Source organism: Ambystoma mexicanum, chromosome 12 (genome assembly GCF_040938575.1).
Source record: "Ambystoma mexicanum isolate Mex_15411 chromosome 12, UKY_AmexF1_1, whole genome shotgun sequence".
Taxonomy (NCBI): Eukaryota; Metazoa; Chordata; class Amphibia; order Caudata; family Ambystomatidae; genus Ambystoma; species Ambystoma mexicanum.
The window spans coordinates 47,330,101-47,469,389 of record NC_090936.1 but is presented as its reverse complement, the minus strand read 5'-3'; the positions used below and the strand labels follow the sequence as shown (position 1 = coordinate 47,469,389).

Genomic DNA, 139,289 nt, shown 5'->3' with positions numbered 1-139,289 from the left:
TAATAAATGAACTGGTAGAGTTATAAAAATTATCAATTTCTTTCAAACAGCTCACACAAACTATAATTTGATGCAGAGTGAGAAAACACCAACCATATTAACCTCACGTCAGGGGCAGAAGAAAATCACACAAATATTATGTGTCTGACATGCTGGTGGGGGGCTCCAAAATGGCAGCCACAGGTCCACATCCCATGATGTGACAAGGTTTCGCAGTTACCAATTGAAGCCAATTGCAAAGAGATATGCTTTAAGTTTCAAGAATCTCTATATAGAAATAATAACAAATTTGGGGTATTTTAGGATTTTTGGAAATAACAGGTCAATCAAAAGGTGCCCCCATGCCCAAAATCTGTCATTTCAAAGCTTTTTAAAATAGCTTCAAAACTTTGCTAACACAATTTTGAAAATGTGTATGGTTCTTGCCCTTTTTTATCTAAATTTGTATCTCACAGTTAACTTCAGCATTCCATCCAGATCTCACCCAGACCCCAACAAGTGGCCATGCAGGTGGCATCTCATAGTCTACCCCCTTCAGGATCTCATTTAACCAACTAGATGATCGATGATCCTCCTGCCTGGCCCTTAACGCCCTCCATCCTCGAGGGCACCCATGCCTGTATGTACCCCAGTTGCTCCTGATTTATGCATCTGTTGTTGTATTTATACTATTCCTCTATCACTTTAACATCAATGTACTTATATTGCTTGCCATTATTTTTTGTGTGTCCTGATTGCATTTAGCCATGTTTGAAATGTAGATCCTATTGCTCCACACAGATCGTTTTCTGCAACACAAGTTCACTAAGATCTGATGTTCAATTCATGTAACAACAATGATGCTATGGCTTATCATCTGATTCCCATAGAACACATGACATGAAGGCATGTCATTTTTTAACCTGGTACCTGACCAACTGTCCCCCCACCACCCCCCACCCATAGGTTCGGCCATATATTGTCCACTTATGGCTCCTATCGTCATCCGTGGGCCTCTAAATTTTTAGTGCCCCCTTGACCAGCCTTAGTTCGCTGCCCAGCCGGGCTTTAACTCACTTCGTCGCCCATTCTCCTTGTGGACACGGTGTCCTTATGTGCCCCACTAGGCCATATGGTCCGGCAGGGTTGACCTCCTGCCCACCCAGTTCGGCTCCCTCAAACTGCATTCACGGCCTCGGGGAGCCATCTCGGCAGAGAGCCACTACTCTCCCGAGCATGCGCAATTACGTCGCGAGACATTTCTTCGAACGCTTTCTCCCCGCACATGCGCATTAGAACTCTTGGACAACACTGCATATATACAGCTCGGTCATACAGAGCCAGCACAGGTGCCATTTCCAGACGCCGTTCCTGTTCCGGTTTGCCTCGACTCTTGCAGGTATGCCTGATCTGACCTTTGAATGCCGTTTGGCACCCGCTCCCCTACTTCTACTTGACTATGCTTATGCTGGGTGTTATTATCCTCACCCACGTAACTCCTATTTTTTCCGCTCCCTTTTCCTGTGTTCCTCCCCCTCCCCTTCTTTATCCAGGGTGAACCAGACGAAAATATCTATGAGCCATCCACTTCAGATGATCCAACCTTAGACTACTGAAGCTCCAGCTTAGATTATTGTGGCTCCAGCTCCACCCCGGACTCACATCCCCGATCACCACCAGGTACTACCAATACTCTCACCATGGGTATTGCTGTGGCATCTTTTACTTTTTACCCCTTTGACCCTAGTACTCTCCCCTCTTTCTATGCACCCTAGGTTCGCCATCTGAAGTATTAAAACGGACCTGGCACTGATCAACAGGGGACCCTTGGATTATTCCCACGGGTCGTCCTCCCATTTGCAGGACGCCCCTACAACCAGTGTCCATACGGGCGTTTTCTGTGCCCCACTATGAAACCTCTTGTGTTCACCTGCTCCCAGTCGAAGCACGACTAGTGGTGAGTGGAGCTTGTCTCCGGAACCTTCTAGGACTTGTTTTTTCGTGTATTATATACACCTTGTCAAACCCACCCCAGCACATCGCTGCTGTTTTAACACTTTTCCTCTATTACTTCTTGTTTTTCTAAAACACAGAGTTTCCTGACTTCTTTGGCCCCAGAAGAAGGCTTCCATCCAGTTCTGCCGAAACGTCGACAGCACATAGACCGATAATCATCAGGGGTTATATTTAGTGCTGTACTGAGACTCCTAACATTCTATTTAGACGTAGACCGTATATGAGGTCAGACTTCAGCCGGGCATTAGAAACCTACTATCAACGTCTCCTCCATTTACATTCCTTTTCCTGTGTTTTCTATACCCAATCACATGGGATATATATATATATATTTTACAAGCAAAATCCATTGTTAAAATGTGCATATGGATGTTTAACAACGTATGTCATCTGTAAAAATGTTACACTGAATTGCCAATAGAACTATTTGTTTGTTTATTACAATGGTTACCTCGCACTGTTATGTATGTATCAAAACTTAAAATACCTTACAAAAAAAGAAAAAGCATCAGCTAAAACTAATAAATGCTGACATTTTCTTTCTAATTCGAGATATGTGTTTTTCAGTAGCAAACATGTGTTCTCTTCAAATCATGGTTGCCCCAATCACATGGGCACCCATAAGGGTTTAAAAACCAGTGTGCACTTGATGTATCGTGCACACCCTTTTCTGACTCATAGAGGGTAGTACAAACCCCCTTGTTATGGTGGAACTCTGTAGGACAGGCCACATTCCCTGCTTTTCTTCCCCTCCGGCCAACGCATTCACCTTGCACACAGTCCACTCTGGCCTTTATCGCTTCTGACAGCTGGCTTGGCAATCCCTGGTTTATCAGTCTGTGGTCTGACGGTTTATGATAACACCTAAAAGAAAGTCAAGCCTCCATATGCAAGGTTATGCCAGAGCACAACTCAAGCCTGTCATGCAACCACTTACTGATGAATCAGTACTGTTTATAGTGATATTACCGAATTACATTATGTCGAAAGTCATAATGTCGAAAAAAAAAAGTAAAAAATAAAAAATTTGAATGTCTTTTTTTGTTTCTTTTTTTGTTCGAAATGGGGGGGTTCCCCCTAACACCCCTTTTTTCTAATTTTTGTTTTGTTTTACCCCTTTTTTTTAGTTGCAGAACCCAAAAAACATAAATAAAAAAATAGAACATTCTAAAAAAAAATCCTTCTTTTTTTTCTCCACATTATGACTTTCGACATAATGTTTCCGACTTTTTCACTGCACACGAATCAGTACTCCTTTAATATTTTAGAAACTGTTGGCACAGGTTATACGCTCACACGCAGGAGTATGTTGCACTAGTCCATTTCATTATCAGCAATGGGCTTTCATTGTTCATAGACATGTCACATATTTAGTGAATACAATTTGGATTCTGCTAATACACCCTCTGATTTAACACTGCCTAGTATACAATTCCACCCACAACTCTGGGAAAGAAACAGGTCCTATTTGGTGTGTTAAAACTCTATTTTATTTAAATGAAGACTCTAAATCAAAAGGAGGTCCCAAAACTTTATGTAGGGGAAATCACCACAATGCCATACAAACAATGGCAGCTTGTCTACAAAAAATAACAAGTTTACCTGCGTATACAAATCTCACAAAAACATAAAACGCACGCAATCATTCAAAATCAAATATACCTATGTAGCTTTTTCTAAGAAAAGATATGCATTTCAATTTAAAATTGCTGCATGTCGGCCAGGATAAATTAAATACTCTTGTAAGTAAACCAAGTAACTTTGAACTCACTTTACTTTGGTTGCATGACAAAGTTGTTAAAACATTTTGTTTTCTCCAATATCAATGACAAGTATTGGTATCAGAGAAAGATTTCAGAAATATCAACTTCAATATAGATTACACTTAGTATGTATTCCCCCACTGGTATTGTATACCCCTGTATATGTGTGGTGCTGTTGGCTTCTAGTGCATGTAACTTCACTGGATTAGTGGGTTTCATTAAGAATCTATAGGCTTCGGTTGAAAGAAACTGTGCTTTCATTTCGGAGCACAGCGAATATTGGTTAATTTACACAACATAGGCATAAAGAATGAGGATTTTCTAAAAGAATAATAAGTACCCCCCCCACTTCAGTTTGCAGATTGTGTTTATCTAATGTAGAGCCCTCCCATTTCTTTGCAATGTCATTAGCAAGGTTTGAATATTCATTTTAAAATTGGCATGTATTTCTGGGGAATGGAAGTGACTCAGCTAAGCTCGTTTTCACCACAATAGAATTAGGGGTGGGTGAAATGGCTCAAATTAGTTCTGCGGGAAAATTTGCAGATTCCAAATAAAATTCACCTGATCTGTTAATTTCACTTGCACAACAGAATTGACTGTCGGTGGCCTTTTCCTGTCTAAAAATTAGTTTTTCAAAGACCAAAACACAAAAAAACTACATTGCAGGAAAAAATGAAATTTAAAAGGGACAACACATCTGAAATTAGTTTTTCTCCGAATTTTAGTTTTTTGTGTTTTGGCCACACAAAAAATAAAATTTCAAAGAAAAACGAAATTTTCGCAAAACAAAAAATAACACCAAAAGTTGTTGCAGAAAAGGGAGGAAACTACCAAGCCGCCAGAACTTCGTTTTTGGCGAATTTTGCCAGTTCTGTGTCACTGGAGGTCTTTTTGCCCTCCCCTAATTAGAAGCGTGTGCATTTCGAACAAATACGTCACTTTTGGATGGCTATGGTTTTCACAGATTATTAAGTTATCCACTGGGCCTCATTACGAGTTTGGAGGCAGCCATGCTCGGGTCCGGTACAGGGTTCCTTGAATTAGGAATTACCGGGCCATTCCAACCTTGGAGGACCCGTTAGTTCCTCATTCAAAAAACCGTCCCCATTCCCATTTGAGCCCTCATAGGGCTCAATGGGAATGGGGAGGGAGCTAATAACGGGCCCATTATTAACGGGCCCGTTATTAGCTCCCTGGTCCCCTTGCGGGACCCGCAAAGGATGTTTGGTCTGACCAGACGTCCAGAGCAGGTCCCGCGAGGGAACCTCGTAATAGGTCGGAATGAGTTTACCGGCACATTACCGGATGCCGTTAAACCCATTCAGCCCACCTCGTACCTTGTAATGAGGCCCAATGTCAGGCTATGGAGTGCTGCGCACTGGTTCATAGCTTCAGTCTCTAATTACAGCTGTGAAAATACAAGGTTGACTCGGCTATGGTTACAAGGCATTACCCACTCTGCACAGAGAAGCTATGAATTACTAGTTTAAATCTGTTATCACTAGGCTTTAAATTAGTTTTGATAGAAAACAAGGTATAATATGAATTAAAATTGCTACAATATTTTGTTTGAAATCATTTATTATAGCTGATAGACACTGCTATGTGTAGAAACACTATTTCAAATCAGTATGCTTTTGACTTCCCTACCAGTAGTCACCATCCTAACACTGGGATTACATATGAAGGATTCTTGAAGACATATATCTAATTGCATTGGGGCTTTGATGCTCACTTTGATACTCACTTTTGGATTTGTCTTTTAAGGTGCAGCACGATCATGGACCCTCACTGCTCTCAGGGAATTCTCCTTAATCAGCTAGGCCTATTGGTCTGTGCTTCCTTTTTATGGAATCTAGTCTATTTTAGGGAAAATCCTGCATCAGGTTTCTCTAGGACAAGGCCCATGGAGAGTCCTAAATCCTCTCGATGTATTGTCCCACTGCAGGACTCCTCCAATTTGAAAGGATTCCTCGCCTATAGGTCTTCAGTGCCCCAGAGCTCTCCCTCTACTTCCTGCAGATTTCTAGTTATATAGGTTCTACATTTTCACACAGTTTGCATACTGCATCACAATTTCCAATATGTTTACTCTTCTCATTGATTTTCTTAACATGTTAACACTCCCAGAGAATACACCTCTAAATTTGATAGATCCAAATTATTCTAAAACTTGTGACAAAGATGGTCCTGGATGATTCCGACCCAAAGTCATATTTTCTCCCATAAGTCCTGAAAGGATTTTTTGCCATTAATGACATGTGAATTTTTATACTCCAACGATCCTGTCGGATTCAGGGATATGCACAATAAACTTGTGAGATAAGATTTGACAAAGTTATTAAATTATATGGTTTTATCAATATTGGGTCAATATTCAAATGTTGTGTTCAGTCCTATCTCGTGGGACAGACTCGTGAGTTCAGAACATTATCCCTTTGATGTTCTTTGTCGGATTGTTGCAGAGTTGCATTCACAATGGCTCTCTGCATGTAAAATGTAATCTGAAATGGCCAAGTTTAATTCCTGTTGAACTTTGCACATGGAGCCCTCATTTAAGCACGATGAATCTTATGAATATCTGACATGGCCCATTTGTGAAGACTCCTATTAGCTCAGCACAGATAGTCATAAGGCCAGGTTAATACCAAAGGTTGACATCTAAGTGGATTCAAGTCATTTTTATCCTTTGTTTGGTAAATGCTGGCCTTTCACTTCATGGCCATTTGGAATCATAAACTAAGATGTACACTAGAAGGAGACTGTGGATTGAATACTGTTGGAATGCATTTCAATGTTTTTCTAAGGTATTTTTGCGTATGATTAATAGATGTGTATGTGTTTAACTCGTTAAATTACAGGCTTTGATCTGCCAGGTAGCACACCTCATGACCTTTTGTGACTCTCCAGTTTTTTTTATACAGTGCAATGTAATTTGAGATTAAGGTATCTTTCAGTAGATTCACTGAAAACCAAACAGGAACAGGTTTAGACAAAGCCAAATTTGGGACTATGCTATTTGTAATGGAGCTTAACCAACAATATGTGTACGATTTTAAAATCTAGAATAGAACCATTTGGTGGTATGTTTAAGGTGCACAATCAATTTCACAAATGCATCACAATAATTCTATAATGTCACACTTTTAAATAAATAAGATGCATGGCAAATAAAATTAAAGGTGGATTTCTTTTACGCTTGCATGTTTTTAAAATAGACATTTCAATGGTACATGCTAGATTATCCTTATGTACTTTGGCGGCCTTTCATACACAATATGTAGAAACTGACGCCAGTTCTCATTGGGTTTTTCCTCACATTTTACCATGCGCAAATTCGATATAATGGGCCTCATTACACGGACGGCGGTAAGGGTTAACGGTCACCGTTAATGGCAACGGTGACCGTTAACCCTTACCGCCGTACTACGAGGTCCCTTTGCGGGTTGGAGGAATTAACGCCTGCTTCTTGCAGGCATTAAGAACCAACCCGCTAAGGGACCTCGGAGCTAATTACGGCACCGCAAAATTGCGGTGCCGTAATTAGCGCCTTCCCCATTCCCATAGAGCCCTATGGGGCAGGAATGGGAATGGGGAAGGGCAATGGCGGAAGGGGGATTTACCGCCCCTCCAACCTTGGAATGGGGCGGTAAATCCCCTTTCCGCCAAGGCGGTGCCGGTAATTTACCGGCATGGTCCAGGGTGCTAATAGCACCCTGGATTACCGCCTTCCGTGTAATGAGGCCCAAATGTCTTTGATAGACAACTCCATGCAAATGGCATGGATTCCACAAGACTGTTCTATTACATAATGAAAAGACGTTATATATTTCACAGACCCGACAATTCTCAATGTAGTTGAAGAAAAACACATGGCATGTGAATACAGCAAGGAACTATTCTCAGCACATCTTACTCTGATTCTTTCAGTCTCTAGTTTCATTATTGTTCCCCTATAGACCCTACAAGCATAGAAACAATCACACTGCACATGGCTATGTTCAATCCCCTCTTTTTGCTGTACAAATCTTTCATGTTTGTTTCACTCAGCTCCCCCTTCATCCTCCCTCTCCTTTGCACTTTCCCACTCCTAAACTGATCATGTCTGTATACATGTGGTGGGGGTAGAATGCCACACTTTCCAAAGAAAGATCGGCACTATTAATTCACTGCGGTGGTAACTGGTGCAGAGTTGGCACAGTATAAAAAACTGTTAGCATAACACAACACAAAGTGCCACACATAATCTATCAACTTATCAACTTGACATCTACACAACACATCCACATCTGTAGCCATCCTTAAGAGCCCATTCTATACCCATCTAAATATTAATGCTATAGGGGTTGCCATTTCCCCTGTTGCTTTAGTCAGACAGAGGCAGCAAAGGTCTAGATCCTGGCCTTGTACAGCTTTACCAACATACAATTTATCGCCAGCACTGCAACAACTAGTCACTGGGGGCACACGCACATGTACTGTATGTTTAATGTCTCCCACTTTTTGGCTATGTTGGGTTACAACTCAGTCTGCGGCTCAGAGGGATTCATTCTCCTGCTCTCCCAGGATCTAATTTTCACTTGCATGGCTGGATGCCAAGCCTTGGATATTACTATAAGAAGTGAGATGAGATCATTATGAGTTTGGTGTTAGTGGTCAATAACAGGCAGCAATGCCACTATTACTTTTTTACGGGTCTGCCTAATTAATGGGTTTTAGAAACCATAGCAGGGAAAACCATTTGCATGTGCATGGTTGTATAACCTCAGAAAATGGTGTTAATGTGATGGTAGTATCACCATTGGCTGCAATATAGCAATTCCCTGATGGAGTCCAATGGGATTTTGGAATGGGGAATAACGGTAATCCCATAATTAGACATAGACGCTACTTTTACCACCAGACAGTAAATCCACTTGGTGGTGTCACACTTGGACATGCCGATACTGCAGAGGAACGATGTGTGCTTGCACCAACCACCTCAGCTTTCAAATACTCCCCTAGAAGAGAACAGAGTGTGTTAGAAGAATAAGCAGGCCAGGCCAGGAGAGGGTGTCCTCATAGGGCACAGAGGCAAAAAATACCAGGGCAGCAGAAATGCAGTTGAACAGAGGTGGGGCTGGGGAGAGACAAGAAACAATCACCACCCAGGTGCACAGACCCATCGAAGAACCTCTGTACACATCAAGCTGGACAGCCCAACAAGTAAGAAAAAGCATAAAATGTATACTGGGGTTTGCAGGCAGGAACTGACATTGGGCGAGATGACCCTGGCTTCTGAAGGCTGCAGCAGATATGTGTCACAGAGACAAAGCAGGAGTAGGCAGAATCACTGGAGTCCTGACAGGCTGATGAAATACCAATGGCAAATGAGGTTCCAAGGAGAAGGGGGTGTGGCTTAGTCTTCTTGATGATATCTGGGTTTGTGCCAAGAAAGTTAGGGTTAACCCTTGCTTTACATCTAGAGAGCACTAAGAACTGTGGAGCCAGTCACCTGGGAGAAGACCTGTGCGGTTTCCCGACAGGAAGTATTAGCACTACAAACTCTGCCGGACTCATAAGGCTGAGATGGAGCTATCACAGGCTGAGATGGAGCTATCGCAGGCTGAGACGGAGATATCGCAGGCTGAGATGGAGCTATCACAGGCTGAGATAGAGCTATCGCAGGCTGAGATGGAGCTATCGCAGGCTGAGATGGAGCTATCGCAGGCTGAGATGGAGCTATCGCAGGCTGAGACGGAGCTATCGCAGGCTGAGACGGAGATATCACAGTCTGAGATGAAGCTATCGCAGGCTGAGATGGAGCTATCACAGGCTGAGATAGAGCTATCGCAGGCTGAGATGGAGCTATCGCAGGCTGAGATGGAGCTATCGCAGGCTGAGATGAAGCTATCGCAGGCTGAGATGGAGCTATCACAGGCTGAGATAGAGCTATCGCAGGCTGAGATGGGGCTATCGCAGGCTGAGATCGAGCTATCGCAGACTGAGATAGAGCTATCACAGGCTGAGATAGAGTTGTCGCAGGCTGAGATAGAGCTATCGCAGGCTGAGATAGAGCTATCACACTTGCCCACATCACAGGCTATTGTGGCTGCCTTGGTTGGCTATGTGGTTGTGGGGCAGTATGTATAATTCATCCTTCCCGCTCTATGTGATTTAGGGGAAAGTTTGGGCTTCGCCCACTTACCACACTTTCCTATCTCTCCATCTGTGTCTGTCTGTACTGTTGCAGGAAGGCTCCTAACATGCAATAGTTCACTTTCCTAGCTGGCTGTTTAACCCAAGATAATGTTTGGGACAGAATGCTTTAATGGCCACCCACCCCCCTTTGCTTTCGGGAATCCTTACCTTGTATTGTATTTACAATAAGCTTGTAGGGAAGCCTGATTGATGTCGCCCCAATACCTGGCTGTTATGCCACAGGTCGGATTTTAGGCTGGGCTTCATATGTAAATTGCCCAGTTAGGTGCCTTACTCTGGATGGGGTACAAGTATATATTACTGTATTTTTAATGACCCCTTCTCTTATATAGCAAGGGTTTGATTTTAGGCTGGGTTTGTAAGTTTCATTCCTTGCTCCCCTCTCCTTGGCTGTCATGCTGCAGTTTGGATTTTAGGCGTCCGTGCATACTGTGCTCCCCTGGCTGGCTGCAGTGCCTGGTCAGGACGTGGCTGCTGCTGGGATGGGAATCCTTGTGCCCAAGAGGGGAGTCACTCTCATTGAGGTCCCACTTGTCTATATCTCCCACATCAGAGGCTAACCAGACCCAAAGCATTGCAGTCTGTGGTGATGCGCCTCGGAGCCCGCAGGGGGTGATGGGTGCACCTGTGGTCGGGGGCCCTGAGAGCCGAGGCAGCGGGCCGGCCCCTTCTTGCTCGGCTGTCAAAGGCGCCGAGCGTGAATGAACGCGAGCCGCTGTTCGGAGACGCGGCGCATCACCGCTGCACTCACCTGTTAGGATACCCGATCCCGAAGGGGGGGGACGAAGGCGCAGGCACTCCATGGCGGCAGGGGGGCGACCCGCCCTTCAGCATGGCGTGCCCCGCGGCGGCCCCAGAGCAGGTCGCGGCTGGAAGGCGCCCAGAGCCCGCCTATATCCGACACAATCACGATCACGTGATCGCCTCAAACGTTCCCCAGGACTCCGGAAGCAAGGATTGGATCACGCTGGCACGGCAGCCTTTAAGGGAGGCGGGACAATACCTCAGCGGCTAATGGGATATATCTCCAGAAAACCAGAAGACAAGAAACCGGGAGGCGAGGAAAAACATCCGTTGGCAGCACCAGGATATAACCAGCCGCAATGCTACGAGTGCAACGAATGGGGCCATATAGCCAGGTTCTGCCCCAGAAGGAGACCAGCCGAACCGATGGACATATCGGATACCTGAGCCCTGGGTCGGAGGAGAGCATCCCGGGTCCCTATGTGGTAGACATTAGGGTGGATGGCAGACCATCGCGCGCTCTACTCGACAGCGGCAGCCGGCAGACCGCCATATCACCAACCGTGAGTAACACTCCCTACTTATCTAATATAACAGTACCTATTAGATGTATCCATGGGGACGTAAAGTGTCATCCAATGAAGAATGTGGTGGTAGAACTAAACGACACAACCACTCCCTTGAGGGCTGCCGTCCTACTTCCGTGTCTGCCTGCCCTGGTAGTGATAGGGACCGACCTGCCTGGATTTGAACAGGCCTTGAATGCCCTGGAGGAAAAGAAGAAGATTCCGCACGGTTCCGACGCCCCAGCGTCAGACTCTGCTTCCCTGGCCCCCCTGGCAGGACGGAAAAGACGAACCTGGATGGAATGATATCAGGCTAGTTACATGACCAGACCCATCGACTGGAGTTTGGAGGAGAATGAAGACACCATTAGGGGGGAGACCCTAACTGACCCGGCTCTATGGGTAGCACGAGAAAGGGCAACACAAGAAGGGGAACCGGATCTAAATAGGGGACCAGGGTTCCTACTACGCCGGGGTCTGCTATATCGAAGATATAAGGGCGAGGATGAGGTCGCTAAGGAGCAATTGGTGCTACCAAAGAAACATTGTGCCATAGTTGTACAACTGGCTCACAACCATCCCTGTGGCGGCCATATGGCTTCCCTCAAGACCCAGCAAAACCTATTGAAGCGGTTTTATTGGCCGGGCATTTATGGGGAAGTGGCGCAGTTCTGTAAAAATTGCCCTACATGCCAATTGACCAGCGGTGTCCTACCAGCAAAGGCGCCTCTCATAGCGGTTCCCTTCCAGAGGATCGGCATGGATATCGTCGGTCCTTTGGAACCTGCTAGCAGGGGGTATAGATATCTGCTAGTGATCGTCGACTATGCCACCCGATACCCAGAAGTGTTTCCCCTAAAGGGGACATCCGCCAGGATTCTGTGTGATCAGCTTATCCCATTTTTTGCACGAGTGGGGTTGCCTTCGGAAATAATCACAGACCAGGGTACGAATTTCATGTCCGTCCTCCTACAGCAAGTATATCAGCGACTCCAGATCAAACAGATGAGAACCTCAGTATACCATGCCCAGACAGATGGACTGGTTGAACGGTATAACCAGACCATCAAGAAAATGCTGAAAAGGGTGACAGGGCCGGACGCAAAGAATTGGGATTGGGTGTTGCCTCTGGTGTTTATGGTATTAAGGGACACACCCCAATCTTCCACTGGTTTCTCCCCCTTCGAACTTCTATTTGGAAGACAACCCAGGACGATATTGGATCTGGTTAAGGAAGAATGGGAAGCCAGCGAGGAGGTGTCTCTTACTAAATACACTGAGGAGCTAAAAAACCATCTGACGGCTCTGCATACCTTGGCCGAAGCCAACCTCAGCCAGGCTCAAACGACCCAAGAGAAGAACTATAATAAGGGGAGCCGAATGAGGACCTTCAAACCTGGAGACCAAGTACTGGTACTCCTACCTACCTCTGCGAACAAGTTATTGGCCAGATGGAGAGGGCCGTACAAAATCACGGACATACTCAGCCCAGTGACTTATCGGGTGCATCAACCTGACAGGACCACAACCGACAAGGTATATCACATCAACCTTCTGAAGGAGTGGAATGATCCACGTCTGGGTGCATTGGCAGAACCCGAGGAACCAGAATCAGAGGAAACCGTGAACACCGTTCCTGATACCCTCGAAGCCATCAATTGGGGCGAAGTCCTTTCCCCGAACATGAAATCAGACGTCGTGGACAAGTTATCTCCCTATGCCGATGCCTTTTCTACGTTACCCGGTCGGACCAGTGTATTGGAACACGGAATCAACACAAACCATAAGGCTTAGGCCATATCGAATCCCCAAAGCTAAGCGAAGAGTTATCAGTTCGGAAGTAGACGAAATGCTACGGATGGATATCATTGACCCATCCAACAGCGTATGGTCATCCCCCATAGTGTTGGTTACCAAGCCGGACGGGTCCGTCCGCTTCTGTATGGACTACAGACAACTAAACACGATTTCTCAATATGAAGCGTATCCTATGCCGCGGATGGACGAGCTCTTGGAAGGCTTCGGAGTGGCCCTCTTTCTAAGCACCTTAGATTTAACCAAGGGATATTGGCAGATCCCCTTGCGTTCCCAGGACAAGGAGAAAACTGCCTTTTCCACACCAAGGGGTCTCTATCAATACAAGGTTCTGCCCTTTGGACTACACGGCGCCCCCGCCACGTTCCAAAGGTTAATGGATATCATTTTACGACCACATGACGGATATGCGGCTGCTTATCTGGATGACATTGTGGTGTAAAGCAAGTCCTGGGAAGCCCATCTGATTCATCTGGAACTGGTGGTGGCCGATCTGCATAAGGCAGGTTTGCATATAAATCCCAAAAAGAGAATGATCGGAACCCATGAAACCAAATACCTGGGACACATAGTGGGTGGGGGTGTCCTGAAACCGCAACTATCCAAGACTCAGGATATACACGATATCCCAACTCCCACCAACAGGAAGCAGATCCGAGCGTTCTTGGGGCTCGTTGGGTATTACAGGAGATTCATACCTGACTTCTCCTCGGTGGCCGCCCCCTTGACCGATGCTTTGAGGCTCAAAGGTGTTCCAAACCTAACCAACAACAAGAGTGTCCTGAACGCCATAGAACTCCTGAAACATAGGATTTCATCGAATCCTATTCTTTGTTCCCCAGACTTTCAAAAACATTTCTATCTACAAACAGACGCCTCGAACCAGGGTTTGGGGGCTGTACTCTCGCAAGACCGGGGGGGTGAACTGCGTCCTGTATGCTTTATCAGCCGGAAGCTACTGCCTCATGAGGCTGCCTATTCCACCATAGAGAATGAATGTATGGCCATCCGATGGGCCATCAACTCCCTCAGATACTACCTGTTGGGTCGCCGGTTCACCTTGTACACGGACCACGCTCCCTTGCAATGGCTTGCGCGACATAAGGACACCAACCAGAGAGTGCTCCGCTGGTTCCTCTCCCTCCAGCCTTTTGAATTCCTCACGTTACACAAACCGGCCAGGTTTCAGCTGGTGGCTGACTACCTGTCTAGTTGTGCTTCCCGGCCCGAACGGCCTGGGACTGGGGTGGGGATGTGTGGGGATGCGCCTCGGAGCCCGCAGGGGGTGATGGGTGCACCTGTGGTCGGGGGCCCTGAGAGCCAAGGCAACGGGCCAGCCCCTTCTTGCTCGGCTGTCAAAGGCACAGAGCGTGAAGGAACGCGAGCCGCCGTTCGGAGACGCAGCGTTTCACCGCTGCACTCACCTGTTAGGACACCCGATCCCAAAGGGGGGGGACGAAGGCGCAGGCACTCCATGGAGGCGGGGGTTCGACCAGCCCTTCAGCATGGCGTGCCCCGCGGCAGCCCCGGAGCCGGTTGCAGCTGGAAGGCGCCCAGAGCCCGCCCATATCCGACACAATCACGATCACGTGATCGCCTCAAACGTTCCCCAGGACTCCGGAAGCAAGGATTGGATCATGCTGGCATGCCAGCCTTTAAGGGAGGCGGGACAATACCTCAGCGGCCAATGGGATATAAGCCAGACAGGGCTGATGGCGATTGGTGGGGGCTTGAAACTAAGGAAGCCTATAAAAGTGCGCCAAAAGAAACTGACGGGAGTCTCTCTTTTTACAGGAAAGAGAAGAGGACGAGGAACGAAGACCAAAGTGGTGGGCCTATCCGGACACCACGAGATAGGACAAGGTTGGGGACTGCCTCAATCTACTCTGAAAGGGCCAAACACTGGTGAAGGAAACCAGAGGACTATTTTCTTTGTTTATGCTAAGGACCCTTTCCCCATTAGAATAAATATTGTTTCAGCATCCGCTTGTCTCGTGGAGTCTCATTATCACACAGTCTATCATATATTGGGGTTTTCTTTATGAATAACATACTTGAAAGTCTCCCTGCAAAATCCAGAGAAAGCACATTGGCCCAGGAACCAGGCACTTCCCATATGCACCCATCATCACCAAAGGTTTCACCTCCGCCTCTCCCTCTATGGACCCCTGACCCACCTTTTTCTTGCAGAATCACTGGAAGTAGGGCCAACAAAAGTGGCTATACAAGAACACTTAAACTACTTTCAGCTTGTTATGATATGATATGATAGGTTATTTATAACACGCTAAGTACCCCAGAGGTTTCTAAGTGCAGAACTGGGGATCAAACCTGTATTGCTCCGTGTCGTCTTGCTTCCAAGGCGAGCACGTTGCCCCTGAGCTATCCTCCCGAGACTGTTGGGCTGTCCATCTGATTTTCTCTGCCTCTCTCTGGCTGACATGTTGCGGGTCAGATTTTTGGCTGCAGTGGATATTTCACTACCCCCGCTGCATATCTCACCCCCTTTTTGGCTGCCTTGGTTGTCTATCTGGTTGTGGGGCGGCATGTATTCCTTTACGCTCTGAGTGATTTAGGTGAAAATGTAGGCTTCAGCCACCTAACACACCCCCCTATCTCTGCGTCTGTGTCTACTTGTCCTGTTGCTGGAAAGATATGGGACAGATCAGGAAAATGTGTCCCTTCTTCCTGGAGGGGGGGTGGCACTACCTTTGAGGCTAGGGAGGTTAGCCCGCTAAGGAAGACCCTCCGTAGGGGTTTGGGAAAGCGGGAGCTCACTTGGATTGACAGCCCTCTAGGGGATAAGGACTCCCCTTTTTATAAGGAACTCACTATGAAAGGTACATTCTCTGCATATATAAGAATAGAAAGGACTGATCAGTCAGTATTCAAAACATACGAACATTGCACCCATCTCCTTTGCTGAAGGTAATGCTGGAATCACGTCGAACTCAGCAGCTGATGGATGTTAACACAGCACCTTTAAATATGGCAGCCAGAATAAAGAGAAAAGGAAACGGGAATGGAGAGAGAGAAATCCTACTCACAGGCCGGCCTCTGACATGAGAACATCTTGGAGGGGTGGAGTTGCGCTACAATGCAGAGCCAGCGGTAGCGCCGAGGAATGAGAGAGAGAAGGAAATGTGCCGCAAGGCCAGCCCTGAGAAGGACAAGATTGCTGAGACGGAGTAGGAGATGGAGGAAAAACTGTTGCACCTGGTGGCGTGACTATGCTGCAGTCGTGGTGGGCCTGGGGCCTGCGTACAGATGCTGAGCCAAGGGTAGAAGAGTGGAAGAATGTTGAAACTGCCATGAAGGGCAGAAACAGCAAAGCAAGATGAAGAACGGGACGAACGGTCAGGTCCCTGGTAAGATACCACCCTGCTGGAGCACATCCGAGAATATAAAGGTAGCAGGGTTGCGAACTGAACAAGACAAGAGGAGAGAATTAAGAGCAAGGGGAGTGATAACACACATGGGTCAGTCTGACCAACAGAGAGAGAAGGACAAGGAGAGTTACGCGAGACCCAGAAACCTGAGTGTTGGACATGGCCAGAAGCCCAAGATAGAATCACTAAAGTTAAGCCAACCAGAAGACAAAGAGGTCCAATGAGACGTAGCGGGATAGGTAACACTGTGTATTATAGGAAAAGAAGGGAACCCGGAGGGTTCAATCAGTCTAACCAAGACAGAAAAGTCATGGAAGCAAAGTGACGAAGGCCGTGTAAAAAGTCTAAGGGGATCATCCCTCCCCTTAAAGGATTTCAGATATTTAACTATTATAAAGACGTACAACTGTTCCTATGATATGATAGGTTATTTATAACACGCTTAATACCCAGAGGTTTCTAAGCTTGGACCCGGGGATCGAACCTGTGCTGCTCCGTGTCGCCTTGCTTCCAAGACGAGCACTTAAGAGCATGAAGAGAGGCCTGAGAACTGTAATTCCATGAACTATCCAGAACATATACTTTGGATGGATCCAAATACCATTTGTCCGGAAGAAGCATGGGCTGACGGCTACGCTTCTGGCTGATTTGTATGTTGTTCTTTTTCTAAAGTTGTCGGGCCAGATAGTGGATAGGTTTTGACTGAGGACTAGATTGGTGGTTTTGACGGAAGACGAGCAACATTAGTTTTACTTTATAGGCACAGAAATGTCCTCTTAGTAATAGGGACAGTCAGGAATGATCCCCCTTTTAGTTAAATAAACAGCCTTGAACCATGTCCTCGAGTCTGTCTCCTCCTTCTAGTCCGCCACAGATCCTAGCATGTCATAGTTCACTTTTCTGGCTGGCTGTACCCAACGTTATGTTTGGGTCCGAATGTTTTATTACCCCCGCCACCCCCACTTTCGGGAATCTTTACCTTGTGTTCTATTTACAATAAGCTTCTAGGGAAGCGTGATTGATGTCGCCCCACTACCTGGCTGTTATTTCACAGGTCAGATTTTAGGCTCGGCTTCATATGTAAATTCCCCTGTTAAGGTGGCTTGCTCTGGATGGGGTGCAAGTATATGGAACTGTATGTTTAATGACCCCCTTCTCTTAAATTGCAAGGGGTAGATTTTAGGCTGGGCATAGCAAGTGTCATTCCTGCCTCCCTCTCTCCGGCTGTCATGCCGCAGCTCAGGTTTAGGCTGTGTGCATATTTCACTCCCCTGCCTGGACACCTTGCCCTGGGATGGATAAAGTCTAAAGTGTTGTGTGTTTAATGTCTCCCTCTCTCTGGCTCTCTAGCATTACATTTCAAGCTGGGGAATGGATAACAAGTTTAATTCCTGCCTCCCTCTCCCTGGCTGTCAAGCTGCAGTTCGGGTTTTAGGCTGCGTGCATATTTCACTCCCCTGCCTGCCTGGCTGGCTGGCTGGCTGCCGGGCCCGTCCAGGGCGTGGCAGCTGCTGGGACGGGCCAGGACGCTCCCGCTCACTGAGCTGGTGGAGCTCCCGGGCTCGCAGACTGGAGAGGGAGCCGGGGGCGGTGTGAACGCCTGAGCACCGAGCGGAGGAGGAGCGCCTGGCACACTCACACACACACGGTGTGGAGCACGGCGGAGGCACGTCCTCCCCCCAGCGCGCTCAGACATGGGGCTGGAGAAGGAGAAGTCCGACGCCCGCATCTTCATGGACGAGGACGAGTTCAACCGATCGGCGGCCCCCATGCTGTCCGCCCGAGAGAAGGGCGAGGAGTCCGCGGACCGGGACCCCCAGGGGCTCAACTCGCATCTGCAGGTGAGCTGATGGCGGGGATTGGGGGAGGCAGGTAACGTGGGGGCTATGGATGACCTCGGCAAGGTGAGGAGGTGCAAAGGGGGGGGGAATGCAACGCAGGGAAAGTGGAGAGAGGGGCAACAACGCAGACGTGTGAAAGTTGAGGTACAGGGAAAGTGGGCGAAGGTAACGTAGGCAGAAAGGGGAAAAGAAAGATTGGAGAAGGGTAGTTTACAGCAGAAGAAGGGCTACACATTGAAGGAACGGTGCGTAAAGGAACATGACAACAGCAGACGGACGGGGGATAGAATATTTGGAAAGCGTGGGGGGACATATGAGGACTGGAGGGGAAGGCGGTGTGCTTCCCAACTAGTTGCTCAGCAGGTGAGGATGACGCTGGAGAAGTGTGGGCACGTTTTTGGGATACAAACAATGCCAGCTCCAGTTGGGAGATGGTAGTCCATTCCGTTTTAAAATGTTGCATTCCGGGTTGTGTAATCTTCCCTATTAACCCCCAGACTACAGCTCCCAGAATGCAAAGTTAAGATCAATGCTGGAGTGGTATCTCCCAACTGGAATAGGCCAGGTTGGCATGTATTGGGTTAGAGGGAGAAAGAAGACCAATCGAAAAATCAGGTGGGAGTGTCAGTCGTATTTGAAGATAAGTGGGAGGGGGTGGTCAAAGAGTTCCTATGGCTAGTGACTGGCAACACACCTGGGTATGAATTCTGGTATGAACCCATTTGCCAGCTCTTTTCAAAGTTCTTAGTCTGTAATACCTAAGGATAGGCTTGCTGGGCCAGGTGAGTGTGGCCCAGCCCAGCAAAGCTATCTGCCGGTCCTCCCCCACCTCTGCCCACGGCAATATGCCATATGCCTACACTACCTGGCACTTTCATGACACTACCCCTTTTTCCTGTTTTCTGCATACTACAGCGGCCCACATTACACAGCTTTGAACTGCTTGGCATCTCCAATGACTCATGTCTCACTCACCAGTGGCCTTTTCTGTGCCTACATCCAATAATGGGTTTCAGGATATGTCACTCGCCATTGGTCGCCTTCTGTGGTTAAATCCTAGATTGGCTATGAGGATGTGTCACTCAGCATTGGCCTTCTTCTGAGGTTAAATCCTAGACTGGCTTTGTAGATGTCACGCAGCACTGGAATTCTTCTGTAGTTAAATCCTAGATTGGCTATGAGGATGTGTCACTCAGCATTGGCCTTGTTCTATGACTTAAATCCTACATTGGCTTTGAGGCTGTCACTCGGCATTGACAACCTTCTGATGTTCAGTCCTATGGCTATGAGGATGTCACTCCGCCTTGGCATTCTTCTGAGGTTACTTCCTACATTGTCTTTGAGGGTGTCTCTTTTCATTTGTTATCTTCTATGGTGAAATTGTAGATTGCCTTTGAGGATGTGCCATTCGTCATCAGTGCTCTTCTGTGGTGAAATCCTAGATTGGCTATGAGGATGTGTCACTCAGCATTGGCCTTGTTCTATGGTTTAAATCCTACATTGGCTTCGAGGATGTCACTCAGCATTGACAACCTTCTGATGTTTAGTCCTCTGGCTATGAGGGTGTGTCACTCAGCATTGGCTTTGTTCAATGGCTTAAATCCTACATTGGCTTTGAGGTTGTGTCACTCAGCTTTGGCCCTCTTCAGAGGTACTGGAATTGTTCTTAAGTTAGATCCTGGATTGGTTTTGAGGATGTCACTCTGCCTTGGCATTCTTCTAAGGTTACATCCTACATTGCTTTTGAGGATGTCACTTATCATTGGTTAACTTCTACGGTGAATTTGTAGATGGCCTTTGAGGATGTGCCATTCTCCATTGGTGCTCTTCTGTGGTAAAATACTAGATTGGCTATGAGGATGTGTCACTCAGCATTGGCTTTGTTCTATGGCTTAAATCCTACATTGGCTTTGAGGTTGTCACTCGGCATTGACAACCTTCTGATGTTTAGTCCTATGGCTATGAGGATGTGTCACTCAGTATTGCCCTTTTTCTGTGGGTTAAATCCTACATTGGCTTTGAGGTTGTGTCACTCAGCGTTGACCCTCTTCAGAGGTACTGGAATTGTTCTTCAGTTAGATCCTAGATTGGTTTCGAGGTCGTCACTTACCATTGGTTATCTTCTATGGTGAAATTGTAGATGGCTTTTGAGGATATGCCATTCGTCATTGGTGCTCTTCTGTGGTTAAATCCTAGATTGGTCTCAGGAAGTGTTACTTGACATTGCAATTCTCCTGTTATTAAATCCTAGATTGGCTTTGAGGATGTGATCGGTGAGCCCTCCACCACGCACAGCTTTGATAAGGTGTGGATCTGCAGCCATGCGCTCTTCGAGGTCAGCAAGTACCTGATCTACAAGCTACTGACCCTACTCCTGGCCATCCCGCTCGCTTTCCTGGCAGGCCTCGTCTTTGCAGTGCTCAGCTGTCTGCACATCTGGTGAGTATATGCACTTTGAATCCGGTACCCACGAGTGCGGATGCACCACATCCCACTTGTATCTATGATACCAATTGTTATCGGTACCACCAGGACGCTAGCTTCAAATATTGTCTAGGCTCACCCCTCTACCTTGTTATGACTGGGACTCCACAACAGCATATAGATAGGCCCCTACAACAATGAGAGCTGTCACATAGCTCCAGGCATAAGCTCTTGCATCTGGCATGGGGCTCCACAACAGCATATAGGCCCTACAACACTGAGTGGTGTCAGGATAAGCTCTTGCATCTGACATGGGGCAGGGCTGCACTCCACAAGTTCGATTCCTGGAATGGCTGCATAAATCTATCTGAGAACAATAAAATGAGTACCAAAAAATTGGATGATGTCAGCTAATAATAGAGTACTTAGAAGTGGGTGTAATAAAGCATTGAGCTCCATTTAAAAACGTGGTATTAATATTTAGCCTTTCCCAATTGTTGAATTGCACCTCTTAAATCACTTAAACCCAGCCCTCCTGGATAAGAAGCAGGGTAGAGCTAGTACAGTGAAAGAAAGGGTAAAGCTGGAGACTGAAGTAGGTCTGCGGTGCTAAGAATAGTCTGGTGAATGACTACAGAAACTTGGTGTATTATTGTGACATATTTTATTGGGTTTGTGTTCCGCAGACATGGGCCATTTCATAGTTAAATGCACATGGGCAGAGTCAGCACATGGAGATAGTCGCCAGATTCCTGTTCTGTAAACCTTTGCACATGGACACAGGTGCCAGATTTATGTTCTGTAAACATCTGCACATTGCGCATTGACAGTCACCAGACCCCTGTTCTGTAAACATCTGCACATTGTGCATGGACACAGTTCCCAGATCCCTGTTCTGTAAACATCTGCACTTCGCAAACGGACAGAGTCGCCAGATCCCTATTCTGTAAACATCTGCACATTGCGCATGGACACAGTTACAGTATCCCTGTTCTGTAAACATCTGCACATTGTGCATGGACACAGTTCCCAGATCCCTGTTCTGTAAACATCTGCACTTCGCAAACGGACAGAGTCGCCAGATCCCTATTCTGTAAACATCTGCACATTGCGCATGGACACAGTTGCAGTATCCCTGTTCTGTATACATATGCACATTGTGCATGGATACAGTTGCTAGATTCCTGTTCTGTGAACATTTGCACATTGCACATGGACAGAGTCACGAGATCCCTGTTCTGTAAACATCTACACATTCTTGCCTGAAATGTGGATGACATACATTGTGGGGAAGCCAGATGCTGAGCTGCAACGACTAAGCGCAAGTCTATTGACATTGCTACAGAGAGCCTGAGAGTGGAGCATACTAGTGTTAATATGGAATAGTGGCCTGGGTACAGGGTTTAGTTCCACAGTGAGGTATTGCCCATACTCTACATGCACCTCAATTTAATCACCACTGGACACTGGGATCCGGGGTGCACTGCCCTACAGAGATCTCTGGCGGTTTCCTGGTGAGCCTCTGCACCATGGGCCTGTTTTGGATGGGTACCCTAGTTTAATACACCTCTTAACCTCTCTCACATGCACCCACGCTCCTCATGCCACAAATCCCTCTGAACTGCAGAATTTGTTATAAAGCTTCCACTATGTTATTTCTCACTTTTAACAAATGTTACATGTCAGTTTATGTTTAACTACCTTTTAATCCATACATGGGGGCAATTGTGCTTCAAAACTCACTATTTGGACCCATTTGTTTTCCAACATTGCCTGGTGTAATATGGGGCTACCATGATCAATATTTCCAAGGCCACTTTTGGTTCTCATTCCACCCCAGATTGGGCTGTATATTGGCTTTGCAGTCGTCCAGTGTGAACTTGCTAGAATTATTCTCGGGGTCGCTGAGCGGCAGCTCTGTAAAGTTGCATTTACACAACAAAGTCCATCCACTGGGATGGAATTTGCAGGAGTGTGGTGTGTGAGAACGGCGGAGGCGAAATTATAATGATGTGTTATTTATATAGCGCCTTAATCCAAAGCACTTTACAGAGCACATATTTGCATACAATATCACCCAACCAAAATTGGTACTCCTTTATCGGCCTCGGAAGGATGAAAGGCTGAGTTGGCCTTGCCGGGATTCAAACCTGCGACCTACAGATCGCCCTCAGATCGCAGCAGCGAGCGCTCAACCCGCTGAGCTATAGTCCTCCATATTTCCAGAACACACGTGGCTCTTAAAATAAAGTGAACCAGCCAAGCTTTCACCATTCAATTCGTGAAGCGATTGTCGAGTCCTATTTTTCTTTGCATTCTGGGACATATAGTCCTGTATTTGCCATTATAAATTCAGTACTGCGAGTCCCAGAATGCAAAGGGGGAAAAAAAGGACAGGAGCAGCATCTCCCAAATGGAATGGGCACTTCTGTATGGGTCTGCGTTCTGTCTTCACATCAGCCATTCAAGTGTCAGTCCTACAGGGATATCACAATAGGCCCATGGGAATTGACAGGGGCGTCATGTTGTTACTGCCTTGTCTGCTACTCTCTTGTTCCCCGGGCCTTTGATGGTAAGAATCCAAGTGTGATATATTTTTTTACAGGCCCCTTCGCTCCATGAACAGACCCATTGATCATCGGTTCAGGGATTGCCACTCTGACGAACCAACCTTTGGCTTGTGCTGAAGTTCTGGAAAACCTACAGGAGCAACTGGTCCTCTTCTGGCCAGTATCCTTTAGGGGGGGCCAGCTTTTGAATTTCCTTGGGGGGGGGGGGCTGTCAGTGGCCAGATTGTAGGGTAGTTGCATTGTAAATATAGGGACAGTTGGCTGAGATTGCTTTTCCAGGGGGATGCCCGGGCCCCAGAGCACCCGCGTGCTCGTCGCCCTGATGCTGCTGGAAGTTTCTGTTCTCTTCCTTGCAAAAGTATAGATGATTCTGGAAGTGCCTGGCCTTATCCCCACGAAGCCTAATTTTTGAAGGATCCACATTTACCAAGTACTAAGAGGCCATCCCCAGTGGAATACACTGCATGGTGCAACAACTATTATGCACTCGGATAGTCCCTCCACCAAAAACACATTCAGAAGAAAAACCATGAAGCCTTACTCCATCACTAGGTTGTTGGATAGCAGGAGATAGCTGAAGGCCACAGGGGTGGGTGAGGTAACCTGGAAGAGGGTCACAATCTAAGAGGTGCCACAGAGACGTTCTGGGGTAGTTTAGCCAGACAGTATATGTCTAATACTCACAACCAGCAACATATCTAAGTGAGGCTCAGGTTCTGGTGGGTAGAGTAAACCTTTGATCTCGCTGGGTTTGATAAATGATGCTTCTTTGAGCCAGGCAATAGCAGCAACTGCTAATGTATGGGGTATTCTAGGGAGTTGCTATGTACTGAACATTTCCTAGTTCTTGTTATCATTGTTGGAATCTTGTATGAATAATAGAGAATTGGGCCCATTTAATCATTTTTATCTTGCAAATGGCCAGCCACAATCTATACCTTTGGTATGATACATAGGCAACAAGAAGACTCGCCCACACATATAATTCCGGCATTTATCTCAAGGAATCCCAGATTGTTCAACCATCCATGCTATTTTGGAGAGGGTATGTTCTTCGCTGGGTACATTGATAGTCTAAATGACACAGAACAAACCCAATAAAAAAACGACTTTGTGCCAGGAAGACCAGAAAATGCACGGGGTGAGGGGTGTTTTGACAGCATGATCTGGATCAGTACATGGAATCTTGTCATAACCGCATCCGCATTCACCTGGAAAAGGTTGCAGTAAAATTAAAAAATATCTTCAGACAGTTACTGCTTCCATACCCCATTTGCTACCATTAAAGAGTAATATTTAGAATATTAAGAATTTCAATGCAGCAGCCGACTTTGGGGATCCACATTGTTCTGCTGGCACCTATGTTAACCCCCCCCCCTCCCCACCGAGCACTGAATGAAATGTTGGTGTTTTCATCCAGCTGGACCCTTGTCATCATCTGCAGTGCACTGAAACGTGCCCCACTGCACTGTGGGCAGCTCTCACGATAGACATAGAAAAATGACTACTTGTTACTCACCACACCGAAATGGTCGAAGATGCAGAGATAATGACCCTGGAGATGTTGGTGGTATAAGATTCCGAATTCAGCCTTCCATCCCAGCTCCCCTGAGTACTATACTCCGGCTTCCTCAAAGAGGGGCTCTTTTCCACAATGTACCTCTCTGCTGTTTCAGTCAGAACAGACAGAGGTGTCAATTGAGTAAAAGAGCGGGGGGGACACACACCGCCAATACCAATGCTGCAAAAGAATACCAAGATATTAGACAGTGTTGACTTATACAAGTGAGTAGAACAGTTGAAATACTTGGACAACTACCTAGATAGATATTGGAGTGGAGTGGAGTTTCCCCAGGTTGATCTACAAAGAATGACACAAATGAGTGGAATTGAACTAAATCAGTATCGGTTCCCACTGTAGCTATAGAATTGATAAACAACTGACCTGAGTAAAGATAAATGGAGTAAGAGGAGTCCAGTGTACTGAAGACAATGACAGGAGAAAATAACAAACAGGGAAGTTAGTATAGGTAAGTAACCCCGAACGGCACGAGGGACGCACTAGTGCCGGGTTGGTGCAGTTCAGGAGGGCGTTCATATGCACTTAAGAGCAATCTCACAGAAAAGTCACTCAATGTCCCAGAATCCAACAGACAATAGGTATGTACCTGAGTACACGAGTATAGTTGAATAGCTGTTGAGATGATCCGGATAGTAGACAGCAAAATTGAAGTGCAGAGCGGCAACCAGGAAAGAACCGCAAGACACAGAAGAGAGGCGTATCCAATAGCGTTCCGAGTCCAATAACCAAACGAGCACGACAGGAATGAAGGAGGAGACGAGGCAGTCCAAAATTCAGGCAAAGGGTCAAAACCAGGAGTTCAGATAAGGAATTGTGTAGGAAGACACGAAGAGGAAACGGACGAAACCGCGAGTAGCTGGTAACGCTAATTAGCAGCAATGAGCCCCTTGGAAAGATGGTGGTTTTATAGTCGTAAGAGGGGTGTGGCTTGGCTTGTTGTATGTCTTCCACGTACAAGACGTGTCATGTGACCTGGAATGCGTCGACGTTTGTACAGACGCCATGGTAGCTTGTACCTGGACCATAGAGGAGCCTGTAAAGAAGTTGTATTCGGCAAGGATGCCAGCGGGGAAGTCTGAAGTGTAACACTACTCCCTCATAGTCAAGCATTAGGCCTTGTGCTTGACACGGTTGATATCCTTTTTTTTTTTTCTCTATGTTTAGAAAACGGATCGCTCTGGCAAGAAATATTTTTTTTCTGCATCCTTCATGCTTCCAGCCTATGCTAAACGTAGTAAAGTGTTATATTTGTAGTACTCAGGCATCTGCAGGTAATTTAACTGCTCACGCTAGATGGATGGGGTCAAAGAAGGGAATGCATGCCTTGTTGCTGCAATAATCCTTCTCAGTTCCCAAATTCCACTACAAGTTTGTGTTTGGTTTTGAGAGCCCCCAACACACTTAAAGGCATAGTCTAGTAAAAATGTTTATTTCAAAAATAGATAGCCCACATTAAAAAAAAAATACTAGCATCCTCCGTTTTAAAACTTCCTATGTAAAATTTTGAGATATTTAAGCTCAAAAGCAAGCACAAGGGCGCCGCCATTTTGTGAAATGGAGGCCCTCCTGTGCTGGCTTTTGCGGCACTAATGAAGGAAAAGCCAGCCAGCTGTAGTAAATAAAGTCTACCGCTGGGTGGCTTTCCCTTCATTAGTGCCGGGACTCGGAGGACGCGGACCGGAGACCAGAGCAGGAAAGCTGCAGCTGAATCTCGGTAAGTGCTATTTATTTATTTTTACAAAAAATAAGCACTAGCTGCGTTTTTTTTTCTAAGTTTTCCGGGCTGGAGGAGCCCGGAAAACTTAGAAATAAAACTGCAGCTTTAAAAACGTTGTATTTGTTTGCGGTCGCTTTTGAAGCGACCGCAAACATAAATACAACGTTATTGTGTTGGAAAACACTGCGGTTTTAAAACCGCAGCGTTTTCCAACACAACCGTGTTGTGTCTGCCTGAATCTGCTTTACCATTTGGGGCTCTCGGGCTCCCCACGGGGAGCCTGAGAGCCCCAAATGGAAAAGAAGATTCAGGCAGACAACGTAGCATTTCCCATTTGGGGCTCTCGGGCTCCCCACGGGGAGCCCGAGAGCCCCAAATGGGAAATCAGCTGCAGGTAGAAACACTACGCGGCATGTAAACACAACCGCGTGTGTTTCTGCCTGCTGTGGCTTTCACTTTGGGTCTCCGGTGCTCCGCACCGGAGACCCAAAGTGATAGCCACAGCAGGCAGAAACACACGCGGTTGTGTTGGAAAATGCTGCGGTTTTTCTTTCCAAGTTTCTCAGGCTCCTCCGAGCCGGAGGAGCCTGAGAAACTTGGAACGAAAAACCGCAGCGTTTTCCAACACAATAACGTTGTATTTATGTTTGCGGTCGCTTCAAAAGCGACCGCAAACATAAATACGTTTTTAAAGCTGCGGTTTTATTTCTAAGTTTTCCGGGCTCCTCCAGCCCGGAAAACTTAGAAAAAAAAACGCAGCTAGTGCTTATTTTTTGTAAAAAAAATAAATAGCACTTACCGAGATACAGCTGCAGCTTTCCTGCTCTGGTCTCCGGTCCGTGTCCTCCGAGTCCCGGCACTAATGAAGGGAAAGCCACCCAGCGGTAGACTTTGTTTACTACAGCTGGCTGGATTTTCCTTCATTAGTGCCGCAAAAGCAAAAGCCAGCACAGGAGGGCCTCCATTTCACAAAATGGCGGCGCCCCTGTGCTTGCTTTTTCGAATTTTGAGCTTGAATAGCTCAAAATTTTACATAGGAAGTTTTAAAACGGAGGATGCTAGTATTTTTTTTTTTAATGTGGCCTATCTATTTTTGAAATAAAAATTTTTACTAGACCATCCCTTTAACAATATTCAAGCGTCAATAAATTCAACTTTATTTCGGTTAATAACCATAAAAGCACAGAACAGTGCAAAAACACTGAATTGCCAAAAATGACAACCTCATTCCCGAACAAATTAAAATGTATATATATTATCATAAAAACAATAAATACATTAAGATAATCGTAAAACATTGGTCCTTTAAAACAACAAAAAATATCTTCACTCAAGTTGCTGAGGGTTTTCTCTCTGCTCTGCCATTGCCATATTCAAGAGTCACTACATTATTAGATGGGCTACCTTGAGATATTTGTAGCAGCCTTTTTTTCTCCAATGGTTTGTGAAGAAATGAGTAATTGTAATGGGTTATTTAAATGATGCTTAATACCCAGAGGTTTCTGAGCGCGGACCCGGGGCTCGAACCTGGGTTGCTCCGTGTCAGCACGTTGTCCCGGAGCTATCCTCCCGAGAGTAGCTAAAGGCGTAAGCTATCCCCATGTCTGGTAGCACTTACTACTGGACATGGTATTTGGAAAGAACAATTCCTGCAGGAGGTGTAACTGGAACGGACTCTTGTAAGAATTTGTATTCAAAAAGACAAGATAACATAAAGGTTAAATTCGCACCCATTCACGCTTTTTTGTGCGGCGACGACAAAGCGTCACCCTGAGTTGCAGAGAAAATAGAATGGGGGTGGTTTAGAGGCACATTATACTGAATATTTAGAAGAGTCAACACATTTGGAATAAAGCAGAGGGAAGGCATCTGTGTTCTACAGTTGAGTTCTTCAACCTTTGGCTTTTCAGACGTTTTGCAATATGCCTCCAAAGACCCCTCAACTTTGACTATGCTGGTTAGAGCTGATGGGAGTTGTAGTCCAAAACATCTGGAGGGCCAAATGTTGCAGACCACTGGTTCTAGAGTAAATACTGCCCGGCTGGATCCGTGCGACGGAGAGGGCGAGAGATGAGCAGAACAGACACATAGGAGGGAGAAGGATTTAACTGGCAAAGGAATGGTATTTTCTGTAAAAAAAAAAAAATTAAATCTCCCTTCGCTTCATTTGTGACTGCCCATAAAGTTATGATTTTGAGAGTGCTCGCCAAATTTTGCGTTGGCCCTCCTTGATATGTGTGTCATGGTAACGGTGTGCCTAGCATACATCTGTTTTACAGGTATAATTTCCTTGTGAATGGCAAATAAGTACCTTCATAAATCGACTGTTTCTAATGCAAACTTAAAAAGTTGTTTTTTTTTCGGGCTGAAGTGTCACTTCGCCTGCCCCTTGGTGCTTTAGAAACGGCACAGCGGTAGAAGTTGCGACAAAGTTAGACTGAGCCCTGAATTATGTTCTACAATAAAGCAACAGTGGAAAATAAAAACCCTGCCATGGAAAATAAGGAAACGTGGATAAAAATGAGATCCTGTGAGAGTCGCGCAGCTTTCCATGGAAACATATCTCTATGGAGAATTTAACACTTGCAAAATTTTGATCAATCAAGTTGAAATCTGTCAAATAATATTAATATGCTTTGGAAATATGCCTAGGGCACCTGCTTCCAAAAAGAGAACATTTTATTTATAGCAAGGACATGTCTTACTTTCTGAAATAAATCTTTGAAATCGTTAGTAAAAAACATATCCACTGAAATTGGATCGCCTGCAAGCCTTTTCGGCTAAGGTGAAAGGTAGAGCCAGGGTTAGAGACTGAGGAAAGGGACAACAGAGGTTTGTCATCGGTAAGAAGTTCTGAGGAGCCCCTCCCTGTGAGGCTAGGGAGTTGAGCCCACTCCGCAATACCCTCCCTTAGGTTAGAGTGGTGTAGCACAACATTTGGGGGCCCCCTGCAAGCCATGCTGAGGGGGCCCCCCCTGCCTTTCAGCTCAGAAAGAAATCACAGGCCACGCCACACTCTTGTCCTGCCTTGATTACCACGTTTGCGCAATACACACAAACGTGCTGCTGCAGTGGTACGCCACCCACTGCACTAGGAGAAAGATATAAATATGTGTTTTTAATGCATTATACAGCACATTTCCAGAGAAAAGTTGGCTAAAATGTCAGAGCGTTATGCAATTGTTTTGTAGGGTAACACCAATCCAAAATCAAATACATGCCAGTCACCAACAGTGCACAGAAACATTAATACTTTAATGTGATGCTTTGCTATTAAGAATGCCATGCCACAATGAAAACATGTCCAACTGGCTGCACAATATAGCCCAGTCTAGACACATAATAACATATTAAAGTAAAGCATGCCAGGCCACATTTAGACATACCTAGACTGGTTGCACCAAAATGTTGGTTGATGCAATCACTTAATGATGTTTTTTTTATCACAGATGCCCAGAAAAATATACCTTTTGCATCTAACCCTCTGTAATAGGCCTGTAGCAGCCTATCGCAGCTCTCCAGTTTTTATTTGGGATGTTGGGGACAATTGCTTGACTGTTTCGGTCTATGGGAGATTTAGAATTTTATTTAGAGTACAAACATTCTTCTAGGCAAAGGATTATTCAAAATCTTGAATATGCAACTGCACAGAAAATCTATAATTTGATCTCCAGATTACCAGTTGATTTAATTCTGTAGATTAATTCTTGTGATGCACTGAATGCCGCTGGTGGGTAGGCTTACTGAACCTTAGGAGATTGGGTTGAGGCGGAGTGAGATGAGGAGGGAGTTTGACTGCTTAGCGATGGGATAAGGGAAGGACCTTGCTGCACTGGTCATAGTCTTCGAATCTGGTTGCGTAGAACTCCAGTATCTGTTGATCGAAGGGTACTGCAATGGGTGGGGGAGTGAGCGTATAAAGAAGGAAGCCTGGGCCTAGTTCATGCGACGGACCATGTGTTACGCAAGTAGCCTTACATCCAGGATATTTCTGCAATGCGTAGCAAATAGAGAGCCAGTAAGGCCCGTGAAATGTGCTACGTACAGTCGAGGTGACAAAGAACAGTATAATGCCATAACTAGCCATTTCAAGAAAAAAAGACAGTAGTATTTTTGTATGTGTCTGCTTCGGAACATAGACTCTGGAACGGCCTTCTGCTAAGGATCAAAAAAACCTCGGAATACCTTAACTTTCATCTTGCCCTCGAAACTAGGATCTTCTAATACAATGGACTGCCCCATCCCATGAGCTCCTTGTTATTCTGGATCCTCCAGTGTTAGGAGTCCACACCGGCGGTGAATGCATAAATCATCCAATTATCGGCAATCCCAAAACGGTTGCCCTTTTAGCCCTAAATGACATTGCTGTGCATAAGATACTGAGTGGGCAATCTCAGTCACTGTTCAGTACCTGCCAGATCTGATCACATAACAGGAATGGACAGTAAATAATCTTTGGTACTGTGATGGATCTGATGATGTTATCACTCCTTTCACAGGCATAGCCTCTCTCCCTGTGGCCAGGGGAAGGAAGAAGCTACCAGAACCTGACCCTGGGGGTGGCTATTTGAGGGAGGACCACATGGAAGGGAGGTGATCTTCAGGGGGTTGGAAAGACATCATCAGAGGAAACATGGTATCCCAGCTTTCCTTTCACTGACGCTCCCTTAATCCCTCATGTCTTTATGACGTATTGTAATAACTTCTTACAATGTTCCACGAAGGGTACTGACAAAACCTTTAAGAATTCACAATTCAATAAAACAGGAAATACTGAGACGAAGAAGAACATTTCCGGAAAGAAAGATGACTCTGATGAACCGAAGTGAGCAGTCTAGTGTTCTGACCAATCTGATTGGTAAAGGGAGTCGTTTGAAACCAATGTGGGAGTTCAAAGACAGTACAGCTGACAGGCAAGGGAGAATTCCACTGGGTAGCTGCTACCAGGCTGTCAGCTGGATAGTCGAGCACAGACGCCAGATGAAAACAAAGAATTCTCCCCAGCACGGGCTGGGAACCTAGAGAGTGGAGAGAAAGGCAAGGCAGCGGCACAGAGGGAAGGGATGGTAGAGGCTGGATGGTAGACACATACATTACTCTCTGCCTCCTTCATGTCTGTCTAGTCTGTGCCTTTTATGTGCACTGTGTAGCCTACGGACAGGTAGCACATTATAAATAAATCCCTGAGGCCACCAGAAACACAGAGTGGGACATGAGGTAGTGGAGAAGCTTTTTACCAGTGAGGGAAGCTGGAGCTTCGGGCAGACACCTTTCTGCCACTAGGCAGAGCCGCCCGCATCACGAAGAAAAGCCGAAAGTGAAGAAGGACCAGAGAAAGGTCAGGGAAGCAAGGAAAGACATCACAACAATGTTGGTCTGAGAACATATTCCCTACCGAAGTGGGAAGCAAAAACCCACAGCTTGAATTCTTCATAGTCCCAGTACTTGAGGAAGTTGGAAGTACAAATACACAAGAGTTAATAACATTGAAAGATTGTAACGCTCACCTTGTTTCCACGGGGACACCTCACGATGAGCCGGGATGCTCTTCGGGACCTCTCACCTTTCCTGGAGTTCGGGCTGTCGAGGATTGGCTCTAGAAGAAAGGAAGTGAAGTTTAACTGCTGTCCCTTCCTTGCGACCCACCTCCCGGGTTCCCCATGCAGTTCCCCAGGGGCCGGCTCTCACCTTGATTTCTATAAGGATGCGCTCTCCGTCCTGCCGCACCGGGCAGGGGCGCGTCGTTAAAGGAACCGTTCCACCGAGTTTCTTCACTGACGAGGGCCGGAGTTCAGACCGGCTGCAACTCCTACTTCTCAGGTAAGTCTTTAAAGGTGAAAGCAATGTCTTTATCAGGGCTTGCACTAAGTAACATTTTCCCTTCTTCTTGCAGATGCTGGAAGCTGCGATGGAAGCCGGGGCCAAGTCCAAGAAGGTAAGATGGCACGCCAAGCGGCACAGAGAGCGTCCTTGCAAATGGTGAACCTGTGCTATTGTTTATCTTGCAGGTCGAGAAGAACTGAAGATGAATGGTTCTCAGGAATCGAAGGGACGAAAGATGCCTTGGAGGTGATGATCTTCCTGACGGACTGGCAAGTAGTTCACAAGATGTTCTGTTATTTTCCTGTTACCTTCTAGTGATGAAACGGGAGAGAGTCGATGAGCGTTGGAGGACTTCTATTGCAGAAGGATGCTGCTGAGCAAGCAAGGATAGCGATGGTTCTAGCCTCTTCTCGCCCCAGAAGGTCAGGATGCAGAGCAAGACCTGGTGAACTTCACGCTGCAAGAGCAGAATAACGCGAAGCGCGTGCCTCTGATCGGGCGTGGTTTAAATAGCCAGGTGATATCCCAGGTGCCTTCGGGGCGGGCCCCGCCCTGGATGCTAGACCGCTGAATGCAGTTCCCCAGTATTCCTCATGGGGGCGGCCATGCTTATCCATTGCCCATTGAAACCCAGTCCCATCATGTGCCTCCGATGCCAACAGCACCAGGACTGGCTCCAAGGAATCCGAGGGGAACCGAATAAGGTCTTTAGGGCCCCGTGAACCCTTTGTGGGGATGAGGTCGTGACAGCACTCCCCCCTAAGATCCCTCTCAAAGTGCCTCTCCGACCTGGTCCTGGTTTGGAGGGAAACGCTGGATGGAAACGCTGGAGTAAGCGCGGGGCATGGATGTGCTCACTGGGTTTCCACGTTCTATCCTGGGGTCCATATTCTTTCCAATCTACTAGGCAATAGTCTAAACCTCAGATATTTAGAGTCCAAAATGTACTTTACCTCGTATTCCGGTTCTCCCTGAATGGTGATCGGCTCAGGTGGGGTAGTTACACGGGTACCCGGCTTGACTGGTTTCAGGAGAGATACATGGAATACTGGGTGTATTCGCATGTGGGCTGGCAGTGTCCGTTTTACAGCTGCTGGGTTAATTATGGTTTCCACTGGATATGGTCCCAAGAACCGTGGGCGAAATGTTCGCATTCCTTTTATTGGTATATGCTTGGAGGCAAGCCACACCATATCTCCCACCTGATATACGGGGGCCTTGGAGCGAAGCTGGTCCGCACATCTTTTCTGGCGTGCCTTAGCTTGTTGCAGGTGTTTTTGAGCTTTTAAGAAGGCCTGAGTGATGGGTGTTTGCAGGTTCTCGACAGCCGGCATTTCCAGGATTGTGGGGATGTCTAATGCGTGGGTGTCTTCCATATACTGTAAAAAATGGCGTTTGTCCCGTACTGCTATGCAGCGAATTATTATAAGCGTACTCAGCGATCCATAAAAGTTCCTTCCAATCTCCTTCACCTTGATGAAGCATGCAGCGCAGGTACTGCTCGAGAGTCTGATTCGTTCTCTCAGTTTGGCCATCGGTCTGAGGGTGGTGACTAGTGGACAGACGGATGTCTATCTGTGCCAATGAGCAGCATTTCTTCCAGAAGGTGGACACAAATTGCGTCCCACGGTCTGATATTAGAACTGAAGGGAATCCATGCAGGCGCACTATGTGTTCCAGGAAGACTTTGGCGAGGCCGGATGCAGTCAGTAGGCCTTTGAATGGTAACAAATTAGCCATCTTAGAAAATAGATCCACGATCACCTGGATGGTATTGTAGCCTTGACATGGAGGAAGATCGGTGATGAAATCTAGTGACTGGGTGTGCCATGGAGCTGGCGGAATGTCCAACGGCTGCAGGAGCCCGGCGGGTCTTTGCTTGACAGATTTATTTTGGGCACAGATACCGCAAGATGACACAAATTCAATTACATCCTTACGCCCAGTTGGCCACCAGTAGTTCCTTTTTATCTTGGCCAAGGTTTTGGCGATTCCTGGATGGCCTTCAATGAGGGAGTCTCATACTACTCGGAGAGCCTGTCCTTGCAATTCCTTCACTGGTACGAATAGCCGGTTTCAGTAATATGGTAGTTGATTCTTGATACAGTAATGCTCCCCTCTGGAGCCCCACTCTTGTAGCTGTTCCTGGGGGAAAACCTGCCGAATTTCATATTGAAGCTCACTTTGGGTCATGGTGGTTGTGATGCCTAGGACTCTATTCTCTGGGATAATGGCCACCGGCTCCGGTGGCATGTGTGCCATTTCGTCTGTGCCCATGTGTGAGAGTGCGTCAGCTTTGCCGTTTTTAACCCCGGGTCTGTATGTAATCACAAAATCATATTCTATGAAGAAAAGGGCACAGCGCAGCTGCCGTGACGATTGAGCCATCGCCCCCTTTAGATGCTGGAGGTTTTTGTGGTCTGTTATCACGGTGATGTGTGCCTGGCCCCCAGCAGGTAGTATCGCCAGGCCTTGAAGGCAGCTTTAATGCCCAATAACTCTTTATCTGTGATGGCGTAATTGAGCTCTGCTGGCGTGAATTTTCGTGACCAAAAGGCCACAAGATGCAGTTGGCCTGTTAGTGGGTCTTTTTGGGACAAAACCACCCCCATTGCCAGACTAGACGCATCAGTTTCCACAATGTAAGGAACGTCTGGACGTGGGTGTCGCAAAATGGGGACAGTGGTGAACCTTGTCTTGAGTTCTTGAAATGCTCTTTCAGCTTCTTCAGTCCAGTTAAACGTCTTGTTGCATTTTCTGAGCAATGAAGTAATCGGGTGTACGATTTGGGAGAATCCAGGGATGAATCGACAGTAGAAATTCGCAAATCCCAACATGCTCTGGACTCCTTTGATTGAAGTGGGGGCTGGCCAATTGAGGACTGCATCCACCTTATGAGTGTCTATTCGTATGTCTTTGGGGGACAGGATAAAGCCCAGGAACTCCACTTCCGTGACATGGAAAAGCACTTTTCCAGCTTGGCGTAAAGATGGTGTTCTCGAAGTTTGGTCAGGACTGCCCGTACGTATCCAATGGGCTCTTGCTCAGATGTTGAATACACCAGGATATCGTCGATGTATACAAGAGCGCAGACGTCGATGAGTTCTCGAAGGACGTCGTTCATAAAATATTGGAACGCAGCGGGGGCGTTGCATAGACCGAATGGCATTACTTGGTACTCGAACAAGCCGTACTTAGTACGGAATGCCGCCTTCCACTCATCGCCTTTTTTGATGCGCACCAGATGATAGACCTCTCTCAGATCCAGTTTGGTATAGATCCGGGCTTCTTTAACCTGGTCCAGTAACTCTGGGACCAAAGGAAATGGGTAGCGATTTTTGATGGTTACTTGGTTTAATGCACGATAGTCAATGCACGTTCTCAAATCGCCTTCTTTTTTGGGTACGAAGAATAACGTCGCTGCAGCCGATGACTTGGACGGGCTGATGAAACCGTTGGCCAGGTACTGCTTCAGGTACTGCTTCAGGTACGTTTTCAGGTGCTGATTTTCGGGCTCAGTGAGTGCGTAAATGTGCCCACATGGAATCTGGGCTCCTGGTAGCAGATTGATTTGGCAGTTGTAGGGTCTGTGGGGGGGCAACGTGTTTGCTTGCTCCTTCTGGAAAACATCTTGGAAATCTTGGTAATGAACCGGCAGGGTCACGACCCCTCCGAGAGCATGGGTCATTCCCTCCCAAACCGGAGCACTTGCGTGTTTCGCTTTTTGCCCATTCAGGGAACAGGTGTGTGTGTGCAGCTATGGGCAAAAACCAATTCGCGAGCTCGCCACTTGATGTGTGGATTATGAGCAACCACAACCATGGCATTCGAAGGATCAGCAGAAATTGGGCGGCTTTGATCAGATCAAAGGCAATGATTTTGCGGTGCCCATCTTCGCACAGGAGGGTGAGTTCAGTGGTGCACTCCGACACAGGGCCCTAGGCAATTTCAGTACCATCCACGGTGGTTACTGTCTCTGCGGTTGGCTTGGGACAAAGGACTAGCCCCATCTTTGCTGCAAGGTCTTGATCGGTGTAATTCCCCACCGCTCCGCTGTCGATGTAGGCTTCCAGTGAATGCATGTCGGACGGCTGTTGATGGGGAATTGGGATCACAGGTAGCGCAAAATGGGAGGTCTGAAACTGGATTTCTTCGCTCGACAATTGGACCCCTACAGTTGCCGGGCTTGGTTGTTTCCCGATTCCTCATTAGGGGTTACTTTATCCGTGGCTCCGACGGTTCTTCTGGGTGGTTTAACTGGGCATTCCCTTAGGAAATTACCCGCTTTTCCACAATACAGGCACAAGTACAACTCCCTTCTTTTATGTCGGTCAGCCTTGGTTAGAGGCGGCCTGACTCCTCCTATCTGCATGGGTTCGCTAGTCCCGTCGGGACACCGCTGCGTTTGATCTTTGGGTCGTAAGAATAAGGGGCACAAATCCGGTTTTCCACGATCGTTCTTCCTATCTTGCAATCGGCGATCCAACTGGACCACCAAACTAATGAACTCGGCACAATCCCGGGGTGGGTCCACCCACTTGGGCCAAAACGTCCTTTAGCTCCCCACGAAGACCCCGGTGAAACAATGTGGTCCGTCTGTCCTCAGGCCAGTCTGCCTCGACCACCAGTCTATTGAAGGTTGCGATGTAGGTCAGCAGATCATGGCTCCCTTGACGAAGGGACAAATGTTTGTTGTCTAGAGCCTGCCCATGGTAGCGTCAGGCGAAGAGTTTCTCCAGCTCCCGCTGAAACCCATCAAAGTCTTGTAACAGAGGGTTGTTTCGGCTAATGAACAGTACTGACCAGTCTGCCGCACTCCCACTAAGGTAAGATAGCACGAACGCCACACGTGATTGGTCCATGGGAAACGCCCCAGGCCTGCACAGAAAGTGGAGGCGACATTGGTTCATGAAGGTAGCGTAACGGCGGGGGTCTCCCGAAAACCATTCTGGAAGAGCCAGAGGCACTGCCCCAGGGAGGTTGATCTGAACTGGATTGCTTGCGGTGGCTGAGGTGGACTGATTGATTCTGGGCAACAGAGCTTTTCCTGCTTGCGACTGGAGGAGTTGCCTCCCGAGTCCATCCGTCCTCTCCTTGGTCACAATTAACTCCCTTCGCAACGCATTAGTTTCCTGCCATGCAGAATGGACCTCTGAGCGCAACTGCCCCAACAGCTGGGCTAACTGATCTGTTTCCGAAGTTTCCATGCTAGGCACCCAGGTGGATAATTAAGTTATGGGCTTTGCGTTCTGTAACACTCACCTTGTTTCCACGGGGACGCCTCACGATGAGCCGGGATGCTCTTCAGGACCTCTCACCTTTCCTGGAGTTTGGGCTGTCGAGGATCGGCTCTAGAAGACAGGAGGTGAAGTTTAACTGCTGTCCCTTCCTTGCAACCCACCTCCTGGGTTCCCCATGCAGTTCCCCAGGGGCCGGCTCTCACCTTGATTTCTATAAGGATGCGCTCTCCGTCCTGCCGCACCGGGCAGGGGCACGTTGTTAAAGGCACCGTTCCGCCGAGTTTCTTCACTGGCGAGGGCCGGAGTTCAGACCGGCTGCAACTCCTACTTCTCAGGTAAGTGTTTAAAGGTGAAAGCAATGTCTTTATCAGGGTTTGCACTAAGTAACCTTTTCCCTTCTTGCAGATGCTGGATGCTGCGATGGAAGCCGGGGCCAGGTTCAAGAAGGTAAGATGGTGCGCCAAGCGGCGCAGAGAGCGTCCTTGCGAATGGCTAACCTGCGCTATTGTTTGTCCTGCAAGTCGAGAAGAACTGAAGATGAATGGTTCTCAGGAATCCAAGGGACGAAAGATGTCTTGGAGGTGATGGTCTTCCTGACGGACTTGTAAGTAGTTCCCAAGATGTTCTGTTATTTTCCCGTTACCTTCTAGTGATGAAACAAGAGAGAGTCGACGAGCGTTGGAGGACTTCGATTGCAGAAGGATGCTGCTGAGCAGGTAAGGATAGCGATGGTTCTAGCCTCTTCTCGCTCCAGAAGGTCAGGATGCAGAGCAAGACCCGGTGAACATCACGCTGCAAGAGCAGAATAACGCGAAGCGCGTGCCTCTGATCGGGCGTGGTTTAAATAACCAGGTGGTATCCCAGGTGCCTTCGGGGCGGGCCCCGCCCTGGATGCTAGACCGCTGAATGCAGTTCCCCAGCATTCCTCATGGGGGCGGCCATGCTTATCCATTGCCCATTGAATCCCCGTCCCAGCGTGTCTCTCCGATGCCAACAGCACCAGGACTGGCTCCAAGGAATCCGAGGGGAACCGAATAAGGTTTTTAAGGACCCGTGAACCCTGGGTGGGGATGAGGTTGTGACAAAGATAAGAGGGAACTTCGGGAAGTACCAAACCCCCTTTCTGTTTTTGGTATTGATGAACATTGTCAGAATTCTGGCAGGAGAGTCTACCAGGCCACTTGCGATTCTGGGACTTGCACCCAAAATACAACTTAATGTAAAGAAAGTAAGTCCTGGCAGGAGAGTATACAGGCACAGTGAATGTTCGGAGGCCCAAGGGAAGATCCATACCCCTTGGAACTGTGTATGTGAAATACCTGGCATGAGAGTATACCAGGTATAGTGTGTGTACCTTCTTGGTCCTTTTGAATACACAATATACCTCAGGGGGTCAGAACAGAGAACCACTCCCTGAGGGTGTGAATTACAAGAATTGAGAAGGTTCAATCGAAGACCCATACCCCTTGCTTGAGGCTGTGAACTTTGATGAAATCATAGGGGAAGGGAGACCCCCTTCCCTTTGTTGAGATTGTGGAACTTTGTTTGATATCTGCAACTTTTTGCTTCAAAGACTGGGGCCAGATCTTTAGGATTTACAAGCCAGTGGCTCCAAGACCGTTTTCCTTTTGTACATTATATTTAGTTCTAGAAAGTGAGGGTCAGGTTAGGGGTTGGACATCGGACAGAGAACTTTTCTTTTTGGAAATCCGGACAAATGACAGATTAATTGGTTAGTTTGGAAGAGTCAGGGAAACCCTTCTTCGTCATGGGGTCAGTGAGGAATTTCCACAACCCTTTTCATTTTAGTAACATTTTTATAACAACCAAAAGGTCAACCTTTGGATCCACCTCTAACTCCTGATTCCACACACTACTTTGCCTGCAATAACAATAAGATCAGGAAAAGGATGATCTGGACTCCTATCATGTGATTTAAGCTTGACCTACCTCCTAGAACCCAGTGATAAAGTGACTGCAACAGGCTTCTCAGTTTTTGGGAGAATCCTGGACCATGTCAAACAAACCGTGCGGCTTGAAAAAAATAGCAGTTCACGATCGGTCACCAGAATCCTGATTAAGGAGAAGATTCTCACTAGCCACCGATGGCTTGCTTATGAACCTATGGGCAATGAATGGATCTGGCAAATGCGCTTCTTGCTGAGACAAGTCGCTGGGTCAAGGGGTGCAATTGAAACTAGGGAAAGAGGGGGTGCAGTAATGGATTGGATCAACCATGGTTGACCAATTTCCAACCTCATACATTATTTGTTCCCCTTCTAGACCCCTCTTATCCCTTCTTTTCTTCCTCCCTTGGCAACTGCTGTCTCCGGATGAGTTCCTTTTCTCTGCGGCGACACCTTTTCCAAGAGTTGTTGCATATTGGAGTCATTATATTGGATAAGAATTGTCCTGGAAAATGCCATGCATGTGATCAGATAAGACTGTCCCTCCTGCCTATGTTTTGCCCCGTCATCCTTCCTTTGTCCTTCTACCTTTGATGGCCACCATCTTTCTCTATGCCTCTTGCACAAATGCATAACTCCCAATGTATCTTCTGCTCCCGGCCCCACCATCCATTCTTACCCTTTTCACAGACAACTATTATTTTATAATTTTTCTTTTAATCCCCTTATTTCCATTTTTTGGCACATGGTCTTCTTATTTTATGCTGGTTTCCATCGCAAAAGGTCACAAAGCATGCGAGGCTGTGAAATATTGCTCAAAGAAACCCTTGCCCCTTCAGCCTAAATCCTTCCTGGTCTACAGCTGAAGGCTGCCACAGTCACCCAGTTATCCTGTTTGCAATTATGATATCATGCTTGAACAGGGGCCAAATGCCCCCTATTTGGGATGCCCATCATTTTGGGACAACTTGAAACTCTGATTTTCTAACCGAAGACAAACATGTAGCATAATGCACTTTCTACAACTTCTAAAGCACCCTGGAGGTACCTGTATGCTTGATAAATCACTGTGACCTCAAATGTAAACATATTGGGGTGGGGGTGAACATTTTGAATGGAAATTGTTTTTTCTCAAATGGTAGGATTGATGTCCATTACATTATAAAGCATTAAATGCACCCAATGAATCGCTTCCCCCATCTAGAATCCTCTCCCTCTCCTCTCCCGCTTGCCAGACCCACCCCACACATTGCTGAAAGCAGCTAACCAGAGGAAAACCCACTGATGTCTTGGAGGGCAATAGGGGGGAGGGCAAGGAGGGGCTCTAAACACAGACTGAGGGCAGAGGTGACCGAGGCATCCCTGGAGGTGGGGGCCGGCCTACTATTTGAATTTGAACATGTGCGTTGTCATCCCTTGTGTCCTTCAGGAATGTTACCATCACACTGGGGGTGCATTGCCTCTTCAGGGGATGGGGGGTAAGCAGATATGCCCTGCAAGGGCTGCTGGGGTTCTGACAGACCTAATGAGGGAGCAGAGTTCCAGGCTGAAGGGGGTACAGCTGCATTTATTTTCTTGTCTTTTTAATTAGTATTTGTGCAGTCAGCAGCCAGCATGCACAATTAAACATTGCCTTGGAGTTCACAGAAGGGAAAAGCCACTGGTTTTAATATGAATGAATCCCTTTCCAAGCAGGAAGGGCATTTTGATAGTCAAGTGTGTGTATTCTCAGGAAAAGAAGCTAATAGACAGGAAATTATGTTACTGTTCTAACATTTTAACCCAGCGCTTTAAAATGATAGTGTTAATTTCTAATGATAACTTCCATTATGTATTGTAGTCATGATTAGCATGTTTCTCTGGTCTTACTGAGTAAAGCTCATTACCTATATACATCATTTTCGGATAGAAGTGTATAATTCCAAGATGGGCGTTCTAGTGACGTTACATTACCCTCTTTTGAAATAGCCCTATGAAGAAGGGGACAAATAGGACCAATGAGGCCCCCAGGCTGATTTGTATGCAACAAACAACGTTTTGAGAACGTAGGAACACCCACATATCTTTATATTTGACAAACGTGGCTACAATAAAAGGCTTAAATCACTAAGTACATAATGAACACTGGGCTTGGTGCTCATTTAGTTTTTCACAACGCTCACCCTATTATTAAAATGTTTGTGACCATGAACCATGTATGCTAATTTAGACAGCCTCAGGATTTGGATGCTAGGATAAAATGGCTGCGACATGTGTTCCTCCAATGTGCCAAGTGTAGCCAGAATTGTAGAAGAGGAGGGGCTGAGAGGTGTGCCGGGACCACGCACCTGCCCCTTTCCCAATGCACAGACATGCATAGAGAAATATATATATATATATATATATATATATATACATACACAGGATGGTTCACTGAACTCCGACCCTGCTTTCCTCCACCTTAATTGAACTTTTGTTTAATTAACTTTATCAAAAGGCGGTAAGCACTCCTGCCCTGTATCCCCTTAACCCCTTGCCCCACCCAGGAAAATGGCAGAACACTTACCTGTTTATTTTTCAATTATTTGTTCTTGTTTTTCTGATTTTTGGAAATTTGAGATTTCTATACTTTATTTTCTTCGTTTGAGCATTTGTTCTCTTTCATAGTCTTTCAGATAGTTACCATGACCCCGTCCTTTTAGCCACTATCGCAATAGCTGCAGTGTTATCCTTTGCCACAATACCCATAATTGTCTCTAGGAAGACTTTTTCCGCTCTTTCTCTCTTAGTCGAGGACTGCCTTTATCTTCAACACTTTGGCGGCGTCTCCTGCTACCGCCAGGCATGTCCCAGGGTTTCCCATCCCTCATATTGAAAATATACATAACCATGTGCTTAAACATAGCGGCCTGGGTTGCTTAGTGATGTGTTCAGAAATATTATTTCCCAAGCGAGCTGCTGTGATTGAGGCTTGCCATCAGAACTCTGTTTAGAAAAGACGACTTCGTGGAGTTGGAGAAGCGTTATTTTGGCTGTGATGGAGACCTTCAGTAGCTGAGAACACCCTCTGGTCCCTGCACAGGGCTTTGTTTGTCAGTGCTACCACAGCTCTTGGCAAGAGTAAAGGACCCTTTTCAAAATTAAGGCTGTGAGCCTCGCCGTGGTACGTTTAGGGATACCCGGGAGTGGTCGAAGTGAAAGGGAGCGGTCGGGAGCGGTGCTCCTCTACTTTTTTAAATGACCTTTTACAGCTCCTATTCTTTTATTTGAAAAAGAAACCGTTTCAGAATGGTTTCGTTTTGAAATAAAAGTGTAGGAAGAAGTAAAAACTTGCCCTTTCAGTGCACTGCACTGAACGTTCCCTTAAACAGCAGGTGCAAGTGTTTGGTGGTGTGTATTGTGTGTGGGAGGGGGCGTGGTGATGGGTTTTGTGGGGAGTGGATGCAGGCTAGCAGGGAACATAGTTCCAATACTTCTTTTTGTACACTTCGACGACTCCCCACTTGATTGCTGATGTACCAGAGAAAGTAAGTGCTTTCTCCCTCTGGTCTTGATCCATACCATGGCAAAGTTTACCCCATGAAGGGAAGACTTGTCGCGTAACGGAGGTCTCTACATCCCTAGTGACCAGCCAGGAAGATAGCTCAGGGGCAACAAGCTCGCCTTGGAAGCAAGACAATGTGGAGCAACACAGGTTTGATCCCTTGGAAATCTCTGGGTATTAAGCGCGTTATAAATAACCAAATATATATACACTCACTCACTCACTCTCTCACTCTGTAACTTTTAGGTTTGCATAAGTTGAATAAGGAGGCACCATTCCCCCTTCCCAAATTCTTCCTTGAAGCCGGCCTCCATGGGCACAAAAGTTTCAATGCTCTGCATCCACTCTTCCAAAGGGCTTTCTATAACCTTGCATTGAGTAGGGAGAATGGATGGCAGCCGGCCACATCGGACCAGTCCCTCAGTATACCTTTTAACATTCCTCCAGGTAAAAAGTGCACCACACATGATTCAAATAACACAGAACACCCGCTTCGGCGTATATATTATACTGAGTTGCACGCTTCGGTGAATCCTGCTCACAGATACGCCTAACAGCCCGTTGGGCATCATTGTGAGGTTGGTCGTCATCTTAGCAGTACTAATACTGCCAAACTCGATTGCCATTACCACAGGTGGTAAATATTACGATTTAGGGTTATTACCCTTTATGACGTCCCATAGGATTTCATTATGTAATTGCGGTATTGCTGCATGCGGTAATTGCTGTCATTTTGAGTGGAAGTAATGCATCCGCGCAAAAGCTGGATTTTTTGACCCATGGGTTGTGAAACCCTTAATTGGGCTGAGGGTTACAGCAGATCGCAATGGTGCCACCGCATGTTTTGGGCACTACCGCCATACTTGTAATGAGCCCCCATGTATTTGCAGGGAGAAGACCTCCTTTGCTCTAATGGAGAAGTCTCTTAAATTGATCACACACGTTGTTCCTGCCCTACGTCCTAGAAATTGCAGCCCTACAACTGTGCCTTTTCTAGAAAAGGGACTAGAACAACTCTCCTAACCGCAAATGCCTTGCAATCCTATGTTCATGGGTTTCTCTGTATGACCACGATACCACACGTGTGGGATCATACAATAATGACAATATTGCGTTTTTATGTAGCGCTTCATGCCGGATTCCTCACACTTCTAAGCACTGTGATAACGGGTCTTCTTGTTGCCCTGTCTAATGTTACTCGGTTTATCAACCTTAGAAAGATGCAGGGATAAGTTGGCACTCCTGGGATTCGAACCTGCATCTTGCAGGATCAACATGGGTGTCTCGGGCGAGCGGATCATTTGCTGAGCTTTCTTGCTCTCAAATGAGGTGGCAAAAAGGCAGGGTGTCTTCCTACCCTGGCCTTGGCCGTACAGCTTGTTTTCCCCTATGCGGGACACATGCAATCCTATTCTTGTGTGGCAAAGGCTGGTTTTCGCTTTTAGGAACTTCTGAATTCTTGATCCTATAGCATCCCCCGTGAGGATGACCCGCTGCAGGTTTACTATTATAAACATGGCAGATAACAGGCTATATGAGCTGTTGATGTCCGCTGGGCAGAGCTTTCTGCAACATCCTTTCCGCTGAAGGCTGTGCACGTGGCCAGCGGTCTATGGTTCATTGGAGACATGTTGCATGGCTGTTGCTGCTGCACCTTTCTTTCTTTTACTTCAACATATGATGCATTGGTGGAGGGGTTATTTTTCAACAATAGCACTCTATCGCAAACCACCAACAGCGCCCACCCACGTGCCTGACCTTTCTGGGCTGCTTAGTCGAGCCTAGCCAGCCACCTAAGTCCTAGACCGGCGAAAATGCACACATGCATCTCCTAATCTAAAAATCTTAGAACCTCCAGCACATTGACTACGGTCTCCAAGGGCGGGCGTTCCAACTAGAAAGCGTATTGAGGTCATACAAATGGGGAAAGAGGGCTATATAAATAACCACATACAATACAAAACAGTACAATGGGAGATTTGACAAAGCATTTGCCTGAGCCAGAGGTAATACATACATAGGAAAAGGGGGCTGGCATGACTCTGTTGGCCACTTTCTCCAATGCTTGATTTTAAAGATCACATTTCAAATCGGCATGTAGTATGCACGGTATATGATATTATAGGTTATTTATAACACACTTAATACCCAGAGGTTTCTAAGCACGGACCTGGGGATCGAACGTTTCGTGCTCCGTGTCGTCTTACTTCCAAGGCGAGCACGCTGCCCCTGAGCTATCCTCCCGCGACACTGAAAATAAACACGATAGGCTCAGTAGCACATATGAAATGTGGAAGCCCTTCACCCCAACGCTGAGCCATGGAATGCCTTCTAACTCCAGCTTATTCGACTGCCAAGGCCCTGTCTAAGGGCGGCAGAGCCGTCTCCCTCCCGTCCGAGTTCTTCAGTGCACTGCTGATAAGTGGTACTTTTTTAAATGTCTCGCTTTGTGCCAGACTTTGTCCATACTTGGTTGGTGTCCCAGGCATCTTGGAGCGCAAGACCGCAGGCTGTTCTGTACAGCATTCAAGGCATGCACTCATCGGGTTGGCCGCAGCCCTCCTCTAGCCCAGTGTGCTTCGTTACACTTTTTGGAGGATTGGTACTGCAGAAGGCAAAACATATGAAAACAGTTCACACCGACCTTCATGACCGAAACTTGAGAAAACAAAGGATTCCCAAGAGATCGGATTGCAGACCTGCCTAAAATGGAGCTGTAAATTTGCTTATATTTATGGATACAAGGGTGGCATTCGAGACGGTTCTATGTGATTTAATTGAGGAGATTTGGTCAAATCCAAATACATTGAATTTTTCTTTTAAGCCATTTCCCCCTCTTGCCCCCCAACTTAATTATTAACCTTGCCCAACGCCTTATATTTGCAGCCAAATTCGGCCGACAAAAATTCTGTGGATTTGACTTCGACCAAATCTCCTGCAATAAAACCTCCCTATCCCTTCTAGACTTATACTTTCCCGTGTTGATGGTCTAGCGATGGACCATCATCTGATGACCACTCCCATTTCGTTTGCGTCCAGGTTTTGATTTGCCCTCGCTTTTATGCAAAAATGTGGCTCAGAGGAAATTATCCACTTTGCAAAGACATGAGGGATATGTTCCTTTTGGGCCTGCAAGTATTTAGCGTGCACACTAAACTAAACATTAGCTCCACACAGACCTTGGATCTCTGCAGCTGCCACTTCCTCAACTATCCGCTGCAGAGATCCCAATTTTCGCCTCTTCTGTTGATTAACAACACTGAAAAAAGACTTCAGTAATGTTAATGGCATTCTGACCCTCAACCATCCACCCAACTTGATTGTGTGAGAATTCATCTTCCTCTTAGATGCTACCATATCTGTAGAAAAAATAGAATACGAAAATACCTAATAAGAAATTAACAATATTTTTCGGTCGAATTTGTTAGGGATTTGTGCACGTTTTTATTAAAAAATACATGTGGGTGGGCTAGGGGTATAAGTTAAGGTAGGGAGAAGAGGGGGACATGCGGCGGGTCTCCGATGAATTGTTAAAAAAGGGGCAAAACCCCCCACCGTAAGATTCGTTTTTCAACCTAAAAAATGTGGTCATTTCTAATTGGGTATTTTTTCCAGTTATTTTATGGACAACCAGATGCTACGACCAAGACCCTGAAGGTATGTCCAATAAATCATCCGGACACTCTAGGACTCACAAGACAGAACCTACCCACATCCAGTGCACAAACGTTCTCAGCCCATCCTATCCTTCACAATGAACCCACAGCAACTCTCAATTGGGCGTACCTCCATTAAATATCCCGCCCGCCCCCAGGTCCACAAAGAATAAAAGCCAGTCAAACAAAGGTCCTGAATGCATAAGAATTGTTCCCGTTCTAATCCTTTCTTTAGAACTATCAATAGGTTAGCAACCACATCCTTGGAGAATGATTCCAGCTACCTTCCTTGATGCCCTCAATCTCACACTGAATATAAACCGTAACAAACATGCCACCGGAAAACCTCTGATCCAAAACAGTAGCACCCTGCTCCTCACAGCAAATGAGACAACCACAGACGAGAACAACTCTGAAGCAAGACACATTCCTCTGTAGACCTCTGGCAACTGAAAAAGCTCCCTATTGTGTGCAGTAAGTGAAACACCATCACAAAAGCCAGCTATTAACAAAACTCATAGATGAGTGAAACAGAAGGAATTCCCCCTGCAAAGCAGTCCACAGAGGCATCAATGCCCCCAGGCTTCCCCATACCCCCACTCCACTTATATACACTAATTCTTTATCATAAAGATCAACAACGTTTTAGAAATCATGGTAGAAATTCACAAACTAGCACACCTTGCAAATGTCCCGGCTCAAAACAACAAAATGGTATGCGTCAGAAGGATGTTTTGAATATCCTTAAAATTCTCCAAGCCTTGACCTGCACCATCAACATGCTACCTTCCTTCATCTAGAAAACCGTGGGCAACGAAGCTCGCTGCCATCTCCTGGCAATTCTCAACATCCCCCCTCTCATGGATCTTGGACGCTCCCATTAGATCGGTGGTTTCACCCAGCGATCCTTCCCTACCACCCTGAAGATGGGGTTAAGCTCTCCCCACTTGTAAAATAAAGCTAGAAGTTATTGTTCATATTAAGGCAAACACTGGTTTTCGTTCTTCCAGACATCACACTTTTCTCACTCATCCATTGCCACCCTAACTTGTTTTCGAGTTTAATTTAATATGTTGTTTATGAATGTATGCATTTACTTTCCAATATGACAGACGTCTTTGCCACAGGCTGCTTCTCTTGCCCTATAACTTCAGAAACAAAGGCACACTCCCACTTGTAGGTCTCCACGAGTACCATCAATCCCTCTTTCAAAGGAGATGGAGCCATTTTAAGATGGAGGTCATGAGACAACCTGCCCTTTGGAAAGCCATACAAGCGTATACGTATATTTAATGATAATCCCTGGTCTGAACAAGCCACAGTGAAATACATAGATAATCGACTTCCTGTTTTGAAATAGGTGTCGATTAATTGAATTTTACCAGTTCAATAATTCAGCAAAAACAAGCCCATGCTTCGGAGATGTGCCAGACACCGGTTCAAATCCCATCTTGGCCGACACAGCCGTTCAGCCTTCTGAGGTCAATATATATCACTGTTATTATGAGCAATAACATCTGTCACTGTAGCGCTTAAACGCAGAAGGGAACCAGTGAGAACTATTCAATAAAAATGTGATTTTGATTTGTTAGGAAATTGAAGGTGTCCAAATATGGCAAGTTCTTTTAATGCGCAGTAGCAATTACAATGACATCCATAAAAGCCGTCATAGTCTGAAGACTTTCAGAATTAAGGTATTTTATCCACAGTGAGTGTGCATGGAAATCCCTTCATACCATCAGAGAAGTGCCAAGTTACACCAGTCTGAAGAGTTGACCTTATGGCTAATTTTGATTATTGGTTGTCACAGCAAGTTCCTATGCGCGGTCCAGAGTGTAAAGGACAGTCTGCATTGGAATTCATTATAATGAGATGCGTGACTTCAGTGGGCGGGTAACATGGATGTTCGGACAAAACCTGACCACATCCTTCTGGATGGGAAGACACGCCTGCCTACGAGCGGCCGCTACAAAATTGCAGGTGCTAGACTAAAAACACATATATGTAAGGCAAAAATAAGGATCTGTGTTCCTTCATCCAATTGAATGATTTTTAATTGTAGCTCCTTATTTTATTTGTTCCAATCTTAACACCGCACCAAAGAATTGCCATGCATTGGTTGTCTACCATTTTGGAATTCAGGACTCTGTGTCTTCCATACAAAACAGAAGACACAATCTGCTGTCGTGTACCGGACTAACTCAATAAACTAGTTCTACTCCTCTAGATGCCTATAGCCACTTTCTCAAAACCGCCTCTCTGGGAAAGGCAAGATGCAAACATGTGGGGGGAAGGAGATCACATACGCATGGCTCAACCCTCTGGAACTCAGTGACTATAGCAAGTGAAAGAAGGGTCCTAAATACTTCCTTTTTCATAAAGCCAGTCAACTAATCTTAATCTAATTTTCTCCTTCGTTTTCTTCCATCCGCACAGGTCTCCTGCTCTTACCCACTCACACGCACAGGGCACCCAGAAAAAGCTAAAAGGCAATGTGAGCGCTATACCGAAAATATAAATTAAAATTACTTGTGTGTTTTTTTTTTTTTTTAATATAATATTATTATAATAATTATAATTGGTTCTAACACGCTTACTATCGAGAGTTTTCTAAGCATGGATCCGGGGATCAAACCTTTTTTGCTCCACGTTGTCTTGCTTCCAAGGCGAGTACGTTGCCCCTAGAATATCGTCCCGAGGATATTCAGTTATTCAGGCCCAGTGCACCATACAAACTACTTTACATATTTTGGGTAATGCAGACCAAGTCAGTTCAGGTTCACTAGTGTCAGTTTGCTGATAAATCGGACAAAGTTATGACTATCGGTTCTCACAGATCTGTTTTTTAGAGGCTCTGATATGTTTAACAGCTTGTATTAAAGGCTATTACTCTAGAACTTTTTAGGCGTTGCGAGGTAATGAGGCCGTGGATAATTACTGCCTTCCTACTCAAGCAGGTGAGATGCCTCCTGCAAGGGAGTGTTCTGCAACGTTGCTTGCTAGTTGCACAATTAGCAACCGTGTTAGAAACAAGGGAACGCACGTGCTCCTGTTCCATTACCGCCAAGTGATTATACAAAATGGCGGCAAATTAAGGACATTTTCTACTGGTTTATTTGCAATGCTTTTTAGTGCTATTACTGAAGCTGTGAACATTGTATACTGTTGTGGCCCACTCCCGGATCACCAGAGCGGGCCACAACAGATGGCGGGGGTCACCCGACATGGACCATGGGGCTGCGTCCACGCAGCATGTACACAGCAGGTACCACCCTGCACGCTCTGGATCACTCGAGAGGCACACCTGGGTTGGGGGCCCCCAGCTCACTGCAGCCCCGGCTCTGAGGGCACCCAGGCCGGGGGTGCACCGATAACCGTGATCACACGGCACAACATGTACAGTGGGATGGTGTTGCCCAGCAGGGGTACCATCCTGATGCCAGGCCACGGGAGGCGGCCATCGGCATACTGCATGGCACCAGCATGATGCCTCCAAACCACGACACAGGAGTCAGCTGTTGTTCGACTGACGAGCCGAAAGCGGCTCATCCTTTTTTATTAGCTTGGTCACATGGTTACCACCATGTGACCATTATACAAATCTTGGGAGCTCCCATGCTCCTAGGAGGGGTGACATGCAACATATATCACCTCGAAGTCCTTTCTTGGTTGTACTGCTTGACTTGGAAAAAAGACAACACCTATTACAAAAGCACTAAGAAGTGGGACCTAAATTCTGGTTTATCACACCACCTTGGATTCCCCCATTAATCCTTGTTACTGCCCCTGCATTTGTTGAATGTGGCCCCTTGATTCCTTTTTAATGCTTTTTTCCTGGAATATGCGTCAACCATTCTGTGTGTGCTTCCTGCATCAACTCCGCATTTACACAGTCTTGGGTATAACGCGCGGTAATCGCAGAATTCCCCATTTCCTCATAGGACAGGGCTGAGCCTTCAAGTAGCTTTGCTCGGCTCCTACACAGGAGCAATGACCCACACATGCATGCCAACCTAGCATAAAAGCGGTGGTAAGGGCAGGGAAGTGCCCTAATCTTCCTACCTCCTACTTACTCTTCGAGACATGCCCCGAAAGGTACTACATAATTCAACAGACGGGTAGACGATGCCCTTCGACCTCTGGGGCTGGATTCTCTTCTTACCGAATAGTGGTGTCCATTTATAAATTGGCACCTCATGCGGCACCCATGTATGGTTGTACAGCTGTGCCTGTAAATCCTAGAACGTTGGGCATGGTCATCGTAGTTGAGTCTGATTGAGGCCCTAGAACACGTTGTATTGTTGCTCGTTTCCCTGCTTTGAGCAGAACTGACCACAGACATCAGTCTCTCTTTCAGCAGGATTTAGGTGCAAGTGATGTACTAGGCATGCACCCTACAGATGTGCTTGGGGTCCCTCAAGGTTTGGCTGCAATGCATATGTTCCATTCCAGTGCTGTATTGGTTGTTTCATCTTGTTTCTGCACCGTTGACATGGTCTACTTCCTTATGCTGCCGCGACCCGTGCAGGCTGCAGTGCTGTCACATCCACATAACAAAGAAACGCATGATTACAGAAACCAGCAACATCATGTGTGCTAATCCAGAATCGGGAAGGATGGTGACTTAAGTCCCTCTGTGAGGTTTTCTTGTCCCCTAAGGTGGAGTCGCCTCCAGGGGGACCTCGGTTCTCCTTTCCCCTAGGGGGTGTTAAGCATAGCAGACTTACCTCCCTAATCCCAAAGGGACCGGCTCCCTCTTGGGGTGAGGTGATGGTCTCCTTGGATTTGTCACACATGCAACGGAACAAATACAAGTCTTTACATTGACTGGTAGAAAGCACAGCACATCTACTGGCTCGGAGCAGTGTTCTACTATTTTAATAGTTTTTTTTCGGTATGAGTATAGTATTAAACACATTCAACACCTCAAAATAGAAACCTCCGAAATCTTGGAGCGGAGGGTCCCAAGAGGGTGTTAATCTGGCACTAGCTGAATGTTCCCGCATCAGGGAAACCCTTCCAATGTCCAGTGTCCACTAGCGCCATTTCCAGTCCATAACGTTCTAACCTAAACAGACATGGTCGCCTTACCAAATATTGTAAAAATTGTCAATATCTTCTTCTTGATGCATTAAATCCAGTCCCTCCACTATCAGTGGTGTTGATCCTCCAAGGATCATGGCTTTGTGACACACAGAAGAAGTCTCCAGATCCTCGGCAGTGCCCCCTTTCGGGTCCTCCTAAAACAGATCATGTCTGTTTCATTCACATCTCACAGGGATCCTCAGCCAAGTCCTCTCCAGATGTTGTGCAATACAACGCCCATGAACCGTTCACCCTTCCCTATGCTGGCCAAGGCTGATGGGAGTTCTGGCCCCAAACATCTGGAGAACCAAAAGGCTGCACACTCTTGACTTATTATAGCCCACATTTGGGAAGAATTGCTGACTGGTTCTCATCCACTTGAGAGACTTGGCACAGTACTCTGGGTCGTTTACATTTGTCACATCTAGCCTTCCATCACCAGACCCCTCCCCCCCTTTGAAAAGGTCCACTTAACACCATTAATTCAAACACCGCCTCACAGTTTCACAGCAATAGATTTTGCAAAATAAAAAAAAAATCCTCTCCTTGTTTGTCCTTAGCACGGGTTTGCAACCTTTGGCTGTCCAGATGTTTTGGACTCTGATTCCTATCAGCCCTATCCAGCTTAGTTAATGAGTAAGAATCATGGGAATTGTAGTCTTCAACATCTGGAGAGCCACATGTTGAAGACCCTTGCTCCACAGCAACACCTGTCAATATTGATTTTTTCTGTCGGGATCGGTGCCACCCAGTCAACCCTACGCGCTCAAAGCCAATTAAAGGATCAGGCAAAATACTGAGGGTTAATTATTTTTTAACACTTGAATTTGATATTATCTGGCCCAATATTAAAACACAAACAACAGAAAAATCTTCCAAAAAAACAAGACATTTTGAACTATAACTCCCATAGGCCCAAACCAGCATTGTCAATCGTGTGAGTCACACCCCGAAACGTCTGAAAACCTGCAGGACGCGGACCCCTTAACTATAGTAAAAAGCAAACATTACCCCAGCCATTTTGAGCTCATTCACTCAGAAGGTGCACTGAATAAAATGGCTCTTATAAATGCAATATTGCAGTAAAAATACCCAGCCCATCCCCAGCTTTTTCACGTTCAGGTCAGCAGAGGTTGTTCTGGCTGGTCCTCCAAACAGTCTAAAACTAACTTTCTAAAGAAAGGGATAGCCTTTTAAGGCCCTGCGTTTTTAGGAAGGCCAGGGCCTCCTCAGCCCACCTGCATACCTCTGAGCCAGATGTAGACCCAGTGTAAACCCAGCTCCCAGGTACAGATGCTCGCAATGCCGCAGATATCATCAGAACGCAATACTGTGTTAAAATATGGACGTACAAATATCCTATAATATCTATAATCCACGGTGTGCCCATCATTCAACTCGAGCATCAGCCTAACATCACCCCCCCATCATTTTTAACTTTACAATTCCCAGGAGACGCTAATGCAGTGCTGGTTTAAACTTTGCATTCTGGAGGTTGAAATCCTGGATTTCCCCCATTCTAAACCCAGGACTACTAGTCCCAGAATGCAAAGTTAAAACCAGGACTGGACTATAGACTCCCGCATGGAATGAACAGTGTTGGCATATGTGCATGAACCCTCCCTGAGTTTACTCAATTGTTGGCATGGAAAATTCAAAGCACAAGCAGAATTTGAGCCGAGATCATCCTCCACTCCCCCCGCCCCCAGACCCTGCCGCCCCAAAAATGTATTGAAAAAGAAAAAAGGGTAAGGGGGTGGAGGAGGTACCAGAGTAACATTAATACGCTGGAATTGCGATTCGTTTTTAAATGGCTGCTCTCTCAATCATAAGAAGCCGGAATATTAACAAAAGTCACATATATGAAACAGTTTTAAATGTGTAATGTGTGGTGAAGGTGTTAACCCTGTGGTCGTTTTCCCCACCACACTTCCTGAGTGCAGACAGTGCTGTAAATGTCTCCTGTCAAGGCACATTCACCGAAAAACATTTCCTTTCGCAAATAGGGTGATTAAAAATAACACATGGTAAAACAAACTTTTCCACAAAGCACATGCTTTACCACTGCTTGGTTTATGGGGCGGTTTTGTGTGCGTGCGCCAACATATTTTAGGGTGCGACTCTGCGCTTGCCATACATACAACAAGCTGTAGGAGTTTACAAGAAATACAACTCCACTAGATTCGTGCCTTTTCTTCTACCCTAATCAAACGTAATTTCCACTCTGTTCATTGTAGGCGTTTCTAACATCTGGCGCAAGTAGTTTGCTATGGGGCCTGTTCCCAAAGGATGAATGAATTAGAATTCTGGTGTTTTTGTATAGCGCTACTCTGCGGAAATCCAGTTTCAGAGCACTTTGAAACTGGTGTTACTTATTATCGTCATTTTACCAACAACAGGGCTGTGCAACCTTCAGCTCTCCAGATATTTTGAACGACAAGGCCCACCAGGCCTATCCAGCATAGTCAAATGTGAGGGATCATGGGAGTTGTAGTCCTAAAAGCTCTGGCCACCCGCAGGTTGGGGTCCCCTGACCTACAATGGTGTACTCAAGTTGAATAAAGGCATGAGTCAGTGCTGGGGGACACTCAAACTTGTGTCCATGCAGCCACTTCTCACCCGAGGGGCATGCATAATTTGTGATGATATCCACTTTTCCGTGGAACAGTGGATTTATGCAAAAAAGTACATGGAAATGGCAACCCTAGAAGATGAAACAAAATGTTGTAGGGGGGGGGGTGTAAAACGCCAGTCCGCAAATTGCAAGGGCCATTGAAATGAAGGCTCAATGCCAGATTAAAAAAAAGACAGACGTGGGATTATGCAGACTGTAGGAAAATCAAAATGGCGGAAATGGAACTCTGAGAAAAGCCTTGGGAGTAGTTATTTAGCCTCAGTACTATTGACTGGTGTCGAAGAACCCCTTAAACTGAATTGCCAATTAAATCATGTGCGTCACTGTTACCCAACTCTATTTCACTCATTTTATTGACCTCCACAGGATGACCAGATGAGTGTGACATATGTTTAGATGCATATCTCTGCAGCAGGTTCCAAACCTACTGAACTGTCCCAGTGTGATGGCTTGAAATTTAGGAGCAGAAGGCGACCTGCGAGTCCATTTGCTGTAGGCTACCAGCCCTGCCCACTGCTATGTTCTTGTAGACGGTTCTTGTGATGTTCTGGAGGAATCCCAATGAAGACCCTGGAAATATCCGTAGAATAAGCTTAGTTTAATGTCCAGTAGATGGAAACCTTACTTCATTTGCACCCTGGCTGGGGGCTCAAGCGAATTCAGAGTGCTTGAAACACAGCCCGGAATTGCTGGCGTAAGACTGCATTCTGAGCGGCCACACAGCTGTGCTGCACCAGTGTCTCCCTACTCAACCCCGTGGCCACCCTCAGAATCGTTGGCACCTGTGAGTATTAGACACGACGGCTAAGGGCTATATGGACATTAAGCTAAAGCTTGATTCTTAAATAAAAAAAGTACATGATGCATTCCTGCTGCACCAATGAAGTCCCTTTTTCTTTGTTTATTATTCCCAATAACCAACATAGAAAACAGACTTCCTTTAAATTGTGTGTCTCTGAAAATTCAGCAGGCAAGTTTCATTAGTTTTAGTTGTTAGTTGGTGCCTAAGCACCACTTATAAACCAGAACTATTGCATTAAAGTACAGCTAGGATGGAGATAACATATGTGAGGAGGGAGACACCACTTGTGGATGTTTGGTCATTTACTCACCATTGATTGGCCATGCTAATCCCTTTGGCTAGTCCCATCCACTATCTGCCCCCTCTCCCAAAACACATAATCCTAGGTTCTTTTTCAGCTAGTCAAGTCAAACTTTGGCCTGTCTGATATTTTTAAGAAGGCAGCTGAGAGTTATCGGCTCAACTGCAGCTGTAAATGAACTTCTGGTATCATACAAATGTCTTTGCCCAGTGTACTTTTAGCCACTTTATTTATATATTTTCCTTGCACTGGAGTCCAATTAAAAACAAGCATTCAAAAAGCCAACCGTTTTAGCTTTTGTATAGGAATTAGACATGCATGTTCCGGGCAGTGCTATCGTACGACCAGTTTCCAGATAATGCCATCACAGCAGCGCCTGGCAAGCGCCTGGCAAATGCCTAGCCCATGCCTACACAAAAGCCAAAACTGTAGCTTTTCCAATGCTTGTGTTTACAAGCACATGTAACTAGTGTTCACAGCTTCTATTGACCATATATCCTGCAACGGCAGGCTGGCTCTGCCGGTCATGGCACTACCACCAGTGGTAAGGGGCCCTGACTTCATTCTGGGCCTTAACTTGCACGGTGGGTCATGATGTGCAGGTTTAGCCTACCTCCACGAGTTATATTGCCTCAGTAGATCATGGACCTCCACGAGTTATATTGCCTCAGTAGATCATGGACCTCCATGAGTTATATTGCCTCAGTAGATCATGGACCTCCACGAATTATATTGCCTCAGTAGATCATGGACCTCCATGAGTTATATTGCCTCAGTAGATCATGGACCTCCACGAGTTATATTGCCTCTGTAGATCATGGACGTCCACGAGTTATATTGCCTCTGTAGATCATGGACCTCCACGAGTTATATTGCCTCAGTAGATCATGGACCTCCACGAGTTATATTGCCTCAGTAGATCATGGACCTCCACGAGTTATATTGCCTCAGTAGATCATGGACTTCCAGGAGTTATATTGCCTCTGTAGATCATGGACCTCCACGAGTTATATTGCCTCAGTAGATCATGGACCTCCACGAGTTATATTGCCTCAGTAGATCATGGACCTCCACGAGTTATATTGCCTCTGTAGATCATGGACCTCCACGAGTTATATTGCCTCTGTAGATCATGGACCTCCACGAGTTATATTGCCTCTGTAGATCATGGACCTCCACGAGTTATATTGCCTCAGTAGATCATGGACCTCCACGAGTTATATTGCCTCAGTAGATCATGGACCTCCACGAGTTATATTGCCTCAGTAGATCATGGACCTCCACGAGTTTTATTGCCTCAGTAGATCATGGACCTCCACGAGTTATATTGCCTCTGTAGATCATGGACCTCCACGAGTTATATTGCCTCTGTAGATCATGGACCTCCACGAGTTATATTGCCTCTGTAGATCATGGACCTCCACGAGTTATATTGCCTCTGTAGATCATGGACCTCCACGAGTTATATTGCCTCAGTAGATCATGGACCTCCACGAGTTATATTGCCTCAGTAGATCCTGGACCTCCACGAGTTATATTGCCTCAGTAGATCATGGACCTCCACGAGTTATATTGCCTCAGTAGATCATGGACCTCCACAAGTTATATTGCCTCAGTAGATCATGGACCTCCACGAGTTATATTGCCTCAGTAGATCATGGACCTCCACGAGTTATATTGCCTCAGTAGATCATGGACCTCGACAAGTTTTCTTACAGCTGAAGCTAGCACCAACTGATGTGACTTGATGGGAAACTTGGCAGGATTGGGCCAGGCTTTTCCTGGTTGTGGGCTGAAGGTTTCTTCTTTTGGAGTACCTTTTGGTAGGCACAGTAATAGAATCTTGGCTCTTGAGCAGTTGATTGATGACTTTTGGGTACTTTGACGTGCTGTCCCTAACTCGGAGTGGTTGGGCTAGTTTCTATCCAATTTTGGCAACTCTTCTTCCCATCGCATGCCACTGCAAGGAATCCTTGAGACTGTTATGGGTATTCTAATGAAAAATGCATTCTAGCAAGATTACTGCAGTGGTTCACGAGAGACAAGTAATAATGGCGGGACTGTATTTACCAATCTAATAGATCCACTTGGAATTCATTTAGTACTTAATTTTCTAATAAATCTGGCCTTAGAAGCCTTTTGTTGAAAGAGCACCATTTTAAATAAAGTGAACAATGAGTAAAGAAGGAAAATAGAACGTTTAGGGCTACAAGCAAGAACAGCGAGGCAACAACGCTTCCTGAATCCAGACGGTAAAGTTTAATCGGGAAGTGATTTAAATCCGTGGAAAAAAACACAGAGGACTGAAGAAACACCTGCTCGTCAGAAACAAGATGCTGTGGCATCTTCTTTAAACGCTATGCACTCTCTCCTCCAGTGCCTTACAACTCAGAGCAAATCTGAGTGAGTGGAGAAGCTGTCACTTTAGACCGCACAAATGCAAACTTCACAGAGGGAGAGACAGACAGACCGAGAGAGGGAGACGCGGATAGTGAGACCTAGAGAAATAGACACCCCACCTACTGAAGCTGCCCTCACTAAGACAGATAGGTCTACGGTTAGGTGTCATTCATGACTTTCCAAAATGTGAGTGTGGAAAGACAGGACTGCAGGCACCGGGAAGGGTGTTGTGGCCAGTTCCACTGGTGCAGACGTGCAGAGTGCAAAGGTGGGCGGGGAGGGACAAAATGGCAATGACACATCAGATGTCTAAAGATATCCTAGGAGGGCATTAACCCATGTTAATGGCCCAGTACTCTGTTTCTAGTGGGGACCCAAGACTCTAGAACCTCAAGATCATGAACGGTATAGTTGACTATGTAGGCAATCACCCCGATGTGCTATAATATTGCGATATGGGGCATGGCTTGCAGCTGCAGTGCAGGGTTGCATCCGTTTTAGAAGAGGGTATACACTCTTCTACTGCACAAGCAAATACAGCCTATATCTATGTAGCTATCGCCAATTATACTAACATTGAAATCTTTTAGAGTAAACCAATGAGTATCTGTTTTAAGTTCATTGGGTTGTTGAACTGGGTTCAACAATCATTGTGTTGTTTTATAATGACTGTTGTGTTTTACTTGGGCGACTATTGGTAAGGAAGCTCTTTCGGGCCCCCAGCATTAACAGCACTGCTGTAGACCGGCTTCAGAGTACACACTGTGTATTGATGAAATCATCAAAGCACACTTTGCCAGCACCTACATTCCAAAAACTGGGATTTGGGGAATTGAGAATACATGAAAAACATTTGCCATGGGGGATGCCAGTAGGGGGGTTGCAAATTGCAATGAAGCGTTGATGTCACCAGGACCCAGCTTTGACATTTTTACAATAGTACACGTTGTGTGGTAGTCCACCCCCTCCGATTCTAAGATTAGAAACCCTATAAATCAACCTGTGGGTTGCGGTTTTAATGCTCCTAGGAGGGTTGTAAAGAAATATCAAGAGTGACATTAATAACTAGGCTGACTCTAATGCAGAAATAAAACTACCCTGAATAGGATTTTTTTAAACTCAATTATAGTGTCAGCACTAGCATAAAAAAGCACACGGGAAATATATATTTTTCAAAAACAATATCCCATATTCCAGTGTGCTTTATATGACTAGCTCCAACTAAATGATCTGTCTACAGCTGATAGCATTATATTTTTTATAATGTCTTCAACAATTATTACATTTTGAAGACGCCAACTCTGTGTTGGTTGGGGGTTTTGACCCACCCGTGCAAAGTCTTAAGTGGGGAAAGGCTATGCTTTCCTGAGCTGTCATGGGAGGGGCCAGTGTGACTAGGCAAGCGGGATAGCTCAGGGGCAACGCACTCGCCTTGGAAACAAGATGACGTGGAGCAACACAGGTTCGATCCCCGGGTCTGCGCTTAGAAACCTCTGGGTATTAGGCACTTTATAAATAACCAATTACAATTACAATAATGCAGACTATGCTTCCTGGACATTCACCGTTTCCGCCACATCATTTGGAACTACATTTGTGTGGCCTGTGGCAGACACGCCATAAAATGATGAGGATATTTGTACTGGGATGGGTGCATCTGAATTTCAAAGCCAAGCTCTTACATGGCCCAAAGTGTGAGGAATGTGTGAGTGTTTTCAAGTAAACAAAGAAAACTCCACACTACCTTACAAACTAAAACCAAGTTCATGAAAGACATTAAGTCAATTTCCATGATGTATGTTTTGGTGGATTGCAAATCCTATTGGCTTTAAGCCTAATGAGAAACCACAACTCTAGGTTATGGAGAGCTGCACTTTAGGGCTCTTTGTCCTGCCCCCTTGTATACGAGCTTGTGAACATCTTCCTGACATCTGTATAGGCAAAAGAAAATGGAACTCGCTTTAGAAGAAACACAAAACCTTGACCCTTCTCAGTTACACCAAGATCAGCAGTGACCCTACAGGCGGCAGTCGGTGCATAATATAGGACACACATTATTAAATGCAAATTTGCCCACTCCAAGGAGGACCCATTCAGGCAACTGCCCAACCCCCTGCAAATCTTCATGTATGCGCCTTGACATGCATTTAATTACTGATTGGCAGTAAGCATGTATCCAGACGGTCTGTCTGTTTCTTAGAGGTAAATTGTCTGTGGAATTGTTCTAATAACATCTTGTTCACATTCGCCTATATCCCTTTTATTGACCATCCTGTTTCAAGTTTTCAATTCCGCAGCTTTAACTAGGGCAACACCATCTATTTACTCATTGTCTACCCAAGGCGTCGTCAAATTGACGGAAACCCTTCTCTGTAGAAACAATTACTGAAACCTTTCTTTTAAAAAGCAAATATTTACAGCAAGAATCGCTCTCCTCCGCCTTCTCGACACCCTCGGCCTCACACAGCACATGAAAGACCCAACACAAGAGAAAGGTAACATCCTCAACCTCATCATCACTGCACAGGCTCCCCTCCACTACAGCTCTCCTCTACCGCTTGACTGGTCTGACCCCCTAGCTGTGCCTTTCAACATCCTGCACACCAGCCCAGTCGAGCACTCAGCACACCAACCTTCAGGTCCTTAAAGAACTTCCCAGTGGAAGCCCTCACAGAAGACCATACCAACCTTCACCTTTCATGGACCAAACACGCCCAACTGACTCTATACTGGAAGAACTCAATGCCACCGTCTCAGCCTGCATCAAACAACACGTGCCTCTGAAGCAATACAACTGCAAACAAGAACAGTCAGCACGCTGGTACACGCAAGAACTCAATCTCAGCAAAAGAGTCATCACAAAATGGCAGAAAACCTGGAGCTGCTCCAGGACAGCATCCGCCCTGGCACTCATCAAGGAACTCTGAGCAACCCGCCGACAACTAATCAACACAGCCAAGGCCGCCTACTATCAGAATACCATAGCAGAAGCTGAAAAAAAAAGCAGAGACTTCTTCAAAGCAGTCAAGCAGTGCATCAACCCGCTACATAACCCTGACCTACCACACTCTATTGAAAAATCCACCACCATCAACACCTTCTTCATCGACAAAATCAGTAAGATTTGCCAGCCGTAGATGCCAGCTCTACATCCACAGACCAACCTCACTACCCTCCTCGCAATATCTCCATACACTCCACATACATTCAAGACACTCTCGACAGAGGTCCTGGTAGAAACCCTGGCTGCCCTCAAAGCCACATTGTATACAGACGACATCTTCCTAGCACCCATCCCCAACACCCTCCCCAAAGAAGCACTCCTTCCTTACCTGGAGAACATAAACAGCTCCCCAAATTAAGGCAGCTTCCCATTGACCCTAAAGACAGGACACATCCTCCCTGTACTAAAGAAACCCACTCTGGATCCCAACAGCCTAGTTAACTATCGCCCTATCACCCATCGTCCCCTCCTAGGAAAGATCATCGAGAAAGCATAGCCACACAACTGCAGCAACACATTGACACCAACAATCGCCTCCAAAACTACCAATCCGTATTCAAACCCAGATGCAGCATCGAAACAGCAACCATACAGGTGGTCAACGCCCTCAACATCCTTAATGCCAGCCATCCTTGATTTCTGGTTCTACTCGACCTCTCGGCCGGTTGTGACACAGTAGACCACCAGGCACTTGCAGACACCCTTACATTGGCACATGTGGATCAGCAACCTTGTGCTGCATTGGTTCAAGTCCTACCTCGCCAACCGCAAGCAGTTTGTGCAGATGGACTGCTCTAGACCACCAATGATACCCATCACCTGTGGAGTTCGCAGAGTTCCATCCTCTCCCCAGTGATCTTCAGTCTATACATGCAGCCGCTGGGAGCCCTCCTAGCCTCACAACATCCACATCCACCAATACGCTGATGAACCACAGCTATACCTGAAGATCGACTTCATCAAGGACATCCCTAGGCTCAAAACCTTCCTCTCGCTGATCCAGTCTCAGATGTCCAGTGCATACTTGAAGCTCAACCCTTCCAAGACCAAATTCCTACTCCTCAATGACAACACCGAACACCCAGACATACAGACCTTGCTATCGAACATGAACCCTGAGGGCTTCAAACCTGCGTTCACCTCCTGCGCCAAGTCCCTCGGGTTCCACATCGACAAACACTGCTCCTTTAAGACACACATAGCTAAGAAAACTCAGACAGCCTGGTATCAGCTCTCCCTCCTGCAAAAAGACAAGCCTTTCCTCCCTCTGGACAGCTACCTCACTGAGAAACTCTGCATCTCCGGCGTGCACAGCACCACCTGCAGACTTGAAATTTGCCTTCTTTGCCTACACCCCAATACTTTGGAACCTCCTCCCCTTTGGCATCAGACTCACCCCCACACTGCTACAATTCAGAAAAGAACTCCAGGCCCACCTCTTCAAGGAGTCTCTCTTCAACTCCTAGGCTATCATGTTGCCCCTCACACCACCTGACTCAATAGACCTCGCCCGCCCCTCTCCACCACCCTGTACAGCTGTACCACTCCTTTGTACCGTACCCCTGCTGTATATCTGTTCTGTTGTTACCACTGAAAAGCGGTCCGTTGTGCATCTGTATTGGTGTATACCTATGTAAAGCGCTCGGTTGCTTCTCAAAGCTACGTTCACGCTCAATAAATAGCATAATAATCATTAATAAAAACATTTTTAAAAATGTTTAACTTGTTAATGAGTTAATATTTATGGTAATACCATTTGTCAATTGAATTAATTTCTGCACTGTCATTCTAGTTTTGATATTGTGTTTAAATATACATGTTGTCAAGGTTTATTGTACGTACTTACTCAATTGATTTTAATGGGGTTTTTATTAAAGACCTGAAACCAAAAAACACAAACCTAACTAAAAACACTATTTGGTATAGTATTCAGTAATCATTTCTAATCAATGATTTAGACCAGGGATAACTTTAAACGAGGAACATGGAAAGCAATTGTTTTGAATGGGAATAATTTTGACAATTAAATTGATAAAAAGGAGAACCAATTGTGTTGTAGGACTGCAGTTAGAAAAGTATAAAAGCAAGACTGAAAATATTACAGCATCACTACATTATGCAAGAACATTTCTTTGTGTTAAATGCAGTAGAACTATTCACATTAATTGAAATTATTCAGGCCAAAAATATTATTTGGAAATAATTACTGGTTGGAATTGTTTAGAGAAAAACTATGATATTCTAGCTCTTACTGCGCTACCACTTTCTTATACTCTACCTCCAGAACACATTATAGAGAAGAGTTTCATACTGTTCTATATGTTAATTCTACTCTATTTCTCTGACGAGAAACCCATGTGTTTGTCAAACAATAAGCTAATTTTCTGATCATTTGCAAATAGTTGTAGGACGAATTCTCCCAATTACACAAAGGCAAAATCTAGCTTGACTGGCATCCAGTGTTAATACGTCCACGTGTTGAATTTATTACCACCAGGGGTAGTTGCATTGCCACCGGCAACCCCCTGAAAGTAAAATGAAGCAGCACTGAAAAAGCCGATCAGCTTTTTAGCGGGTTTAAAGAGGTATTGTACCCAAAAGCGGCAACCTCAACGTGAAACTAGCATTATGGGTTGTGACGTAAATCTCCAGAAATTATGTGGAACCTGCAAAACACAAATCACCCTATCGTTCTGGGGTGGACAAAGCTACCGGAGGCTGGCCTTGCAGTAAAGAAAAGAACGCTCGGCATAGGATCAAAGAGCTCTTTAATGAGAGAGACTATCTTCTAACCAGGCCAAAGGAGGTTTCCAATATCTGCTCTTGATATTACAGTCTGTCACACTCAAATGATATCATTTGAGATGTGACTAAGATTGGCCAATTCTTGGTAGAATTCAGGCTGTCTCAACCAACTCCGTGATCAAGAACGCACCATCATAAGTTTTAACGGGTTGAAAAAATGTAGAACCATGAATGAAACTACTATGGGCAAGTGAAAGGGTACCGATCAGATCAGGTTTGAAGTTTATCATGAACTTTGGGACTCCTTCTTGCCAACCTTGACTCAGCGGTCGATGTTTTTGGAGGGTACATGATTCTCGAATCGAGCATCTTGATTTTTAAAGGCAAAGGCGAATGGCTCTGCTCTTCCTACTGACCAACTACCGTTCTAAATACAGATAATCTGTTTCCAAAAGTTCTGTAGCAGCTGTTTGATTGGGCAGAAGAAGCATGGCTTCATCCCTGTGAGATAAGACACTAGGTTGGTTGGGATGCTAGCGGAGGTGGCCTTGATCCTCGAAGCGTTCAGATGCCACTTCCCACGATGTTTTATACTTTTAATAGCATTGTTAGATATATCTGCAGGATGCATTGCAGGCTTGGAGGGATGTCTGAAATCCACTGTATTTGGAATCATTTGGGGCACGCGTCCAGCCACGCTCCCATTGCTATGCGCTCTTTCCATTGAACACCCAATACAGAACATAACAGAATTCCCTTAAATTCAGCCTTTTAGCCCCAAATTTCCCATCTTAATAAAGGTTGCCACATAGACGATACCCTGGTCTTTGACGTCTACACCTCACATGCTTAGCCACATATTTTCTCATAAACTGCCGAATTTTGAACTGAGAGAGTCAAAAGCTAATACAGAGAAATGTCTTACTAAAACCTGTAGGTTTTGAACAGGTGCCTCACTCTGTCACATACATTAGAGTTAAGATCACGCATGGCTCAAGTAAGCTGGCCAAGATTGACATTAATTAGTTATGATTTGTACTGAAATCTCACTCGGACTACTTTTGGACTTCCGCCACAGGAAACATAAACGTGTTCAAGATGATGGCTTTTTTCCGAATATTGATTTGCTTATAGAGCAATACTGATAAGATTCGCTTGGATTCGGCCCAACAAAATAATCTAAGTTTCAGGTTTTTATGTGATTGGGTGGTCGGGGGTGTGGGAGCTAGGGTGACCCGAGGTATGACGATTCAACATAAAGCTGATGGTTAATTGAACAAACCTGAACTCCAGTGTTATAACTGGGTGATGTGCTACCAAGGTAAAGAGCTTTTGGCAGCAAGAATAGTTGCGTTTAGTAGCAGTAGATTTGATACAGGAGGTGGTTATGATCAAGAGCGACACTCGGTTATGTGATCCAACTTCCTTTTAGAATTCACTTTAAGACCTTGGACCTATTTGGTTGTAATTGGGAGGGAATGGCGAGTTGGTTATATATGTCACAAATCTATTGCTGTACCAAACTGAAAGACAACCCCGCCCTGCTACAGAAATTCTTGGTCTCAACAGGGGTGGTATGGAATTAACAGGGACTTTGGATTGAAGGACAGTATACAAAGGAAAATCGTGATACTCGTCAAGAGTATTGGGGAGCATCACACCGTTCCCAGACATTTTGATATTTAAAGGCCAGCTACTGCCAATCCTTTCTGCTTTTGAGATCACATACTAACACCAGAACTGGACATGCTTATTAACGGGACCGTTTTGGCAGCATGTGTAATAACCAGATATTCTGCATTGTGGAAGCAAATGGGAGATTGGATGACTAAATCTTGAAGTTGGATTTGGGGTTAAGAGTGCAGAAGACTTTGCATACATTTAACCAAAATCCACCAATTTACAGATCACTGCGCCCCTTCAGTAATTCATTCTATCAGATATTTAAACTAACTTCATCCTGAACTAAACCACCCTAAAAACCAAAGGGCTCTCGAGGTTCCTTCTGGAAACATGATGAATTTTGCCAATTACCTTTTGAACTCGACTATCTTTGAATGCGGCTGGATTAACTAGTGTAGCGACAAGGAATGAAGAGACTGACCAAGCGGTGCCAAGGTGATTGCGGTGGACTTCTATTTAAATAAAAACAAGACCTGTCTGGCCTAAATCTCTAAAGGGTTTTCCCTCCCTAAATTAAAGAAATTCTGGTTCTCGTCAGGAAGCCTGTGTGAATCTAAACAACAAGGAACCATCCCGGTCGTCTCCTACTCTATCCCTGTCAATACAACAAAACGCCATAAAGTCTAGCCACTGTACGGAATCCAGGAGAATGACACCTTTCTCCTGGATGTAGAGTGTCCAAACACCTCTGAAGTTATTCCAACCAAAAGTTCTGAGTTCTTCGTGATCCAACAGAAATTGAACAGTCTTATACATTTCTCATGGGGCTTGGAGAATGACTCTCTTCTAGCTGGTTTCCAGTGTCTTGCTTCTCAACAAGATGTTTTAACTGTCTTAGGGAGACTTTGACAACTTCTAGGTTTTGTACAGTTCTGTAACTGCCTACCTGACGCCATGCTGGACTTTCCAGTACCACACTCCAGTGGAAATAGACTGAGAACTGTATCACAAATTGGATTAAGACTTTCTCTCTTTCTTTATATTTTACATTCTCACAGGGTTTTTTCCCCCGAATTGTCTTGGTGAAAATGACAATGTTTAGCTGTTTGTTCTTATCTCTGAGAAAGGCAAGGGTAAGTACATGAACTGAAAAGACTAGGCTTTTAGCAGAATCTGGTGTTCACCAATCAGCAATGATTAACAGTTGTGTTGACAGCAGATGACGGGGGTTTGTCTCAATGGACCCACCCTAGATGATTCTCTCCTTTGGCGACGGTTTTTCCCAGTCCCTCAATGTTAGGATAGAGAAGGGGAGCATACATTATCCCAGGCCTCCAACCCTTTTAGGCCGTTTCTGCTGTACTCTCCAGGATCAATAAGATAACCCCGTTTGATGGCATTTCAGGGAGTTTGGGTCTCTGGTTTACGGACAACATTTTTTCCACTGTGTCTCTTGTTCGGCTTGCCTCTCACCTAACAGCCACCAACTTTCAGTTGTATAACATTTGGCTTTCTGCCTTGTATAACATTTGGCTTTCTGCCTCCATGCGGGACGCCTATTTTCTTTTTTGTTTTTGCTTTCTCGACGGCCAACACCCCATTGGCCTGCAAGATGTCCTGTACACTCCCTTGAATCTCACCCCCCACATCTCTTGTTCGAACTTCTCTGGCCTGCCTTCAGTTTTCTCTTGGCTTTAATCTCTCTCTAATTCTCGTTGCTCCACCTCGACTGTTCTCGTACTTTCCCTGGTATCCTTCCTGATGCCCTTTCAATTTCATTTGTTTCTAATGCTATGATATGGTAGGGTGTACCCTGACGTAACGTCCATTACATTGACTACACCTGCTCTGATGTTTTTCCTGTTCGCTTGTAGCATTCTCTGGAGCTTATTTGTTTCAGTACCTAAACCGTCAGGATAATTCGATGTTTCACAGTAACACATGGTTTTAGACATGAGTTTAGACTCCTAAGTAGTGGTTGAAGTGGGTGGGAGTGGTGCTCCCCTACATTTCTTCAATTAAGCTTTACTGTTGCTATACATTTATTTTAGAGAGAAACCATTCTGGAATGGTTTTGTTTTAAAATAAGTGTAGGATGAAGTTGAAACTTGCACTTTCAGTGCACTGCAATGTACATTCCCTTAAAGAGCAGGTGCATGTGTTTGGGGTTTTGGTATTTTATTGCGCGTGGGAGCGATCGTGGTGATGCGGTTTGTGGGGAGCGAGGGCAGGTCAGTAGGGAATATAGTGCCACTACTTATCTTAGTACAATTCGACCACTGGTCATAAGGTTGAGGTACTATTGTCTGCATACTGGATTGGGGTTTAAAGGGACTGTGCCTCCCAATATCATTCTTATCCCCAGGAGAGATCCTCCTGCATCCGCCCGAGCCCATTTTGCTTGGGATGATAGCTCAGGAACAACATGCTTGCCTTGGAAGCAAGACGACAAGGGGCAACACAGGTTCGATTCCTAGGTCCATGCTTAGAAACCTCTGGGTATTAAGCCGTTCTAAATAACCTATCATATCATATTACCACCCTTAGGTAGACCTTTTGGATAGCGGCCTCCCCTCCCTAGCCTAATGAAGAGGGATTTTTCCCCCGGGGAGATGTGAGGCCATCTGAAGGATCGTCACACTCGCTATCGTAGGAAGTAGAACCAATCTGTTTTTCATATGAATTGAGTTATAAGATAACTGGCATACCTTTCTTTTTTATTTACATATAACACTGCTTCTCTTGTTCTTTGATGTAAAGATGGGGAGCTGTATTTTTCTGCAGTGGCCCTGTTCACAGAAATATACAAATGTTAAGGCTGGTCGTGTTTTAAGATGATGTTTTTGCCACTTTGGTATTAATGGCACTCCAGAACATGCAGTAGAAAAAATGTGCCCTGTGGGTGGGAATTTTAACTCTGGCAGTAATTCGAAACAGCTGTGTACATATCACCAGTGCTAAAACCATACACCTGCTCAAGTGTTAATGACAGTCATTTTCCACGAGCAGTATTTCTTGCAGAATACCAAACTCGTAATGAGGACCTAAGCATGTAGTCACATTGAATCCCTTCCTTCATCTCCCCTTTTATGCATGGAGTGTGCTCATACATCCACGCCCTTACATCCACGCCCTATCTCCATGATGTCCCTGTGCGTTTTTACCCAGAGTTCATTGGTGCACTATTCTCACAATACATTGGGTTTACTTAAGTGAAGTTGGTTAAGCCCTGCACTGACGTCTTTACTAGGGCCGAAATACAGACATATCATGACTACATAAATACAGGTCTAGTCCCCTTTTTCTACATGTCTGTATCCCGGAGACCCGACTCGTTGGACTGTCTTGTATACTGTCTTGGACCAAACCAAAGACTGCTGCCTAATTATTCTATTTGTTTTGGTTCAGGGTGGTGATGCCTTTCATCAAGACCTGCTTAATGGTGTTGCCCTCAGTCAAGACGTTATGGAAGAGCACGACAGACGCTTTCGTTGAACCCTTATTCACGAGCATGGGACGGATCTTCTCTGCGGTCAGTGTGCGCCTGGACCAAGATTAAGCATCGCTGGTACAAAAACATTGATGTGGACTTGGAGACATCCCTCCCTGTGAATGGAAGTGCTACTGTTTATTCTTCAACTGCTATGGGCAGCATTGTTTCATAGGTTGCTTTTTGTATAAGGCTTTTGCTCATTTTTCAGAGAGTCTGTTTTAGGAGCAGAACATTAAGGATGGATGTAATTTTTTTTCCTTACCTCAAGGGTACAAAGAGTTTATGCTACATTTGCGACTTGATCAAGTGACATAATCAATGTTAATCAAATCACAAGGACCAGTGTAATAACACTAAACTTTATGTACTAAGTTGCAAGCGGTAAAAGCATGCTTTCCACCATATTTATGATGATTAATTCCATTGAGTAAATGTTTCTTTGCAAGGCGTTTGAAAAGCTCTTCTAATGCGTAAATATGAGTAAAACTACTAAGTCTCCCACTGTAAACATGCAAGACTCTCTATTACAATACGCTATAAATATATAACGTAATGCAGCGCGATCCATGATCTCGCTTGTATGGGACTGGCCTTCTGTATCACTGCATTAATTTAACTCAGGACATATGCATGCTTTTTCTTTTTATATGCATGGACTCTCACAGCATTCCAGGTGGGCCCTGTGATATTTCACCCCCTTCGGTTACATTCTAAATGCTGAATAAAGGAGGAATGTGTGAGTATAACTGCTATATGCCCGTGGCCATGAATCTGTTGCAACTCTATTGACCCACATGATCGGCTGGTTAATTAGGGTAGGCATTCCCTTGATTGGCTGGTTACTTAGGGTAGGCATTCCCTTGTTCGACTGGTTAATTAGGGTAGGCATTCCCTTGATCGGCTGGTTAATTAGGGTAGACATTCCCATCATCTGCTGGTTAATTAGCGTAGGCATTCCCTTGATCGGCTGGTTAATTAGCGTAGGCATTCCCTTGATCGGCTGGTTAATTGGGGTAGGCATTTTTATAAGAGCATGAGGTGACGTAACCAGGAGCTATGTAGGCTGACTTGATGCATTCTCAATTGCTTATTCTCCCTGTCGCATGAGATGCAAGCCAAAGCCGTCTCCTAGGAGGACCTGGATAGATCTTGAAAAGATCAAGAGGAATCAGTGTATAGTAGAAGTTATTTTGTTTAGATCTGTTTGTTTTTGTTGTTGGAAAACTAATAAAAATTTTTTTTTTTAAATGAATGCCCATAATACCCTCCTTCTCCTTGTCAGCCACCTTCCCCAGTAGTACTCCCTCAATTGCACGCAACCCTTTCTTCATCTCTTCGATGTTATACTCCTCGCTACTCTAGCGCTGCAATAAGTGACCCGGGGAACATAAGCTAGAGGCAGCAGCTTGTTTCCTTCAGCACACACATTGGCTTTGTGTTGTTGCGTAGATCAGGAGTCTGCACCCCGTGGATCTCCAGATGTTGTGGACTATGAAACCCAGCATCCCTCCACATTGACAACATCTGCAGAGCCAAAGGTTGCAGACCCCTGGGGCCGATCGTTTGTATGTACCCCAATCCATTTTTATTATGTACGTCACCCATATAATGTATCGCCATTATCAGTTTACAAATGATGTATAAATGTTTTATCAATAAAGGGAACAACTATCAGAAATCCTTTCAGACCGGGTGGAGCGATGTCAAGCTAGCCCAACAATCACCCAGTGACGACGCGCCTCCTTTAATATTCTTTATATATTATTTAATAAAATGTTATCATAACTATATTTTCCTGTGTATTTTTGTATACGTTCGAGGTTTGTGAAGTGGGATGTGCGTCCGTATGCAAGTGGGCGGGTTCCCTTCTACAGCACTCGCCGTCGGCATTCACCGTGGAGCTGCAGCGGACCAAAGTTTGGTGGTGAAAGGCAGGGGAATAACCAGTGAAAGAAAAGTGTATTTAGATGCAGTCACAAATCAGGGAATTATTTGACTAATCTGTCAACTCAAGAGTAATGGTTTGAGGTACTCCAGAACAAAGCCCCTTTTCTCCTTGGAAGTGTCTAGCATCGCATCACTGGCTAATCCGAAAGTGCTGTGTCATTTGTATAGCATCTATTTGCTTATGTCATGGTCTCAAACCATTTTAGATATCTGGGTGTTCATTAGACTATAGTGTGAATATACATGGTTTGAAAAAATCCTCTGCTTTGTTATTGGACCTTCCAGAGGGGCGACGAAGAACATCCATTGGTCACACTCTTGTAGCCCTCTTCCCATGGCAGGCGACAGTCGCAGGATGAATCTGCATGGAACCCATCCCCAGGAGGAAGACCCTTTATGTCCCATTAGCCTGACCCAAAGTCCATGAGACGGAAATAAAACACACCCATGGATCCTCATCTTCTCCGCACACATGATCACTATAAGCCCACCCTGTTAATGTTGCCGAATATCCTGTGGTAGAGAATAACCTACTTCAAAATCCCAAATATACATGATAACATGCAGCCAGTTTGCAGTTGTGCATCCCTAGCAATCCAAAACCTGCTGCCAGAGTGCTCCTTTGATGGCAGGGGATTTCCCAACATCAGGTTAACAGATTGGGCAAGCAAGTGAACACAATATCATTTGCAAGTAGTGCTTTGCAGTAAGGAGAATTGAAAGTGGATTCCAAGATGACCAGCAGACCATATAATACATAGTAAGCTCTTTGAACCTATGATGGGAAGCCAATGTCTCTATGCACACAGGTGCAAACGCTGTCAGAGAGCCCAGCCCAGGGTGTGCAGGATTCACAGACCTATATGTCAGCGACTCAATGGGTGCGAGTGTTTGGAGAGAGAACATTGGAGATTGGAGTAGGAAGTGTACTTGGAAAGAGGCGTTTGGAAAGTGCACAGGTGTCTGAAGGGAGAGAAGAAATTGGATGAGAGTAGGAGTTTTTGTGAGAGTTCATGTAGGGAAAAAGAGATGGTTGAGATGACTGGTGATAGAGAGGAGAAGGTTGGAGTCACTGAGGAGGAGGCTGGGAAACAGGAGGGGATCGGCAGGGAGAAGTAGCTTGGTTTCAGTAAGGAGGAGGTTGATGACCACCTGGATGAGGCATGTTCAGGGCTTTAGTAGGAGGTTGGTGAGTGTAAGGAGGAGCTTGGAATATTAATGGAGTGAGTTCGGCGAACAAGAGGAGTATGGTGAATGTAACAGAAGTGGCAAGTATAAGGAGTAGGTTGACGACATAAGGAGGAAGTTGGTATGACTAAGGAAAAAACTGGCAACATTAGGGGTTTGGTGAATTTCAGAAAAAGGTGGATAAGTGGAGAATATCAGAAGTTTGTAGAAAGAGAACATAAAAAGATAGTAGGAGGAGAACGTCAAAGTGGTATGAAGAGATCATCAGAAGAAGGTAACATCAGAAAGTAGTGCAATAGCACCCCGAGCATTCCAAGTGCCAAATGGAATGATCAAATAAACGATCTCGGGCCCAAATATCCGTGAAAGACTCAAATAACATGGCAAAATACTTCTTTATTAACATTTCAATAAAATAGGGAAACCTGGCGTACCCCACACACTCTCTGCATTTCAATTACACAAAAGGCTTAAAACTTCGTTGTACGTCAGCCTACATTGCAAACAGTAAAAACCTATTGGGCATATAAGTGTTAGTGTCATAATTGGCTGCTCCTTACCTAGTAGGCACGCGCTGATCAACCTCTAATTACATAAAATACATAAAATAGCATAATAACAGCAGAGGATAGGCTTCTGCAACATCATCACATAGGCCCCCATGATTGGTTGGCACTCTCTTCCAACCTTGCACATCCGGCTTATTAGCAGCACATACGCAACGAAACCCAGATGCAAGGGAACGTCATCAGACAACTGCCTTTCTTCGCTAATTAGCCTACCATCTCCCATCACTTAGGCCCTAAACCAAGGCTTCTTCTTTGTAGTTGACCTTGCGGATGGTTCTCTTCCTCAGGATTTTAAAGGGAGTGAAGGTACATTTCTATATTCGTCTGGAACAAATGAATAGGCCTCGTCTTCTGGTCTTGCACCACGTGTGAAAAGACCAGGATTTTGTCCATTCTTACCTTTTATTTAGTGCTATTTAATTCAATTATCTTGGGTGCTATGACTCCTCTTGGCCTCTGGAGTCTTAATTGTTCCGTTCTGCATGTGCTTTCTGCATCTTTGATTGGTCAATACTTGGCACTCACAATTATTCACTCCTTTACATAGTCTAAGAGAAATAGCTCTTGCGTACATGGCTTATCCTCTTCAACTCCTCTTGTGCCTTACAGTTGCTTCTTGATGCGTCATCCTTGATCCTGAGCCAAGCAAATACCCTTTGTTCTTGTGCAAAGCTGTATTACAGCGCCCGTCATCTCCACAGCAGCATTGGTTTCTCTCCTGGAGATTTCTTGCTTACTATTATACAATGCAGATGTCAATTTTCTCAACATGCCTGCTTTACTTGCGCTATATTTATTACTTTAGCAAGTTTCTACATCGTCTTCTCTACCTTGCGTTTCTGCCTATATACATTATTGCATCTCTTGTTACTAATCTTCTAAGCGTATATGCTTTTCTTTATTATTTGCATACGTTTTTACTTCCTTGCTTCAGTTACATCTTTATTCTCCAGACATCCACGCATCAGGCTTAGTGTGTCCACGTATCTTCTCTTCTTCATGACGTCACTTCGCACCGGTCAGACTTTACTTATAGCTCTTCTATGTTCGGTGGTAACAGCAGACTTCCTTCTACCACGTTAGTTCGTGGGTAGATTCAATACGGTTGCCTGAGTGCATAACCTCTCTCATACCTTCTATGTGGTATTGGGATAGTACAAGGTGTCATGCACAGTGCTTTCTTGCTGTTCTTCTAAGAAGATGGAGGTGAAGGGGCAGGCTCTATAGATGATGTGTACATCCGCCCCTCTATAAAGTGGTAGAAGGAGAGCGTCAATACTGTTTTGGCACAAGGTGGTGAGCTCTGAAGCGGATAGTGAAAGATGTTTGGAGAATAGGTTGGAAAAAAGAAGCTTGGGCTGGTGGAGGGGCCAGGGGCACCAAAAACAAATGGCAGCAACCAGGAAAGGGGCTCGGGTTGCTGATAGAACGCGGGCCGAACACTGTCCTTTCTCGCCTACATTTCCACCCGTCGGATTGGATGAGCCACCTTCCCCGGGTGCAAATATTAATTCTATAACTTCGACAGGCCCCCTTACTTGAAAGCTGATTTTAATGATGTGTCTCCAGCATTGAAGGTCCGTTTGCATTTTAAGTATGGGTTTATACTGTATGAAATCTGCAGGTCTTTGGAACTTGGTAAATGGTGACAAAAAATAACCGCAATAACCCTTATTCGATGCACACGTGTTCAGTTTACAGTAAGCAATGTGGAGAACTGGAAGTAGGACTCGGACCAGAGGAAATGTTGTTAACCTTGTATTTATTTATATAAAAAAACCTCACTCAACCTACTGCTAAAGGGGATTGCCTTCCTAAAAACAAAAAATTAAGGTGCTCATCAGGATATCAAAATACACGAAAATCAGTCCTCGATCCAAACATGGCCAGTTAACTGGCCCTACTACTAGATGAAAAAATGAAAATTAAGCAAAATATTGTTTTACACACTTGGGGCTTTCTGTGCCCCCTGGGCGAACCCCGCTTCCAACTCCTTAACTTAAGACTTTGCTCAAAGGTCATCCTAGATTGCCCCTCTGGGTCTCATGTTCAATGTCTCAACACATTTTTTTTTTTAAAGTTCCAACCTAAAAGTTTATTTCCCTTCTTGGGATTAAACAAAAAGTCACTCCGTGTGCTGCTGCAAGAAAGCACAATCCCTCCTGCAGGTACACTCCAATATTTTAATATGTCAGGAGGAATACGCTCCTTATCTGACTCCACATCTGCCCTAATTTACCCCAAAGTTCATTCATTTTAACCTTTCTCCCTTTCACCTCTCGGAATTGCTCAGTCTTCCTTTGGGACTTTCGTGGGCTCCCTGTCCCCCTCTCTCGTTAGAACTCTTTCAGGCAGGTTGTTGATCTCAACGTTTTTATGGGGTCGCCATACCCCTTTCTCATTCAGCTCACTCCAAGAAGGGTTTCTCCTTTCATCCCACTTTGGATTGTGCTGTCCTCGTTTTTGGACATTCGTGGGCTCTGTCCCCCTTTTTCGTGATGCTTTTTACATGCGGTTTTGCCATCTCAAGTTCTGGCATGTGCGACGAATCTGGAAAATGCATCCCTTATCCCCAGAGGGGAGCCACCCACTTTGAGGCTTGGGAGGTGAGAACCGCTCAGCAAGATCCTCCCTAGGGGTCTGGGCAAGTGGGACCTCGCCGAGAGTGACTCCCCGCTCGGGAACAAGGACTCCCATTCCGATAGGGAACTCCCAGTCCAAAGTACATTATCCGCCAACACGGGAATCGGAAATACTGTCATTAACCCTGATTTGGATTCACCAAATACTGAGATTTCTTCAATCTCTGTGGCTTCAGGTAATGCTTGATATCACCTGAACACCACAGTCCAAGAACGACGACACCCCTCTTTTGTTTGGCATGACGTACATAAAACCACAAGGAACTTTAAATGGGGATGAGAGAATACTGCGCAGAGGCGAGCAGCTGACCGGAAGACAGCCTGTAGGGGCGGAGCCACGGTAGACCACAGAGCTGATGGTGGTGTGGAGAGCAAGCAAATCACTAGACAGACACTGGAAGGTTAGCGTCCTGCCCGACCGGGAAGCCATGGTCGGGAAAGAAAGCAACAGTCTTGCCTGGTGGCCCGACCACACAGAAGCTGTGGTTGGCCTTGGGCCTGTTAACTGGTGCTGAAGCCGGGGTGCAGAAACAAAAAATCCCAGAGCTGCGCACGACAAGGGCTTTAGTTGCCGGGCAGCAGAAGGGAAGTGAATGCTCCCAAAAAGGTAACGCTTTGGAGAGGGTTAAACTATGTGAATCGAGGCGAGGAAAGCCACAAGGGTTATGGGAACTAGATACACTCGAATAGAGACAAAGCAAGCATTTCAGAGAGTCAGATGGCTTTGGGAAACCAAAGGACATTGACACTGAAAGCTGGAGAAGCCGCAAGGGTTACAGACTCTGTACCGAGGGCCTGCCAAAACAAGCCTGATGTATGGCCGAGGACTTTGGGGAGTCCATGAAACAAGAAACCTAGTGAATGGGACAAAGAGAACCTGGAGGGTTTAATTGGAAACAAGATAAGGACACTTTCAAGCATCAAGTGGGAAAGGGTGGAGTTGTGTAAAGCAAACCTTGTCTTAGAGGAAAGATTCTTTTCGGAGAAGAGCTTTAAGTGTTGGTCCAGGCAGAATCCAAACACAAAAGCCATTTCTATGGCCTCTGTCTTTTTGTTAAGTTTTCTTAAGTGGTAGGGCCAGTTAGCTGCATAGGATTTGGACTAAGGACTATTTTATTTTTGGACTTTGGATTTGTTAGGCAGGGAACTTCCCTCATAGTGGTAGGGAAATACTAGCATTTTCTTTTATTTTATTTTATTTTAAATAAACACCCTTGAGCATGTCTGTGGTTGGACTGACTCCTTCTGGTTTGCAACACATGCCACCTCCTCACTAGGCACGCCGGTATAAATTGTTTCACCTTTCGTTCCCCTCTGGATTGCTCTATCATTGATTGGGAAGTTTGTGGGCGCTCTGTGTTTGTGGGCTCTGTTTCCCCCCTTTTTTGGGCTGCCTTTTCCAGGCCGTTTTGCTGTCTCAAAGTCTTTGTGGGACTGGCCTACCTCTTTCTCACTAGGCTTGCTAGTCGGTAGCAACCTCGGGTTTGCACTTCCCACAGAGGTTGTCCGCCCGACTCCCTTCCACCTGGGTAGCCCACGTATCTGTTTTCCTGTGGTACTCATGCCAGGGAGTGTTTGTCGTATGGATGGCAGTGATGGTTGTTCTTGTTGGTTGTTTTCCGGTGTTCAGACAAGGTGGCCTTCTCGCATCCTCTTCAGTAACGTTTATTTCTCCTGTCACGGTGGGTCTCGGAATGAGAGGCGAGGATATTTTCCTCTTGGATTCCTGGACTCTGCAAATGTTGACTGGACCCGGGTCCACCTCATACTACATGTGGCCGCGCCTCCATGTTGTGTTTATTCCACGTGGCAGCCTTCACATGTGCTCTGCGTGTCTCCTCCCCTGCCATTCAGATCTACGTCAGCGAGTTTCCTCCTCCAGCTGAGGTTTGTCTTTTTTGATAGGAGTCTCTATAATGAGAGGTAACCCACTTCTGATTATAAGATGTCGAGTCTGAGGAGGGTTCATCAGTGATGTCAGGAAAACAAAAAGGCCTGATCACATTTACAACTTCTCTGGCCCCCATATAGGCAGAGATTACAGATTTCAGAGGGATCCTAATTACACCCAGGGAGTCCTCGTCCCCTAAGGGGAAGTCACTCTGCTTGCCAAAGCCCTAGTGAGGGTTTTGTGGAGCAGGCTCACCTCCATAGCCTCAGTGGGGGTGGCTCCCACTGGGGGAGAAGGGACACATTCCCTGGATTTGTCACAAGTAAAAGAAATGTGCACATGGAGGATTCTGCAATATTCATGTTAACCCTTAAGGCTGGAAGTGTTTGTTTTAATTTTAGGTGTTTCTGCACTGCCATTTATGTACTTTAACACATCCAGTATAGATAGACAGTGCAGTATATACCATATCTATAGATCAATATTCAATCTATGGAACACATTATGTTTTGAGCATGCAAGGTATTGTTGTATATTCAATATATTTAAGCTTCACATCTCTGCCTTTTGCAAATAAATCAAAAATAAAACATGAAGCCCGTGCAGAGAGGTTTGAACCCAGCTCCCTATGCTGCTAACATTATCAAAGTTGATTGTTCAAAATTCTACAATACCAATGCTCGGATTATAATGGACATGCAAGTATATATTTATTTAAAAACGGAGCACTGTAAACGAGTACGTGGAAGGCACCATCTTGAAAATGTCATGCAGTGCCGGTGCTTCAGGACAGTAGATAAGGTGACATGCTTGGTATAGCTAAACCTCCGCTCGTGCATGTGTGGTTGTCTACTGCTGTACAGTGGAACGTTTTGCAGTTTATTTTCCCTACTATGATACATTTGAAAGAAAACTGAGTAAAACATGTAACGGGAAGGCACTGAGCTACTGGATAACGTATCATAGAAAAGGACCTATTACATATCCCCCACAATTATACATGTCTATGAGAATTACTGTATGTTCCAGTACTGAAGGAATTGCAACAGTAACTTCACTTTACATAGTATCAGTTTTCATCTCTTGGGCAGCCAAAACACTTGAATTTTTTTTTTTTTTAAAAGAGATACAGACCAGCAAAAATTGATTATGGCCCTTCAAATAAAATGGAAAAGTTCACAACTGCTAGAAAGTAATTGCCAACGCAACTGCATAACACGAGGTGAGGGAGTAGAATGTCATATAAGGACTTCAATGTATTTTATTTGTGGCCCCCAGCAAAATGAACATACTTGCACACATACACTTTAGCTGTAGTTCTGAACACCCGTGAGCCTTTTGGAGCTGGAAGCCCTCACTAGAGCATGAGTGGAGCCAGTTGACCCCAATACATGAACCCAAGATACTGATTCACGTGTTGCTCCATGTTTTATGGGGAGCAGTAGAAGCTAACGGGGGCATTTCAGCGAGGGGTGAAGGCTTCTATTGGGTTAATGTAAAGTGATTATTTTATGATAAGACATTTTGGGAATAATGGTAATGGCATCCACGCACCATGTGGGCAACTTTACATTTCGATTCTTGGTGAAACTGGTTACAAGCAGTTCAATTCACTGGTATCAACGTCTCCTCTGGTTTTATCACAGTTCATTAATTTGCTGTTTATTTCTTCTGAATTTTCCCCAAATTGACTTAGGTAAGGGAGTTCACGTAAATACAGCCACTTTCCTTTATCAGCTTGCCATATATGGCGAATTTCCCACTGAAACCTGTGTCGGTACGCCCTGGGATCCTCAGGGCCCCTGGGCAGACTCACCGCTGTTGCTTGGCGTGTCCGAAGTATGGTGTGGGGCAGCAACACTGGTACTGTCTCTGGTAAACATTCCCTGTCCTGCCGGTCCTTCCGCAGCTTCGTGGACAGCTTCTCTCACATCCGCAGGTTTCGCTGATGCACCTCACTTCCTCTGTGACTCAGCCAGCCCCTGCTGCGGTTCGGTTGGCGGTGCTCCTTTTTGGTTCTCACTCGGCCTCTACAGATGCCTCTCTGGTTCAGAGGGAAGCACCAGCTTTCCTCTGGATAGCTTTCTCAAGCTTCCCTGCTTTTCACCTTGCTTCCTGCTGCGCTTGCTATGCATACCTCTTTGGTTTCTCTGGACTTCTCTGTTTTTCGCTTCCACACAGCTGCTCTCTCGTTCCCATCTCTCCTCTACTTCCAGTACTGTATTTCCCAGCAGCTTCATTAGGTACTCGGCAACTAGACTCTGCACTGTTGGTTCTGTAGTCTGTGGCCAGTCTTTGTTGCACCTTCCTCGTCCCAGTACCAAAGTGGTGTTTGTGTTTGTGTGTGTAAGAATCAACAAAGAGAAGATGTCTGGCTCTGGTGTGTCTTTTTCTCATCGCAGTACCTGACTGGTGTCTACTGGGAGATAATCCTTGTAAAAGATAGGAAAGGGACGGGTACTAACCTACAACGTTCTGGGGGATAATAGATTAATTAGAAAAGGTTAATGGGGGATACCGTGTCTCAACCAAGGGGGCCCTCATCCCCACTCCCCAAGTCTTCTCCACCCAAATGATCCTTCCTCGCATATCCACCCCAGGGGTCAGGATCCGATAGCGGCGGCCTTTCCCTGGCCACCTGAGAGGAGGATATATTGGGGAGCGATTTGAGGACGCCCTCTAGTTCCTCACATCCCATCAAGGGACCTTAATTTTATTTAACCAAGAAGTGACTTCATATTCTCCTCTTTGGAATTCAAGTTCAAGGACGTGCTCTCCCTTAGGGAGCATCAAAGAGGGGTCTGGAAAGTCAGGTGGGTGGTGTATGCAAGGGGCGGGGATGTGCAAGAGGGAAGATCACATGACGTCCCGAGTCAGTTACTGGGGGCATAGCAGAAAAATGTATCTTTGCCTATGCGGGTAAAGGTCATTGGAGTGGTACTAGATTTGTTGTTGCTAAATTAATGTCGTGCAGGATTAAGGGAGATCAACAGTAGTATCTCATCGGTTCGCTTACGAGGAACCATTCTGATCAATTGGTACTTTCTCAAGTTTATCTATGGCATAAGAAAGTAATTTCGGGTTAAAAAGAGAGTCGATTGGTTAAAATGTGAGATGCGTAAAAAAGGTATTTAATATTTGAAAATGGGTACATATGAAGTTAAACTTTGCTTTGTAGGGCACTTAGTGGGAAGATACACACGCTTCCCCGGAAGGAAAGGAATACTGTTCAGCCCCGAAGCAGGAACGACAATCTGACAACTCCCTCCTTTGTGCACTTCTGGAAGGAAATTAGGAGCAACCTCTCAAAGAGCATGTTCTGGCAACCCCCTTCGTGCTACTGTACCCGTCCCAATGTATCATGCTCCTTTACTGCCAAGCTAGGTTTACACCATTTTTATTTATTTTAATGTTATTGTTTTTCTATAACACGCCTAATACAGTATGAGCGGATCCGGGCTTCGAACCTCTGTTGCTCTGCGTGGGCTTGCTTCCAAGACCAGCGTGTTCTAAGCATGGATCTGGTATTCCAACCTCTGTTGCTCTGCGTGGGCTTGCTTCCAAGACCAGCGTGTTCTAAGCATGGATCTGGTATTCCAACCTCTGTTGCTGAGTGTTCTTGCTTCCAAGACCAGCACGTTGCCCCTGCGCTATCCTCCGTTCACCACATATATCTGATTGAGAACGCATATGAACCTTGTTCAATTTCCTCGCAAGTTTTAGTGCAAATGTAAACGGGGAGCCATGGAGGGGAGGGAATAGTACTATTCATGATGTCTACCATGAAAGGTCTCTTGCAGACCTTTTGAAGCAGTGCAAGCTTTGGTTTTGCTCTGAAATCCCTTATAATGCCTCGGTTTTGCCAACTTGGTGGCATATTTTCCGCTGCTTATTGCGAATCTGATATAGAATGATCCAGGCACACTACCTTAATTAACCTTGATGCTCCTTTAAAGTGGGCTGAAAACATGTACTTGGATCACATCGACAATGCTGCTGTGTAAATATTCAGCTATCAAAGAAAACACTGCACCCTTTAACCTTGTCATATGCATCGCCAGAAGAATCCCAGGTTCCTGTAAGTTTGTCCAGATTGGCAAATATGGAAACACGCTGCTTTGCTTCTAGAGTATCAGGCAGTGCATTCACGTAAACAGGAGCTGCTTGTCATGTGGAATTTTGCTTTCTGCGGGGAAGGGAGAGGCAGGAACCAGTGCAATACACAGGAAGTGGGCAGACCGTTCAAAGGCATTCCTGATGATGTCACAGGATGTGCAAGAGCTCTTGATTTCTACAACGGCAACTGCACCATTTATTCAATTACCTGATTTCTTCTGGGCCCATCGCACATGATATGATAGGTTATTTATAACGCGCTTAATACCCAGAGGTTTCTAAGCGGGACCCAGGGATCGAACCTGTGTTGCTCTGTGTCGTTTTGCTTCCAAGGAGAGCACATTGCCCCTGAGCTATCCTCCCGAGCCATTTGTTTCACAAGTTATGTTAACTTCATTTATACAGTGCACCGCTGCCATTTTCATGGTCTAATGGTGCTCACGAGGCTCGGTAAAGTGGGTTGGGCTGCTCATCTGTTGACGCGTGCAAAACCAGGAGTAACTGGCATCTGTGCATGCAGGCTTTCTGGGTCGGCTTTGTTTTGTGCACTGTGGCTTCTTGCATCCATAAGGGTGAGTTGTTTGTTGTTGGAGGGTGTTGGGTTTGCATTGGGTTTGTAGATTTGTTTCACTAGCCCTCTGGGCGTGTGCTGCAGGTGAGGTGTGGGGTTGTGGAAGAGCAAAAAGGGGAATTGTTAGTGGGGTTTGTGTGATCTTTGGCTGCTATATAAAGCTTTGGATGTTGTCAGTGATGCTTCATTCTGTATTCATTCTGGGTTTTCTTTGTTCCGGGCTTATACTTTGTAGAAACGGGCAATGTATGAGGTTGAGGTGGGCCGCTCATGTGGGTGGTAGTTGTATAGTTGATCTATGTGTCAAAACCTTCTCTTTTTCTCACCTGTTTTTCCTTGCTAGTGGACTTCTTGGATGCGAGTTCCTTCTTTCTCGCTGTTCGGGACTTGTACAGGGTGGAGCGCGGCTCTTCGGGTTCCAGCCTGGGTGGCCGGCCATCTAAACCGGACTGCGTTCAGCATCCAGGAAGGTAGTCACAGATCCAGGAAGGAGGAGCAAGAGCGACGCTCGTAGAAGTAGGTACACAGCACCGAAGGTAGGGCGGAATTCGGGAAGAGGGAAAATGACTACAGGAACGTAGGAATTTGAAAGAGGGTTCCAGGAAGGAAATAAGATGGGTAGAAAGTGTAGATAACACGGATAGCAGACTCAAGCACACGTCTAGCAACTCCAAGCAGAAGCGTTGAGACGCGCAGAGCCGTTGGGGCGTGCCTGTTTCCTAGAAGGCAGGGTGTTGCTCATCAAGGCTAGAGCGCAGTGTTTCTGGCCTGTTGCCCATCTTGGAGGGAACACTGAGCATACGCCGCGGTGCATCATGGACCACGAAGTCCAAAAAGGTCGAATTCGGTGGTTCATGACACTATGTTCATCCCGGCAAGTTGAATTGTAGTAATTTCCTGAAAGTTAGGTGGTCTTCTGTCGTTCTTATTTCCTTTTGCGATCAAATTCCATAGTTTGGCTATCACATAGAAGAAGGCGGTTCCCCCAAAATTTCTTTTCTCATAGTGCTCTGCTTCTATTTGGAGGTCTAAGGTCTCTTCTCAATTAGTATCGAGTTGTTTTGCATGTAGGAATTTGGTTACTTGTCTATCTAGTAATCTGTGCACTTTAGCCATTTATAGGCCAGGAACTCATTTGTTATAATATTGTGCCTTGTGCCATCATCGCACCAGCTCCATGCAGAAGACCAGTGGCGGAAGGTATGTCATTACATTGGTCCTGATTAAGCTACTATAGTAAAGAGTAAAATAGTGACACATTGGATCTCGGCTCAATATTGTTGGTGCACTACATTTTTGGCAGTAAAACAGTTCCCACCACTTTTTTTGCATTAACAGAATTATGGACAGTTTTACCTCCTCATAAAATTCTGACATTAGGGAGAATTTACAACAGACTTTCCTCCGGAGCTGCCTTGGGGTAAGTCCCTCTGCCCAGGCAGCCCCCTCCGGCTTAGGGCCCCAAGGCAAAGGGCAATTCCTCCAGAAGCAGCACCAGACAATGTCTGCCGGTGTCCTCTGAAGAAAAAGGAAGCAGGCAGCCGTCAACCAGCAGCGACAGACAAAGTAAGTGTGGGGTGGACAGGGGGCACAACAATCACTGCGCCTCACTAAACTGGCCCACCTCTCTCATACCTTATCTTCCCCAACACCCAATAGCTTGTAGCCTGCATGTACCCATTTCTATCTAGCAACTGTTGTCCCATATAGACCCTCTGAGTTGTGAACTGTGTTGCCTATCCATGTCTCACATCTAGGAGAACTGATAGATAGCGATGTCTCACCTGCAGGTAAGTGCACTTGCTAGTCCAGACAGAGTTGTGTATATCAGCCTGCATCCCATCCAGACAGAAATGTGATATTATCTTGCATCACATCTGGACAGAATCGTGAATATTAGTGTGCGTCACATCTAGACAGAATTGCGAATTTTAACATGCGTCACATATAGACAGAATTGCGAATATTAGCTTGCATCACATCTAGGCAGTATTGCGTATATTCGCTTGCGTCGCATCTAGACAGAATTGTGAATATTAGCTTTAGGCTCATCTAGATTAGCCTGCATCACATTTAGACAGAATTGGGTATATTTGCTTGCGTCCCATCTAGACAGAATTGGGTATATTTGCTTGCGTCACATACAGACAGAATCACGAATATTAGCTTGTGTCACATATAGACAGAATTGTGAATATTAGCTTGCGTCATATCTAGAGAGAATTGCGAATATTCGCGTGTCACATCTAGACAGAATTGTGACTATTAGCTTGCAACTCATCTAGATAATACTGTGAAGCTTAGCTTGCGTCACGTCCAGACAGAACTGTGAAGATTAGCCTGTGTCACATCTAGACAGAACTGTGACGATTAGCCTGTGTCAGATCGAGATGGATTTGTGAAAATTAGCTTGCGTCGCATCTAGACAGAAGTGTGAATATCAGCCATCTGCCACATCCAGGTGAATTGTGCAAGTTAGCCATCTGCACATACTTCCCAACACTGCAAAAACAAGGCATAGCACACATAACCTTGCACATCACCACACAACGGCCACCTCAAAATCTCGTACCCAGTCTCAGTGAAAGGTCCATCCAAACTGAAGCTGCCAACAGCCCATCAGAGCTCCCTCGCTTTTTTCCCGCTCCTCCCACTAACCGTACACTCTCAACGCTTTATTTATTTTCTTCACAGAACCGCCAGAGCGCCGAGAGACCACACAAGTGGCACCTGTGCGCAGTATAAAAAAACGTTAACATTTACAGCAGCATTACTACAAACTTAATGAAGGCCATCGTTGTTGAAATGTATTTAAAAAGTGGTGGAGTTGAAAATGTCACTAATGACCAGCAGCTAACATGAGCGGACTTTATCAAAGGCTTTAGTTGGCCCATCTTTTAAACCCCAGCTATAGGGGATCAGGATCCTGCACGCCCAAAAATCTACCTACTTTTCAGTCAACAGCTATTTACTGGTTGCCAGAGTTTGGTTGCGATGCAGCCGTGTTCTAATTGCAGAACCTATTAGGTATTTTAGTAAAAGTATTTCCACCATTCTAATTAGAATGTATCGCAGCTGGGGGGCGGAGGGGAGGGGAATCACATTTAACAAGACCGTTTAGAAGTTCCCTAACAGTTTTATTTCTGATGTGGGTGATTTGAGGAATTTTTGCAAAGTAATATTACCAAAATGTTATTTCGATTGCTCGCCAATTCCCAATTCAATGTTCCCCCCGTCTGCCAATAAGAACACAGCATTTGGATGTTGCAAAATGAGGCCAAGTGACAATGGAGACACGCAGACACGCTTTCACAACTAGACCAAGTGCCAAATGTGGAAAGTGCATGAAGGCTGGCTGGCACGCGCTCATTTGGAGCCGTGTACATATTTCTCAACCTACGTAGACTGCATAAAAAGAAAAAATATGCCGCTGGCTTCCCAAATGAACTTGTTGTGCAACATAAAAATGAACCCAACGTCTACTGTGCAGCAGGTTTTAATGTCCACCTCCTGATTAGTTTACATGATGGTGTAATTATCCTTTATACACTCTGGTGTGCAAGCAGTGCAACAGGGATAGCCACAATAGGAAGTGACAGAAGACAAAAAGACTGTGCAATGCAGCAAGCTCCACCTAACGAAAGTATGCAACACAATTTTAGAAAAATGTCATATTACATTTAAAGAAAACACGTCTTCATTTCACAATCACTTTTTTCACCTACTTTTTTTGTGTGATCAAGGAAATGATGTTCAATATAAACCATAAAAAGAGTGGCTCATTTTCCTGCTTTCAGAGCACACAGCGAATGACATTTTTTTTTATTCTGTCTGGTTTTTACCCAATGGGATTTTCGTGGATTTGTTTGGAGCAGCCAGCACACATGGTAGGCAATTCTCCTCTGAACAGAAGAAACCAATTGGTTAACGAGACATCTCAATGGCAATAAAAACAAAAGTTGAAAATGTGAAGAAATTCTAGTCGCTATACTGCATAGAAGATTTGGGGAATATTCTGGTTAATGCTCTCAAAACAGTGGCCGGTGTAATAATTTGAAGGTTGACCCCCCCTTTTCATGTTATTGAGATTTATACCGCCCACTGCTGCCATTTTTATGGTCTACAGGTACTCGGGCAGCTCTGAAAAGGAAGGAGGGTTTGGAGGAGTTAGTGGCAGGGACGTCATTTCACCAAAATGCCTGGGGTAGCGGATGTGACATCACATGACCCTTGACAACATCACAGGAAGTGATGTCATTTGACTCCACCCCGAAGTGACATCACGGGAAGCGACATCAAAACAGGAAGTAGCATCACATAGCTTTGTTCCTAAGCACACTATGAAAAATATGGTTACAATATCCATGTAACGTTACATACATTTCATACAAGAATGGATCACGATTGGCAGGAAAAAAAAACATGCTATAACTGCAATTTGCGAAAAGCATAATACATAGTCCGAAACGGATGCTTATTCTACTGTAATTGTTTTTTTGGAGGATTTTGTCTGCATTGTGAATTTTATATGTTTAAGAACAGACTAAATCAGGGACTCGCCCCCTGAAGTGTGCCTGAAATGAACCCTTAATGATTCTAGCAATTATTGAATTAAATTCCAGAAAGACAAATTATTTGTTATTCCTATTCTTTCTTATTCAGGGTCACTGCTCAAAGTGTTACACTTATGGTAACCCTGTTTTTTTTTAAAGAAGCCTAAGCAAGGAATCCAGCCGCTCCAGAAACAAAGAGCCACATGGCTTTGGCCACAGCCCAGGAGCTTCAATTTGTTAAAAAAATAATAAACATTTTTTCCAACTTTATTTTTTTTATGGGCAGCAAGGGAGACCACAGGGGTAGCAAGGAAGACCTCAGGGGTCGCAAGTGCGACCCCTAAATGACGTCCTTGGTAAGTGGGAGCGAGAGAGCAAGAAAGCTTTGCTTTGAGCTGTTCTTAGCTTCAGTTCAGAAAAAAACAGTCCTTGTGGGTTGGGTTTGCTTTTGGTTGGTATGGGTTTGGCGTTCTTTGGTGTGTGTGTGTGTGTGTGTATGGGATGGTTTGTGTGTCTGTGTTGTAGTTTTCTGTGGTGGTTTAGTGCGTTGGGTTGAGTCGGGTGTTGTAGAGTGTGTGCAGTTTGCTGTGCGATTTAGAGTTTGTGCTGTAGTAGAGGTATGAATGTGTTTTATTCAGTGGTTGAAGGAGAGCTTGTAGGAGAATGGAACATTTTAGCAGGGTTAGTGGTGAGGGAGGGCTATGTGTTCTTGTGGGTTACTTTGGTTTGGCTGGGCTCAAAACTTTGTATGGTGGTTGGTGTTAATAAGCGTTCTTTCATTGGGCAGCCTAGATTCAGTTAGTTTGTTTTGGTTTGTGTGGGTCTCTCCTTTTGTAGCTGTTGATGGTTTGTCTACGATATTACTTCCTGTTTAGCTTGGTGAGTTCAATAGTTTTAGTAGTTTTCTGAATTTTAGAAGCTTTTCTGTTCGTATCTCCCTAGGGAGTGAGTTCCAAAGTGTTGGTGAAATGCAGGAGAATGCTGATCCACCAACTTTCAAGCTTTGAGTATTGCTTTGGTTCGAGGCAAATGTCATTGCTGAATATCAGGGTACACTTTGTTCTCCAGTTGGAGCTTCTTTTCCTGTAGGAATTCCGCTCCTTGGCCGTTGATTGCTCGTTGTGTCATACAAAGTATTTGGAAGAAATGTAGGGTTCTCAGTGCCGATGTGATGTGTTCTCTCTTAATGAGTCTAAGGAGTTGTCTTGCCATCACGTTCTGTAGTTTTTTGGTGATGTAATCCGGCATTCCAAGGTAGATGTTTTTGCCATAGTCTACTCTTGATGAGGAGATGACTGAGTGTTCTGTGTGGGAAGGTGAGGAAAGGTAGTATCGATTTGATTGTGTAAGTGGAAGAAGCACCCCTTTAATAGTGCATTCACTTGTGGTTTGAGTGTTAGTTTGTAAGCCATTAATAGGCAAAAATGTGCAACTACTTTGGAAGGTTCGGGTCGATTTTCCATTTCGCTAGGCTATGGAATGTGGTGTTGGTTGACTGTGATCATGATTTCTGTTTTGTTCCAGTTCAGTTCAAGGTTGCTGGTGCCTATCTATTCATGTAGTTCTGTGAGGCAGTTGATAAGGGTTTGGTCTGGTTCTCCATTGCAGTTGATATTATAGATAACTTGTGTGTGGTCTGCACTATTGTAGCAGTTGAGTCCATGGGCCTTATTACGAGTCCGGCGGTAACCGAGCCGGAAAAACCGGCAGGTTACAGCCGGACTCGTATTACCTTCCGCCTCTGTGATTCCCGGAATTACTGGGGCATTACAACCCTGGTGACCCAGGAATTCCAGAGGCAGAATTGTGTAGGTCCCCATTCCCATGGAGTCCCGTAGGACTCTATGGGGATGGGGACAATGGAAACACTGGTTTCGTCTATAACGGAGCGGGTGTTTCCATTTCTGCCTACAGGCGGGTGGTGTTAAACCCACCAGATCAGACCTGGCGGGAGTGGCACCTCCCGCCTGCACAACTCGGAATCAGCCGGTCTGGAAAGAACGGTGGTGGCGGTTTTACCACCACCGTTCTTTCAGGTCCAGCTGACTCATAATGAGGCCCCATATCTTTTAGGTTGAGGAGGGAGGTCTTGTAGATGTTGAAGAGTAGTGGCGAGAGTGATGAACCTTGTGGAACTCTGCAGGTTGATGTGCACGGTGCTGGGTTAAAGGGAGTTAGCACGTTGTTTCCGTTCTTTCTGTCAGGAAGGATTGTAACCATAGTAACACTGTGTTGAAGTCCTATTTCTCAGAATCCTTTTTGAGGGTTTCTTGGTGAACTGTGTCGAAGGCTGCTGATGGGTCTAGTAGAATTAGCACTGTTAAAGTCTGCCTTAGTTTTCAGGTCTTCCCCGATGTATAGTAGCAGTGTTTCTTTTCCCCTCACGTGCCTAAATCCACCTTGTGCCTGGTCTAGTATTCGATTGCTTTCTTCATGTTTCAGGATTGTAGAGAAACTTTTCATGGCAAATACATTTTTCGGCATTAAAATTGGAAGCATATGGAACTGCATTTCCCAAAATTCCTAATTCTTGCCTGCATGTGCTGCAGCCATATTACATACTGGGCCACATTTTGAGACAATAGAAGTAGTGGAGACCTTGGTGTTTTTGTCTCTGCAGAGTAGCTTTGCATCAGAGTGGGGATTTGGCCAATTTGGGGCAAGAAAAAAGACTGAATTCCTTACGGCACATAACACATGTCAGTGCACTGAAGGGTTAAGAGACATTCTAGAAGTCCCTTCGAGGGAGATTGTGAAATTTTGAATGATGATAGGCTTTTAATCTCACTGCACTTTAATAGTTAGATCTATTGGTGCACGTGTGAATTTTCATTTAGAAATTGTTTTTAGATTTTTAGACGCGTGAAGCCAGCAATAAATTCTGATTACGACTGAATCACAATTGTATCACTTTTGCCTTACCTTTAAATGTCATTTTCCTGGGATTACTTTATAATGATCTTTAGTCCTGTGAACTGACATGTATACAGTTGCAAAAAATGTAAATTCTCCTCAACTGTGGTTGTGAAACTATAAGAAAACAATATTAAAAATGCACTAACCAACCCCGAGGAATTAATTTTGGACCTGATGACAGCAGTTTATATCCGAAAATTAAAAGCGTTAGTAGTGGAAAGTGCTTAAACATTCATCTTAGTATTATGGTGGACAGACAAAGCACATAACACTAAGGTTTTAACCTCAGTGTGTTAGTAAACAGGAGTGATTTGGGATAAACGCCTATTGGCAGGAGGGGTTTAAATGGAAATATATGGGAAGCTCCTTTCTGAAAAAGTTCTAAGCCGAAAGCGCCGGGGGTAAGGTAAGTGCATAACTTCTCTGAAGATCAGTCATCCACCTGTCCCCGAGAAATGATTCTAACAGCGGTCTTCACTTTTCTGTGTTGACCAAAGGGGAGGGGTTTGGCATATGGAGAAATGTCTAGAGGATCTGAGGGTTTCATGCTCCTTCTAAGCAAGATGACCCTCTCAAAGTTATCGAAATAAAAAGTTGTCGGGCTGGGACAATCAATGAAGTGTCGGGGCTCTCTTTCTGGTAAGGCTACTCAATGGCCTTGGCATTGGACACACCCTCATGCCCTTCTTGTGGGATTTTGGTGCAGACGACATGCTGCGGCCAGCCTGTCGGGGTGTCGGCATTAGACTTGCAGCCTTTAGACAGATGCAAGGATTTGTTTCTGTAGTGTCTACCACCCAAACTAATCTCAATAGAAGAACCACAATCACATTCAATGGACATGCTTAAAGAACACAGACATGAAGCGATTGAACTCAACATGTAAGACTCTGGCGATAGTAGCAACCCCAATTAGCAGAATGGCCTCTAAGTCATATCAAGACAAGGTAGACATTACACAACAGGGGATGACAGCTCAAGCAAAAGCAAAGATAGTAGCAAAGAAATGCCCCATTTTGAAGAAACAGGATTCACAAATATATCTTTCTTAGAATGAACAAATGCAGAAATTCAGTTCCTTAATTAGGCCCTTTCTTTTGTACCATAACCAAGTGAAATTTTACAGAATTGGAAATTGATCTCTTCAAATTCACCCGGAAACTTAAATTACAATAAATATTCATGAACATATTCCAAGAGGGATCGTCTAATGTGGCACCTGGGGAAATATCACATTTTACAGTTCACGATATAGAAGAAATGCACACTTTATTAACCTTGTCAGAAAATGATCATAATATAATGGTGGAGCCAATAGATTCAGATTGAGAAGATCACATGGGTGAAATGGAAGATGACCGATTCAAGGCTAAATCCGGTTCATTCCTTTTACACCCAGAATGACAGCAATTGAGATATTTTCAACGTACGTTTCGGCAGGCTTACATTCCCTCTCCAACTGATTTGGAACAGACAAATTAAAAAATGTACAATTCAGAATTCTGCCATTTTCATGGTCTTCAGGCGCCCAGGCGGATTTAAAAAGGAAGGAGACCCTGGGTGGGGAAGGGTTAGTTAGTGGCATCGAGCGCAAAATGCAAGAGAGGTTTCTTGTGCTGTTGGTAGCTATAGTTCAGAACAACTGTTCGCTGTGTGCTGGTTGTTTTTTAGTTGATCGTTGTGTGGTGCTTTGTGTGTGGTTGTATATGGGTGGTTTATGTGCATCTTGGGTGTTGTGGAGAGTCAGTAGAGAGCTTGTAGTTGGCAGTGTTTTTGTTTTTTGTGGCGTAGATGCGTGTCTGGTGTAGAGGAACAGGTAAGCGCTGTCTTGCCAGTTCCAGCACCCTCACCGCCATCATATTGGAACTGTCGCAGAAGAGACATAAATTGGACCCTCTGCATCGTTCCTATACCGCAATGAGTTTATGAGAGATGTTAAGCACTCAGACAGCCATACAGAACGTACCCTCTCACTGAAAGTGTGGGAGGATGTTGCATGGAAGAATCTACATGGAAGGATGTCGCCTGCCAAGATGTCAGAATGCATCAATGAATATCATGGATGGATGTAATGTGAAATCTGACGAGGACAAAGCGATGTCATGAAGAAGACATATGAACCTATGTTGAAACAAAATGAAAATACTAAGTAAACAATGTAACTAAAGCACTGAGAGTAACATGAAACTAATGCTAAAGTAATCATGGATCTAAAGAAGATAAAGTAATTTACTGACCAATAACTGAAAATATGCAGTAACGTAAGGTAGAAAGACAACATATAGAAGCTTGCTATAGTGGAATATATAACGTGGCAAGGACGGCCATATCAGGAAAATGGACGACGGCTCACGTTGAATTTAACCAAGCTAGCTTAGAGACAGGCCGAGGCTGTAAGAAACAGGAGATGCAGGAAAACTGTTTTGTGCGCAGAGCCGATGACGAGTCAAGGTTGGCCCAAAGTGAAGATGCTATTTTTAAAGGGTAAGCACAGAGCACAAAGGGAGTACATGGATAAGCTCTGAATGTGGGACATTGTTCATGGCTACAAGAAGATGAAAACATCTGTGGGAGCCAAACTGTTGGTCAATTAAAATTGTATCAAGTTCATATGAGATAGAGTGAGCAAGTCTCTAGAAGCCAAGAGGAGCAACAGCACCCTGCATATATAAATCAAACGGCAGTAAATGAAAGGCAGAAATTGACACATTTGTGGTCTTGTCACACGTGACTCAGAAGTCGAAAACGAAGGCTATTCATCAGAGCCTTAAACTAAGACAGGGGTTTGCTCACACTGCCTTGAATGTTCCAGAACAGTGAGCAGGCACAAGGTCAACTACAAACAGAAGACCTTGGCTGATAGGCTACCAATGAGAGATGATAGACTAATTGGGAAAATGGGGAGTAGTCTGATGGTATACAAACACCTGAGTTTTGTTTCACATACATGCTTCTAAGGAGCCAAAAGTCCACGGTTCGGATGATATGCCAACCAATCAGTGGTGTTCAGGACAACCTAACATATAATGTTGCAGGAGTCAATCTACTGATGTTTTGTCCGCTATAATCAGTACTGGGAGGATAGCTCAGAGGCAATGTGCTCGCCTTGGAAGCAAGACGACATGGAGCAACACAGGTTTGATCCCCAAGTCCACGCTTAGAAACCTCTGGGTATTAAGCGCGTTATAAATAGCCAATTAAAATTACTGTATGTGTTTAGAGGTAGTTCAAGGCATGCCTCACAGACAAGAGGTAGCTATGAAGAACTGATCCTTATATGTTCTATAAGTAGATAAGTTCCCATCATCAATCCATACCCTTGATAGGTTTGTATTTTGCCATGTAGAATGACATCATAGATGACGCATATTGGGGTATAAGACCTCATGTAATCAAGCTTCTGTGTGAGTGTGCAAGCATCAGTTCGATGTTAGTCAGTCTCCCTAATGTATTACATTGACAATAAAGTAGTACTTTGCATTGTGCTTTGAGTCTGTTTGGTTATTTGGTTTGGGACTATTATTGTAATTCCATCTAGCGCAGTAGATGCTTCAAGGTGCTACAGCACACTGGTTTCTTCAGTTTTGGGGGTGGGTAAGCAGAGTATTGGAGAGTGCCAACATCGCAGCAGTGTACGGTAGAAAGCACAATGACCTAACATATCATATAGTCAGGAAACTGTTAAAACATGTCTCTTTAACTCAACAAGCTAAAGGGGGAACAGCGGCAGAGGAACACCGTCAACACAATTAGAAACTATGATGTGCTTAAATTGAAAATATTCGGCGTATAAAATTAAATGTATTGTTTTACTTAAATAGATGGATACCCGCTTAGGGCTTGCAAGACACCCCTAAGGATAATGTTATTTGCTGGTAGACCCAGAGGAAGACTAGGTTTGAATAACATGGTGTAATGAATATTAGCATTTCCAATGAAGGCAGCAGTTCTAAATCGAATACGCAGACCGCTGAGGATGCCCGTCCAACATAGAACAATATCCACTCAACATTAGATCACCATTAAAACTTGACTGCCTATGAAATGAATGCTGCAATGACTAAGTAACATTGTAGAGAGAAAATAAAAGTGATTGCACATGAAGCATTTCCATCCAAGCATTCTAATTATATTGATTAAAGAAATGCTCTATTACATAGGTTTTCTAGTATTGCATGCAATTATACCATGGCTCGGGATGGTGGGCCGTTACTGGTTATATCCTGCCCCACCCCCTGCCGGAGCGTGAAAGCCATTCCCAACCCAGGGTTCATCTGGGGTGCAAATGGCTTTCTTTTTTTCTGCTTGGGAGATTCGTATTGTTTGCGCAGCCAATCTCACGAGGTAAAAAAAAAAAAAAAAAAAAGATGCCAGCTGCCATATGGGAAAAGGAAAGTCCATTTTCCATTTCTATGGCGGTGGCCGGGTCGGGAGGTGCGGCGGACCAAAGCCATACCTGCTTAGCCTCTGGGTTTTTATGCTCTTCTCTGGGTCACTGGGGAAGAGCGCAGAGTCTCCGGGTTTTCCATCGCAGGCCCAGAGTTGCTGCGGCTCAGTCCATGCCTCCATCCGATTGACTACAAAAGACCACTGCTGATAGCCAATCGGGTGGAGACATCGGCGGGACCCGGTAATGCTGGGAATTTGGGCTACCAGGCTCCCTATGATGCTGACCCCTTACAAGTCTTCTCTATAAGGGTAGGGTAGTTTGAGATGTTGGTTGTCCAAACAAAGGGAAACGCTGCAAACCGTCCATTCCTAATCATTGGAAATATTTTCTGAAGGGACGCAAACAGATTTTGGGCCTACTGCACAAAATCACCCTTTTAAGTGGAAAACGTTGCTTTAATGTGACAGGCCACAGCTCACAAAAACATGCTAACCTGGCTCCCTGGCCTTACAGACTAACATATCCATTTTTAACAATCCCCAAAATAAATATATAAACAATTTGATTCCTGTCCCTTGCTCCCTCCCCTCCCCTCCCCTTAAATTCCTCTCAACCTTCATTCCCGCTTTCTCCTACCTTCTTCCTCAGGCCACACCCTGCTTCTTCAATACCTCTTTTTAAAGCTCAAGCACTCTTACTGGCGGTGATAGAAAGTGCCATTGCGACAACAGTGCCGCTAAGTCTTTCCTCCGTAGCCCGTGGGTGTGTTTGGTGTGCTGTGATGGGCTGCTCACTGGCACACTTTATTTGGGTAACATGCGCGTGTGTTTACAGCATAACAGTATCTCCCTGCTGAGACAATGGCGGCTGTTCTGCCAGCCCCGCAGCTCGCCCTGAGCCCCTGCTTCTGTCTGCACGTCCAGCCTGCTAGCCGGAGGGAGGTGTGCCCGAGCGTCAAGGGGTCCGCTAGGCAGCACGTGCCGCACAGTGACAGGGGCACTGGTCTGCGATCCTCCTAGCAGGGCCCTGCACTTCACTGGCAGGGCACAAAAGCCATATGTGTGGTGATCACTTAAAGTGGCGGAAGACATGTTCATGCACCCTGCACATTGTGCCTGCATCCTGTCTGATCTGAATGTGTTGCCACCATATAAAGCCCAGAATCTCTGATCCATTTCTTGGCATGCTGGTTGCAACTGGTTTATAAGAACGAGGGATGCAAGGAATAACTTATCCACTAGCCCCGCTCGTATTGTTACATTATTTTAGTATTCGAATACTGGTTGTATAAAATGTAGTTGGCTGGTTTTGTTTAATTAGCATATATATTAAACATTTTCTTTTACTTTCTGTAAACATTTGGGCGGAGCCTAGTGCAATTGGGCAGAGTCTTTTGTGACTGTGGCCGGGGCATACATCTCAGGGTTTTTTTATTTTTAAATGTAGGCGGGTATGACCAGACTTTAAGGCTCTGGTCTCGCAGGTAAGTGTGGAGGATGGGTGGGGAAGAGTTTTTGTTTGGTTTTGGGTGGTTGGGGGTTGGAGAGGCAACAGAGAGAGACTACATGTTGCAACCCCACATTAAAAAAAAAAATGGCGCCACCGAGGGAAGGGCTTCGGGTGGCTGGGACAGTGGGCGGAGAACGTATATTCTCGCCCGCTGTTCCAGCAATTTGATTGGGCAATGGCCCCTCCCTGCTGCGTGTCTGTACTTGCCACATGAAGTAAGTTGCACAAATACACTCTTCCAGAAAAAGTTGGTTTATAATTCAGGAGGGATATTGGATGCTGACAAAAAACCCATATTGAGGGGTTGAAACATGCATGTTGATACCATTTAGATGAACCCTTAATTAATTCAGACATCTTTATGCATGTTATGCATTATGTATTTTAGCTTCTTAATGTTGATGATTAATTTGGTTCATTTAATTCTTCTGGGCACTTAGTTGATGTTTTGTAGAGACACAGCAATGCTCTCTTTTTACACATTATCGCCCTGAATTTGTATTCACGATGCATTTATTTTTAATAAAGATACGCGCCAGAATGTATACTTCGCAATTGTGTATGCAAGAATTGATATCAATCAATTTTCAAAATAAATTAAATCACATTGGGCAGCCAGCCACATTTCCAGATATAGAGCCTGGCCCTTCGAATGAGCAGCAAACAAAGTCACCTTTACCTGTGCACATTCCCTCCAGGAAATGTTAATAAATAAAATAAGCTGGGTGTCAAATTCTTCACATGTACATCAGAAATTAAACAGATTCCATCATGTCTGCAGACCCCCAAATGTGCCAACATGTTCCATTCCCACCTGTAAGGACTTATCCAGCCTTGGGTTTTTTTTCTTTGCAGTCAGAGTTTTATAATGGGAAAAGTAGAACTACAGGTCCCAGAATGCAAAGGAAACAAAACGACTGGATAAGCACCTAAAGATTGGAATGGATCATGCTGACAACTATGGATCCCAACAGGCATATTTTACATAACAGAGTGGGCACATGGCGCCATGCTGGTGTTGGACAGATCATTGGAGTAAATACATTGCATCAAACACATGCATGGTGAACAGAGCCCATTGGCTTTTTCAAAATGTGGGCGCAAAATTCTGATATTGCACCAGATTTCAAAGCAAGCTGAGGGGTGCTCAGAGCACCTCCTATTTTGTGTCTCCCTTCTCGCCTTGCCATAGAAATAGAAAGATGGTTATTTTGTTTATGAAGCAGCTACCTTTCAGTTGTCACGGTGGCCATGATTGGGTAGTTTTTCCAAGGAGGGAAACGTGCTTGTGATCCGAGTGCATATGATAAGTTATTTATAACGCGCTTAATACCCAGAGGTTTCTAAGCGCGGACCTGGGGTTCGTACCTGTGTTGCTTTGTGTCGTCTTGTTTCCAAGGAGAGCATGTTGCCCCTGAGCTATCCTCCCGAGAGGATAGCATAGTGGTTGAGGTATTCAAATCTTTCCCTCAATAAAAAAAACGCTAGTACTCCTAAAGGCCATAGCTGTGGCCATACATGCATGTTAAAGCCCTGATGTCTTAACACCCAACCAGTATAGCCACAGTTGTGGGCCGGAACGCTATATTATATGACCATTAGACGCAACACACACAATATTTGTGAGACCCAATATTTGCTATTGTCTGCTCACTGCGACGTGTCCATATGCCGTGGAATGGTCTGACGCTCTTCTGTCCCAATAACGTCAACATGGCTGGTCGCCTTATTCTTCTAACTACACTTTTAGGAGTTTACCTGTGCCTCAGCTGTTTTGTATGACGGAAAGATAACAATAGACAATGTGATGGCTGAAATTCCAGAGCTGAAAATTAATTCTGAACCTTCCAGCCATCACCTCTTTTGTTTTGTTATAGTCACCCCAAGTGGGACGGGTATGCCCAGACGTGGGTCCGGTGCCTGCTGGGCCTAGAGACCCAAGCTACTCCTCACTGATGAGCCTAGCAAGACCGAAACATGCCTGCGGATGCTTGTGGTCTCATGCAGAAGGGATGTGACCTAGTAGTTCAGGCTGTAGTGCCCCTTTTGGGGTGGGACCAAGCCTGATTTGCATATGGTCTCTCCCGTTTTGTAATTGTTTGTAAGTGAAGAATGATTGTCTGGAGGTTGCTCAGAGCAATGCCAGAGGTTATGATTAATTCCAAACCTTCCAGCCATCACCTCTTTTATTTTGAAATGTTTCTATAACATGTTTTTGATCAGTTCTAATCTCTAATACTATTAGTATCTAAGAGTCAATTAGAGAGGGAAGTCACATGACTGTTTATAGAGCTATCAGGGGCCCATATTTGATGGCTGATAATTTTTTGTTTTGCATAAAGACTATCTTTGTAAGGTATTTTTTACTCAGTAACTCATGTTTGTTCATGAGGCACAAACAGTCGATAAAGTATTTTCCTGACAGGTGCCTTATTCGCTGATGTGTGTTTTCCACGTAACTGTTGGCAGGGTCTTTATACTGAAGCGTTCCACATATTTATTTTTTCAGGAAAAGAAAAAAAGTACTACATTTTCTCACTCAAAACTGCAGGCAGGTTTTGCACTTTTGCTGTTTGGCATGCATGGGTGTAATCGGCTTACCCAGCTATGAGCGAACAGGCACACACACACACACACACACCGGATCCTGGGGCGTGGGCAGGTCCTTGTTAGGTCCAAAAACACCACAAGTCCCATCAATGCCAGGATCAACAAAGTTCCACAGTTTCTATCATTACTCCTTCTGAAGGTTTTATGGGCCCATGTGAAGACCCTTTTATAGGTCATTAATGAGGAGAAATGTGCATACAGTTAGAATCATTGTATTCAAATTAATCTCATGAATATTAATGAGGGATATCCTGAAAACAAGACATGGATCCGGCTCTCGAGGACTGGAGTTGGATAACCTCTATTCTGAAATACAATGGGAATAAAGAGACTTTTACATGGCCCAACACATGACAGTAAACCATTAGCAATATACTTTCTCATGCACACTCAACTCATCCTATCCCAGCACACATCAGTCTTCAATCAGAATGGGCGCGTGTTAGGGAATGGGGTTGTGTGTTTGTGTTCAGTTGGGGTCAATATTGAATACTGTTGTGTTGGCTAACTCCTCCACTTGGACACAGATGTCCCGCTGCACACTCTCAAACTCAGCTGCACCTCAGCCCCTGAAATCACCTGGGTGCTGCATTTCACCCCTGACAGTTGCAATGACTTCTTCAGCCCTAACAACTACACAAGAACCTGGTGCGCTGGGAGCAAATGGTTGACCAGACAGTCACATGGATACCATTATTGCCTGTTATAATTTGTATGAAGAAGAAAACACTTTTAAAGAGGGGTGTAAAAGAGAGCCAAATAAAAGAGAGAATTTCCTTTATTTTCCACTCAATTTTTAACAAACCTTCTTATGCGCACTCTGCTTGTGTTTTGGGTCCTACCAGCATAGTCCTCTTTTTGTTTCTCTCTTTCTATTCGGGCCTCCAGTTGCCCATACATGTATCATAATAAAGAGAGATAGTTTGTTGAGCGTTTCCTTTTTAGATAAGAGGCACGCCACCACTGAATAGGCAACCTCTACACCCCTTAATGCGCTAAGATAGCTCAGCGGGTTGAGCGATTGTTGCTATGATCTGCAGGTTGCCGATTCGAATCCCAGCAAGGGAACCCCAGCGATGTGGATAAATGAGTACCAATTTCGGTTGGCTGATATTGTATGTAAATAAGGGCTCTGTGAAGACCTTTGCATTAAGACACTATACAAATAAAGACATCATTAAGGCAATTTTAGTTGTTTCTCTAGGGAAACCAGTTAGTAAGTGCAAGTCGTCATATATAAGGATTGCCACCAGAGTCTTTACTGTTTTATGGCAATGTAAATAACAGAAGTTACTATTTGCCATTTTAAAGGCAATCGATTTGGCGGCTCTTGGTTACAGACTCTGGTGATGCCTTCATTGGCGCTGGTAACCGCACTGGTGAAACCCAGCAAGTCTCTGCCAACCTAAGCAGCGGCTAAGCCAGCTCCCGGCTCGCGCGGCACCGAGTAATGATGCCTTTGAGGAAGCCATGTTAGGGATGGGGAGTTTTTGCCAGCTACTCAAGGAGGAGAGAAGCTACAGGGAGCACCATCGCATCCGCATCCCCATGGCTCATGGTTGGTTCATCAACCAATCTTCTTCCATCAGAAGTTCCATTTGCAGTCAGCATGTGCTAGTGGAAAGATCATGTATTTCAGGGTGGAAGGAGTTTTATTGGACGCTGCAATGGCGCTACTGGCCATCCTCTGATGAGCCACTTGTTGCGAGACATAGAGAAACAGACTATGATCTCCTTCAATCAAATGAGACCATCACGTGGGGTCTAATCCCCACGAGAAAAGACCCTGCAGGCAGCTGGGAATAGGATGGCACCTTTACTGTACATGCATTTAAAACAAACGCCTTTAAAGGGAGATTATGTAGGGAGAAATCAACACATTCCCATGAAAAGGAATGTGGTCCAGTTGTTCACATAACTCGACTCTCTTGACAATCTGACACAGCACCCGCCGCACACATATGGGCCCCCTGTTAGGGACCTTGCCATGCCCTACCTAGCTTTGATCACGGTATAAATGCAGACATGCATTTTTCCACTCATCTCACTACTTCTCAACTCAGACTACGGTCTTCCAAGGGCGTTCATCCTCACAGCGCTTCGAGGCTATACCAATGGCAGTAGGCGCTATACCAATGCCAAGTAGATCTGGAGGGAGACACACACACTCACTCATTTTTAACCTGCTCAGCAGTGTTGGAAATGGAAATGATGCACTGTGGGTCCCACCAGCAATGGGGGAGGGGATTGTTCTTACCCCCAGAAGATTAAGTATGAACACCAACCCAAGGCAGGAGCGCTTCTGGCAATGTGGCGGCCCACCTTTTAAACCTAAAAAGCTGCATGTAAGTGTGCCCTGCAGAGTACAAGCCTAATAGGTGATTTAACAGGGCTCCTGATAAGAGGTCTTGTGGGTAAGTGTCTTGCACCTGATCTTCCAGAAGGCCCACTGTTCAAAGTAGTATGAACACACTAAACCAATTGAAGGCTGCAAATGGATTTCCCCAGATCTGGGGAGACATTTATTCTGGATCCCGGACCCGGGAAATCCAGCCAAATGCATCTGCAAATACAAATGTGTTTCCAGAGTGTAAAGGCCACCATCTCCACCTCACTCCTGGATGGAGAACATCAGAAATGCGCTTATTTACCCAAACAAAACTGCCCACCATGCATGAAAACCGTCTTTACATGTTATGGGGACCCTTCCCCCCAACTGATACGTTTTGATTCTTTACCAATCTCATAAGGAATCTATGAAACACCCCCCCCCCCATCGCCCTCTTCCTGCATGTAGTGTTCCATCCATGTAACCATCTACCAGAAATGCAGATGCCTCTTTCACAAGGACTCTAAATTGCACACGGAATTCCATTTCATGGTCCATTGCTGCCCACAAACCCATGCATCATCAGCACTGGGAAAGCCAACAGTTTGGGCTTTTGTGTAGGCATGGGATATGCATTTGCAAGGCACTGCCCTAATGGTACCGCATGTCCATACAATTGCAACAGCTGGAAATGGTGTGATTACCTGGGCATAAGATAGACGTGCCTTACAAATGCCTATGTAAAACGTTTACACAAGCCAAACCCCTTGGTTTTTGTCAGTGCTTGTTTCATCGGGACTTCAGTGCAAGGAACATATATAAATCAAGTGATGAAGGCACACTTGGTTAAGACATTTTTATTATACCAGAAGCCATTTACAGCTGCAATTATGCCATGAACTCTCAGCAGACTGCTCAGCAATAACACAGGCATGCCATAGTTTGATGTTACTGCTTGATAGATCTAGCTCCAAGAGTTCTCACGGGAATGTGTTTTGGGCAAAGAGGGGCAGGTAGGGGGTGGGAATGGCCATAGGCAATAGAATGGCAATGGGCAGTCAATGAATGGGCGAATAGCCAAACAACACCCACAAGCCATGCGTCCACCCTCACCTCATTTCCCTCTTAGCTGTACTCCAATGCAATAGTTTGGGCTCATAGGTGGCCCCTTTGCACCACCAAATAGCCAAAACTAATAATGGGGAGACACGGTCTCCTGCAGAGCAAAATATTACTTGGCAGGAGGAGTTTAGATGTTATTTGGAAATGACCACCATAGCGAAATTTGGAAAGAACCGATACACTGGAAGGATTCAAGATGGCGTGTGCCACAGGTGGTGCGGAAAGATCTCCAGTAACTAAGAGGTTCGGCATCCAATCGCAATGCGGATACAGGCCAATTGCTTTAATGTTGAAGAGACAATTGGATGGCATGACTGAGTTAAAACACCTAGCACTGCCACGGATTTAATATTTATTTATGGGAATTAGGATGCATATATATTTCTGGTTGACGGGCAGAGAAAGGGTTAAACAAGCAAGAGTGAGCGTGTGTGCGGATAGAGAACGAGCTATCGAGCAGATACTCAGTTCTCGTTCACAACAGTTACACCAGTACCATGAGCATGGCAGCGCTTAGACGGAGCTTGTGGAGCTATATCCCCCAACTATTCACGGTATAGGCTTGATGGCAAAAACGCATGTAAAGTTTGTACCTGCAAAGAAGAAATAGCACAATACACTGGTAGTGTTCGCTAAACGGCACAGTTAAGGGACGGAGAGAGTATTGAAAGGTTTTCCCTTTCAATAGCCAGATTGATCGTTAAGAGCGGGAAACGCTCAAATGTGTGTACACAGCTTCAGCCGAGCCTTAAAATTCCGGTGCTGGAAACAGGGAAACAATGAGGCGTTAGTGCACTCCTGCGCCCCTTACTCCACGAAAAATGCTTAGCTCTGTCCCAAGGGCTGTTGCAGTAGGTGGTCGTTGGGTCAAATGATCAGGCCATCTGCCTGACCTGGGTGTATTCTGCAGAAACCCAGCCATGAGACTCTTCACCTCGTGGGCTGTTTCCACAGAGATAGTGTGGGCAGCAGCCATGGGGTTGGGCTCAGTCTTTTTTTTTTCCTTTCGGAAATTCCTGGCCAGCTACCAAGTTTCCAGCCTCATTCTTTCACAAAGCAACTCGGTTTACATGTTGAAAAATCGCATTTTATAAGCCTCGTGGCAAATGGAAACTGTACCAAAAGCTGCTGCCTTTTAGTTCTGCTTGCAGGCAAGGCGGCCAAAGAACCTCTCTTCCCACTGAAATTCCGAGGCACTTAATACAATGATGCCACGTTATGCAAACATATCATTCGATATACTACACTGCGTGTTTTTCCAGTCACTCTATCAGCGGGAATAGGGGGACGGGGGGGGGGGGGGCACTTGACCACTTCCTGTATTTGCTTCATTGAGTCTAAATAGTGTTGGCTGGTGGATTTGCAAACCGGTGAGCTGTAATTGCGAGCCCAGTTTGCTGTGAGTGAACAAAGTGTGCAGGCTCCTTAAATTACATTTTTTTAAAATCCTGTCGACAACTGCTTGTTGACGCACCATTTCCAATACAGATCTGTTAAAAATGGACGGGTGGAAGCAGAAAACATGGCCTATTCCAATGTTTTAGGAGCCCAGGGCCCAAGTTAATCTGGCTGTTGTCATGGCAGCTCCAACAGTTACATCCTATTTACATTTTGCCGAGGTTAAGCAAGCCCATTGTCATGCCAGTTTCTAAATTAGCCATAAGAAATTATCAGGCACGTATCAGGCAGAAAACATGTGGTCTGGTGCAGAAGGGATGTGACCTGGCAGTTCGTGCTGGACGGCCCTTTTTGGGGTGGGGCCAAGCCTGATTTGCGTAAGGTCTTTCCCCTTCCGTAATTGCTTGGCAGGCTGGAAAATGATGGTTTGTAGGGTTGCCCAGAGCTGTTCCTCCGGTTATGATTTTTTCTAAACCTTCCAGAAATCAACTTTTGTTTTTGCTTAGACACCTGTTATAGAGTGCGTCACGAGGACGTTGCGTACCTGTTCGTCTGGTTGAAGATCTTGATGATGATGCCAGGCTGTCAGGAGTCCTGCGTGGATGTGGTTGATGACGCGAGAAGCCAGCCCAGCTCCCGCCCGAATGGAACCGGGTTGGAGATGAACCAGCTCCCAACGCCACGAGTCTGCTCACCCCTGATTTACGTGGCGTCAGGACAGTGCAAGCACTGACAGGGGGAGCCTTTCCAGATGACGATACTGAGTCCCCAAGGAAGACTGGATCCGGAAGATGGAAGTCCCAAGGGTGACTGGATCCGGAAGATGGAAGTCCCAAGGGAGACTGGATCCGGAAGATGTCCCAAGGGAGAGGACACAGTGGAGATTGGTAGGAGGCAGGATCCGGGAAGGAAGGTAGAAGAATGGCTCACAAGGTAGAGGGAGGTTGGCTGAAAGTGCAGGCAGACAAGGTACAAGGACAAGGACCAACAGATAACCACAGGGGAACCACCCAACTCAGAAGAGGGGAAGGGAACCACCCTACCACAGGACAAGGGAAGGAAGGACAAGGCAAGGCAACTGCAGATGTACCCGAGGGTACCAGGAACAAGGAGGACAGGAGTCAGGTAACAGGTAAGGAAGGCACAAGGAACCGGCGAGGAAACACGATCCTAATCAAACCGCGTTGAGACGCAGTTTGAATGAACGACCGGGCTCCTTAAATAGGACTGCCAACCCTTAGGAGGCTTGGAACGCAAGCCGAGCTGACTCCCAAGCGTTGGTTGGCTCGGAGAGAGGCGTGGACCGCAAGGTCCTCCAAAGCGAGTACTCCGTGCAGCGCGCATGCGCGAAGAGCGCAGAACTCCCAAGCGTTGGTTGGCTCGGAGAGAGGCGTGGACCGCAAGGTCCTCCAAAGCGAGTACTCCGTGCAGCGCGCATGCGCGAAGAGCGCGGAATGGCCGCCCGCGCATGCGCTGACCAACCTGCCCAGGAAACCTGGAAGCGCGCGATGACCAGAACAACCCAGGAACCCCTAAGCGAAAGCGCGGGTACAACCTCCAGGACGGGGCGCGCCGCTTCAAGTAAGTGGACCTCAATGCGGGCGGCGTGACACTATGCCCCCTCCCAGAAAGACCCGGAGCCCCCGGCTTCCAGGGACAACGAAGGAAAAAGTCACGAACCAGACGGGGCGCATGCACATGACAGCGGGGCTCCCAAGTGCGATCACAAGCAGGGTAACCTTTCCAATCAACAAGGAATTGGAGCACGCCCCGACGAATCCGTGAGTCACATATTTCCTGTACCTCAAATTCAGGGACCCCCCGTACTTGAATGGAGGAAGGCCGAGGACTGGAACGCCCAAAGACATCCTTCACAAAGGGTTTCAAAAGGGAGACATGAAACACAGGATGCACTCGCCAGGATTGGGGTAACACCAGTCGAAAAGCAACTGAGGACAAACGTTTGGAAATCCTGAAAGGCCCATAGAATCGGGGTGCCAATTTGGTGGGCAGATTGCGTACTGGCAGGTTCTTAGAGGACAACCAAACCAGATCGCCCACCTGGAGATCCGGCTCCGTAGTCCGACACTTGTCTGCCTGCTTCTTCATGCGCTTCCGTGTCTCAACCAGGGTACCCCGGGCCAGGTCGTGCTGCTTTTGGATGTCAGAAACCAATTGATCCGCCGAAGGAACAGCACTAGGTAGTACTGGAGTAAAAGGAACCAACTTGGGATGTAGTCCAGTAGAGCAAAAGAAAGGGCTGATACCCGTGGCAGTATGCGTTGCGTTGTTATAGGATACCTCAGCCAAATCAAGATTCTTCACCCAGTTGGATTGAGTAGCATTGGCATAACAGCGTAGGTACTGCTCTAGGGTTTGGTTAGTTCTCTCCGTCTGTCCGTTTGTGTGCGGATGATAACCAGAACTCAAGGCTCTGCGGATACCAAGATGATTGCACAATTGATGCCAAAACGAAGAGAGAAACTGCGAGCCACGATCAGAGATGATCTTCTCCGGTAATCCATGTAACCGGTAAATGTTGTGTAGAAATGCCAGAGCCATCTGAGAGGAGGTAGGTATCTTAGAAAAAGGTATAAAGTGAGCATACTTCGTGAAACAGTCCACTACTACCATAATGCAAGTATTGCCCTCAGAAGGCGGAAGCTCGACAATAGAGTCAGTGGCGATGGTGTGCCATGGGTAAGGCGGTGTTTCAGTAGGCTGAAGCAATCCCAAAGGTTTTCTTCTTGGCGTTTTAGTTTGAGCGCAAACTGGACAACTCTCCACATACCGCTCGACCTCCTTAGCCCAACCCGGCCACCAGAATTGTCTGGAAATCAGCTCTTGAGTGGCCTTGACGCCACGATGACCACCAACATGTGAATCGTGTAAACCTTGAAGGATGTCTAACCGGAGTGAACACGTCGGTAAGTACAGACGTTTCAAAAAGAACAAAAGACCGTTGTGTTCAGTGATCTGTGGTCGCTTCAGAACGTCGGCTCGATCAGGGTCCACCGATGTTTCTTGTACAATTCTCTGCAGATGAGGAGAAATCGTCAAAAGAAAATGTTTAGGAGAAATCAATGGAATGTTCTGACTGCAATCCTTCTCTTCCTTCTCCAGAGAGCGCGATAGGGCGTCAGCCTTCAGGTTCTGAGAGCTGGGGATGTAAGTAATATTGAAGTCGTAGTGAGAAAAGAAAAAAGCCCACCTGGCCTGGCGAGCGGTACGACACTGCAAGGATCGCAAATATTGCAGGTTGCGATGATCAGTGCGGACTTCTACAGAAAAACGACCTCCCAGCAAGTGGTGCCTCCACTCCTCAAACGCAGTCTTTATGGCCAAGAGTTCCTTCTCTATGACAGCGTAGTTCTGTTCGCTCGGAGCGAGCTTTCGTGAGAAATAGGCCACCGGGTGTTCTTCGTTAGATAGAGGATGCTTCTGTAGGAGAACAGCACCAACAGCGAAGTTGGAAGCATCAGCCTCAACGATGTAAGGCATCTCGTCGTTGGGATGTCGTAAAACAGGAGCTGTACTGAACGCCGTCTTCAAGCGGTTGAAGGCTGCTAAAGCCTCTGAATCCCAAAGGAACGGAGTCTTAACGCTGGTCAAACGTGTCAACGAGGCCGTGATACGGGAAAACTGAGGAATGAAGCGCCGATAAAAATTGGCGAATCCCAGGAACCTTTGGAGGGACTTCAAGTCATGTGGTTGTTTCCAGTCTCGGATTGCTTGTACTTTATCAGAATCCATGTGGATTCCGGCCTCGCTGATTACATACCCCAGGAACTCCATCTTGTTCCGATGAAATGAACATTTTCCAGCTTTGGCGAACAATTGATACTGTGATAAACGTAGAAGGACCTCTCGTACATGTGAAACGTGTTCCTCCGGATTTTCTGAGAAGATCAGGATATCATCCAGATAAACCCAAACCGAGATGCCAATCAAGTCGCTGAAGATGTGATCCATGAACCGCTGGAAGACGGCCGGGGCATTACACAACCCGAAGGGCATTACCCTGTATTCGTAATGCCCAAATGGAGTCTTAAAGGCCGTCTTCCACTCGTCGCCCTCCTTGATTCTGACCAAATGGTAGGCTCCGCGAAGGTCTAGTTTGGTGAACTCTCTGGCTGACCGTAATGACTCCATGATGTTTCGAATCAAAGGTAACGGGTACCTGTCTTTAAGGGTGATGTCATTCAGTTGACGATAATCAATACATGGCCGTAGAGTGCCCTCCTTCTTCTTCACGAAAAACAGCGGGAATCCCGCGGGGGATTTAGAAGGTACGATGTATCCTTTCTTGACACATTCATCCAAGTAGTTCCGAAGTACCAGTCTTTCGGTCTGGGTCAATTAATAAACCTTCCCATGTGGGATCACCGCACCCGGGATCAGGTCAATGGAGCAATCAAAAGTTCTGTGAGGTGGAAGGGGTATGTCTCCAGGTTCAGAAAATACTGTCCTCAGGTCAGCATACGCATGTGGAATCTGGGACAAGGAGCACAAACCAAGCGGGTTCTTACCGGTGGTAAGCGAGGTTGAGGTGGGTGGCTTCAATGACTTGCCGGAACCACAACATTCCTGAATACAAAAAGCAGAGGTAAACACTAGAATACGAGACTCCCAATTGATCGAGGGATTGTGACGCTGAAGCCAAGGTAATCCCAACACCACTTGATATGAAGGCGATTTGATGACATCGAGAGCGATCTCCTCCTCATGAGCCTCGATTCGCAATAGCATGCCAACAGTATGCAATCGAATAGGTCCGGAAGACAAAGGTGTACCATCAATGACCTCCACAGGTATCGCATTTCTTCTGGTGAGCAATGGTATGCCGTTGTTGATGGCGAATTCCTTGTCAATATAATTACCGGAAGCCCCACAGTCCAATAATCCATGAACATCAATTGTCTTCTCCTGCCACTTCAGACTGATTTGCAAAACCATCAAGACGGCTGGCTGCATAGGCGGAAACGCCATACTGGCACAAGAAAGGACTTGTAGCAAAGAAGGACCTGTCGTGGCCTTTCCAATAGACGACAGGCCTCCTAGTTTCCCCCTTTCTTGATAGGGCGCAAAGGACAGGTACTCAGATAGTGACCGGCAGCTCCACAGTATAGACACAATCGCTGTCTTCTTCTGCGCTTCTTCTCTTCTTCTGATAAGGGACCCCTTACTGCGCCTAATTGCATTGGTTCGGTAGAGGAATCCGAAGGTACTGGCAGACCAGTCGGTAGGGTTGGTGGCCTGGGGAACACCTTCTCAAACCGACGTCTCTCACCCTTTCTCTCGGCCAATCTCTGGTCTATCCTCAAAACCTGTTCAATAAGTTTCTGTAGATCTTCGGGTTCAGGAATGTGCAACAACTCGTCCTTGTATTCCTCTCTTAATCCCCGGCGAAACAAGGTCTTCTGTGTTATCTCTGGCCATAGGGAATCAGTCGCTAGTTGACGAAAACGGCTGATATAAGTTATTATATCGGAATTTGCCTGTTGAATGTCCATCAATAGATTCTGTGCTGTGGAAGCCAGATTAGGAGACTGAAAAACATCCAAGAACGCTTTCTCAAAGGCCAAGAAATCGCCAAGAATGGGGCTATTAGTAACAACCAGGGGTGTAGCCCAAGCAAGAGCATTCCCAGATAAATTGCCCAAAATGTAGCCGATCTTGGCTTTATCATTGTTGAAATGAGTCGAACGGTAGAGGAAATGTATCCGACAATGATTGCAGAATTCACCCACACGTCTGGGGTCTCCATCGAACTTGATGGGTGCGGTGTGGGCCATGGTGTTTTCAGACTGTGGAGATGCCCCTATGTTCTGTGTCACCATTTGACGTAAAGCCACGTTCTCCTGACGGAGTGCTGTCATCTCAGCACGAAGAGCTTGTACTTCAATACGAAGACCTGGGTCCTCTTCCATCTCAGAGTCCGAAGTATCCGAAGGCAGGCATCTCAATCTGTTATAGAGTGCGTCACGAGGACGTTGCGTACCTGTTCGTCTGGTTGAAGATCTTGATGATGATGCCAGGCTGTCAGGAGTCCTGCGTGGATGTGGTTGATGACGCGAGAAGCCAGCCCAGCTCCCGCCCGAATGGAACCGGGTTGGAGATGAACCAGCTCCCAACGCCACGAGTCTGCTCACCCCTGATTTACGTGGCGTCAGGACAGTGCAAGCACTGACAGGGGGAGCCTTTCCAGATGACGATACTGAGTCCCCAAGGAAGACTGGATCCGGAAGATGGAAGTCCCAAGGGTGACTGGATCCGGAAGATGGAAGTCCCAAGGGAGACTGGATCCGGAAGATGTCCCAAGGGAGAGGACACAGTGGAGATTGGTAGGAGGCAGGATCCGGGAAGGAAGGTAGAAGAATGGCTCACAAGGTAGAGGGAGGTTGGCTGAAAGTGCAGGCAGACAAGGTACAAGGACAAGGACCAACAGATAACCACAGGGGAACCACCCAACTCAGAAGAGGGGAAGGGAACCACCCTACCACAGGACAAGGGAAGGAAGGACAAGGCAAGGCAACTGCAGATGTACCCGAGGGTACCAGGAACAAGGAGGACAGGAGTCAGGTAACAGGTAAGGAAGGCACAAGGAACCGGCGAGGAAACACGATCCTAATCAAACCGCGTTGAGACGCAGTTTGAATGAACGACCGGGCTCCTTAAATAGGACTGCCAACCCTTAGGAGGCTTGGAACGCAAGCCGAGCCGACTCCCAAGCGTTGGTTGGCTCGGAGAGAGGCGTGGACCGCAAGGTCCTCCAAAGCGAGTACTCCGTGCAGCGCGCATGCGCGAAGAGCGCGGAACTTCCAAGCGTTGGTTGGCTCGGAGAGAGGCGTGGACCGCAAGGTCCTCCAAAGCGAGTACTCCATGCAGCGCGCATGCGCGAAGAGCGCGGAATGGCCGCCCGCGCATGCGCTGACCAACCTGCCCAGGAAACCTGGAAGCGCGCGATGACCAGAACAACCCAGGAACCCCTAAGCGAAAGCGCGGGTACAGCCTCCAGGACGGGGCGCGCCGCTTCAAGTAAGTGGACCTCAATGCGGGCGGCGTGACAACACCCCAAGCAAGGCGGGTATGCCCAGACATGGGTCCTGAGCCTTCTCGGCCTAGAGACCCAAGCTACTCCTCACTAATGATGCCCAAGGAGGCTGAAACATGTCTGGGGAGGCTTGTGGTCTCGTGCAGAAGGGATGTGAACAAGCAGTTCAGTTCAAAGGGTGCTCCTTTTGGGGTGGGGCAAAGCCTGATTTGCATATGGTCTTTCCCCTTTTGTAATGTCTTAGCAGGTGAAGAACGATGGTCTGGAAGACTGCCCACAGCGATGCCAGAGGACAAGATTAATTCTAAACCTTCCAGCCATCGTCCCTTTTGTTTTGCTTAGTCACCCCGAGTGGGACGGGTATGCCCAGACGTGGGTCCGCAGCCTGCTTGGCCTAGAGACCCAAGCTACTCCTCACTGATGAGGCCCAACAAGGCTGAAACATGTCTGGGGATGCTTGTGGTCTTGTGCAGAAGGGATGTGAGCAAGCAGTTTGGGCTGGGCAGTTTGGGCTGGAGTGCCCCTTTAGGGGTGGGACCAAGACTGATTTGCATATGGGCTTTCCCCTTTTGTAATGGCTTGGCAGGCAAAGAAAATTATCGCAGTAGCGTAAATTATCTCTTTAGAAATTACCAAGTCAATTTCACTTTGCCTGTAGAAAGATGCCATGCTTCTAGAAAGAAACACCAGTCCAGCTTCATGTCAGCATCAAATTGCCTCCATCCATTGTCAAATGCCAAAGTGTCCCCCTCACCAAAGCCTAGGTACTGCTGCAGTGCCCATCTTTAGCTCCCTATACCCAGGCTGCGTCTTAAAGTTTGCAGACTACCATACTGAGGAGGCTAAGCCTTAATGTCCGTGGATTGGCTGAGAGTTCAGCCAGATATGGTCAGCGACTGCGCCATATGGCATATGACGGCTTGACACTATGTAGGGATTGCTTCGATGCCATCTTTAAACCTTGGAGGCCCCGTGTGCTAAGAATCAACTTTATATTGCCCAGAGATCGTCTCTGCGCCCAGTTTCTGTCTGTTATGATATATTTTATTTATATCGCACTCATACACAAGTGTTTCAGACACCTATGCTTGGGATTCACCTCAAATTTCCCAGGATATCTTTTCTTTTTCCAAATCCAGCCTGTGGCACCCAGGTTCAGTCTCTTGTACTCAGAATTGGTCTTCATATTCGCTATGGACAGTCTCCAGTTGCATGTGGGCTGCCTCCACATTCAGTAGTCAGAACAGACGCCTATTATCAGCCTCAGATAGCCAGGTTGAGCCCCACGTGCCCAAGCTCCCCCTGCATTCATTATCCGGTCAGATAGCACAGCCAGTTGAGCGCTCGTTCTGACATCCGTGCGTAGTCGAATCCCGGCAGCACCAACTCAGTCTCTCGTCCTTCTGAGGTCGATAAATTGAGTACCACGCAGTGGGATAATTATAACAACTCTTATTGCAGCGCTTAGATACTGGAGGGTTTGTAGCACTATATAAAAGCGAGTTATTATCCAAGCTCGCACCATGTCAAACAGCATCTGAGTAGGCAAGACTCCATCTTGGAAAGAGTCACATGTCCAAGTTGAGTGCGACTTATAAAGGTTTAGTCACATAGGCCCATGCACCACTAATGACACACACAGACATCCCTCGGCCACCTTACCCCCAAATAGCGAGGAGAGATGGGGCAAAGGTGCGCCCTCCTACCCTGTCTGCCTAGAAGGCTCCTGAGCAGGATGGCTCAGTGGGAAGAGCATTGACAAATCAGAAAAGGGTCCATGTGGGAGGTGCAGCCAAAACACTTGATTATATTGGTTTCGGTGACCCCCATACCTGTGCATAAAAATCAGGTGTAGGCACACAAGCCTAATGCTGCAGCTTTAGGAAACCATTGAGCATAGTCTTTGAAAATGGATTTTGGGTGAGAGGCGACTGTGCAGTGTTTGGTGGGTCTCTGCCCACCGTTCCCTATGGACCACCCCTGGACTTTACAAGGCAGCTTCCAATCTCATACATAACTTGTAGTACTGCCCTAACTTTCAGTATACAGAAACATATTCACTTCGAAAACATGGGACACATTTTATAAAAGATTTTAACAATGAGAGCAACTCACAAACTGTTTGCTTGACAGGGCAGCAAGGCCACCAATAGTGGTAGACGGGTGCTATTCAAGACCATGTTACATTATACCACGCCAATGTTTACTACTTCAAATTCTTACACTTGGATTATTGTCATCATTTATACATGCAGGAATTTGCCTATGCAAACACATCTGACTCACCAAAACAAAGAGCACTTGGGCCGCAGTCCCTGTCACAAGTCCCCCGCAGTAGGGTTTCAGATTTCCATATTACTTGCCTGGCCTTTTCCCAGAAAAAATGAAACCAATTTTACTCAAGGTGTGACCACACAAACTTCTATTATGCTATGATGATATGATAGGTTATTTATAATGTGCTTAACCAGAGGTTTCTAAGCACGGACCCGAGGATCGAACCTGTGTTGCTGTGTCGTCTTGTTTCCAAGATGAGCGTGTTGCCCCTGAGCTATCCCCCCCGCTCCTGGGGGATATGACCGGTTCAGCGAATGAAGGGCAAAGGTTCTTTGCATGCCCAGTGGTGGTACCCTCAGTTTAAATTTGTACCCGTGCTCGTCTCCATTTTTTTAAAACACCCCCTTTCCTTGTTTTCAACATTCATTTTAAGCACCCCTTATTCCCGAAATCAAGCAGTCCATAAACAAGTACAACACCCTGATGCTTGAAAATGTCTTACCTACACAAGACAGCCTGTATTGCCCGACTTGTCTTCAGATGACATCATTGTTTCACACGAGCATCTTCTGAATAAAACGTGCAAGTGTGCATGCATTACACTGTTGTAGGCGTATGTGGTGCAGGCATTTACTGTGTAGAATATTCAGAATGAGGGGCTTTGGAATGCCAATGGCCCCTTCTAAGTGAGCTGCGACTTGTCAGGGAAAGGGGCCATTAGCACTCTCCGTTTTTGCACTAGCCCCATTATGAAATCAAAGAAACAGACTTAGGGAATGACCGGGGGCCTGTGAAGCAAAGCTATGACTTTACCATCAAGTTGCTTTAAAGTCCTGGTTAGTGCCAACCTGCAGTAAGCAAACAAATCAACCCTTTTGTTAGTATTTCACAGATCCAGACCTCTTTGTTTTACAATTAAAAAAAGCAGGGAACAGGGATCCTTACAACACACCAGTTTAAGTGCCACCACTGAGTTTGTATGGTCTGTTGCTGTAACACTTGCTGTTTTGTCTGTGACATAATGCACATGAACTGTAGCTCCCTTCGCATTCCAACAATATTTGACCAACACATGATAGGAATGCATAGCATAGTCAACTGGATGTGATTAGAATCAGTATTGGGCAAAGGCAAAGGCTGGTCAGTTCAAAACCACAGAATAACAAGTGCTGTTTAGAAGATAAAATGACAGAAAACGCCTAAATGTCAACAGAAAACTCCATGAAATTAAAGGAAAGCTTAAACCGATACTGTGATAATAAATAGCAAAACATAGAATAAATGCTTGCCACATTTTTCATTAGTTAGATCAAACCATAAACTTAGAAACATAGGCGACATAAGATGCATATATTGTGACAGTCGTAGTGCAAGAATTGAACCCAGTCCCTGGTCTGTCCGAATTCAGGGTAGGATTGACAGGACCAACCTAAACAATTCCTGAACCCCCTGATAGAGCAACCAATTTGGAAGTACCAGGTCCCTAGGAAACAGGGTACTTGGCACCTCATCTCACAAGTGAGTGGAGATTCAGGGAAAGATACGCTATGGGGAAACACTAGCACATTCAGAGATCGCCCTTAGTCAACAGGTGAGAATCGTCAAAGGGAAAAATCGCACTCATGCTCCAACCCTTCTCCCCACCAAACCAGCAGTGCTTGTTAAGGAGAACGTTTTACTCTCTCCCCTGCAGCTGCAGTGTTTTAAGAGAGAAGAGAGAAAAACTTCCTTCCCCGTCCGATTTTGGCACTGCTGGGAATGAGGTTTGCCTGTCCGTTGTGATGGCACTTTTAACATCAGAAACCCAGAAAACAAACTTCTATGCAGGGGGACAGGCAGAAGGCAAGACAGGAGCAGAGCAGCAGACAAACACTAGCTCCTTGACTTGAAAGTCCACTGAAAGAAATCCAAGATGGCGGATAGCCTTTTAAAAAGTTCCTCCCCCTCACTTGGAATTGGAAGGTAAATAACCAATGAATTCAAAGGTTTTGAATGGTGATGTCCAACTGAAGCTGCAAAACACAGTGGGCCTCATTACACGGATGGCGGTAAGGATTTACCGGTACCGGTAAAATACCGGTACCGGTAAATCCTAACCGCCTTACTACGAGGTCCCTTTGCGGGTTGGGGGATTTAACGCCTGCTTTTTGCAGGCATTAAAAACCAACCCGCAAAGGGACCCAGGGAGCTAATTACGGTACCGCAATTTGCAGTACCGTAATTAGCGCCTTCCCCATTCCCATTGAGCCCTATGGGCCAAAAATGGGAATGGGGAAGGGCAATGGTGGAAGGGGGAATTACCGCCCCGCCAACCTTGGAATGGGGCGGTAATTCCCCTTTCCACCAAGGCGGTGCCGGTATTTTACCGGCATGAACTCCGTGTAATGAGGCCCAGTGTCTTTTGGGCAGAGAGCACAAGAGAGCAGTTTGCTGATGAAGCGATGGAGCACCAGATCATGGGAGCTCCTTGAGCCCAGAAAAGGGGAGTGCTCCAGTAAGGGAGAGAAGAGGCAGTTGAAGAAAAACCCCAGATGAGCAATGTGCTCCAGTTTGGGGGAGAAGAGCCCCCCGAACCCTAAAAGTGGTGTCTGCTCCTAATGTGCAGAGAAAAAAATGCTGAACTCTAGAAGAGGTGTGTGCTCCAGTGAGGGGCAGAAGTACTCTCCTGAGCACCAAAAGTGGGGTCTGCTCCAGTCAAGGGGAGAGGACCCCTCCTGAAGCCCCAGAAGAGAGGTGTGCTAGAATGGCAGGGGAAAAGAACCCCAGAAGAGATGTGTGTTCCAGTGAGGTGGAGAAGAGCACCCTGAATCCCAAAAGAGGGGCATGCTACTGTGAGGAAGAGGTGATCCGCGGTGACCCCAGAAGATGGGTGGGTCCCAGTGGGTGGTGGGGGGCTGTTGAGACCAAAAGAGAGACCATGGACCCAAGAGAAGGGAGGGCGAGAAGTAGTAAATGAGCAGGGGTTGTAATATTCAGGCTCACCAGATGTTTTGGACTAAATCTCCCATTAGCAATGGCCGGCATAGTCCATGGTGTTTGGTCATGAGACTTGTGGTCCAAAACACCTTGGGAGCTACATGTTGCAGACCCCTCATGTAGAGTGTACCATTTAGAATGGTTGTAATGTAAAAATAATTATTTCTATGACAAAATATAAAATGTCTTTCCTTTTTTAAAGTATTTATATATTTCAGGGGCAAGCGAGTGGGCATGAGGAACTAAAAATCAACCCAAATCTGCCCGGTCGCACAGTATAAGAACCAAAGTAGCAGCCCGTACGTTCAAACACAACATGTGAGAAAACTCTCAACCAAGAAAGAACAAAAACTAAAGTAGCACTTTCTATGGGGGTTTTGGCCCACTCGGGAGCGTCTTAACATATGTTGGCTCTTAATACCATTTGCAGATGGGAATAACCATTTGCATATCACTCTGGCCCTACCCACAAGGGCAGATGGAACTGAAATGCCAGGTAAGCCTCATAGAATCACTTGCAAGAGCACACATTGAGTCGCATCGATTGCAACGATTCTGCTCCTTCCCGCACATGGCGGAGATTGGTTCAGGAAGTCAAAGGGTGCATGCAGCGAAAGGCACGCGATCTGCCCTGGTTTCTGTGCCTTGCACCACACCACATGCAGCGAGTCCAGTGTGATTTTGCCAGAACAAACATGGCGGCCATCATTACACTGTGGATTCCAATGGATTGCACCTACTTTCTCCAAGCCAAGCAGAAATTGACAAAATTCCAAGGAACATACAGGCAAGTGGTGATCAAAAGCATGCCCCTACTCGGGCATGCTAGTGCCAGCATGTGCATTGTCTAGCTCCTTCATGAAGACCCTGTTGTGTGCAGGCACTCCAAATGCACTGATTTCATTAGGATTAGGCAGTTGCAGAGGACAAGCCCAAACCCATTTTCTAAATGTTCACTCCACCTGGCTTTGTTTGAAACCCCCCAAAAGTTTGGGTACTTGTACCATGAATGCATTTTTGGAAACTCTAAGCAGCCTAGAGGTTCTATATGGAAATATTCATGAAAGGTTCACAATGGTTACAATTGTGAAGGAAAAATATGATGGACACTGGTTCAACTGTTTGATGTTATAAGACAGTATTTTATTAATTTATTTTTTTAAGACAAAGGCATTTCACCTACCCACCTTCACAATCATAGGGAAAGACATCAATTTTCACTTTTGAACTCCGGCCGCGCTGTCGCGCGTCCTAGTCTCGCTGCCTGCGATGGGGGGTTAGTTTGCGTGGCGGAAGAGTTCACATGCAAAAGCTAAAACAGTTGGTTTTGCCAATGCTTCTTTAATTTTACCTGTGCACTTGATGGGCTTTAATTATGCCAGGTCCACATAAACATAGTCATTGATAAATAACTGATTACAATAGCCTCGGGGGGTTTTTGTTAGAGCAAACAATTTCAGGTGTTTTCATATACTTTCATATTTTATTCCAAACCCACACATTCAGGGCATGGCACAACCTTTGGAGAAAAAAGTGGTTTCTCTGTGCGGGGCACACGTGCACCATTTGCGCCTGTGGCAAGTATAATTTTCCCTTTCTGTATGAAAGTCAACAATTGTGCAGCTTTGGCAAACCCTGGCTCAGGCTCACACCTATCACATCACAACTTGTAGTAATAGCACATTGTGCCAGCTCAGGAAATTCTAGACCGGCACGTCTTAGAGGAAAACATGTGCAGCCTGTGCCACAGGACTGCTATGCACTTGCATGAATCCAGGCTAACGTACACCGCGCGGACTCATGGGAAAAGTAACCCGAGAGAGTTTTTATGGACACTGCTTAAATCTGGAGCAGAATGAAACCACTGAGTTCCCCCAGAAATTCCACATAGAGGTTTAAGATGAAAGGGTCAGGATCGAGCCTTGTGGAACGCTTCAGGTTACTGGGCAGCACTGGGATCTGTTTGGACCCATCTCGATCAGATGGTCTCTCTTGGAGAGGTATTAGGCAAACCACTGCAGAACTCTTCCATTGAAATGCATGTAAGTGTGGTGAGGATGTTGAGGAAGGCTTTATGGTCAACGCTATCGAAGGCAGCAGAGAAGTCGAGAAGGACGAATACGCAGGAGTCCGCTTTGTCCAGGAAGTGTTGAGTATCATTGATAACTTGGATGGTGGAAATCTCTGTGCTACATCGTGGTCGGAAACCGATTAGTAGTCCTGTAGGAGAGCATGCAGAGTAATTGTTTAGCACCACTAAATGTTGATGGTCTTCTCAATCACTTTGATGGTGAAGGCCACATGCATGATGAGGAGATAGTTGTCAAGGTCATCACGATTAAGTAGGGGTTTCTTCAGCAGTGTGGGGATTTGCCCCATTTTCAGTGCTCTGGGAAGTTGCCTCATGTGAGGGATGCATTGATGTCATTCAGAATTGGTGCCAGGGCTTCACTGTTGATGACCTTCACAATTCGAGAGGGAAACAGTTTGTCTTTGTAGCTGGTGGATTTGAGGTCTACAAGTGTGTTAGTCAGGTCATCTGGTGGTAATTATCCTGAATTTGGTAAACCTTAGAATGTTGCAAACTGCTATGGATGGTATGTCAGTGGTGTGTTTGGAGCTGTAAATGCCTTGCCTTATCTGGTCCATCATGTCTGTGAAGAAGCTGTTGATGGCCATGCATTTGTCCGTGGATTGTGGTATCGCAAGGCTGATGCAGTGCATTGCAGCTTGACAGAGCATTCTGTCCAATTCAGAGTATTCCACGATTGCTGTTGTGTTGTGGTTTGTTTTGGTTATGGGAATGCATGTCCTGCATGTTGATTGGAGAGTTCAAAGGGAGATGTGGTCTTCTAGTTGGTGGGAATTTCTCCAGCGCTTTCCTTTCCTGCAGATGGCACGCTTGCTGTTGATGACTTCCTCTGTGTGTCAAGGTGTGGAGGGCTTACGTTTGGTGAGTCGAAGTTGTAGTGGTGCAAAAATGTTGGTGCTTTCAGTTAAGGTGTGGTTGAGTGTGCTGAGCTGGGCGCTGACATTCTCCAACGGGTAGGGTGTGGAGGTCCAGATGATGAAGTTTCCTTCCAGTGCCTTTATAAGAAGGTTTTTGAAAGAGCTGTGCAGTCTCTTGGTCTATTTGGGTTTTCCCCGATGGCGGCGAGGCATGTGGTGGAGCAGGATGGGAATGGCTGCGTGGTCTGTCCAATCCAATGATCGGGGGAGATTGAGTGTGTTGCCTTTGGTGTGGTCTGGTTCTGTGGTGAGTTGCTTGATGTCTGCGATGTCCAGCAGTTTGAGTAGAGTCTCTCCGGATTTCTTGCTGGCTTGTGTCCCGGGCAGTTTGAGGTCTCTGAGGAAGGTGTTAGTTATGTTGTTGAGGATGCTGTTGTGATGTGTAATGTTATTTAATCGAGAATGACCTTGATGGCTTGGGTTGTCAGTAGACCGAGTGAAAGGTAGCAGCTGTCTGAGCATTTGTAAGAGGGAAGTGGCAAGTGAGAAGTTACATGGATGCAGAGGGCATAGTAACCGTGATCTAGATACACTTGAGTGCTCTGATATCCCTGCCCGAGTATGAACACCTGCCTCGTCCGCAAAGCCCGACACCGCTGAGCACCCACATACCGAACACAACTGTTGGTCCCTTACCAGTGCTATGTTATGTTAGGTGGTCTTATATCTCTATTGGAGCTAACAAGTGTACATAGATCTTCAGGCAGACTTTAAATACCTCCTAACATCCCGCTGGAAGGTACAAAACCATTTTTGAGGGAGATTTTCCCGTGTACAAGGCTCTCCCCATTACGTTGCTCTTCCTCTGAAACTTAGCTTAGGGAACAAGTTATGCAAACTTGTACAAAGTACTGGAAGGGAATCTTATCTGGCACATGTAGGAGTCTGCCTCACAGCATTTTCTACGGAGACTTTGTAAATGGCCTCCCCCACATGTAACCACATTCTCTTCAGTGAAAGTGCCTTAAAGCAAACTCCGGACATTGTGAGCGCTATATGAAAACAATAAATACAACAAAATAGGTTCACAATAGAATGCTGCAACACATCATGTCTCGGGAGGATAGCTCAAGGGCAACGCGTGCTCGCCTTGGAAACAAGATGACCCGGAGCAACACAGGTTCGATCAGGCTCGGACTGGCCTATAGGGCAATCGGCCCATGGCCGAACCAAAAACACAAAATGCTGGTGTGGGTCCGTTTTTTGTCAAAGTGGGTCACTTTTTTGTGCCAATTTGTGCCAGTTTGATGAGTTAATTCACTCTGCAGCTAGTAGTTTTGACCAGTGTTGATGAATAAATATTATTTAAAAAGCACAATTTGCATCACACTGTCAAGAAAACTCCTCGTTGGGAACTATTGAAACAGTCTCGCAAAATGAATGAATAGCCATTTGCAACTGTGGGCCACTTTTTCATTGGTGCCCGAGACAATTTTATGGTCCAGTCGACCCTGTGTTCGATCCCTGGGTCCTCCCTTAGAAACCTCTGGGTATTAAGCTCGTTACAAATAACAAAATACAATTAAAATTACCTCGACCCAATCTCAACAACCCTGATAGGTATGTAATGCAAAAACAAGGCACAGAGGATTTTCAGAGCTACATTTCACTTAAAATATATTAAAAAAAAAATAATATATATATATATATATATATATATATATATATATATATATATATATATATATATATATATATATATATAAAGGGAACGAGTTTAGGAACAAATGTTGATCATTGAGGTCAGCAAAGTTCAGAGAGTTATGCATTTACAGTAAACAAACACCATTTCAAGGTAAACCATATCTGGACAAAGCTCTTGACAAACTAATACTGTCACAGACCCATGACAAAGTACATATGTATGCCCTGTGTCCATGGCCAGTCTAAGTAGCCTCTCACCATGAAGAAGCCATAATGTTGCACCTAAAAGCATCAAATGTTGCCCATATGCCAATGGTGGGAAGAAAAATGCCATTTTGCCAAGCTGGCATGCACGCTTAAATCTGCTTTGCTTGTGTCAAAATAAATGTTCGTGGCAAACACACAGTGTCCTGGCCTCTTTTGGTTGGGTTGCAAACAGGACCATAATACATGCCAGGTCCAGGAAAGCACCTCGGCTCGGGGCAAAAGAGCGCCAACTACCCTGGCGGAAATCCTCATGGCACTGCCACGGCTTAAGAGGAAAACAGAAATGAGCGAGGTACACCGGCAGCCTTAAATATCAAGATGAGGCGGTATTCGCCTTTCTATGGTCAAATTATACTTTTTTTTAGCGAAGTCTCCAATGCATTCTTGGGCCCCCTGCGGCCCTCCAGATAACTGTGCCTTGCTATCCTCATCAGCTCTAGGCAGCATAGCCAAGAGTGAGGGATCAAGGCTGCTCCAATGCTTAGCATCACAGCAATTCCTCTGGTCCATCATTCAGGTGCAATGCAGTGCCACAGCCGGCAGCCTAGCTGCACTGCCCCAGTTAAGTCGACCTCATTGTGGGCCACACCTATTCTGCCAAGGTATGGGACAAAATAAAGAATTGCACACCTATAAAATGCTCTTGGCAGGAGGTTGCCATACCACATCCTGACTCATAGACCGGATTGGAACCCTTGTTACAATGAGCTGAAAGCCAAATCTCCTGTTGCACGGAGCTGCTAATGTAAGATTAGACATGTCACACTGTTCCTGCAATAATGTACTTCCTGTGCACACTATGATACAGTTTCGCTTACACAATACGTAGGGCTCGGATATTGTCTTCCCTTTTCAGTTTTGGCTATTAGGTCAATTATTCTCATTGACCTGCCCATTACCCTATACAGGAGGCTCATTGTCTGCCCATTACCCTGTACAGGAGCCTCATTGTCTGCCCTTTTCAGTTTTGGTTATTAGGTTAATTATTGTCATTGACCTGGCCATTACCCTGTACAGGAGCCTCATTGTCCGCCCTTTTCAGTTTTGGTTATTAGGTTAATTATTGTCATTGACCTGGCCATTACCATGTACAGGAGCCTCATTGTCTGCCCATTAACCTGTACAGGAGCCTCATTGTCCCTTTTTAATTTTGGTTATTAGGTAAATTATTCCCATTTACCTGCCCATTACCCTATACAGGAGCCTCATTGTCTGCCCTTTTCAGTTTTGGTTATTAGGTTAATTATCGCCATTGACCTGCCCATTACCCTATACAGGAGGCTCATTGTCTGCCCATTACCCTGTACAGGAGCCTCATTGTCTGCCCTTTTCAGTTTTGGTTATTAGGTTAATTATTGTCATTGACCTGGCCATTACCCTGTACAGGAGCCTCATTGTCTGCCCTTTTCAGTTTTGGTTATTAGGTTAATTATTGTCATTGACCTGCCCATTACCCTATACAGGAGGCTCATTGTCTGCCCATTACCCTGTACAGGAGCCTCATTGTCTGCCCTTTTCAGTTTTGGTTATTAGGTTAATTATTGTCATTGACCTGGCCATTACCCTGTACAGGAGCCTCATTGTCTGCCCTTTTCAGTTTTGGTTATTAGGTTAATTATTGTCATTGACCTGGCCATTACCCTGTACAGGAGCCTCATTGTCTGCCCTTTTCAGTTTTGGTTATTAGGTTAATTATTGTCATTGACCTGCCCATTACCCTATACAGGAGGCTCATTGTCTGCCCATTACCCTGTACAGGAGCCTCATTGTCTGCCCTTTTCAGTTTTGGTTATTAGGTTAATTATTGTCATTGACCTGGCCATTACCCTGTACAGGAGCCTCATTGTCTGCCCTTTTCAGTTTTGGTTATTAGGTTAATTATTGTCATTGTCTGCCCATTACCCTGTACAGGAGCCTCATTGTCTGCCCTTTTCAGTTTTGGTTATTAGGTTAATTATTGTCATTGACATGGCCATTACCCTGTACAGGAGCCTCATTGTCTGCCCTTTTCAGTTTTGGTTATTAGGTTAATTATTGTCATTGACCTGGCCATTACCCTGTACAGGAGCCTCATTGTCTGCCCTTTTCAGTTTTGGTTATTAGGTTAATTATTGTCATTGTCTGCCAATTACCCTGTACAGGAGCCTCATTGTCTGCCCTTTTCAGTTTTGGTTATTAGGTTAATTATTGTCATTAACCTGGCCATTACCCTACACAGGAGCCTCAGTGTCTGCCCATTACCCTGTACAGGAGCCTCATTTTCTGCCCTTTTTAGTTTTGGTTATTAGGCTAATTATTCTCATTGAACTGCCCATTACCCTGTACACGAGCCTCATTGTCTGCCCGTTACCCTGTACAGGAGCCTCATTGTCTGCCCATTGCCCTGTACAGGAGCCTCATTGCTTGAGGTTCAAGGTCTGCAGTGACCGAGGAAGACATATTCATGTACTATTAGCGAAAAGCGCTATGTAAATACAAATACAAATATTGAAGCCCTGACCAGGACCTTAACAATCCACTCCCACACCACATGCATCCACTTAATGTTGACATTAAAACGTCTGTGTGTTGTACTGGGAGCACGAGAAGTTTGGCCCTATCGCCATGGCAAGGGACACGTCGAACGAATGATGTTATGCATGGTAAAGATAATGATGTGTTATTTATATAGCGCCTTAATCCTAAGTGCTTTACAGAGCACATATTTACATACAATATCACCCAACCAGATGCATGTGGTTGGCCCATTATGTGGTGATGGAGCAGCGGTGTTGCTGAGAGCTTTTTTACACATGGATCCCTGAAGTTCTGGGCTTGCACCCTCAAAGTTTTGGCTATGCTTGTTGTAATCGGGTGGTTCAGGTCAGTTGTGAGAGGTGGTGACTTCCAATTGTCAGCCTTCTCCTCTCGGCGGGAAGCGACTTCTTCAATGGATCTGTCCTCAATCCGACACGTCTACTTCGGGTATTGGTATTTATTCAAAATTTGTTGGCACAAAAAAAGGGCAAAATAATAAATGGGTTGAAGAATAAAAACATAAAGAATAACTAGGACAGCACATCCATCCTCTGATGCAGTCCTTATCCCAGGCCCTCTTCTTATCCTCCAGTACAGAACGGCCAGAGGAATGTTCCATTCATTACTGTCCATTCAAACAAACCAAAGAAAGTTCATAGATTCCAAAAGTAGCAGAAAACAAGTGCCCCTTCCCAGCAATCATTGGAGGATTCAATCACTTATATTCTTTCATGATTTTTAAATCTCTCCATCACTTCTTCGCAAAATTCCAAGGTGGGTCTTTTCTCCTCATTCACCATCCTGACCGGAGTAGATTCCTTGGGTCACACGTCATTGAACCCTAAATCTGGACGATTGCTAAAATGAGGTTAGAGGCCTCAAAGATGAAGTCCCAAGGCCTCCAGTTGGTCTTTGGCTAGTAGGTTGAGTCAGAGGTAGGGACTTCTCTGTCACAACTTTGCTCCTCGGCTCCCTCCATTATTCTTCCGCTCCGCTCTGCTATAGTATTGCTCCTCACACTTGGCTCCTGATTTCACCTCATCGGCTCATCACATGCTCATATCTCCTCCCATCCAGGCAAGTCTACCAGACATGTAGTGTACCTGGCATACTTTCCTTCATTGGTTTAATCTGCCCAGGCTTCTTCGCCTCTTCTAGATGGCTCTACTACCACCTAGTGATTTCTTTATGCTTCCTCCTCCTTCCTTCTGATCACCTCTTTTTCTGGGTATCTCCTCACCCTCTCCTGACACCTTGCTCTCTTCTCATTCTGATCTTCTACTGCCTCCTTCTGATATCTCTCCTTGTACTCCAATCATCTATCTTTCTGCGTCCCCATCTGTTCCTCTCAAATACTTGCCTCATTCCCTAATTTTCTTACTGTCTCCCTCTGTCGTTCCTCCTGCTTGCTCAATTCTTACTCAGGATGTCTCTCCATATCATACACCTGATTGTCATGTGCTGTCTTCAGAGTTGGCGCCTGTGGTCCCGTGCTTGTTTACACTCTTCCTGATTCCCATCACGTCCAGGACTTACGTGCATCCAGCGGTCTAGTCATTCACTGCGTGGATGCACATAGAGCTATTTAAGCCACGCCCCCATAACACTCTTTGTGTTGCAACCACAACGGTCAGCTGTTTCCCGTGCTGCCGCTGTTGTGCTTCGCTCCACCTTTTCGCTTAGCCCGTGTGCTTGGCTGCCTTTCGTGCTCTGTCTCATTCTTCCTCCTCTTTCTGTCTTCATCGTTCGTACTTCGGTCCGTTCGGTGCCCTTCGCTTCTACCTCCCTACCTGCAGTCTCCTCCCCTTTTTTCTTACCTCCACGCCAGTTTTCCTGTTGATTTCCCTTCGTCTCTTACCTGTTCCAGTTACTCATTTACTTGCTCCAATTCTTACCACCTTGCCTTCCCGGAGTGAGTTGTTACCTACTCATTGGTTCGGATCGACCTCGAGCCCAAGTTCCACTGGAGGTCCTGCCGGGTCCTTCTATCCACAGGGTTTTTTCTGCCGCGCCTGGCTTTTTCCCCACTTTTGGTCCCTCCCGGGGAAGGGGTCACAAGGTAGTGCTTTACAACAGCCTTCACTGTGGCTTCTTCCTGTGCGAGACCCAAGCTGCAAACAAAAAAGAGAAGGACTACAGAGCCGCCATTCCCTCAGCCCGCTGGAGGAGGAAGACACCGATACCTCAGGTGTGGAGGAGACACAAGAGGAGGAGGGGAAAGGGACATTCCCAGTATTCAGGTCAAGGAAGTTGACACTGATGTCTTCTTGCTGTTCCACTCGTTCTTCTTGTAGGAGCCTCACCACATCCTCATGTGTGTACACCACAAGAGCATTGGGCTGCTTTCACCTGGGCAGGAAGAAGGGAAGATCTAGTAGGAATGACTCACATAATAAAGGAAGGTTGCATCCCAGAGGCGTTCAGTTGAGAGAAAAGGGTGGAAGAGCCTGACCACTCGCTTCTTGAGTGGAATTTTGAAAATAAAGAGATACATTTTACTTCCTTTATTTCCTGTCTTTGCAGAGAAAACTCCATTCATAGAAGTTTTGGATCATTGTAAGAGGCGATGACTGAGGCATTCTGGTCTTATTTTAGGTATTTCACCTCCCTCTACAAATTAATAATATATTGGTATGTCACAGTATGTGGACTAAGAGGTTTCCTATGTTTCCTTTTTTCCTTTCAGTCTAGATAAAGGACCTAGAACATTGAAGATAATCCTAAGTGATTATTCAATACACAAGTGAACTGTTTCAGAAAAATTTTCCCATGAAGAATGTCCCGTTTGTCAAATAAAGGAGAACAGAAACATGTTGGAATAGAGTGTTATGGATCCGATTTATAAAGCTACTAATAACAACTGCAATTCCTCAGTCATGAAAAAAAGGTCATTAAACAAATATAATTCTCATAACAATGTTTAAGAAGCTTTACAACCACAAGAACAGAGATAATCAGGATGAAACTCAGTTTAGTGTATTATTTAAAAGGTAGGATGAATATGGTCTTGGGGTGGGGGGGAAACAGTGTGGCATAACATTCAAAGAAAACCTTGCTAACTTCTTCCTGATTGGTAACCACAACTCCATCTGCTCTTGTTAGACGGTATATTTGTGGTTCCCCTCTCACGCCGAACCATCTGTGCCAGCAGTTTACCTAGTCTTTCTTGTTCACCATATTGCTGTGGAGCTGCTGGTCTATTGAAGTAGCGGACTTCACGGTCAGCTGCAGCCCGGAAGTCATCTATGTGTGTTTTGATCGCGGCTGCTGTCTGTGTCGACAGGGCATGCGCATACAGTTCCTGCAGCTTGGCTATCTCCCTCTCTCTTCTCTCCAGTTCCCTCCGTATGTCCTTGCGTACCCCAAGTTCAGTGGATATGGCGATACCCCTTATATAGGCCTTGAATGCTTACCATAATATTGCCTGACTAGTGACAGACCCGTCATTGTGTTTAAAGAATTAATTGACATGTTGCATCAGGTTAGTTTTGTATAGTCGGTCTGTCAATGCTGCTATCTTAAATCGCCACAGGGCTCTTTGCGGCGTTAGCTCGGGGAAAGACAGTGTTAGTAGTATTGGTGAGTGGTCAGATTACGTTGTGGGTAGTATTGTGGCTGTTGATGTCCAGCCTAGTACCCTTTGAGATACCAGCCATAGATCGATCCTAGAATGCATGTCGTGGACTGAGGAATAGAAGGTGTAGGCTTGACGTGATAAGGTTAGTGTGCACCAGGCGTCTGCCAGTCCCAGATCTGTCATGTGTATGCATATTTCACAGCCTACACCAGTCATAGATCTAGGGGTACTCGATGTCCTGTCCAGGTCTAAGTCTAATATAGTCTTAAAGTCCCCTTTGCAGATGATTTGGGCTATTGGGTATTTAGCACATTTCTGGAAGATCTCGATATAGTATTCTGGATCATCGATATTGGGGCTGTGTATGTTGATTAGTAAGATTTCAGTGTGGCCTAATTTACCGTGTACTACCACATATCTGCCGTTGGGGTCTCAGTGCATTGCTAAGTGCATACATAATAGTGTTCTGTGCACTAGTATCATGACCCCCCTGGGCTCTAGATAAGTAAGATGTGTAAATGCAGTGTGCTCCCCACCCCGTTGCACGTTTATTCGCTTGATTCTCTAATAAATGTGTTTACTGAAGGAACAATATACTGTTCTGTTGACATACGCCATTATTTTACATGCTTTCACCGGCATTCCCAGACCCCTGACATTCCAGCTCATCAATTTGATCTCTCCTGGGTTCATACTAGCCATCTAGTCTGATATTCTCAATCACTGTCTTGATCTTCCAATGTGTAATTGTGCTGTTACAATGATATATTGTCTGTCTGTCTGTGCAATATTTTATCTTTAACACCCCAACTTTTCACCCATCTTCCCTGTCCCACTCTCATAGTTCCCCGAACTTCACCTATGCAGCTTCCCCTCCTTCCAATTCCCCCCCCCTTAGCCCTTTAATTAGCTTATGCACTTGCATGTGGGGGGGCGCATCGGTGGCAGCCGGGGGCCAGGCACCAAAGGCTATGTCTTTCTCCCTCCGGCTTGGACTTATGTACGTTGCTATCTCTCATGATTAATTGTGATAATCGGCATATAGCGACAAGCATATCAATACTGTACCAGCACGGGAGGTGCCCTCTGTGTAGTTGTGGTTGTCATTTCTAGTCACCTTGCTAGGTCGGTCACTGACAAGTGTTTGTTGCGTTGCAAGATGATCTCACTCACTGGCTTGATCTCCCTTGGGGGATTGCTTATCATGTTGCATCAGGTTAGCTTTGTATACTCGGTCCGTCAATGCTGCCATATTAAATTGCCACAGGGCTCTTTGCAGAGTTAACTCGGGGAAAGACAGTGTTAGTAGTATCGGTGAGTGGTCAGATTACGTTGTGGGTAGTATTGTGGCTGTTGATGTCCAGCCCAGTATCCTCAGATGCCAACCATAGATCAATCCTAGAATGCATGTCGTGGACCGAGGAATAGAAGGTGTAGGCTTGACATGATAAGGTTAGTGTGCACCAGGCGTCTGCCAGTCCCAGATCTGTCATGTGTATGCGTATTTCACGGCCTACACCAGTCACAGATCTAGGGGTACTCAATGTCCTGTCCAGGTCTAAGTCTAATATAGTCTTAAAGTCCCCTTTGCAGATGATTTGGGCTATTGGGTATTTAGCACATTTCTGGAAGATCTCGATATAGTATTCTGGATCATCGATATTGGGGCTGTATATGTTGATTAGTAAGATTTCAGTGTGGCCTAATTTACCGTGTACTACCACATATCTGCCATTGGGGTAGCTGTGCATTGCTAAGTGCATACATGATAGTGTTCTGTGCTCTAGTATCATGACTCCCTCCCCGCCCCCCCCCCCCCCGGGCTCTAGATAAGCTTGTTGGGCATGGGAATTAGATTTTATTGTTAAGTTGTAAGCGCAGTCTGGCTGGATATAACATTGCATATAGTACCTTTCGCTCCCGAAGCATCTTCTTTACACCCAAGAATGTACGTCGTTCTTGTTCCACTGCCATGGTGTAGTATGGGAATATGTGGAGTGTGTTATATCCGAGTTTCAGTTCCCATTTGTCTCTGCCCGCCTGCAGCACCAGGTCTCTGTCCCTGTATTTCATGAGTTTGGCTATTATCGGCCTCGGGTAGGCGCCTGGTTTAGGGCGTGGTGCAAGAGACCTGTGTGCTCGCTTCAGCACAAACATTGCCGACCATCCTGGGTCTCCCAGAAGCTCCTTGAGTAGTTCTTCAAAAGCCAGTTGCATCGGGCCCTTGAGCGCATCATTGTGAACTCCTATTATATGTATGTTATTGCGACGTGACCTTGCTTCTAGGTCTTCGCATTTCAGTATAACTGTTCCCAGGTCTTTAGCCATACTGATGACAGAATTTTGTAGAGCTTCAAGGGTGTCTTCAATCTTGCTGATCCTTGTCTCTGCCTCAGCGATGCGGCCCGTTGCCTTCTCCAGTTGGTTCCTGTTAGGCAGAATCACATACAGTACCCTTTGGGAACACTACATGCAATTAAGACTAAAAGTCTCAGTACAATTTCACCTTTGGTACAAGCCTGTACTACACAGTTATGTGGTAGCAGTGGCTGAGCAGCCAAACTTATCTCAAGAGTTTAGTGAGCAGTAGAACAAGTTACACAAAGGGCCAACAAATACAGTGATTCAAATACACACTTACTCAAGGTTTCTTGGTAAAAGAATATACATGTATTTACTGAGTCAGTTTCAAAACATTACACTAGCAAGAGCAGCTCAATATCACACACTAATAAACCACAAATACACAACCGGTAAGTAAATGAACACATTTAGCTCCCCTGATGTGGGAGCAAAATGGCACTTCAGATACTTGATAAAGGGGTAAAAAGACATGGTTATAAGAATAGACAGCCCAAATACATTTATAGGCAGGGCAAAGGGTGTCAGTTAACTACAACCAGCAATTCTCCTCAATAGACCTGGGCCAAAGTCAATGGTTCAGAGGCTTTGTATAGGATAGCACAATTCAGGTAGATAACAGTTAAGTCTTTGCCACGGAGATTAGAAGAATTTGGCTAGGCGAAAAGTTTGACGAATGTTAAGGGAAGGACAAGCCTTCGAAGTTGAGGAAAGTTTCACGCACTTCCTCGATGGCCGAAAAGATTTCCGGACCACGTTTGCACAGTACCTTGTTAATGAAGAAGAGCTGTAGCTGAGGCAGTTGTTCCTGGCAGTTGAAGCAGATCTTGCTGTTCCTGAGCTTCAGTCGTGGGGACAAGAAGGACGACGTTGGGAGGTTCCTGCACTGCCTGGGGATGAGGCCAGTAGCTTTAGCAAGACGTTGCTTTAAGATGTGAGTGCCTTAAAGTCCACAAGCTAGTTTCAATGCCTCTGGTTATCCGGGTTTCAACAGCACTCTGATGAAAATACAACCAGATGGGTACGGTGTCCAGGTGGCTTACGAGTTGGTTGTACCCACCAAACTCAAGGGAAGAAGTTAACCTTGAAGGGCTTCTTTGTCTATGGAGTTTCAGGCAATTCAAACCTGCAGCAGGGCTTCACTGGTTGTCCAGGAGTTGCAGCAGTCCTCTTCCTTCAGCTCGTCTTCGGTTCTTTCATTCCAGTGGTCAACTCTGCTTTCCAAGTCCCAGAGACCTGCTTTTAAACAGTTTTGCCATATTCATTCCAGCCTGGCTGTCACTCACACAGCAGGGTGGCTGTCCTTGCCGGACAGCCAGCTGGCCAATCATGCCAGAGTGCATTCAGGTCTCCTAAGAGACTAAGCAGAGTGAGTTTTGGTCACCTCCCTCACATCCTGTCCACTGCAGACACCCTGGCACCAGAGGAGGGCTTCAGCACTGAAGTCCGCCAAAGGCCAACGAACAAAGGGACCAAACCTGATTTAGCAGGCAGAGAAAAACATGGCTGACCCGATTTTTAGCTTCTCTTAGCGGTCGGGAAAAATCATGGTAGTTTCATATAAACCACTGCCACCAGCCAACTAAAGTAGGAAAGGGTAGAAGTTGACTGTTATATGAGTTTTGACTCAGGGGAAGCTAGGCAACCCCTCCAGCACTCTATAGGAACATAGTGTGTGCTGGGCCAGTAAATTTAAAGACTAGTAAAGTCAATTTAACTTTACATGCTCTGAGAGACAGTAGTCAGTCCCAGAGAAGGTATTTAAACTTTGGGAAGTCTGAAAGACATCCCTGTGCCACTGCACTGAAGGTGCTGTGTGATACACAGAAAAAGATGATGACCATGGAGTTGTTTTAAAACTCCATAACCAAAGAACACAAAAGTATAATGTAGTGATCTAGCTGGAAGGCTGTGATGTCACTAGGGCTGTGATGTTGCTCTATGTGGAATGTGGTGTGCTGAGTGTTCTAGGAGTGACGGTTGGCAGATCAGAGGGAGAGTGGCTGTTTGGGTGTGGAGCAATCCCGGTGTTCCTCCTGTGTAACCTGTCTTGTGGACCCTACCATCCCCGCGTTGGTGTACTACAGAAGGATTCTGGCTTGGACAATAAACCTATTTGAACTTACCTGTTTCTCCTGCGACCCGCGTTACTTCACTGGCGACGAGGATGGGATGGTAGGTGTTTCCACATGTCATCTGGCGCTGCTGCGGGGGTGCAGCAAGTTGAGGACACCGCCCCTGCCGTTCTGCCCCACACCCAGGAGTTTCCCAGTCACGGTCCGGCGTGGCCACATTGGGTGGACCGAGGAAATTCGGTGATTGTGAGCCTCTCCTAGTGGGCCCATCCAGGTCGGCGTACCACGCTCGAACCGCTCCCCTGATTGTCCGGTTTCAGTGACTGTGCCGTGTTTCCACTAGCCATCCTCCCGTTGGGGGCTGACTCCAGGCTGCGTTCCAGTGGGGTTTGTTGCCAGGTGTCGTGCGAAGCGGCCCTGCAGGGTATGGCGAAGTTGTGCCTGCATTGCTGTGTGGGTACTGAAAGAGGGCGCCGAGGATGCGTCCAGAGTTGGGTCTCTGGAACCAGTTCCTTGGCCGACGAGCGGATGGGGAATGTGGCCGCTCCTCGTGTCGCAGATGGTGCTGCCGATGAGTCCCCAGCTGAGTTGCCACTGTCGGAAGGGGTGTGCCCGGATTTGGAGAACGAGCACCAGGTTCAGGAATGGCATTACCATCCAGGAGAACGCAGGACAGAGGATCGGGACATTGGGGTCTCCAGAGCTTGTCTGGCGGCTGTCATGCATAGGAGGCATGGGGCTGTGCCTGGGAAGGCTGCTCGTGTTGGCGTTGTGTTTCCGGATAGTTGGTTTTATCCAATGATGACATCATCCCTGTGCGGGGCGCCTGCATTGGGTCTCGTGAACGGGAGTTGGTGCGCCAGCGGAGGGTGCCCTGCTCACGCCAGCGTGGGAGTCACGTGGGGCTGGGGCAGACCTAGCGTGGAATCCGACGGAAGGTCGTCCTATGAGGAAAGCGACGACTGGGACTTTTGGGATTTGTGTGGAGTGCAGGATGAGGTACATCGCTTAAGGGATGAGTTGAGCCGAAGACTTCCAGAGTCTGTTATGCGTGAAGCCGGAAGTAAGGAGATGTGTTTGGAGATTGGGCAAACTTGGTATGGAACTCGAGACCTTACGTTCCTGGATTATCTTTTGGGCATTCTTCATGAGTCAAGAGGACGTGACCCAGGGTAGTGACTCTACTAATTAGGTGAGTCGTCTTGGGCCTGTTTTCTTTTGTTTGTCTTGATGTCGTGGCCCATTGTTAGGGGTGTAGATCTGTTTTGGGTTCCCTGGGTCAGTCGGGCTGATGTTGTTTAAGGCCGTTGTCTATTTTTCTGTCTCGTGTTTTTGTCGTGGCCTCTCTGGGTATAGGTGTCCTGGGTACTTTATGCCTCAATGTTGTATTTTCCTTTTTCGGACATGAGGGAGGGGCGTTATGCATGAGATTGTAATTTTGGTGATGACAACATTTATGCACTCTTGTTTCCGAACTGGAGGGTTGGCAATTTTTGTTTTGGATTTCCGTTGGGGACGTTTTTTTTTAAAGAACCTGCCGGACTTACACCGGAAGAGGTGTTTATGACATTTCACCGTGCGTCACCCTGGTGTATGAACAGAAGAATGCAACTGTATGCTGCGGATATAGGCAATGTTGGAGAGTATGCAAATCTTCGTTATGGGTGCGGAGAGTCGAGAGTGTGTGTGTAAGCATAGTTACTGGGCCTTGGCGTTAACAGGCCAGTGTGGGCAACATGTGTGTCCGTAGTGTTCACCCTTAGGTGCGGTTGCGTTGAATGTGATTAATGCAGATGCGTGTGGGGCTGCATTTACTTAGGCAGCAGTGTAGTTTTACGTGTGTTGCTGTTCCTGTGTGTTGCCGGTACAGATGTTGGGCGGGTCAGTAGGACTAGGCAAGGGAACTTTCTATTATCTTGTGCATTTATCCTGTTTGTACGTTCTTCCTGGTACAGCTGCCGGGTGGGTCTGTAGTGTCTAGGGCTGTGGTTCGGCATTTAGTGCAAGGGCCCGTCTGTTGTTGTTCATTGAACTAGTCTGGAGTTACTAGCGCTGCGTGAGTTTGGCGTTTAGGGCAAGGGTGTTTTGTGTCGTAGGTTGAACTTTATTTGGTTGCCCTTGTGTGGAGTTGTCTAAAGCTAGGGCTGGTAGTTCTGTTCACCGTGTGATTGATGTTGTTGCTCCTGAGTGTGCATGGGGTAAGCGTATACAATTGGGGGCAGGAGTTGGGTGTTGTTGGACTTGTATGTCTGTTTGAGTGCATAGTGGTTAGTGTATGGTGTTACCACTTTGTCGATTTCATCAGTCCTGTTTGATGATGGGCTATGACTGTCTATGGGGTGCAATTTGCTATATCCAGGTTGAGGTTTGTAAGCATTGTTATCTATTTCCTTTTGCGGGATAGAGTAGAGCTGCTAGAGTAGAGATGTCTTCATGCCATAAATTAAGGGTTCTCAGCAGGTGTTGGGCATTTGTTGTTGCTCTTGGTTGAGCGGGGTAGTGCTCAGCGGTGGCAGCGCTGAGGTTCTGGGGGGCAGCCCAGAGCATAAGGAGTTAGTGCGTTGTTGGTCAGGTATGTTAGTGATTAGAATTTTGTCTCCGGACATTAGGTAGTGATAAGAGTAGCAGGCTTATGTCCTGAGGGGCAGCTCGGGACTGGTGGATGTTCTATTTATTATTTTTAGTCCTCGAAGGTTCTGCTGAGACGGTTTTAGGCTATGAGTTCATGTTAGAGTGTTTGTGGGTGACCTGTTTTGGTAATTTGCACGGGTCCGGTTGGCCGGTGAAGGTACCTTATGTTTCATGGTGAAAAGCTTCTTATCACGGACGGCCGCTGTGTATTAGAAGTTAGGTGCTTTAGTATTTTGTTCTTAGGGAAGTGTGGGTTAGTGCTGGTCAGTGATCCTTCCACTTTCACCTTGTGGTGTCTTGTTTTTGGTTTGTTGCAGTGGTGTTAACCTGCGCTTTTGGTTTGTGTGCAGTGGTGTTCCCCTAGTGTGATGGTGTTCCTCTACCTTTTTTTGGTTCTCTAGGGAGGGAGAAGTGTAATGATCTAGCTGGTAGGCTGTGATGTCACTAGGGCTGTGATGTTGCTCTATGTGGAATGTGGTGTGCTGAGTGTTCTAGGAGTGATGGTTGGCAGATCAGAGTGAGAGTGGCTGTTTGGGTGTGGGGCAATCCCGGTGTTCCACCTGTGTAACCTGTCTTGTGGACCCTACCATCCCCGTGTTGTTGAACTACAGAAGGATTCTGGCTTGGACAATAAACCTATTTGTACTTACCTGTTTCTCCTGCGACCCACGTTACTTCATATAACACATTCATAAATGAAAAGTTCAAAGCCCCAAAACATAGCAAAAGAGCTGGAGGGCTTTAAGGTAGAGGGAATTTAGCACTTGTGTGAGAAATCTCCCTAACAGTTCCAGATCGATGTCACAATGGTGTTTATGCCGTCGAGTTTGTCATTAAGTGCAGCAAAGCCTTGGTGCATGGAGTTGAAGACTCCTTGTAGGCCCGTAGGAGGTTGCGCTGATGGTGTCGTGGGTGAGCCCATTTGGTCTCTGGGGTTGCTTCACGCCTCTGTCTCCTTGCTTATTGGTTTTGTGAACTTTTCTATTGTCCCACTTTTATTGGTATTAGCTCCTTTGGGCATTGTAGTGTGCTCAGTGGTCTTGTCTCCCACTTAGGCGTCGCAGAGATATGGCGCAGAAGGTCAGGAAGATGTCTGCTGGTATGTCCTCCTAAACGCTTGTAGAGGACCTTGGCTGGAATGATTTTGAGAGTGGTTACACACAATTATCTACTTGGTAGTTGCTTCTATTGCATTACGGTATTTCTGATGTTGGGTCTCATGTTGTATGCCTCCTCATTAATCAGGCTGATCTATTACTGTAACGCTTGATGCACCTGTGGCTGCGGTGCTTGTGACCTGTGCCTGGTAGTGTAACTAAAATTCTCCAGTGTATTACACTGTGCTGGATCGTGGAGCGCTTTCTTGTTGCTTGTCTGGTCTGTTTGCAGCACCAGTTTGCCGTTTTGAAGCCCGTACAGGATGTCTATCTGTTCCAAGGGGTAGGTTATTGTCAGGATCGCCTGTGCGGGCTTGCCCTCGTAGTGTAGCCGATGAATTCTACCCTACAATATAACCCTGTGTGTGATTACAATGAAACCAACACCAGGGATCGATTGTTTGGAAGAATGGACCCAAACGCGTGGCAGAAGACTCCCTAAACCGGAAAGGAAAAGATTGGTTAACAACAATCTTACTTCTTTCCTAAGCAAAAAATGTAACAACTAAATAAATCTAATACCTTAATGTAGATACTCAAAGACCCCAAGGGAAGAAGCCTGAAAACAGTATCACAGAATGGGAGCCCTGGAACTCTGATTCTAAGCACAAGAGGAAACAAAATGGAAAAACTTCTAAATACTCACAAGTGACCAAAGCACGAAGAAAAAGCAAAACAGGACAGACACTTCTTACCATAGGTGGTTCAGGAGACCAAATAGAGGCAGGACAAGTGCTCCAAAATAAGACTGTAAGGTACAACAGGCCTGGGACTATTCCCGACGGCACGCGAACGCCTAGGGAGAGGAAGTCCCACAAGTACACCCGACGAAACGAGGACGCTCCCCCCTTTCTTCCCAGGGTACAAATGGCAGTCTCTAGTCCGTACCGAAGAAAGGCGAGGAGGGGGTACCCACAGTCTTATGCAGGAGAGCACTTGCGTTGATATGGGTTCGTGGTGGTTTAGTGGTCTGGAAGTTTCCGGATCACAGTACGAGAGAAGGACAATCGGGAGGCAAAAGGCAATCCGGGTAGGCAACGTGCAAGAAGCAAACAGCGTTGAAATCGGGGCGCGAAGGCAATCCGTTAAGCAGTCCGGGTTGGCAACGTGCAGGAAGCAAACAGCGTTGAAATCGGGAGGCGAAGGTAATCCACTAATCAGTCCAGGTGAGAACAGGGATCAGGTAGGGCGACGAAGAGGTAGATCTGAAGCAGGAATAGACACACAGGTAGTGGGAACAAGGCACAGAAGAGGAATGGGAAAATGGTGGGTACGGAGATGGCAAGGAATAAGTCTCTTACTAGACTTTCACACCGGCAATAATCACAAAGTAGGCAACTTGACAGCAAGAACAAAACATAGTTTGCAACTTATCAGAAGCAATGAGTGTCAGGAGAGGAGGAGTTTTATGAAGTTACGGTCACATGATCGTAACGTGCGTCTGACGTCGGATGCATCGGCGTCTCGCACTGAATTACCATGGCAATCGCCACCGGGAAGAGAAAAAGGTGTACTTTCGTATTGGCCAGGGTCTGCAAGATGTTCCTTTCTCCATAAAAGGGGTTTTATGTGTTGGCGTCTGTGAGCGTGTATGTGTACTTCGTACCCTGGAATGTCCAAACTGTCTCTGACATAACAGAGACGGAATCGACCTCCCTTGATTCCTGACAGTACCCCACCTCAAAGAATGCATCCCCCGACGGGATGACCAGAAATCCTGCAAACACTCCGGGGCGTGAATATGAGCCAAAGGTTCCCATGTTCGATCTTCAGGAACATAGCCCTTCCAATCCACTAGAGACAGGCGTACCCCCCGAGAGACCTTGGTGTCTAAAATTTGCTGAACCTCATATTCATCTGAGCCCTTCACTGGCAAGGGGCGTCTGGTAGACATCGACCGAGAACCCTCCTGGACAGGTTTCAGGAGAGAAACATGGAACACAGAGTGGATTTTCCAGGTGGCTGGGAGTTGTAACCGAACAGCCACTGGATTGATCACTTCCAAGATAGTAAAGGGTCCAGAGAAACGAGGTAACAGAGAACTACGACCGGGTAGGCGTAAGTTCTTTGTAGATAACCATACTTGCATACCCTTAGAATAGGCTGGCGAATCCAATCGATGGGCATCTGCGTGTTTCTTGGTACGGCGTTGAGCCTCCAAAAGATGCCATCTAACTTGGGAATGCAAGACTGTGAGAGAACGAACACAAGTATTAGCTGCCGGATTACTAGAATCGGACAATGAAGACAATGGAAGAATGTGAGGATGGTGGCCGTAGAGGGCAAAGAAAGGCATAGTACCAGTAGCCGTATGGAATGAATTATTGTAGGTGAACTCGGCCATGGCCAACAGGGATAACCAAGAACCTTGGTGGTGTAACAGAAGACAACGAAGGTATTGTTCCAGGGTTGCGTTCACTCTCTCGGTTTGCCCATCCGTTGGGGGATTATAAGAGCTGGAATACCTATCATCTATACCTAAGGAGGTGGTGATGGCTCTCCAAAAGCGAGAGGTAAACTGCGAACCTCTATCCATGATGATAATGCTGGGAAGACCGAATCATCTGAAAACATGAGAAACAAATAAGTCTGCCAACACTGGAGCTGACGGTAACCCACAACAAGGGATAAACAAGGCGGTCTTAGTCAGGTAGTCAACAATAACCCAGATGGTATTGTACCCCGTAACTGGTGGCAAATCTCCTACAAAGTCCATTGAAATCATATACCAAGGTAATCTAGGAACAGGTAGTGGCTGTAAAAGCCCCATGGGTTTGGTGTGTGAAGATTTACCTTGGGCACAAACAGTACAGGTCTTGACAGTGATTAGTATCCGTTTTCATGGTTGGCCACCAGCTCCACCTGTTGAGTAATTCTAAAGTATTTCGGGTGCCAGGGTGTGCTGAGATTTTAGAATCGTGACACCACTGAAATGCCAGAGAACGAGTTGCATTGGTAGGAAGAAAGATTTTCTCATGAACATAGGTTAATGAGTGCACCACCTGAATACCTTCTTCTTTGATGGTCTGTGGATTCTGCTCCACCCAAGCCATCAGGAGAGATCTTAAAGAAGCGTCTACATTGCAGCCACACACCACCTGTTGAGGAAGCAAAACAGAGGTAGGAGCAGGTTTCGATATCGTGGTTCCAGGAATGCGTGAGAGAGCGTCTGCCTTAGAGTTACATGAACCAGGACGATATGTGATCGTGAAGTTAAAAGCGGAAAAGAACTCATGCCACTGGGCCAACCTAGCTGTAGTGCATTTCAGTGATTGGAGGGAGACCAAATTGCGATGATCAGTGTATACCTCAACAGGTTCGTTCGTATCCAGTAAATGATGCCTCCAAACCATGAATGCGTCTCTGACGGCTAACAGTTCTCTTTCAGTAATGGTATAGTTCTGTTCATGAATGGTAAGTTTACTGGAATGATAAGCTACAGGATGAAGGGCATTCGAATCGCGACAAACCTGGGATAACACCGCACCTACCGCATTGTCTGAAGCATGCGCTTCGACCACAAAAGGCAGGTCTGGATTTGGGTGTAGAAGAACAGGGGCCGTGTTAAAGGCTAACTTGAGTGAATCGAAAGCTTGTTGAGCTGCGGTATACCATACAAATGACTTCTTGCTACTGGTCAAGGCGGTCAATGGAGCTACTATCTGAGAAAAAGAATGCACAAAACGTCTATAAAAATTGGCAAAACCCAAGAAGGATTGTAATGATTTCAAATCTTTTGGAGTCGGGCAATCCAGAACGGCCCTGACCTTAGCTGTACTCATTTGTATGCCTTGATCTGTGATTTCATACCCCAGAAACTCCACGGAGGATACATGAAAAACACATTTCTCCATCTTGGCGTACAGTGAATGTTCTCTTAATCGTTGCAGAACTAAACCGACATGGTGTACGTGACTTTCATAAGAATCGGAATAGATCGGAATATCGTCTAAGTAAATGACGAGAAATCGATCCGTCATATCCCAGAAAATGTCATTGACGAAATGTTGGAAGGTCGCCGGAGCATTGCACAAACCGAAAGGCTTTACACAATACTCGAAAAGGCCATACTTGGTCTTGAATGCCGTTTTCCACTCGTCCCCTCTCTGGATTCTAACTAGATTGTAAGCGCCGCCTAGATCCAGTTTGGTAAAGATTTTCGAGGACCCAAGCTGGTCAAGTAAGACCGATATCAAAGGAATCGGGTATTGATTTATGATGGTAATGGCGTTCAATGCCTGATAATCTATACAAGGTTTTAGGTGCCCTTCCTTCTCGGGTACGAAGAACATAGGGGATGCAGCTGGTGAACGTGAATGACGAATGAACCCAGACTTCAATGATTTGTCAATATACTCTTTATGAATCATGTCTTCTTTCTGCGTAAGAGAGTAGATACGTCCGGTAGGTATCTTTGCCCCAGGGATAAAGTCAATAGGACAATCATACGGCCTATGGGGTGGAAGAGATTCGGCTCCTTTAGCATCAAATACATCTCTAAAGGACATATATTCCTTTGGAAGACTGTGGCCAATGACCGCTCCAATGGAGGAAACACCGTGTAACAACGGTCCAGATGGATTACTGGGTTCTGAAGTCGAAGCGAAACAAGAAGACTCACAATGAGGGGACATACATTCCAGTTCCCCAGTATTCCAATCCACCACAGGATTGTGGAGTTTTAACCAAGGCAGGCCTAATATCAAACGGAGTTGGGGTGCTGCTATAATATCAAAGCTGATGTTTTCAAGATGACCTTGATTTATGGTTAGCATTAATTCAACCGTTTGTTCCGTGACTAAACCGGAAAGCAACGTGGTACCGTCCACAGCATTGACCGTCTCTGGTTGGGTTTTTTGTACCCTTGGAATACCCAACCTTTTGGCAAAGCCATTATCAATATAATTCCCTGTCGCTCCTGAATCTAGTACAGCATCGATGAACCACTCATGCTCTGGAAAGCAGGAACAACGGGTAGGAATGGAAAAAGGCCTCGAAGTCAGGGAGTCAAGAAAAGATGAGCTCGGCAGTCTGACTCCTTCTACTGTCGAGCTTTCGCATTTCCCTGACGTTTGGGTTTCTTAGCACAGGCTTTTAATAGATGTTCTGATGACCCACAGTAAAAACATAGATTGTTTCTTTTTCG

General features: G+C 45.9%; 2 protein-coding genes across 2 annotated transcripts; both read left to right on the top strand.

Moving 5' to 3' along the window:
• Window positions 1-9,329: 9,329 nt before the first annotated feature.
• Window positions 9,330-9,893, top strand: LOC138514455 (tropomyosin-2-like). Its single transcript, XM_069629961.1, has one exon. The coding sequence runs from the start codon at window positions 9,330-9,332 to the stop codon at window positions 9,891-9,893; it is 564 nt and encodes a 187-aa protein (XP_069486062.1).
• Window positions 9,894-17,859: 7,966 nt separating this feature from the next.
• Window positions 17,860-70,637, top strand: CAV2 (caveolin 2). Its single transcript, XM_069627929.1, has 3 exons — window positions 17,860-18,317; window positions 20,569-20,756; window positions 68,763-70,637. The coding sequence occupies exons 1-3, from the start codon at window positions 18,171-18,173 to the stop codon at window positions 68,911-68,913; spliced, it is 486 nt and encodes a 161-aa protein (XP_069484030.1). The 5' UTR covers window positions 17,860-18,170; the 3' UTR covers window positions 68,914-70,637.
• The last annotated feature ends 68,652 nt before the right edge of the window (window positions 70,638-139,289 follow it).

Excerpts from the sequence above, each read along its gene's own strand:
- LOC138514455 (XM_069629961.1), top strand. The coding sequence starts at position 9,330 with ATGGAGCTATCACAGGCTGAGATGGAGCTATCGCAGGCTGAGACGGAG.
- CAV2 (XM_069627929.1), top strand. The coding sequence starts at position 18,171 with ATGGGGCTGGAGAAGGAGAAGTCCGACGCCCGCATCTTCATGGACGAG. Across the intron at positions 18,318-20,568 it reads GGCTCAACTCGCATCTGCAG|ATTGGCTTTGAGGATGTGAT; the intron begins GTGAGCTGATGG and ends ATTAAATCCTAG. Across the intron at positions 20,757-68,762 it reads CTCAGCTGTCTGCACATCTG|GGTGGTGATGCCTTTCATCA; the intron begins GTGAGTATATGC and ends GTTTTGGTTCAG.